General features: G+C 41.6%; 1 protein-coding gene across 1 annotated transcript; it reads right to left on the bottom strand.

The window, feature by feature from the left end:
* Nucleotides 1–68,214: 68,214 nt before the first annotated feature.
* On the bottom strand, nt 68,215–123,130 carry LOC126354640 (trypsin-1-like). The gene is made up of 2 exons (XM_050004411.1): nt 122,747–123,130; nt 68,215–69,204 (listed from the first exon to the last, which is right to left on the bottom strand). The coding sequence occupies exons 1-2, from the start codon at nt 123,122–123,124 to the stop codon at nt 68,833–68,835; spliced, it is 750 nt and encodes a 249-aa protein (XP_049860368.1). The 5' UTR covers nt 123,125–123,130; the 3' UTR covers nt 68,215–68,832.
* Between the last annotated feature and the right edge of the window lie 21,049 nt (nt 123,131–144,179).

Raw genomic sequence — 144,179 nt, 5'->3', positions numbered from 1 at the left:
ATCAAAATTTAGTGGATTTCTTTTAGTACTCAATTGATTAGATACACATATTTCTTTATTCAGGGTCAAATTCCACTTTTCACGCCGTACAGATGCCTTATCTAAAGCATTTTGCAATTCGTTTTGGTCATCTGATGACAGTAAATGACAGCATCATCTGCAAATAATGTAAGAGGCTACTAAGATTGTCTCCTATATCGTTAATAAAGATCAAGGACAATAGAGGGCCTATAACATATCCATGAGGAATGCAGGATATTACTTTTATTTTACTTGATGGCTTTCCATCTGTTACTACGAATTGTAATTTTTCTTACAAGAAATCGCTAATCCACTGGCATGCAGTTTGGTTAGAAGACACTTGTGAGGAACTGTGTCGAAAGCCTTCTGGAAATCTAAAAATATGGAATAAATTTGACATCCCCTTTCGATAGCACTCATCACCTCATGAGTATAAAGACCTAATTGTGTTTCGCAAGAAGGATGTTTTCTGAATCCGTGCTGACTATGTGTCAATAAATCATTTTATTTGAGGTACTTCATAATGTTCGAATACAGTTTATGTTCCAAAACCCTACTGCAAATCGACGTTAGTGATATGGGCCTGCAATTCAACGGATTACTGTTACTTCCCCTTTCGGGTATTGGTGTGATTTGAGCAATTTTCCAGTCCTTAGGTACGGACCTTTCTGTGAGCGAGCGGTTGTATATAACTGCTAAATATGGAGTTATTGTATCAGCATACTCTGAGAGGAACCTAACTCGTATACAATCTGGATCAGAAGCCTTGCCTTTATTAAGTGATTTAAGCTGTTTTGCTACACTGCGGATATCTACTTCTATGATTCTCATCTTGGCAGTTGCTCTTGATTGGAATTCGGGAATATTTACTTCGTCTTCTTTGGTGAAGGAGTTTCGGAAAACTGTGTTTAATAACTCTGCTTTAGTGGCACTGCCATTAGTGACATTACCGTTGTTATCGCGGAGTGAAGGTATTGTCTTCGTTTTGCCACTGGTGTGCTCTATGTAATTGTTGGTAAGGTGGGTGGCAGGTTGAGACTCATAGGGGGAGTCCTTAGATAATGTAGTCCATAAACAAAGGAGGAGCTTACAAAATACTCGTTCGACCTATACTTGAGTATTGCTCATTGTGGGACCCGTACCAGGTCGGGTCAACAGAGGAGATAGAAAAGATCCAAAGAAGATCGGCGCGTTTCGTCACAGGGTTATTTGGTAAGCGTGATAGCGTTACGGAGATGTTTAGCAAATTCAGGTGACAGACTCTGCAAGAGGGGCGCTCTGCATAGCAGTGTAGCTTGCTGTCCAGGTTTCGAGAGGGCTCGTTTCTGGATAAGGTATCGAATATATTGCTTCCCCCTACTTATACCTCCCGAGGAGATTACGAATGCAAAATTAGAGAGATTAGAGCGCACACGCAGTCTTTCTGGCAGTCATTCTTCCCGCGAACCATACGCGACTGGAACAGGAGAGGGAGGTCATGACAGTGGCACGTAAAGTGCTCTTCACCACGCACTGTTGGGTGGCTTGCGGAGTATAAATGAAGATGTAGATGTACACTCCTTCTACAAATGAGAAATGACAATAAGTTGTCAGAATCCAACCTTTCAGGAACTGTAACTAAAGCAACTCTTCTTCTCGTGTCTTTCTAATACTCTTCAGCATGTATGTCTTTCCATTGTTTGAACTTTGAAGTAATTTACGATACGACAATTTTTCCGTTGTAATCTTTAACATCAGAACATTCTTTGCAGCCGGTCGTCCTCAGCAGATGGGAGTTGTCTGGCGGCGCCGGGGTGACCGTCTCCGGCTGGGGTGATATGAGACGCGGAGATACTTCCTCAGACCAACTGCACGCCGTCAATATGACCATTGTTGAACGTTCCTTGTGCAATGCCATTTATCGTGGTCTCATAACAGACCGTATGATATGCGCTGAAAACTCTGACAGTGGCAAGGATGTTTGTCATGGTGCTAGCGGTAGTCCATTGGTTCAAGGTGCCATACTGCATGGCATCGCCTCCTGGGGCAACGGATGTTCGTCGGCAACTTATCCTGGAGTGTATACCAACGTTGCCGGTCTCCGATACTGGATTATTTCGACAACAGGCTTGAAGTAAACTATCTCACCGATTTATAATGGCCACACCATAAATACCCCATCGATTTGAGATAACTACACCATAAACATCCCACCAATTTATGATAAGTACACCATACACGTTACTGATCTACAATAAAGTATTAATTCCATCCTGAATCATATCCCTGTAAACCAAGAAAGTACTCAAAGATTTTTGAAATTAATTTTTAAAGACGAAGGTGAAAACAGCTCTGACAATTCAGGCGTACGCAAAGTACGTTCACCCTTCTGAAGTAATCTTAATCTAACATTTTCTACTCAACGACTTCAGTAGGAAGTAATTACTTCATATCACGCCCTATTGTGGACTTGGGTACAGGAACAAAAGAGAAGTGATCATACTAGTGCTATAGGTTTGCTTTCAGCTGCAGTAAACACACTCTTCCAGAAATAGATAACTGTGTGTGTGGGTCGATGTTCATAGTGCAACAGCATCTCAAAGATGGCCACGAAGCTAGGGAACAACCTTGGATCATTAATCACCGCGAACAGTACAGCACAAGCAAGAGGCGACATATGTAGCAGCAGCAGCTTAAAGTCTGTGAATCCGATTATATAGTTTTTATTTACATGCTTCTACTCTGCAGTAACTTACATCTTGTTCTTGCTTGTATGTAATGTTTTTAATTTTTTTTGCTGCTTCTGGTTTTAAAAGAATTAGAATCAAGTGTGATTCAATATGTGGAATGTGTAAACATTGTCTGAAGATCCTAGAACGCTTGATTAAGTCTGAACCAGTGGCCGGTGAATAAAACTCAGTAGCGCGCAGCTCTCGAAGCAATAGCTTTTGATTGTCTATTGGGGTCCAGTACGGTAGTCTCAGTTCTCAGTACTTATACGACTGCTTGTGATTATGCTCTTTGTGGTTTCTTGGTAGCGGCGTAATCACAACCTACATTATATTAGCAATAGCTTTAAAAATTTTGTTTTTATTCTTTATAGACCGTAATTTTAGTAATCTCGCTTTACATCGCCTGCGACGCGACAGTCATTTTGTTTTATTTATTTTTCTTGGGGTCTGCTAATAGTTTCTCGCTCTATGATTAATTCTCTTAATATGTTTTTTCATGTTATTATATATTTCTGAATGGTAGAAAATTGATAGAGTTTGCTCTTACGAGGAAATCTTCCCTGTCCAGAGTTAGTTAAAAAGTTTGGATACGGTCACGAGGGTTCAGACTGTGGACCTGAGCTCTGAAGACGTTTGAACACTTGTATCAAAAGCCATAGTACCTCTGGTGCGTGTGTAATTCCTCAGAAACCGCTTTGTCGCTGTAACTTGCATGATTGCCCTCTATTGGGCCAAGTGGTAGATCGCGTTGGTTGGCATATTTCTCAGTTCAAGGTGAATACGAGCACTGGCTTTACCTCTGTCTCATTATTCCTTGACAGCAGTTATGAAGTGCTCCACGTAACATAGTTAATAGCATAGCTGTGCCAGCACGGAGTTGTATATTTTTTGGCCGATTCCCCTGAAAAGTATGAACGAGCGTGGGGGAATGGTGTGCTGCTGTCTGGGTGCTGCAACATTACCTGGGTTTGGAACCCAACAGTCACTGATATACCAGGCAGGTAGGGAAAGAAAGCCGCTATGCACTCGGAATGGGAATGTTTGTCGGAAACCTCGTCCGTGGTGTGGATGAAGCTCTGTCGGTGATTGCTGAACGCACTGGATGCAACTTGCTGAAAATGGTAGGGCATATCGGCACGAAAGAAGCATGATGGTTCTCTGTTATTTCTGGCGGCATGCTGGATTGTTGAAGACCGTCACACTCAGAGTGTAAGCAACACTGCAATTTGCATCATCAAATACCCCCAGCCGATGACAGTGCTTCAGTCTGGACCCAAGTGATAGGTCTAAACCAGAGGCTCGGACGGTTCTGCGAAGATAGTACATTTTTTTTTTACCTCTGTTTTCTGTTCGATAGTTATATACTTAGCCCACACCCCTCGTGATGTGAGACATAGGAGTGTTTTTGGTTTAAACTCTACAGTAAGTTGGTTAATGAATAACGTGGTAGAGGAAAGAGTTAACTACTGAAGAGCACAATCATCCCAGCAGATCAGAAAGAGTATTAGGTAACTGCAGAAATATACGTCGTAATATTTGCGGAAGTAGTTTCATTAATTAAACATAATAATGTCTTTGCACTAGTAAGAACATAATGGTGGCTGTAAGCGGAAGCAGACAGAAGTGAAATCATTTATAACTGAACAAACATCATAAGGGTAAGTAAGATATTAATGATAACAATGCGTTCAATAACTGTAAAGATGACGATAATTGCTAGTGAACTAATTACACATTCTGAGTGTGTAAGCATCGAAGGTGGGCCAAACATGGTACTCTGGAGCTATTACAGAGCGCCTTCCTGAGGAGCTGTGGTCGCAGAATTAATGCAGAAAAACTTTGTTTTAAATTTTGTGATCATCCTATTAGAAATGATAGAGCCTTCAATATGTCATCTGCAGAATGAGAAAACAATGAAAACAGATTCCTGGGACTTGAGTGGGAGAAAACTGATACCTGAGAATGATGTCTTAGATCTACTTAATAACATGCCTTAAAGTAGAGGAAGAAGTCATTTGACGATATGATTACTTTAGCGTCATTGACTAAAGCTGTTCTAAGGAATATTGTTTATAATTGCAGTCATTACCATCAGTTCTAGCTTCATTTACGTTTTACCATAAAGACGAGGAAAGTTCTGTCTTTTGTGAATGAAATTTATTCTTGAATACCAGGAATGTTTCGCCTATTCATCTTCGCTATATACAGTGCTCCAGAATACATACAAAATTATTTAATTATACGCATTTTGGCATAAGACTTGTAGTGATTCTTTCGCAGTTTGTTTGGCTCTGCCCGTTTCTATTTAGAGACATGGCGGTAGTAAGCTGTACACAAGATATGTAATGGCAATGCATTGTCGGTGATGTTGTTTGTATGCAGATGATTCATCTGAATAGGTTTCCGATGTGATTATAGGGTCACGACGGGAATTAACAGACTTTGAACACTGAACGGTAGTTAAAGATAGACGCATGGCACATTCAGTTTCGGAAATCGTTAGGGAATTCAGTATTCCGGGATCCACAGTGCCGAGAGTGTGCCGAGAACACTGAATTTCATGCGTTAATTCTCACCGTGGACGACGCATTGGCCGACAGCCTTCACTTAACGACCTACTAAAGAGGGTTTTGTGTAGAGTTGTCAGTGCTAACAGACAAGCAACATTGCGTGAAATAACCGCAGGAATCAATGTGGGAAGTGCGACGAACGTGTCGATCGGTAGACTGCGGCGAAATTTGCCCGTTAATGGGCAGTGGCAGCGGACGACCGACGCAAGTGCCTTTGGTAACAGCTCGATATTGTCTGCAGAGCCTCTTCTGGACTCGTTACCATATTGGTTGGACCCTAGATGATTGGAAAACCGCGGCGTCATCGTATGGGTTCCGATTTTAGTTGGTAAGAGTTGATGGTAGCGTTCGAGTGTGGCGCAGACCCCACGAAGTGATGGCCGTAAGTCGTCAACAAGGCGTTGTCCAAGATGATGGTGGCTCATAATGGTACTGGTTGTGTTTATATGAAATGTGCTGGTCCTCCGATCCAAGTGAACCAACCATTGACAGGATATGGTTATGTTCGGCTGCTTGGAACAAGTTGCAGCCATTCGTGGACTTTATGTGCTAAACAGCGATAGGACTTTTATGGATGACAGTGCGCTAAGTCACTGGGACACAACTGTTCGCGATTATTTGCAGAACATTGTGGACAATTCGAGCGAATGACCGAATGGTCCACACAACCATTCCAGTACCACACATTAGAAAACTTACAACTAACACCCCCACTAACCATATCAGGTTACTTAACAAATACTTTCTGTTTTAATGGGTTCGAGCACGTCCTTTGTTTACCCTTTCATTACGTTGTGTTGTGAATTTGTTACGACTTTGTTCTGTTGATATAATGCTACCCCAAAAACAGAAACAATGTAAAACACGGCCTAAACCCTGGTGTACAAATAGACATGTGCTCCACTGATATTACTCTACAGCATCATATCACTAAGGTCCACGACACGAGCTTAGCAAACGTGTTACTTGCGTATATGAAAGACAATGGATGCATTATCTTCAGAGAAACAACGAAGCATTTCACTAAAGTTCCTACAAATTACAATCAATGTACCGGATGTAAAACAATGATTCCAATATGAGTAACAGCCACCATAAATACGTACCCACACTCTTAAAAGCAAATACATCATATATGTCGACAAACTATTGCCAATAATCATCTCGTGTGGCAAATCCTCTATTCACATGTAACAATAGGCTATAATGAGTAACCTGGTAAAAGTCAGTTATTAAAACCAATAACCAAAAACCACTACTACATGTACCGAAACATGAACTTAGAAACTCCTATATGGAAACACGGCAGAATAAAACTGTAAACGTGTATATATTAACACCCAAAAACAAGACAAAGAACTTCGAAGATGCCATAATAATGGTAACCCAGGTAATAACTTAAGCAAACACGACAAACGTCGATCGCATACATACAGGCCTTAGACGAAACGCGTAACTCATTTATGTGTGCCATTCGTTACAGTGCAGGTACTCAAATGTCTAGTTGTTCTGTGTTTTTGCTATGTATGTGCGTTTCCTATGACTTGACTTCCCAGGAGTGAATAATGTTTGGTTTTAAAGCTTTTTTGATGTTTCATTTTTAGGGCCTTTGTGGTGCCTGTGCGAACAGGTTCATTTTGGTGGCCAAAATATGTACTGTGTTTATGGTTAATTCCAAGTGGGTACTGTGATCACTTGCGGCATGGTTACTATAGGTGTTACTGGTAAATTGTCTGGTGTGTGGTACTGGAACGGTTGTGGGGACCGTACGGTCTGGATGCTTAACAAACACTTCCTGTTTTAAGGGGTGTGAGCATGTCGTGTGTTTACCCTTTCACTACGCTGTGTTCTGAATTTGTTACGAATTCGTTCTGTTGATTTAATGCTATATAATGAATGACTACAACTGTCACTTCTGTTTTTATTTTTGTTTTGAATGTACGCTTGTATCATATTCGTTAGTAACTGGAACTGGGTTCAGTGTTGATTTTCTCTGCACGAAGCGCCTGTTGGGGGCACGGTTTTGTTATACTGGTGTATCGTTACCACAGTGTATTTTAGGTGTGCAGAGTTTTAACAAATGAATTATGATTTCGTCTAGAAAATATACGGATGCGATCGAGGTTTGTCAAGTTTGCGTGAGTTGTTACCCAGGTTACCATTATTATGAAAGCTTCGGAAATCTTGGTCTTGTTCCTGGGTGTTCATATGTACATATTTTTGCTATTAATCTGCTGTGTTTCCATCCAGTAGATTTCTTTGAATTAGTAAGAACTTTGATGACATGCTTCATAGTTTCATTTGAGATATTACATCCATTGTCTTTGACATATGCAAGTTACACATTCGCTAAGCTCGTGTCGTGGACCTTAGTGATATGACGGAGTGGCTTTAGAGTAATGTCAGTACAGCACATGTCTATTTGTATATCAGGTTTCAGGCTGTGTTTCATATTATTGGTGTTTTTGGGGTATTAGATTATATTTTGGCATGTCGGTGGGTTTGCATTCTCCAGCGGATGTTGTGTTGTAGTGGACCACTCTGGCCGTCTTGGTATTGTGTTGTTTCGTTTTTTATTACTGGTATATCTCACATTTGTAGGTGCTCTGGTCGGGGATATATGAGACTGTGATTACTTTGCTGGTTTAACTCATTGTACGTATGGGTTCCCCTAGAGCCCATTACACCATTGTTATAAAAATTGCAACATAAATTAGGTACCAAATTTAGTTTTGTATGGATAACAATATCATAGTATTATTATGTAATTTTATCATGTTATTTATCCCTTTTTATCATAAACTATGATTTATATTTTCTGTGCTCTCATATTTCTTTATCTTGTTATGTGTGTTTCATACGCAAGGGCCTGAAGATGATACCAATTGGTGTAGAACCTGGTAGCACGCGTTAAAAAGAATAAACGATGTGGATTCAAATAAAACCACTTTTGTTCTGCATGTGCTGAGTAGACACAGTATAGGTTTCTTCCAGTTAATGTTTTTTAGTAAATAACCAAAGCTGTAGTGAAGTGCACATCCTTCCAGTATTCTTCGTCTCATGCCTTAGAAGTGGTTGCGATATCACAGGAACTGACAACGGGCTCATGTGAGAGTGAATTGAACTGTTGGTGTGAAAAGAGTGGGTAATGGGGCACTTGCTTCCACTGCTCTTCGTCATATTCCTTATAAATGACAGAGGTACCTAACTGAACATTTCAGACTAGAATATAACAGAAGTATAGAAAAACCCTAAAAATTAATCCAAAAAATAAAAGATACACACATTCCATAAACTGCAAAACTGCTATACTTCGATGTGAAAGACATTTATACTTTAATCACAGCTGCTGATACCAATAACATTATAGGAAACAACTGACAGCAAATCCAGAAATTTCTAAAACAGCTACAGAAGATCTTGCACAAATCATAAAAGCGCTCAATGAGGAAAACTACTTTAAATTCAACCATTCATTTGATGTACAAAAAGACCTGCAAATTACAAGTCCAACCTCATAGATACTGGTAAATATAGTCGTGAATTACAATGAAGACATAATCTTTGCAGAAGTAATAGAAACAAAGAGGATAAGAAGTACTATACTGCTATAGATATAAAAAATAATATAATATGCCTCGTAGATGAACGACAAGAACATTGAAACAGTTTACACAAACAGATACATGACATAAACCACAATATTCAATTCACTGTGGAAACACAAACAGAATAGTTAATATATTACCTCAGCCTCAATAACGCAAAATCTAACAGCAAACGCAGTTTCAACATTTTTCCTAAAGGAAACAGCAGCACACACGGTAAATCACCAGGAATCAAACAACCTGCATTCTCAAAATCTTGCAGCCATCAGACATATGGTTTACAAAGTATGCTGATTACTGCTAAGCAAAAGGAACTATCAAGAAGGACTAACTGCGGTCATTAATGTAGCACAAAGGAATGGCTACGGTAGAAACATATCACAGAAACCTACATGGCACCGTTAAAAAGATGATACAGACAGAATACAGAAAAATTTAAAAAGAAGTCAGAATATACCAACAAATAACAATAGCACACAATGCACACTTACACCAGAAAACACATCCCTGAAAATAGTGACATATCAAGACGTACCACAGTCAGCTCACACACAAAATTAGTAACATCTTCATAAAACACAACACATCCTTCAAGAAAAATAGCTCAATACAAAGAGTGGAAACTGTGACAAAGACAAAGGTGAATACGAGGGCTGAATGAAAAGTAATGCCTCCATCTTAGTCAATTAGGTTTGGATGGGAATATTTTAATAAATCAAATGCAGAGATAATCCTTAGAATGTGATTTTTAATTACCAATATATTGACTTTTCCACAGAATCACCAGCCAATTGGATACATTTGTGCCTACGATGAACAAGTTTTCTGAAGCCGTCACGGAAGGTGTTGACATACTGTTTCCACAACCACAGTCTCACAGTTGTCTCAATGTCTTCATCAGAAACGTAATAGTGTCCCTATAGATTGTCTTTCATTATCAGGAACAGATGGACGTCAGACGGTGCTAAATCTGGACTGTGTGGAGGATGCCGTACGGTAGTGAGATTCAGTCTCTGAAGTTCTGCTGTGGTGGCACGTGAAGTGTGTGGAGTGGCAAAGCAATAATGTGCCAGACACGTTGTTTTAAAATGCCGATTGTGCTTGTAATTTCTCTGTGAGTGATACGACGATCTTCTTCAATCACTCTGTCAACATTTTACTTGTGAAACATGGTGGTTGCTGTCACAGGACGTCCAACTCTATGTGAAGCAGGTCAGATGTTCCCGCCTCATCATCATTAAACTTACTCGCCCAACGGCGCACAGTACTCACATCAACACAATCACCATAAACTGCTTTCATTCTCTGATGAATCGCCTTTGGGGTGACACCTTCAGCTGTCAAGAATTCAATTGCTTAAATCGCATTGAACGACCGTCTGTGCAGGGTCCCATACTTTACCCGGTAACAACACAACCGTTCAATGCTAAGCTTTCCTCTCAACTGGAGCTATACAGAAGAGGATACGGAACAAGCCAGTACCTGCCGCATACTAATCCTGCCAACTGTTGAAAAGTTACGAAGGTGGAGGCATTACTTTTCAGATAATTCTCCTACAACAGCTCAGAACTACGTGGATTAACATGTAACAGGTGCAACTCTAAATATTTTTGAATGGCTGCAAGAAATTGTAACATTAGGTACAAATAGTATACAAGCCCATTGAAGAGTGAATGTACTCACTCAACTTACGCTGAATACCTAATGAAAGAAAATCACCATCACACTGGGATAAAAACAGGCACAGAAATCTTATGGCAGAACAACAAAGGAAGTTGATTACTCACGCTAGAGGAAGAATACTTCATTCAGAATGGTGTCAATTAAAATGGAAACACTCTCAATTACCAAACCAACAACAACAGAAGACCAACATCCGAAGTAATTTAGTCTTCGTCCCCTCTCCCATGATCCCTTAGTCAGTTCCCATGATCCCTCAATGAGCACTTAAGCATATGACCAAGAGCAGTGCAAGCAAGAGCAGTTTACTAAAATATGGATTACCTGCATAGAATATTTACTGGAATGACCCTGTACTATGTGCATTTAGCACATATAGAACAAAAATGGTTGTATGAACTGGGCTGAAAAATAAACGGAAGTAAGAATCACAACCATATAACTGTAGACAGAAACAGCTAGATCCAAGCAGCCAAATAATCACTACAAATCACATATTAAAGTATGTACACTGAAATAACTTTATATATCTCACAACCCACTAAGCATGCGTAACATAAATAGGCAAAACATATCTGATCCTCAACAATGAATTCCAGTTGGAAAAGACAGAAGTTTTCTTATGTGTATGATATAATTGTTCCGAGGAAGGTTTAGAAACGCATGTAAATAATTTTGCTGAGGAAGTGTAATAGAAAACAGAACACAGATTATATAAGCGGTCAGCATCGCCCAGTCATCTCGACAGAGGAATACTTGGAGCATTAATGAGTAAAATTCAAAAGTAAAGCTCAATACGCAGTAGACGTGTATAGTTAAGTGATAGACGTACAGGGAAAGTACTAAAATTGTTCAACACAATAAAAGCATCGTATATACGAGGGTCACTCCAAAAGAAATGCACACTACTTTTGTAAAAATACAGTTTTCATTCTGCATGTGTGAAAGTTTTACAGTGTGTAGATACATCCTTCCCGCTTATTTTCATTTTGCATGTGTGAAAGTTTTACAGTGTGTAGATACATCCTTCCCGCTTATTTTTAAGCTTGGTTTAACCTATTCCCGTGAATGGCGCCGTCACAGCATGTATTCAAGGTGGCTACTACACTTGATGTACGTAAGAAGCAACGTGCTATCATAGAATTGCTGTGCTGTGAAAACGAGACAGTGGGAAACGTCCAAAAGAGGTTGAAAAAGGTGTATGGAGATACTGCTGTCGATCGCAGTGCAGTTAGTCGGTGGGCAAGCAGCTTACGTAATGAAAGCAGGCACGGCAATATTGAGGATTGTCCTCGCAGCGACAGGCCTCGTACTGCACACATTCCAGGCAGTGTGCAGAGAGTTAACGAATTGATGACTGCTGACAAACGCATCATAGTGAAGGAATTGTCACGCTACTTTGGGATAGGGGAAGGAAGTGTTTACAGAATACTGAAAGTGATGACGTTAAAAAAGGTTTGTGTCAGGTGGGTTCCCAGGATGTTCACAATGGCTCACAAAGAAACAAGAAAAACAGTATGCAGCGAACTTTTGGAACAGTATGAGAATGGTGGAGATGAATTTCTTGGAAGAATTGAGCCAGGTGGCGGAATGTCGCTCCATCATTTTTCACCAGAGACTAAGAGGAAATCAATAGAGTGGCACCATGCTAATTCACCCAAGGAAAAAAAATTCAAAACCGCATCTTCTGCTGGAAAACTTATGGCTACGGTGTTTTTCGATTCCGAAGTACTCTTGTTTGTGGACATCTTGCCAAGTGGAACCACCATAAGTTCTGATGCATATGTGACGACACTGAAGAAACTTCAAGTTCGACTGAGTCGTGTTCGATCACATCGGCAAAAGCAGGATGTTTTGCTGTTGCACGACAATGCACGGCCACATGTCTGTCAAAAAACCATAGAAGCGATCACTAAACTCGGATGGACAACACTGAAACACCCGCCCTGCAGTCCTGACCTGGCTCCATGTGACTATCATCTTGGGAAACTGAAAGACTCTTTACGTGGAACAAGGTTTGAAGATTATGACTCCCTTGTGCACGCTGCCAAACAGTGGCTCCATCAGGTTGGTCCAGAATTTTTACCATGCTGGTATACAGGCGCTGGTTCCAAGGTGGCGTAAGGCAGTTGAGAGGGATGGAAATTAAGTGGATAAATGAAAATGTTATTTCTAAAAGATGTATCTACACACTGTAAAACTTTCAAAAATGTAGAACAAAACGTGTATTTTAAAAAATAGTGTGCATATCATTTGGAGTGACTCTCGTAGATTGCGTGTAGGACTCTCTCCTCTGCTAGCGGCAGTTTCTCCTCGGTTACTGGAGGAATAAATGGTTTCACTAGGATGGAAAAATACATAGAGTATTCGTTTTTTCAAGCAGACTCTTCGGGTAGGAGCACATAGTTGTAGAGACTGACTTCAGTGTGTTCTAAAATTATGGACAACGTTTATAGCTCAAATATTATAATGTATGAAAAAAATCTCATCTACAGGAATCACGTCAGTAACTTGAGGCTTTGTGAAAACTAGTTTGTGCACGGCCGTAAACACCAGTGCCCACGCTGGTGCTGCGTTCACAGACTAGGGTAAGACGTTTGATTTAATTTCGCATATTGCTGAGCAAGTAACGTACGAGATTAAGAAGCAGTTTCTCATTAGATGCAGGACTTCTTAGAAAGAATTTCCAAACAGGCTTAGGTCAGCAGATGTAAGGGTAGCTCCGGCTATCCGATGGGAGGTTATAATTCCATTACTGTTTACCTTATAGATTTGACGAGTAACAATATCGTAGATTAAATATGTGGGGGTACGCGTACGCAGCGATTTAAAGTGAAATGATCACAAAAAACTAATGATAGGGAATGCAGATACCAAACTAAGTCTAATTCGAAGTATATTCCACAAAACAAGGAGATAGCAAAACCTTCGCTTTGAGTTGTTTTCCTCAGTCTCGGATCCATAGCAGCTAAGAAAGTAGAGGAGATCCGAACATAACGGGCGCCTTTCGTCAAAGGTGCAAGTAACAAGTGTCAAAGCGTTACGGAGAAGCCTATCCAAATCTGCGCACATGGCGGGGACTATCCGCTGCCGTCAACTGACCGCCACCGTTCACAGAAACCTAGAGTTTACACACACCCGGAGGTAAATTCTCTATCACAATCGCGTGAATAATCGGATTATTGCCAGTGCACGTCTATCATCAAACTGGTTCACTAAGGTTTACTATCTTATTCAAATTATTTGTTGCTTTTATGAGCACAGTGTTGTCTGAAATGAATACAGAGAAAATTTTATTTTTATTGTTGTTACACCGACGAATGAAAAGGAAAGGAATAAGTCGACAAATCTGGTTTCATCCAATTACTGAAGGAAGGGGAGAGGCTGGAGCATTCCACAGGTTGTAGAGTAGAGACAGGACGACATTAAATTCCTCAGTTATTTCAGAATGTTAGTGACTTCCGATGGCAGACTCCAAGGGCTGCTGAAAGATACTATTCAGTGTAAAAGTATCAATGTGAGGAATTATATTCAGCCTGTAGATGTTCTGGCAGTAACAGCGAGATAAGTGAGGGATGATCACTGTGAAACTGGTTTTGAAGGTAACAGTATTTACTGATATAAATCTGTAAAAACTTACAGAAAACCTGTATGATATTGCCTTTATATACACACACACTTTAATAGTGAATATATAATTATAAATTGATGTCCATTGTACTAGATGAATTGTAGAAATTTACTGAAGAACTTCTTTCAGTCTTCTTCGTCAACTTACTCAGCAAAATTTTGGTAATGTTCAGCTGCTACATTTTTTCTTTCCTGTTTCTCCTTCATGAGGTGGGAAGGTAGAGTAGAAATTTCACTTAGGATGGAAACTGAGAGAATCGATAGTGGGTCTTAAAGGCGGAGATGTGGAGTTTGTGAGGGGCGAAAAGTCAGAGTTTTGAATGTTGGGTGAGTTTTCGTTGGCTGGGATCCTGGAATAGACAGTGTATCTGGAGTGGAAACTGTGAGTATCGTTGGTAGGGCGTAAGTTGAGAAATGTGGAGGTTTTGAGTAGTGTGGAGCCACATGTACTGTGAAAGGTTTTATAGTTCGGAATAGTATAACTGTGATTGGCTCTATTCCTGAAACTTTTAATCCGGTATGTAGTGTAACCTAGATTGTGAAGAACTGCAAGATTTTGAATCTTAATATTGACATCGACTTGAAGAACTTCCGTTTGAGATTGAAACCATTCATTAGTATAAAAATTCTCTATGTGAGACAGCATGCTGTGGTAGAAGGCCATCTGAGAGTTTGGCTCCTCTGGTTTTGTTTTTCCCAAGGCCTTTACGATCCTCAAACCTTACTTCCTTTACTTTAGCTGGTATTTCCGCTTACCAGCAATTACCTTTTCCCAGGTGTTACAAATTTCCATGATGTCAATCTTCTAAGCTGACAATCTTCTTCCGTTTGATCTCTCCTTTCGCTGGCTTTAGTTGTAGTTTCTCTCCACGTTGCCTTCAGCCTCCCTTGGCTCCTTTTCGCTGACGGAGACCAGTTGAGCAAACACTGCACCCATCGTTGCTCTTCCATCCGTTGGGCGCGTCCATACCATTTCAGTACCAGAGCATCAATCCTATCTGTGACTGCCTCCATCAAATCCATCTCCATTGTTACATAGTAATCTCCGAGTAAATCGAAGTGGGTCACTCTCATGCCCCATCATAGCCCATTCATTTGAATAGTACCAATTTTCCCCCTTTGTCTGTCGTTCAGAGTCCAACACTCCGAACCCTATTTCAGAATGTTTTTAACTTCAGGACCTACTACTATCTTCTTTCTTCATCTGGATATTTGCCGACTCCATAAAACACAATTTGATGCCCTAATAGCCACCCGTTCTCGACTTATCCCGGGGGGGGGGGGGGGTGGCATTTCCATGTCAGACTGACCAGGTTTGTCTGTGAGTGAACCCAGACACATGTCCTTTTCCACGTTTGTGACCAGGCCAAAAAATTATGCGAATCCTCACCTTGCCCACTGCCAACAACAATATATTCTGTTTTATCTATAGTGACTCTTAGACTTCACTGTTAATGAATATTCATTGCATTCCTCATGTCATCATCCTTATCCAGAGCTGTAAGTACTTGATCATCGGCCAACAGTAACGAACGTAAACTTTGATGCTGTACTGTCACACCCGAACCTCCGTACCGCTCATTCTAGCAGTCATAGACGACTTCTAAATACAACTTAAATATGGTTGGTTACAAAGAACATTCTTGTCTTAATCCCTTACTTGTTCTAAAACTTTACAACACCTTCCAACCATCCATCACAGTTTCCTTGCATTGGTGGTACATCCTTTCCAACAATTCTAATGCACCATCCACTCCCACATAATCCAGTGCTGTCCACTGTAACATTCTTTTCACGGAATCATAGGATTTATCTAAATCACTGTTGATTTTTTGCGACAATTTCCTGACGCATCTGGAGTACTCAGAAGATGTTATCGAGACAGCTTGTCCAAGTAATAAAACAAGACTGCGCAGGCGATACTACAACCAGAGCAACCTTTTCCATTCTGATGATTAATATATTACTGGACAGCTTACTCACCGAAGCCATTACAGTTATTCCCCTGTAACTAATCGGATCTCTTCTGCTCCCTTTCTGATAAAAGGCGGTAATGGTAATGTACGATATCTTCCATTCTTGGGGCTCTGCAGCTCTTGGAACCACTTTATTAGAAATACTTACTAGCGCGTCTACTAATTTAGGTCATTCTTACTTCAATAATTTCATTGCTGTACCTGCAACACCGACTTTCTTTCCAGTTTTTGAGTTTTGAAGCACCTATCAATTTAATTGTCAGCAACCACTTTACATTATAAATCTTCAATTCGTTCTACTCTTTTCGAAACACTTCCATATCTTCCGTAAGAGCATCTTTAAAATGTGTCTTCCACTGAGAAATGACCGTCACTCTAGTTCCTCTTCTAATTTTAGGAGGAGCTCTCACTTGACATATATATCACCTAGCTTCTGGTGAGCTACTGTATCCAGCTAAATGTTCTACACCTCCTGTTTAGCGCGGATAACCTCCTTTTTACTTCTCTCTATCTTCTTGCCATTCAGAGCTGAGCCGTTTCTGGTAATCAGTTTTCTTTTCCTCCGTGCTTTCTCTTAAGGCCAGAGTCACCCACTTTTCACCCAACCCTCTTCATTTTCTTTCAAGAGCCTCCTAGAAACTCCCAGTAATCATGGTTTCAAATGCTCATACTGTGATGCTGTTGTTCCATTCTTATCCACTCTGCTCAACTCGTCTGTGGAGCTGATATCGTATACTCCAGTCCTGCAGATGCTCTGCCTTTAGCTGTAGCATTTACATACTTAATCCTTCTTCCTGTTCCCTCTCACATCTTTGGACCTTGAGAGATTATGACTCTTCCCAATACGATATGGTAATCTATTTCACGTCCTGGTCCTCGAAACACACTCACCCGCTGAATTACCGAACTTCCATCCTGCTTAGCAGTTACTGAAACTGTAACGATCTTAAATTCCTAGTTAGTTGAATCCATGTATACTTATTGCTGTGCTTGTGTTGGAAGAACGCATTCATAATTTGGCATTGCATCTGATCGCACACTTCAGTTAATGTACTCCTGTTGGTGTTTAGTTTTCTTCACCAAGTTTTCCAAACAAACTATTATTTAGTCGAGAATCCCCCAGAACAAACAGCTCCTGGGGCAAAATAGTTGCATCATTTATATCTCTAAGGCAGTAAAAATATTTCATAAGCGGTGGTAGAATCGTCACGGGGAGAATTTGTTGCTGTTGTAATCACCTCACTGCCACATGTAACAATGATCAACTTCAAGAAACTCCCATTTAGCTTCTCCCAGTTTTTTATTCTGCCTTTCCAACTGCTCTTTGCTAACATAGACACGCCTGCTTTAGTCCGTGTACATTTGTCAACACCACTCCATATATGATGGTATTTGTTAAAGTTTTGACTACCTCTACCATTCTTCTTCTTCTCTGTCAAAAGTAAAATATATGCTAGCTGTTTTTAAACCTGTGATACCAAGTCTTGAAATTTATTGCTCAAGACCTGAATATCTCACGTTCGAGTTCGAATAGTCCTTTCTGTTTTCCATGAGACTCGCCTATTTCTCTCTTTCTGAGAGACATAGCATTAACTGTTTTACCCATACAGGGTGCCGCCTGTAGCAGAACCCCCAACCTGGAGGACCAGGGGACTTTTCCTTCGGGTATGTCCTCGCCCTAAAAGGACTATCTTCAACACACCTATGGGATCCCTCTTCCTATCGCTTTTATGCTACTCCTAAAAGCAGGGTTGCATTTCTAAAAGCTCCGCCGTTCCGATGTTCTCCATTGCCGCTTTCACTGCGTTGGAAGTCTTCGCTGTACCCTGGAAAGGGGCTGTTAAGAGGTACTGTTACCAGGGCCAGGCGAGAGGTTCTCCCATTGTTGCTAAGCTTACTTCATGTTCTGTATTCTAAGTAGGAAGCCAAGAGCCATCACCTTCATCCTTTTTCTCTTCTGCTACGCTGAAACTCCCTGTAGTCCCTGGAGATCTTCGGTAAATACGCACATTCTTTTTGCTAGAATGTGAAACACTGGTTTTTCTTTCTTTGCCCTCTCTTGATCCTTGGTAGAGGCGTCACGTGGATCGTTCCATCGTTTTATCACTTCCTTATCTAAAAAAGAAAATAATTAAGTACTATCTACATTAGCTACATAAAAATATAAAATAGTAATTAGTTTCTTCTTTAGAAATTAAATATCTTTTTCGTTTTTCAGATACCTAGCAAGTGAATGTGCTTTCACTGCCGTTCATTATTCCTTCACAATAGTAATCGCAACATTAAGAGTGATAGAGATGTTCATCAAGCATTGTGGGAGGCTACGCAAAACGAGTTCGTACCTCCTCGTAGAAAATAAATTTAGCAATCAGTAGCAAATGTGTTTGAACATGCAGCAAACGTTCCCCATTTTATGGGACAGTAGAAGAAAAACATGCCTGCATCATGAGTACAATATAAATTAAATCTATGTACTTTTATTATAAAGGCTACTATTCAACTAAGTTAATAGGCGTTGCTTTTGTTTATGTGCATATTGGTTGCTATGAAAAAGAACGTAACTCGTCGATTTTTGAAAGGATTCATCTGTGAAAACCAGTGAAATGCAGTTGAAAGAATGTATTTCATTAGAAGTGCCTATCAAGTACAGACAGTACGTAAGTGTCACAGTTTGTTGTTCACGATGCAGCATTTGGACTACATAAACACCTGCTAATGTGTTATGCTGGAACACATTTAGCAGTCGACAGGTGAATCTTCAAAAATCGATTGCACTAAGCAAGAAACTACAAAGAATGACCTTTCGGTATCCTCAGCAACAAATGGAGAATATTCCACTGGCCATTAAATGTCCAACCACAATTTGCTAATGGCGTTGTTAAAGCCTGTATTATTATTCATAATTAAGTCGGCAATATAGATGGATACATCACTGATCATAAAATGTCTCTCATAAGGCTGAAATGTATTCAAAGAGAGAATACTACGAGACCTCAAAGCAAACAATGTGAGAAACGTTCCTTGCAAAAATTTCGTTTGATGTGTGCAAAGTGTTCTGTGGTACGTGCCCGACATACAAGGGAATTACGTCAACAACAAATAACTATCAAATGTGTCACTTGTTGAGCAAATGTATTCAAATACAGAGCATTTTACTTTGTATTGTGTAACACCGGAAGTAAGTGACGTACGTAATAAAACTCTCAAATCGTAACGTTATTACTGGTTCTCCAAAAACGTTTATATTTCCACAGATCAATATTTGTTAATAATATCCCACCATGGTAGTAACGACAGTAAAACAAAATCATTATCTCAAGAAACGCCTGCAATGTAAAGAGTCTGTTCCACTACATTACTGAGTGGCTAGAACTCCTTCTTTTACATATAACTGAAAAATATTAAGGTACCAAAATCATTTCTCTCTCTCTTTTCGTCCAACGCAACAAGTCGCTACTATTTGTAAGGCAAAATTTACGCCAAGCCTTTCTGGTAGCATTTCGGTTCTTGAATGTGTCCAGGGTTTAATTCAACAAAACAGGCCTTTACTGAATTAATAATAACAAAATTTCATGATCTATATCTGAATTACTAACGTTTGTTACAGAAAAAAAAACAGTTAACAACAGTGTACACGCAAGAAGGTCGACTCTGAATGATCTATCCCTTAGTTACTCGGTGTTGCTACAGAATAAAACTGTTAACAGCTGTGTGCAGCTCTGAACACTTACGAAGACTTGACTCTGAATGCAGACAATTGTTAGCGTGGCTCCTTTCAAAGGCCAAAGCCGATTTCCATCCTCATCCTATCACGACCGGAGCTTATGCTCCGTCTCTAACAACCACGCTGTCGATGGGACGTTAAACCCAGTCTTTCTTGCCTCCTTAGACTCTGCACGGAAGAATTCTAGAAATTAGAAAAACCAGGGTTTGTGTAATGGTACTACCATTGTCGGCCGCGAGTGGCAGCTGGAGGTCGCACAGGTACCACCAACGGCAAATTTACCGCTGGTGTACTTCTCCATTGAATGTGAAAGCTCAAGGTTTACGTTAGTGCACTACTATTGGAACGGCGACGACGGTCAACTGACCACAGCAGAAAAATCCGTCATGTGTGCAACAGGCCTAAGACGGAGTAAGACACGCGTTGTGCGTCGCGGTTTTGTTTTCTAATAAAATTCCAAGATCGTGCATTTCTATAAGTCAACTAATGTATTACTTACTCCTATATATGTATTGTAAAATGACTATGAAGCTAAAATTGGAAAGATTCGAGCATACTCAGAGGGTTACTTACAGTCGTTTTTTCGGCGCAATGGTCTCGTCTGGGACAGGGTAAGTAACAGTGGTACCCGAAGTAATATCCTTCATAAATCGTAATATGGCTTTCGTAGCATTCTCGAAATAAATAACCTACCATACGACGTATAAATAAACGGTAAGTGTCATTACTGTTAAATTATATTATTGGCGAAAAACAGCTGGGAACAGTAAACACAGCAAAAAAAAAAAAAAAAATTCTTGGAGACCCCGGCTAAAGAGACGTAAATTGAAACCAAATAAACTTAGTTGAAGAATAGCAGATGCCACAAACATATTTGATGAAGTTCTAAGGACATGTTACTAATCCACGAAGAAATAGCTTTCAGTACACTTGTTTAACTTACTGCTGACTGCTGCTCCTCAGTCTTGTAGCGATTGGAGTTTTTATCAGCTGGTCGTAATGGAGAGTTACAGAGATTGTGGCTGTTGTCACGTCAGTGGTAAATAAGATAAGGAGCTTGGGCGTTCGGCTATCACCTTGTCCCTATCAAAAGGCGTAAGCCTCACTCACCTGCTGATCTTCTACCCTTTACGGAGTGGGTATCCGCCTTCAGTATGTGCTTTCACTTGTTGGTTGTCTGGACGGTGACGTGATTAATAAATGGCCAGTGGAAAGCTGCAGCAAAGGACCTGACATAATAGTATGCTGATTTACAGATGGCGGAGGTATCACTTGTGCTCAGGTGCTTAATGTGGAAAGTTTTCCGATTTGATTATGGCTGCACGACGGGAATGCGGATGAGTAGATGGAGCTAAATGCATGGGACATTCTGTTTCGGGATCGTTAAGGCATTCAATATTCCGGTGTTAAGTGTGTGCTGAGAATACCAGTTTCAAGCATTACGTCTCACAAAGGACAACACAGAAGCCAACGGCCTTCGATTAACGACCGTGAGCAGTGGCGTTGGCAATGAATTCTCAGTGCTAATAGACAGGAAACACTGCGTGAAATAATCCCAGAATTCAATGTGGGACCTAAGACATGTCATTTCGTACAGTGCGTCGAAAATGGCGTTCATGTTCTATGGCAGCAGACGACCGACACGAGTGTCTTTCGTCTCTTCTGGGCTCGTGATCATATCGATCGGACCTTAGATGACTGGAAAGCTTTAGAGTGAGGCAGCGGTGAACCCAAGCTGTCAACAAGTCACTGTACAACCTGGTGGTGAGTCGTTGATGGTGTGGGCTGTGTTTACATGGAACTGACTGCTTCCTCTGGTCCAACTGAACCGATCATCAACTCGAGATGACTGCTTTCGGACACTTGCAGACCATTTGAAGCCATTCAGCGATAGAATTTCTATGGATGACATTACTCCGTGTTACTGGACCACAACTGTACGCAGCTGGTTTGATGAACATTCCGGACAGTTCGAGCGAATGATTTGACCATACAGATCGCCCTACATTAATCTCTTCGAACGTATATTGGAGATAACTGAGAGCGCAGTTCGTGCACAAAATCCTTAATCGACGACACTTTCGCAGTTACGGAAGCAATAGAGGCATCGTGGAACAATATTTCTGTAAGAGACTTTCAGCGACTTACTGACTCCTTGTCACATCGGGACTCTCCATTAGGCTGGGCAAAAGGAAGTCCGACATGATAATAGAAACTGTCCCGTAACTTTTGTCACGTTAGTGAAACAAAGTTAAATATGAAGGTATATTAATTAATAAATGCAAAGGAACACAAATTTAAATAGACCAGTGATATACTTGTCTACTAGCATTTACCAATGATTTGGCGAAGTGTTTTCCTGCTGTAGTACAAGTAGCACCCATGATAAATACATCAAAACTCCCACAACGATACCGAAAATTAATACCTACAGTGAGGGGGCGAGAAGTAATGTCTAGAGATAAGCCGTGAATTGAAAAATGGAAGCACCTGGAATCGAGACAGGTTATCAGAAACAGGGACATCACTTGACAGCTTATTCGATTACTTCTTCGCGGCGCTGACTGCGAGCAACGCAGTGGCTGTGAGCGCATGGTAATAGCTACTGGAGTTGCTGTAAGCTGCCGACCATTCATCACACTACCCGACCTCTACCTGCATACACTTTGCTGCTTCCAAGTCGATGGAGACCAACTGTGTTCTAAGATGGCCATAACTTGCAGTCTGCAGTTACTCAAGGGACTAAATACAACTGAGAACCAAAGGTCGGTTCTCCGCTTCCGTGGGAGGCTGCGACGGGGCGGTGAATAAAGAAGTGCGGTTGAAGTGTTCAAAGTGTTCACACGAATTTGCATATAAAAATGTTGGTTAGAAAATGTTATTTCAAATTTTGGTTCTCACGTCTCAGAGGATGATTTCCACACTTGGTGCATTGGTACACTTCCATACCCGCGCATTTGTTATAGTTTTTGAATTAATTATTCACTCAGACATAAGTACAGTTTATGCTAGGGAACAAGAATTAGGCGATTATTATAGTAAAATCAGTTTTTCACGACACAGTTGAATCACTATTTATTGGCGTTGTTCTTAGCACTGGTGAGACGGTTTACAGTTTTACTTTAATAATAATTGACTCCGAGCCCCCAATAGCAGTAGCTATAGACGAAAATTATTCAAGTAATTCGAACAGAACCACAAGTTCCACTGTCCTCTTTGTTCTGACAGTTTTGGTGCGAAATCACAGTTCGCCTTATGTTCACTAACGACAATGTATACCTCGTAAATCATTCACACACAAATAATTGTAGCACTTCCAGTTCACCAAATATATGCTTGCACATTTGCACTATTAAACAATACTCTTTGTCGAAATAAACCGGCGCGAAAAATTCTTACTTAAACGACCACATGGGCCACCCACAAGTGAGACTCGCTCGTCACTCACACTCCAAAACGACTGACCTCTGGCCAAGATGGCCGCTCGCTTATATAGCCTCGTACGTCAACCCCCCCCCCCCCCCCCCCCGTTGTGCAAGTACCAATCTCACCAGATACGGTTACAAAGTTTGATACCTACATCCCCCGACAGAAATAAGTACACCATCGGAATCACGCTAAAAAGTATATCTTCTTTACTATGTTATATCAATAGGATTATTCTATCGCTCGTAAATTAAGTTTTAATTTTTGCAAAATTTCGCCACTTGGCGCAGATTTGTTTGTTGACATCTGTGCTGCAAAGTTTTAACATAGAACTGCATATAGCACCGTTTTTAGACGTAATCTATAGCGATCTACACATTGCGGTGCTCAAAATCTTCATATCTATAATAAATAATTAATTATGACCGATAAATGTTAATAATAATTTTAAACAATGAAAAGTATTGCAAGTATAGTATAACTTAACTAGTTTAAAATACGTGTGATGCCACCCAAAATACTATATAGTGACGTTCTTCATGTCATGAATTTTCTATTGAATTTTGTAAACAATTTTCCCTTAAACTTTGTTTATTGCTCTTTATCGGTTTAATTATTTATAAATCTTAACATGTGACTACAGCACTCGATCCGCTATGAACAAACGTTTTTAATGTGTGCTCGCTCATCCCTGTAACTTGGTATCTACTATTTTTATTAATCTTTCAGTATTTGTGATATTAACGGATTTTGAGGTTACTACAACTTTTGCGTCTCGTGACTTGAAATAAAGATCGATCTTTCAGAATGTGCATATTGCTGACCGCAATCCACTCCCGCATTGCTCTTCACCGTAAGTTACATAGTTTTCGCGTAATGAGCGAAAAACCAAACGATGCCCCAAGCTGCAGGCCACGTGGCCGCCCGGTGACAGAGACCATCTCACTGACCATTGCAAATCTTGCGCGGGCGCGCCACACGCTTCCGCGAATCGCGCGCCATGTAGGCCGCTCGCTCTCCAGAAAGCAATCCTTCCATACTAGAAATCTCCATCTAGTAACGCAGGTTTGTACTGTCACAAGGCGAAAAGGTGCCTCATGTCATCATAAGTTGGGGAGGAACCCCAACGGTTCCTAAGGCCCCGGGCGGGCAGAGCAGTCTGACCGTTTGCAGTTAAGGTAACCCGGCCTGTCGTTGCGCCAATTCTTCGAACACGCAGACGAGTGGTGTCCCTACGCGCCAGGATGACACCGTATTCTGCGTTTCCAACTTCAAGAAAACTCGCCATCTTAAGCTACTTTAATATTAACTGAATGGAAAGGCGAAAAAATGCTCAGCCCAGTCCAGCTGACAGTCCGTCACGCAGGCAGGATATTGGTGGAGAAGCCGTTTGGGGTAGCCATGCGGTCTAGGGTGCCTTGCCACTGTTCGGGCGGATTTCCCCGTCGGAGGTTCGAGTCCTCCCTCGCGCATGGGTCTGTGTGTTGTCCTTAGTATAAGTTGGATTAAGTGGTATGTAAGCCTAGGGACCGATGAACTCAGCAGTTCGGTCACATAGGAACTTACCGCAAATTTCCAAAAATTTTTGGTGGTGGATTTTGTCTGGATATAATTAGTTTTGACACTCCAAGTAAACTGATTAATGAGATTTTTAATTATGATATTGAGTGGTCAGTGCTCCGCACCAATAAACCACTCACTTCGTCGGCATCATGAGCCTGTAATCGGATTTATTTTAGTTCCTTCTTTGTTTCAAGGTGCTTCGCGACGTATTGTCTCTGTAAATGTAAGTCTTTGAGTTACTGTCTAATAGGAAGCTTATCATGTATGACTGGCAGAACATGTGGGGAAGATCCAAAGGAGAGTGGTGCATTTTGTTACGGATAAGTTTCGTACAGTTCAGTACCAGATACTGCAGGAACGGGACTGTGAATTATGGGGAAGAATACTGTTAAAATTTCAAAAGCATATGAAGGCTCAGCCTGTATACACTGATTAGCCAGAACATTGTGGACACCGGCGTACTATCGATATCAGCCGTGCCAGGTGATAGCAGCGTCACCATGAATGAATGCTTGTCAGACACAAGCAATGTGCAGGTAGCATGAGTGAGCTTGCTGTCCACGTGTAGAACGAGTAAGATGCGCGCTCCATCTGAGACTGACCGAGGGAACACTGCGATGGGCCGGAGGCTCAGCACGAGCATTCCGGAAATTGCACAACTTGACGGGCGTTGGAGGAATGCTGTAGTAAGTATCTTCAATATGTGGTGAAATGAAGGTGCAAAAAGGTACAGACATCGGGCGGCTGGGCGGCCACCGCAACTACACATGTCGGACGTCGTACGCTGGGCAGACAGTGCTCCAACACTTCTCACGATGGGCCACCACAGCCAACGACCCATGCATGTGTCTATTAACATCATGATATCGGCAACTAAGGCTTAAATCGGCTGGTGACCATCAGCACTGGGCGTTGGAGCAGTGATAGAGCTCTGCATGTCTGATGAATCATGATACGTCCTTTATCATGCTGATGGGAGGCCGAGAATCTGTCGTCTTCCAGGGAAACAGCCCCTTGATACCTGCACTGCGGGATGGAGACGACTGGTGGCGACTCCATTATACTATGGAAACATTCACGTTGGCATCCACGGATCCAGTGGACGTCGCACAAGGTACCATAACGGCCAAGAAGTATCGTACACTGGTTTCAAACCTCGTACATCGTGATGATAATGTTTCCCGACCGCAATGGGATTTTTCAACACGATAATACGCCTTGTCACAACACCAGAAGCGTGATGGAGTGGTTAGAGGAATACAGTGATGTGCTTGGCCCTCAACCCGCCATATCAAAACCCAATAGAACACATATGGCACATGGCGTCAGCACTCATCGCCCCCTTCCCCGAATTTACGGGAATTAGGTGACTTGTGTCGTCACATGTGGCTCGAAATCCCTCCAGCGACCTACCAAGTCATCAATGCTTCCATCCCACGATGTGTCACCGTTGTGACCCGCACCATAGTTGGACAAGCCGGTTATTACGTAAGTGGTCATAATGTTCTTGCTGTTCAGTGTATTACTTCCTTCCTCATATGATATAAAACCAACGAAGGCATATGGATAATCGCTCTTGCCGCACATCGTTCGCTAATACAACAGGAAAGGTATGAGTAGTATGGGCACTACAAACTCCCTCAAGCACTCTTTCCAAATGGCTTGTGGTGGATAGATAATGCGAGACAGGTGTAACTCCGTGAGAAACTACAAAGTTGAAACTTCCTAGCAGATTAAAACTGTGTGCCCGACCGGGACCTTTGTCTTTCGCGGGCAAGTGCCCTACTTGTAGAGCACTTGCCCGCAAAAGGCAAAGGTCCCTAGTTCGAGTATCTGTCGGGCACACAGTTTTAATCTGCCAGGAAGTTTCATATCAGCGCACATTCCGCTGCAGAGTGAAAATCTCATTCTGCCAACTACAAAGTTGTTTAGACTGCGACACTGTTCCTCCTTCCCAGGAGCAGCATACATCCTACTAAGAGCTTTTTTTTTCATTTTTTGTTTTGTTTTATTGGGCTTTGATGTGGCCCACCATGAACTCATCACAGAGCAGTACTTGCATCCTACGTCCTCAATTATTTGCTGTATGTATTTCAATCTCTGCCTTCCTCTGCAGTTATTCCCCTCTACAGCTCTCTGTATTACCATGGAAGTCATTCTCTCAAGTCTTAACACGTGTCTTATCATCCTTCTCCTTATCAGTGTTTTTCAAATATTCCTTTCCTCTCCGAATCTGTGCGTAACCTCCTCATCCCTCACCTTACCATTCCACCTAATTTTCAACATCCGTCTGTAGCACCAAATCTCAAATGTTTCGATTATCTTCTTTTCCGGTTTTCTCACAGTCCATGTTTCACTACCATACAATGCTGCGCTCCAGACTCACACTCTCAGAAATTTCTTCCGCAAATTAAGACCTATGTTTGAAACAAGCAGACTTCTCTTGTCAGAAACTCCCTCTTTGGCATTTCTAGTCCTACTTGCTCCGTCAGTTATTGTATATTTTACTGTCTAGGTAGCAGAATTCCTTAACTTCATCTTCTTCGTGACCATCAATACTGATGTTCAGTTTCCCGCGGTTATCATTACTGTTACTAATCACTATTTTCATCTTTCTTCGATTTATTCTCAATCCATATCCTGCACTCATTAGATTGTTCATTGCATTCAGAAGGTCATGTAATTTTTCTTCGCTTTCACTCAGGACAGCAATGTCATCAGCGAATAACATCATTGATGTCCTTTCACACATCATTGCTTCTTCCATGTACAGACTGAACAGTAGGGCGAAAGATTACATCGCTGTCTTACTCTCTTTTCAATGCGAGCACTTCGTTCTTGGTCGTACACTCTTATCATTCCCTCTTTCCTCTTGTAGATATTGTATTTAGCCGTCGCTTCCTATAGATTACTCGTATTTTTCTCAGAATTTCGAACATCTTGTACCATTTTACGTTGTCTAACGTTTTTTCCAGGTCGACAAATCGTATGAACGTGTCTTGATGTTTCTTTAGTCGCACTTCCGTTTTAACTGTAACGTCAGAGTTACCTCTCTCGTGCCTTTACTTTTCCTAAAGCCAAACTGATCGTCATCTAGCGCAGCCTCAGTTTTCTTTTTCAATCTAAAGTATAATATTCTTGTAAAAAGTTGGGAGCATGAGCTGTTAAGCTGATTGTGTGATGATTTAAGCACTTGTCTGGTCTTGAAATATTCGAAATTGTGTGGATGATATTTTTCCGAACGTCAGGTGGTAACTCGCCAGAGTCCTAAATTCTACACACCAGCATGAATAGTCGTTTTGTTGCCATTTACCACTATGATTTTAGAAATTCTGATGGGACGTTAACTATATTGACAGTTAGTCCTCCAAAGTTCTTTTAAATTCTGATTCCAGTACTGGCTCCCCTATTTCTTCTAAATCGGCTCTGTTTCCTTTTATATCACATGAGACAAATCTTCCCCCTCATAGAGGCCTTCAGTGTACTCTTTCCACCTATCCGCTCTCTCCCCTGCATTTAACAGTGGAATTCCATTTGCATTCTTAATGTTTCCATCATTGCCCTTAACTTCACAGAAGGTTGGTTTGACTTTCCTGTATGCTGAGTCTGTCCTCTCAACAAAGGTTTCATGAAATTGGAAAATTGGTACTGTCTGACATTCTGAAAAAAGTTAATGATCTTACTTAATACGTTGAAATGTGAAAATAGGTTTTTTATAAATCTTGTAATTGCCTAGATCGCGTACGTATATAATAAAAATTAAAATGCGATGACTAGACTCGTATCAGTTGTCAACGTACCCATCCTCAGATTATGCTCGTATTAGAGACACGTTCTATATCATATTCTTATGAGACCCAGGTTGAACAATACTGGATGTACCCATAAAAACTACATCACAGAGTAACTTGCATTTGTATGAGAAGAAAGTCTCAATGAAAAAAAGTTTTTATTTGTAACACAATAGAAAACCGAATAGTTCTACACCGTGGGTAAAAAACTCTGGTAAATCATAAAATATAAAGTGACTAGCGTATCTGCGTATCGAATTGGATTAACACCTTTGGTCGGTTATACAATGGCTTCGAGAGGATACTAGCCACATTAATATAAACGGTCTCATTTCGCAATATTGACATTCTTTTAATGGCTATTCGCCACATTAGTATAAACGGTCTCATTTCGCGGTGTTGGCCACTCTTCGCCAGTAAACCTATCCTTACAACTGTTTACCACTTTCAGCATACAAGTAATCCTATAGGAAAACACACTCGAAATGTAACTGAGCAGTATTCAATGCAAGCTTGAGGATCAAGTGGGCATTGCTGTTGGAGAGTGAACAATTTTGTTTCTAAGAAAGACACACTGCGTATACGGCTGACATTTGTATTGTTGGTGGATGTCTTGATTGGTTTGGATATAGATGAGCTTCAGCTGTAAGTACTTTACAAACACGACCGATTTTGCCGCGTTTTAGCTGCATCACCACGTGCAATAACATCAAGTCATGTTCTGATGAAGAAAAGCTGGGATATTACGACCTAGCGTTCATAGTCAGAAATTTTCCGCTGTGCTGCACACATCAATTACAAAATAGCGTAAAGCAACATAGAATGCTTCCATGATACGTTAAGTGCCAGTTTGCGGCGAGCTAATGGGTCCCCATATACAGAAAAAGCACCAAAAACCGAAGGTGTACGAGCATTCATGGGATTTTGTAAAATTAAGCAGCTCCAGTCCCTCATTTACCTAAACGGCTCAATCGGCAAAAAGCAACTCATTGTAAAGACAGATGACAAGATTCGGCACTTACCACCGGAAGTGCACCCACTGGAAGTGTGCTCACAGGAGGCGTGTCAAGACAGCCGCCTAATTAAAACAATATCAAGTATAAACAGCCAATAAGTTATAAGGCTCTCTCACACAGAATGAGCATGTTTTGCTGTGGTAGACAAGAATGCAGGGCAGAACGAAATACGCAGTGAGATACTTTCCTGTAATAACTTTTTAACAGTTCAGTCTACAGCGTTCCTGAGGACAAACAATTTAAGTGTGATAACGTTGGGACAAAACTGATAAAGGCATATGATGACTCACTTCCTGTTACTGATAAAGTCCAATTATAAATTTCCAGTAGTGTAACCTGTAAGGAGTGTGTCAGAACTTTACATCACATTGAAAACAATATAGCCAATTTATTGCTGTTCTTTGCACTGTGTAAGCACTTAGATATCGATATTCGGTGATGGCAGATCTTACCATACCGAAGGCCTAATTTCATTTATATAGCTAAGAGATTCAAACGGCTGAACTACGCTTGAAGATGGAATTCAAGGTAAAATTCGCAGGCATAGTGCAAAAGCAATTGCAGCGTTAGGCTCCTCATTGTTACTCTGAGTTTGCAACAACCCCAAGTTTTGATTGTCAGTTAAAGAAGCCTCCTTATCCCTCAATAATAATAATTACTCTCCACATCTAATTAATAAATATGCCGTGGTTATTAAATATTAACGTAACTTTGAAATTGAAGTAATTTGTTAGTCTGGCATTCAGCCATTCTTGATACTCACGGTCATTGTGGGGTATTTCGCCATTATTAATACTTGTTCGTGATGACATCAGAGGTATTTAAATAAACTTCATTTATGAAATCACTTCTCACAAATTATTTAGTACTTAACAGGCAGGACCCAAACATTTTTTTATGAAATTCATTCTTGGTAACAACAAGCTTTAGCCGCTGCTGCTGCATGTTGCTGCGTATTACTGTAAACCACAAGGAAAAAGGCAGTCATCTAAAGAGGTGAGTGAAAAATGTAGGGCCAAAACAGAGACTCTGACACACCACAACATGCCATGCACTCTAATTCAGTAAATTCCTTTCCTCAAGTCAGATTCTGTATCACTTGTAAATTGTTATTCAAAAACGCAGTCAGATAGCTCAGGTATTCATTGTTTTACAGGTTAATCAAGTAAGCAATCAGATAGCTTATCCAAATGCTAGCTTTAAGTCCTTCATGTAACGATCTGCTGAGGGCTTCAAGGACAGGGAAACTGACACTCAAGCAAAACGCTCACAGTGTTATGCAGGTTAGATTTCGTTTACTGATATCACAGGTTGCTTGTTGAGTCCATTTTTACAGATGAACTTAGGCAATAATGGTTGCAGCTGCGTTCCATACTGGTTGCGTATACGTTACAAACTGTAGACACTATGTCAAAGAACTTTTTTAATACTCCCGACAATGAAACACATGCAATACGAACTAAGAAGTTTTTATCGGTCGATAATATCCACTTCTGAGAATGCAAGTGATAAAATACTTGTTCTGTGAAATAATATAGTTTTGTTGAGATGGAAATCATGTGCCCATGTTTGTAGGATATGTGACGAGTGGTACATGTGGCAAAGAAGAGACTTTCTTTCCATCTGAAATCTGGCCTGGCCTTGTTTCACGAGGCCAGCCAATAATTTATATTCTGTTTCCTAAGTGGAATGGCCGAGCGGTTCCAGGCGGTAGAGTCTGGAACCGCTCGATCGCTACGGTCGCAGGTTCGAATCCTGCCTTGGACATGGATGTGTGTGATGTCCTTAGGTTAGTAAGGTTTAAGTAGTTCTAGGGGACTGATGACCTCAGAAGTTAAGTCCCATAGTGCTCAGAGCTATTTGAACAAAATTGCCTCCTACGTCGTACTTTTCATGTCGGAATTCACACTTATTTGTTGGGTATATTTATATCTCTCGGTTCCCCGTACAAATTTTACACTCTACAGCTCCCTAAAGTACTATGGAAATTATTTCCTGATATCTTAGCACGTATCCTATCACCGCGTCCTTTCCTCCTGTCATTGTCTGTCAATGACGATTCTTCAGTTCTTATCAGTGCAAATCATTTTTTCATCATCATTCGATAGCACTATATTTCAGACGCTTCGATTTTCTTCTTTTCCTAAAGCCAAAGTAATAGTCTGACTCACATTTTCCTTTTGCGTTCTTCTGTATACTACTGTTGTCACTAACCTGATGAGACAATTGTGCGATAGTTCTCGTACTTAACCTGTACTTCATAACTTCAAGATTATGTGGCTGATAGTCTTCCGAAAATTTTATGGTATGAATCCAGCCCATGTATTCTTCAGATCAACTCGTGTAGCAGTTTGGCTAGTATTTACTCCATTGGTAAAAGAAATTCCGAAGGAATGTTATCTATGCCTTCTGCCTTATTAGATCACAAGTTTTCTAAAACTCTTTCAAATTCTGAGCTTAAAGCTCATACCTTTGATTTTAATTTCGGTGTTCTAACTTTTTGTACGCTGAAGCAGTCCTTCCGACGATATTTCTTTTTATATTTCTTCGCATTCTTATTGCAGCCATTTCGCATTAGTTCTCCGACTCTGCCTAATAATTTCGTTACTAACTGAATTATTCTGCTGTATATCGGTATTTCCTTCTATATTTTTGTTCTTACTTTCTTCTTCGTTCATTTGTTTTACTTGTTCTGTCACCCAAGCTTGCCCTGTACCTATATTTTTCCATGCAACTGCCATGATGTCCGTTTTCAGTGAAGTTCACTCCTCTTCAACTGTACTCCATATTGTAGCTTTCATTGTCACAGTGTCTACGGTCTTAGAGAAGTTCAAATTCATTCGTAAGTATATCAGTATCGCAGCTCTTTCCATATTGACACTTCAGGAGGATTCTCTATAACATCAGTTTGTTCTTTATCGTTACCAAAGTCTTATCTGAGTTATATCTGCACCTGGATATGGCTTTTAGTTCAATATGAGAAGCTTTTTCTGATCAAAATGTAATAAAGCTAGAATCTTACCCCAAGCCTCTTCCAATTTTACCTCTCCATATGTGCTTTCTGAACAGCCCTTTCGCTATTAGTTGCTGAAATTTGTTGCAGGATTCTATTAGTTTTTCTCTTCTGTCATTCATCCTACCTAGCCCATATTTTTCCCTGCCACTATCCTATAGTTTTTCCTTCCTACTTCGTTCCAATACCCCATGATTATTAGACTTCTACGTCCCTTCATATTCTAAAGTACAACGTCAGTATTCGTATGTTCTATATATGTCTACATCTCTTCATTTTGTGCTTGTGACGTGGGCGTGTATACTGGAAGTATTGTTGATATCGTTGGTTGACCGTCGTTTCTCAAGCGAATAATCACATCACTGCAGTGCACTGCACTGCACTGCCTTCCAGTTCTTTACGAGTCTTACTAGCGTTAATTTGTTTGCTGATGCTTTTGATATTACCTTATATTCGACTAAATTCTTTTTTTATTTTCATTTAACTTCACTGACTCCTGTTAATCTAGACTTAGACTTGGCATTTTTCTTTTCAGATTTCCTAACTCCTCATCCATGTTCGAATTTCTGGTAATCAACCCATAGCATATTACCATTTCGTTGCTTAATATTTGTCTCATGGTCGCCTGCTCCTTTTCAGTTCGTTCCTGTTGTTAGCGCAGTGCTTCGCAATGTCTTCTGCATTGTCATGCCAATGATCGCTGCTGACTCTTCTAAGTTCGTAACTTCAGTAAGTATGGTGTGTATTTTCATGTTGTGTGCGTCTCAGTAGCACGTTTCACGCAAATATATATAGACTACCTGCAACTGGAACCATCGATGATTTTCTTTATTTACGATTAGAAAAAAGTGATCTATACATTATCGATTAGAGGTTATTTCAACGCAAATTACCAAAAATGTGCATCTTTTAGCCCATGTTTCTCAAAACTTATAGTTATGCACGTTTACCGATAGCTAACGCTATGGATATAGCCAGCTGAAGCATAATAATGTTCTCTTTCAACCTAACAAGTAAGTCAGCTAGAGTAAGTGTCTGGCGGACGCAGGACATATAAAGAACAGAAAATCCGTTGCCCATGATTATAGGTCCCACTAAAAATGTTTCCGGTTTCACGGTATAATATCGCCAATAGATTCGCTAAGCAAGACATATCTTTCAACACGTCTTGTTCCCTAGAGCCAACGCCCATTACACTGTACGGGAATCGCTTTCTAGCATTTGCCGTTCTTCGTACCGTATCGTGGTGGAAGTGTCCGTCTTCTGTTTGTCTGAACGTTTAACTGGCTACTTGATGTAGGTAGTTATACATCGATAAGTCTGGGTGGAACGGGAAGATTTCAGTTAGATTACATCATGGTCAGAGATTACGAAATGAGATACCGGATTATAAGGAGTACCCCGGAGCTGATATAGACACAGATCACAATATAGTGGTGATGAAGAGTAGGCTAAAGTTTAACACATTAGTCAGGAAGAATGAATACGCAAAAAAGTGGGATACGGAAGTACCAAGGAAGACGAGATACGCTTGAAGTTCTCTAAGGCTATAGATACAGCAATAAGGAATAGCTCAGTAGGCAGTATAGTTGAAGAGGAATGGACATTTCTAAAAAGGGTCATCACAGAAATTGGTCAGGAAAACATAGGTACAAAGAATGTAACTACGAAGTAACCTTGGGTAACAAGAAATATTTCAATTGAGCCATGAAAGGAGGAAGTACAAAAATGTTCCCGGAAATTCAGGAATAGGGAAATACAAGCCGTTGAGGAATGATAAAAACAGGAAGTGCAGGGAAGCTGAGACGAAATGGCTGCAGGAAAAATGTGAAGACGTCGAAAAAGAAATGATTGTCGGAAGGACAGACTAAGCATACAGGAAAGACAAAATAACCTTGAGTGACATTAAAAGCTAGGCTGATAACATTAAGGGTGCAACGGCAATTCTACTATTGAATGCAGAGGAGAGAGCGGATAGGTGGAAAGAATACTTTGAAAGCCTCTATGAGGGGGAAGATTTGTCTGCCGTGATAGAAGAAACAGGAGTCGATTTAGAAGAGATGGGAGATCCAGTATTAGAATCAGAATTTAAAACAGCTTTGGAGGACGTAAGACCATATAAAGCAGGAGGGACTGATAACATTCCGTCAGAATTTCATGCATCCAAGTTGCTGACAAGAATAGTATGCAGAAAAATGGAAAAGAAAAGATCAAATAAGACAGAAGGGGTAGATAACATTCCATTTGAATATCTAAAACTATTGTGGGAAATGGCTACAAAAGGACTATTCAAGCTAGTGGGTAGAAATGTATGTCTTTGGCGACATACCATCTGACTTTCGGAAAAGCATCATCCACACAAATCATGGCACGCCAAGATCTGACAAGTGCGACAATTATCGCACAACCAGCTTAACAACCCATGCATCCAAGTTGTTTACAAGAATAATATATGATCAGTTTGGTTTTAGGAAAGGGAAAGGCACAAGAGAGGTAATTCTGACTTTGCAGTTAATAATGAAAGCAAGACTAAAGATAAATCAAGATACATTCATAGGATTTGTGGACTTGGAAAAAGCGTTCGACAATGTAAAATGTTGTAAAATGTTCGTAGTTCTGAAAAAAGTAGGAGTAAGCTTCAGGGAGAGACGGGTCATATACAATATATACAACAACCACGAGGGAATAATAAGAGTGGACGACCAAGAACGCAGTGCTCGTTTTAAAAAGGGTGTAAGACAAGGATGTAGCCTTTCACCCCAACTGTTCAATCTGTTCACAGAGGAAGCAATGAGGGAAATAAAAGATTACATTGCAATTTTGAGAATTACATGATCTGAAACTTCCTGGCAGATTAAAACTGTGTACCCGAGCGAGACTCGAACTCGGGACCTTTGCCTTTCGCGGGCAAGTGCTCTACCAACTGAGCTACCGAAGCACGACTCACGTCCGGTACTCACAGCTTTACTTCTGCCAGTACCTCGTCTCCTACCTTCCAAACTTTACAGAAGCTCTTCTGCGAAACTTGCAGAACTAGCACTTCTGAAAGAAAAGATATTGCGGAGACATGGCTTAGCCACAGCCTGGGGGATGTTTCCAGAATGAGATTTTCACTCTGCAGCGGAGTGTGCGCTGATATGAAACTTCCTGGCACCTTGCCCGCGAAAGGCAAAGGTCCCGAGTTCGAGTCTCGGTCGGGCACACAGTTTTAATCTGCCAGGAAGTTTCATATCAGCGCACACTCCGCTGCAGAGTGAAAATCTCATTCTGATTACATGATCTGTTGAACGGAATGAACACTCTAATTACTACAGAGTATGGATTGAGAGCAAATCGAAGAGGAAGGAAAGTAATAAGATGTTGTAGAAATGAGAACAGCGACAAAATTAACATCAGTATTGATAGTCACGAAGAAGATGAAGTTAAGGAATTCTGCTACTTAGGCAGTAAGATAACAAACCACGGACTGAGCAAGGACATCAAAGGCAGACTATCAATGGCGAAAAGGGCATTCCTGGCCAAGAGAAGTCTACTAATATCAAATATAGACCTTAATTTGAAGGAGAAATTACTGAAAATGTACGTCTGGAGTACAGCTTTGTATGGTAGTGAAACAAAGCCTATTGTAAAACCTGGACAGAAGTGAATCGAAGCATTTGAGATGTGGAGCTACAGACCAATGTTGAAACTTATGTGGACTGATAAGGTAAGGAATGAGGTGGCTCTGCGCAGAATCGGAGAGGAAGATGTAGAAAACTTTGATAAGGAGAATAGACTGGATGATAGGGCATCTGTTAAGGCATATGGGAATAATTTCCATGGTACTAGAGGGAACTGTAGAGGGTAAAAACTGTAGAGGAAGACAGAGATTGGAATACATCCAGCAAATAATTAAGGACGCAGGTTGCAAGTGTTTCTCTGAGATGAAGAGGTTAGCACAGGAGAGGAATTCGTCGTGGCTGGCCGCATCAAACCAATCAGAAGACTGACGACAAAAAAAGTTGACTCCTCTTGCAGTTAACCACTCTGATGAGCACAGACACTGTTTGGTTCCGTCCTTTGTAAAAAGTCGATTAATTAGTATTACACGGTAAAGAAAATGGTTCTCTTCGATGGAAAAATAAAATTGGAATTTTAACAGGCCGTGATTTACTGATTGTTACTGAAACACTAAGCCTGTCGACAAAAGTATCTTACCAATTTCATTTTGAGAAGAAAATTGACAATATAAAAATATCGGCCTCCGTTTAAGATACAAATATGTTCGCTTCTTCTAAAGGGCACGGAATTACGATTATAGTACCACGCGAAATTCAACAGTATAGGGACAAATGCGATAAGACTGTACATTGCTAGACGCAGGCGAATGTGTAAGGCAAATCACACAGTGCAAGACAGACAAAGTGACAGAACCGTTGGTGTCAGAATCGAAATACGCACAAGCGATCTCACAATCTCAAGGTCTCAACACATTTCTGTTAAATATAAAGAAAACTTCGATCTGATTATAATGAGACTTAACAATTCGGTCACTTAGTAGGAAAAGTTGTACTAAAACATTTTAGTTTAACCCCTGTGGTAAACTGAATAACGCAAAGAAATAGACGTCACGTCTCTTTGGCACTCACTTTACTATAAATTAAATTATACACACTTAGTTTTCACAGGAATCGTTATTACAAGTTTGGAGCTGCATCCAATTGAATGCCCTTACTTGTTTCGTACCTCAATCTGAATTAATCACCATCAGCTATGCTTATCAGACTAATATAGTTTCCCTGTTGCTTGCTGGATAGCGAAACTTCGGGGAGATTACGTTACGTGCGCGGACTAAGTGTCGTTAAAGGGGATATGCCGATGAGTAAACATCCACCACCGAACTCAAAATATCCGAAATTTGGTGCTCGGGGCATGGCAAGACATTACCTTCCAAACTCGATGTACGATTACAGTGCCACGCGAAATTCAACAGTATAGGGACGAGTGCGATAAGAATGTACACTACCAGACGTAGTCGAACGTGTAATGCAAATCACACAGTGCAAGACAGACAAAGTGACAGAAGCGTTGACGTCGGATTCAAAATACGGTAGTTCTAAACCAAGTGAAATCTGCACTGCTCTAAGATCAACATGTATTCTTTGTAGACAACGATCAACAGTCATGAAAGCGTGGACGAGGAGCAAAATAAAGTGCAAAACAATAGCGACGTACATCTGTGCAGGTTGTCGAGGAAAAATGCCGTTGTAGAGATGAAATCCAAGGTGCGACTGCCTATAGCAACCGCTTTACAGACAAACTGGGCCTCCTGTGTGGGTATTACCATTTTGTATCTTACTAATGCCAGTATGTAAGTGCAACGTTACAAGGAAACGACCCAGCAGTCAGGACACTGTGATTCGGTGACGAGCACTGCATCAGTCAGAATCTTCTTCTGCACTAATACAATTTTGTTTTAGTAACTTCGTTAATGCAGTTTCCATTAGAATACATACAGCGCAGATTATCACGTCCTTCACAAAGACTGCCTCGCTTAGCCTCAAATGTCCCCTGTAGATATCTACTTAGTAAAAATGATTCCAGTTTGTATTACGTAGCACCATCTGAGGTTTTATGATTTCACAGCTCTCGAGGATGTTTTACGGGAAACGCTTGCAACGTTACAGAAACATTTCGTTCTCATCTGTTAAAATGAAGGATTATCAATAAGCTTCCATTTGAGGGTGTTGCTGCAGTGTGTAAGTAGGCAACGTACCGCTACTCAGACGCGTGTATGTACTCACCGACATGTAGGCTAGGAATTGGAGCGGTGTTTGGATCTTTACGATGTGTTTGTGCTACATCAGGAAACGTGAACTATGGCGATATTATTGCGAAATGGTTCCAAACAGGACCAATGTGCTGTTGTTCTTTTCTTGGGTCCCGAAGGACAAAAACTGGTAGACATCCGTCGGATAATGAAGAATGTTCATGGGCTGCGTATTTATCGAAAACTACCGTTGTGGAATGGTGTGCAAAGTTCCGTGCTGCTGCTTCGTTATAACTCGTGTCCCCATGTCGCAGGAGTCGTAACACAGAACTTAAGGCAACTCAAGTGGAAGACACTTTAGCATCCCATCCGGTCTATGGTCCTGATCGCTTCCTGAGTGATTACCATACCATCGGTCCCTTAGGTAAGGCCCTCTGTGTTCGACGATTCTTGCCAGACTGGGTTGCGCAACAGGCGGTAGCGGACTTCTTCAGGCGGCATGACACGGTGTGTCGCCAAACTTATATCTTCAACCTGATTCGTCAGTGGGACGATTTTCTAAATGCTCACGGCGATTTTTCCTGGTTGGCATACCGATTCTTGACTGTAGGGCCCTCGAAGGGAAACTTTTTGATCCATCTTACACGCAAACCACGATACAGTAAAACCATGGCTAATGTTTACAGGGATGCATTACATGTATAACAAGGACTGTAGATTAGGAGCAATAATCCTTCTTAAACACATAATCTTTATTTTTATTCAGTAATGGGTGAGGTTCCCATGGACATATTACTTAGGCTCTCAATTTTGCTGTGTGCTTCTTATTACTTAATATCACGTATACGAAGTCCGACAGCTATACAACAAATTAGCGAAGTCTCTACTTTGAATATAAGCCTGATTCCGTAGACGAATACCGATGACATATTCCCCTGCGATGGCCTTGATCCAGAAACGTCGCTACGAATCCTTGTTAGAAAAATTTCCAATCTCTTAGCTACCAGGAGGAATTCAGATAGGTGTATTCATTTTCTTATCGCCAGACTATGTGTCAGTGTCTGTAGTAACATTGGAAACATTTCTGCTGTGTACTGTCTTATACATGTTTTTATATACTAGTATATTATAAATGCGAAAGTTTGTAGATGTTCGTGTGTATTAACACGTTTGTACTGCTTGACACTGAAATGGATCGACGGATTTGGATGAAATTTGGACGGGAGTTAGCTTATATCCTGGTCTAGAACATAGTCTAATAATTCCTACCTGTCAAAGGAGTGAAGTTGGGATGGAAAAGTAATGCAGCCCAAAACATGAGAATAACCATACTCTTTTCATAGTGTATTTGAAAATGAGAGCTCTTAGTGATTTGAATAGACGTTACATATAATATAAAAACCATTAAGAAATTTCCTACCGCTGACAACACCCATGAAATTATGAAATGAAAGAAGTTCATCACTTTTCACTGTTCATGCTGTAAAACTGTCACTAGAAGAATTAAATTTTAATTGATTACTACTGTGTTACAAATTGTATTGGTGACTCATTTTTCAGATAGTATTCACATATACTACTGAATGTATCTGCAAAATTATGTCGTTGTACAACACTTAATTCGGGAGATATGACGTCATAACCACGTAGATGTGTGAAAAGCTGCCACATCATGTATGACAGTTTATTACTTCTTCACTTCTAAAACTATTTATAACAAATTTCGCAGACAGTAGCCACATATACCACTGGATACACTTGAAAAATTGTATCATTCTGTGATACATAGTTCAGGAGTTAGGACGTCATAAACATTGAGCTCTTTGAAAATGAAGCCGCAGAGCGAAACTCGCTAGAGATACAGATGATCTATATGAACAAATAACGTATGCCATATGCTAAACACGTCTGAAGTGCATTTGAAACGGATGGTCGCAGGCAAATCTATGGGTTAAAAGTTCATCCTAAACTGTTGGAAATGTTTTAACCAAATTTGATGCAGATATTAGTTACGATCAGAAATGAAACACTGTGGGGGTAAGAACGACTGGTTTTCTGTTGGAGTGAGGGTGGTAAAGTGGAGAGAGAGGGGGGAGGAGGGGGGAGGAGGAGATGGACAGACAGAGAGGGGAAGGAGCAGATGGACAAGATACAAGGAGGTGTGGGACAGTGAAAGTGGGAGGAGGAAATGAACAAAGGAAGTGAAGAAGGGGAAATCGGCAAAGAGTGGGGAGATGAGGAGCTGGACACACAAAGGTAAGAGCAGGAGATGGACAGAGAGACGGAGTAGGGGGCAGTGCTGGACAGGGTGGGAGGGGGGGGGGGGAAGGGAGAGGAAGGTGATGGACTGATAGAAGATTGTAATAAAGATAAACGCGGACGTTGTTTATAAATAAATAACTGTTTAACGGTGGTGTAGCTAGTTAATAAATGAAGATGATAAATGTTCGAGAATATTAGGAAGGTGATGATCATCGGGCTGGAGGCTTTATTTGCGAAGAAGCTGTACCGTAAAACTTTTTGTAGGTTAGAATGTTCGTTCGCTTACACTTCATCAGATATAATGCTTTTGAAGAATGCATGTTAACAATGGTGTTTCTTAAGTGATTTTGGTCGTAAAGTGTACTTTTGGTGCATAAACGGGAAAGTTGAACATTTTGAAAAACATGGCGTGGTATACATTCATTAATATTTACTCTAAACGTGTTACACTTCCGGAAAATAGTCGACACCAAGATCGACCGGAGTAGCCCAGTAGTTAGCTCATTGGACTCGCAGTCGTGAGGACGCCGGTTCAAACCCGCGACCGGCCAGCCTCATTTAGGTTTTCCGTGAGTTTCCTAAATCGTTTAAGGCAAATGCAGGGATGGTTCCTTCGAAGGACACAGCCGCTTTCCTTCTCCTTCCTTCCCTAATCTGAGCTTGTTCTCCGTCTCTAATGATCTAGATGTCGACGCATGGTAAACAACAATCTCCCCCCTCCTCCCGCAACATTAAGGAACATAAACGACAGTTGGTAGGCGCGTTTCTGCAACTGAAATGTGATGTCTATTCAAATTTCGCTCCAGTAGGTTTGTTTAAACGGTTGTGAGTCTTAGTCACCTTTGACATTGGATGTGATGAGTTGTTGGTTAAGAATACCTTTAAGACTACGAAGACCCTATTATGAAAACCTCACTGATTTTGAACGAGGTCGTGTAATAAGACAATGAGAAGCTGGATGTTTCTTCCTTGATACTGCAGAAAGACTTGGCAGGAATGTAGCCACCGTACGCGATCGCTGACAGCTCTGGTCACTGGAATGTATGGTCGCAAGAAGACCGGTATCCGGACGGCCATCTGGCACTACCGAGGGGGAAGACCATTGTGTCTATTGGCTCTGGTGATGTAGTGCATCTGCAGCAACGATTTGAGCAATAGTTAGTACGATGGTGACACAGCCAACTGTTACAAATCGGTTAATTCAAGGATAGCTCTGAGACACATGCCTTGCAACGTATATGCCACTGACACAAAGCAACGCCATTTGAGACTTCTGTGGTGTCAAGAGAGACCTCATTAGAGGACAGGATGGAGATCTGTTGTGTGGTCTCGTGAAAGCTGGTTCTGTCTCTGTGCCAGTGATGGGCATGTATTGGTTAGAATTAGGTTAATTGACGTCCCGAACCAACCTATCTACGTGATAGACACACTGAACGCAACCCTGGAGCTATGGTCTGCGGTGAGATCACGTATTACAGCAGGAGCAATCTCGTAGTTATCTTAAGCATCGGAATTACTTATTTGTGCGTCATTCTGGTGATTCGATGTGTTGTGTTGCCATTCATGAACTCCATTCCAGGGGTATTTTTCGTGACGATAACGCTCGCCTACTTTACACTGTTGTAACACAACATGCTGTATCTAGTGTTGACATGTTATCTTGGATGCTTGGTCACCAGATCCATCTCCAACCGAGCACATATGGGATATCGCCGGACAACTCCAGCGTCATCTATAAACAGCAGTAACCGTCCCTGTATTGGCCGACCACGAGCAACAGGGATGGAACTCCACCCAACAACCTGACCTTCGGTGCCCGTACAACACAATGCATGCACGTTTGCATGCTTGTATTCAACATTCTGGCAGTTACAACGGTTATTAATGTACCAGCATTTCAACTTTACAATACCGTATCTCGCATTTACATTACCTTGTGATGTTGCAATGTTAATCATTTAAATGTGTTACATACAGAAATTGATTGTCGAAATTTCATTGCTATAATAATTTTTTGGTGCTCCGATTTTTCTCCGTCGGAGTTGTTGTGGGAGGAATAAGATCTAGTATGTGAATCAAGTAAATTTTGGGTGATACAGGAATGTAGTTATGTTTACAGTTTTCGACATTCTTTTTTAATTCTAGATTAAGTGGGAAAAATATTAATAAAAAACAGAAATCGTACTTTGCAGAAACCATCGATTATAGAAACAAGAAATGATTGTCGAGTTCACACAGTCACCATGGGACACAGGCATGTTTAATCTAACCCCTTGGCGTGTAATATAGAGAAATGTAGTCCCGAAATTTCCTTAGTACACATTAATTACTTTCTGGTGTTGCTATTTTTTCTATCGTATATTTTGATGTGTTTAAATTACATTTAATGAAATCTATTTTATTTGTGCAAATCGTCATCCTGTAATACCCACCTGTCTGCTGCTATTTCTTGGATAGGAGGGTGATGTGTGTTTTTTCTTAGTAAGACTGTGTATGTCCACATACGACTGCTGCGACGAGACAAGCTCACCGCCGTGGCCAGCAAGATCACAAATTCTCGTGTTGACTGTACATGTATGGGACATTATGAAGTGGGAAATTAATCGTATTTCAGGACCTGCAAGAACCATTGCCTATTTATCGCAAAAGGCTCAAAATGCTTGTGAAAATCTAGTGCAGGACGCCAATCGGCTTCTTTATGATCGTGTGCATGTGAGAACACCGCCAGAAGAATTCACTGTGTAGTGACGAGACTGTTTCGCACCGTTTACTGTGCCGTGTGTTTCATTTTATCTGAATATTTTTTCATACTGCAGTACGCTCAGTGCGTTGAGGTATGAGTGAATGGTGATGACGGGCCGTGGGGTCAAAGGAAAACCCTGTTGACCATTACAAAAACCTTTATTTACGTTGTTGCACGGTGTGATGAGGCAGGCACACCTCTCCCCGCTGTCCCTGATTGAGGCTGATGAATGGGCGCGGGCTTCTGTTGTTGCTGGGCTGGCACCTCGCGCTGCTGAGGCGAGCAGCCTCTTAAGGCCACTGGCATTGACGTTAGCGGTGCGTCACGTTGTGCTGTGATGGTGCGCCACTCGGGAGAGTGTCACTGCGACGGAATGTGAAGACTGCTGTGCACAGGATACCACTAGTTGTCCTCGGACAGTGGTTAGCTGGCGGCTAGCGTTCTAGCCTAAAGGCTGAGACACGAAATCCTGCGAAGGACATAGCGCAAACGGTCGGCGCAGCCCGGTCTCGAGTCTCGAACCCATGGCTGTAACTGGCGGAGCCCAGTCGTCTCGTCATCTGATGTTGCTCAGGTGCCGTGGTGGTTCTGCTGGCTTCCGGCGATGACAAGTGATCTCCGACTTAAAATCGAGACTTAATTATATTCTTCCAGTGTCCATTTGTTTCACTGAAATCCAGCATCTTGTGTAACGTTGCGAATACAAGAGACATACCTAGTGTGACGGCAGCACCCTACTCTCTGCGCGGTTACGATTCTGGTAGGAAAGCTAGAAAATCTGAGAAGGGAAATGCTATGGCCCAATCTCGATCCAGTGTGGGGTCAGAGACGTGAAATGGGACGCGGACCTCTGGTCAGATGAGTATAGGGCAATATCAACAGCAGCAGAAATGCAATAACGGAAGTAGGTTTCGATGTAAACAGGAAGTTAGGGCAGAGAAAGTGTTACGGTGCACAGTTCCATGGTATGATTGTTCTCATCAGACTCGACAGCAAACCAAGACGAACAGTGATACTACAAGTTTTAACCTTGCCTCCTACACATCACCATTAAATATTTGTTAGTGTCAAAACCAACAAGAGGTGTAACATTTACAAAAGAAAAACTTTTACTTACCTTCATTTCTTCTTCTTGTTGCTGGCTCCAAATCTTGCTTCTAGGGGATACATTCTTGACACTGAAATTTTTTCTGAAAACGTTGTGGGTTCCTGATGACTAAATAACTGATGAAGAACCATCTGTTTCTGTGAGTTTCTTTTATTTTATCCTATTCTTCTATGTCACACTGAATTCGTAATGTCCATTTATTTTATCCCATTCTTCTGTATCACACTGACTTCGTAATCTCCATTTTCAATCAACCACCATTGCTGTAGACAAAATTAAAAAAAACACGTGTATTTCCACATTCTGCGGTACTGAAAATATTCCAAAGAGTTTACAAAGCAAAAGAGTTCATTATCTCATAAGTGACTCTAGAAACAAATTTAATAATTCGCGTCAGATTGGGCAATTAATAATATGAATTTTAACTATACCAGAAATTTCAGAATTTCAAATTTTCCATAAAAGAAGAATAATTTTAGCTGTATCGATTGTAACAACTTAATACCTTTTCATACATTTTAGCCTGAAATACAATACATCGTAAACAAAATCATGGAGACAGCCGAGAATGTTCACTTACACCAGAATCGACAGTATACATGGTATCGGTTATTTCTATAAAAAAAGGATAGTGTTAGAGGAGGGTGTCCCAGTACAAGGTACACATGCCGATGTCATGAGCCGAAGATGACGAGATAGAGAAAGTATATGGGGATATTGAATGGGTAATTCAGTACGTAAAGTGAGATGAAAATCTAATAGACGTGTGGAATTGGAATGTGCTTGTAGGAGAAGGAGTAGAAAACAGGGTTACGGAAGAATATGGGCTTGGTACTAGTAATGAGTTAGGAGAAAGGTTGAGGTCTTCAGTAAATTTCAGGAATTAATTTCGAATGCTCTGTTGAAGAACCGTAAGAGGAGGAGGTTTACTCGAAAAAGGCCAGGAGGTACTAAAAGATATCAGTTAGATCAATTCTTGGTCTAGCAGAGATTCAAAAGACGTACCCATGAGCAGAAATAGACTCCGATCACAGTTCAGTAAAGATGACGGGTAGGCTGAAATTTAAGAGGCGTCAGAAAAATCAATGCCCAAAGAAGTGGGATACGGAAGTACTAAGGAATGAAGAAATGCGCTTGAACATTTCTGAGGCTATACGTACTGCAATAAGGAATCGATCAGTAGGTTGTTTTTTGAAGAAGAGTGGAAATTTCTACGAAGAAATCATGCGTATCGGAAGAAAAATTTCATTTGATCGATGAAAGAAGGAAGTACAAAAATATTCAGGGAAATTCTGGAATACAGTACAAGTCACTTAGGAAGGAAATAAGTGGGAAATGCAGGGAAACTTAGATTAAATGGGTACATGAAAAACGTCAAGATATCGGAAAGTAAATGATTGTCGAAAGGACTGACTCAACGTACAGAAAAGTCAAAAGAACATTCCTTGGCCGGCCGGTGTGGCCGTGCTGTTCTAGGGGTACAGTCTGGAAAATAGTTCAAATGACTCTGAGCACTATGGGACTTAACATCGGTGGTCATCAGTCCCCTAGAACTTAGAACTACTTAAACCTAACTAACCTAAGGACATCGAGCACACCGATGACATCAAAAATCGAAGTGACATGACCATCTTACAATGAGATAGCCGATATAACATCTCACCTCCGGGAAAACATCATCCGCACTATTCTGAAGATTGCAACAGCGCAAAAGTGTTGACAATGGAAGCAAAGCCAAGAAAAATCAAGACATTTCATAGGGTTTGTTGATCTGTAAAAGGCGTCCGACAATGTCAAATGGAGCAATTTATTCGAAATACTGAGAAAAATAGGCGTAGCCTACACGAAAAGAAGGGTAATACACAATATGCCAAGAGCCTAGAGGGAATAATAAGAGTGGAAGAGCATGGACGAAGTACTCGGATTAAAAAGATGTAAGACAGGGTTGCAGTCTTGGCCCCTACACTTCAGTCTGTATATCGAAGAAGCAATGACGGAAGTAAAAGAGATGTAAATGGTAAGATGCGACGACGGCATTGCTATCCTTAGTCGAAGGAAACAAGAATTACAAAATCTGCTGAATCGAATGAACAGTGTAATGAATACAGAAAATGGCTTCCGAGTACATTGAAGAAAGACGAAAGTCATAAGAAGTAGCAGAAATGAAAATATCGAGAAACTTAACATTAGGATTGATAATAATAAAGTAGATGAAATTAAGAAATTCTGCTACCTAGGCACCAAAATAACCCATGACGGACGGAGCAAAACAGACATAAAAAGCAGACCAGTACCGTCAAAAACCGCATTTCTGGGCAAGAGAACTCTTCTAGTATCAAAAATAGGTCTTAACCTGAGAAAGAAATTTCTGCGAATGTACGTTTGTGGCCCAGCATTGTATGGTAGTGAGGTTCAGAAGTGGGATTAACATTCAGGGTGAATGGGGATCAATAATACAGTTCGTTGATGGCGTTGCTGTCCTCAGTGAAAGTGAAGAAGAATTACAGGATTTGCTGAAAGGAATGATTAGTCTAATTAGTGCAGAATATGGAGTGAGAGTGAATTGAAGAAAGACGAAAGTAATGAGAAGTAGTAGAAATGAGAACAACGAGAAAGGTGCCATCAGGACTGATGGCCACGAAGTAAATGAAGTTAAACAATTCAACTACCAGCAAAATAGGGAATGAGGAACGGAGCAAGAAGGGCATCAAAAGCAGAATAGCGCCGGCATAAAGGGCATTCCTGGCCAAGAGAAGTATACCAATATCAAACATGGGCCTTAATTTGAGGAGGAAATTTCTGAGAATGCACGTTTGGAGCCCAACATTGTATGGCAACGTAACATGGAATCTGGGAAAACCGGAAAGAAGAAAATCGAAGCGTTTTGGTGCTTTATACGAATGTTGAAAGTAAGGTGGACTGATAGTGTAAGGACTGATGAGGTTCTGTGCAGAATAGGAGAGGAAACGAGGGGGGACAGGATGATGGGGCATCTGTTAAGACATCAGGGAATGACTTCAATGGTACTAGAGGGAGCTGTAGAGGGCAAAAGCTGTAGAGGAAGACAGCGATTGGAATACACCCAGAAAATAATTGAGGATGTAGGTTGCAAGTGCTACTCTGAGATGAAGAGGTTGGTACAGGAGAGGAAATCGTGATGGGCTGAACCAAACCAGTCATAAGACTGTTGAGTGAAAATTTTTTTATTTATGTTTGAATATATCAAGTGACTCTAATGAATGTCGCTAATCTTTCCTTTGTAACTGTCTTTAGATCAGTCTAGTGCTGGATGTTTGACTGTATTTGCGTTTCAAGTGTTGTTTTGCCTATTCTGACACATTTGACTTCAGATGTTTCAGTAGAAAACAATTCATGCATTTGAATACAAATGGTTCATTAGAATAAAGTAATGATTATCTTAATTATCAACTAATATTAAAAATTGATTGGAGGAAAAGATGTGTACATTTGTATCATTATTTTTTTTACCTTTGCAAGGATTATGGCCTGATAAGTATTGTTATACTACGTTGTTTTCTTTTTTTGGGAGGTTTTATGAGTTAGTACTGATTATGTAATTGTTCTTGTGCATGACTTTTAATGTTCTCCACAATGTGTAACTTCACAGTGATCTGGAAGCAAAGATAACGCTATGATGTACATCTCTGTCTTTATGTTCGGCTAATGTTGATTACTGTCTCAAAGGTGATACTGAAAGCTTGCCTGTCAATTATACTGAATAAGTTCCACTGTCTGTGAATGCTTTTGTATATGTGACCTGTGTTCATAATTTGAATAAGGATATAACAGTTTTGCTTTTGATACCTCGCAATTTGTTACTGCAGTACCGAAGATAAAATAACAGTTTTGATAAGAAATATCAGTGGTGAATCTATGACTGTAGGCTTTCTCGGCGTACTCCACTGACATACTGTTCTCGTCTGGTTAGTCGATTCTCCTGAAAATTATGGGTACGATAATGAATGAAATTTTGCGAAAAGACGACACCACCTTTGAGTTCATCACCTGAGAAATTTTTATTTAATTTACGACTGTCAGCTTTCTGCTTAGTGACAGCTATGTCCTGTGACATGAGTATTTATGCTTCCTGAGAACAAGGTTGGTAGTACGGATCGATGCCACAGAGACATCTATTCTTTTCCTTTCCAGCTCTAGCTGCGGATTTGAAGTAGGCAAAAAATATTTCCTATAGATACTTGTAACTCGTTCTGGCTCTGAGAACTATGGGACTTAACATCGATGGTCATCAGTCCCCTAGAACTTAGAACTACTTAAACCTAACTAACCTAAGAACATCACACACATCCATGCCCAAGGCAGGATTCGAACCTGCGACAGTAGCTGTCGCGCGGTTCCGGACTGTAGCGTCTAGAACCCCTCGGTCACCCCGGCCAGCTAATGTGTTCTAGGTAGATGAAATGTGGTATTTATCATTTTCAGACAGGGTCCCCCAAAAGATTCTCCAGTATTTGTAAAGGTAAGTCCAAACAAACAGTGAGAGACAGAAACTAAATTCTTTGAAATGTGAACAATAAATACTATGTCATTTTACATAAGTAGCTTTCAAAAATTATGACCGGTAAATGGCTTCCTCAGTAGTTAAGACGTTGAAACAGCCTTCCCAGAAGTTGTACAAACTGTAATTCATGGACCATAAGACGCTACGGACTATAAGACGTACCTCAATTTTCCAGCAATTTTTTTTTAAAAAGTCCTCTTCCACCATTTATTTTTAGATTCCAAAGAGAGATGAAAAAAAGAAATTCTTAGTTTATAAAACCGAACGTACATTTAAAATTCCTGAAAGTCGACATCTGACATTCCTTCTTCTTCTTCTTCTTCTTTTTCTCCCTTTTCGCGCCATCGTTGTCCTTTGCATATACAAGATCGTCTTCACTACAGCCGAGAGCTTTACGTATGCCGCACTTCTGGGAAGATTTAACAGTAATGTCTTCTATCACTGCAGACCACGTCTGTGTCATTCACTGACGCACTTGCAGCTCGTCTCAGCGAGAATTCATGTTGGGTTTCATCCATCATCCACTTGTTCCACTGCTATCTCACACACACTTCAAGCGATATGTTTATCGAGACATCAAGAGGTAGCAATTTGAAGTACGTCCTTCCGGAATAACCCAGGATCTGTATTTCCCTGTCTCAATTGCTCAATTACGGATTTTTTAAAATGACTACTAAACTGATCCAGGACAATAAGAGAAATATTCTTCAATAAAGCACCTTTTCTTCTCTCCGATCCTTTGTTAATCCACAATTTCATACCAGCCTCATCCATCCGAGCCGCATCATGTACTTGCGAAATAGACTGCAATGACGTCATGGGCTAGACAGGGTTCAGGGTCTGTGGTAGAGGGGCGGGAGGGAGACAGTGATTGCAAGCTAATGAATCAGGCAACTCAGTTTCGTCGTATGGCCGCGCTGCTGGTGCCAGTTGAATCCAACTTTAACAGGTAGTGACAGGTTTCCCGCGGTGTCGAGTATATGGCGATTTTTAAGAGTGGCGGAAAATTGAAATCAAACGCTAGACGCTCAGATGTAAGACGCATCTGAATATTGGAGGCAATTTTTCGAAGAAAAAAGTGCCTTTTATGGTCCGTAAAATACGGTAGTTCTTAGTGTCATTTCCTGTGGAAATTTGTGTGTGTGCATCTCAGGATCTCTATGCAGGATTCTCCTGCCACACAGTACTAGGACAGCTGCATGTTTAAGTGCTGAAACCTTTGGAGACTGCAGGACAGACGTCCTAACACTCGCCACAGTCCGAAGTCAGCCAGCAGATTTTCTTTTTAGAGGAGAACATGATGCTCGAAAGTCTGATACCCCAACTCGAAGTGCTTTCCAACAGGAAGAGAATCATGTCGGCCAAATTCGAAGCGATGCAAAGTGCTCTCTGAGTAGTAATTACAGAATCACCATTATGAATTTATTGGTCCACAGGAAACTCATGATGCTCACCTAATCAAACCATAGCGCGTGCTGGAAATGGTAAATACATCGCTATGGATCGACACCCCCCCCCCCCCCCCCCCTCCATCTCTGTATCTTCACCAAAGCTCACACAGCGGCCTCTTCAAATACGGGAGGTCTTTTTCCCGGACCCTGTATCAGAACAAAATAGACTCTCCTAACCTGTTCAAACGCGAGTATGGTTTACCCGGCGTTACGGGTCACTCCATTGTTCTGTTGGCGGTCACAGTGTGGAGACTTGTTTTTGGGATGTTGTCTTTATGTGTCTGTACATACAGTGTGAGACAGCAAGTATAAATTTTTCGTTCGCTGCCACCATGCTTAACGCAGATAACTCATTTCGCGAGTTTTTAAGTGCAGCATGTCTTTGTCTTGGTAGTCAATCACGATTACAACTTATGTGATCAAGAATTTATTATATCAGAATTTACAGGAATTTGTCCCAATGTTTAACGTTATTCAAGGAGTACAGTCTGTTCACAAGGAGACGAATGCATTCTGACCGGGGTGTGGAGAGCGGAAAATGCAAGCTCAGAGCACCGACTCATAGCACGTGGCAGCCTAAGGGGATTCAGTGTCCGAAGGAATAAGCGCGTTTACGCGTCTACTCTACTACTTATTTTTGCTCTTCCGCTCTTAACATTCAGCGATTTTACTACTTATTTTGCAACACCACTCCGTAATCTACTATTCCTTATTCTTCTCGGAGGAATGGGGAAGGTCTGGCACTGCCCATAATGAGCCAGGAATAGCTTCGTCATTGATTAAGAGACGTGTTAATTTGCGACACAACACAGTCAGTTCACAAAGTCTACTTACACAAGGTTCTGAGGTAGACCGCGGCCGGATAAATAACATAAACGAACTGAAGTTGATAGGCCCCTAGCAACCTCTGCCAAAGCAGAACTAGGGTGCCCTCGTTCATCTCTTTGTGAATAGACTAGAAGCGAAATAGTTTTGTGTGCTCATGCATGTGTCCAAGTAAGTAACTGTTAGCGCCGACATGGTTAAAAGAATCTGTATCAGCCCATCTTTTCTTGGTTAAAACCTAGGACAGTTGCAAAAGTCAGCATCAGTTGTAAAGAATTGTCGAACAATTATTCTGTGTGTGTAGGGAAAAGTGTACTTCTATCTGTTTCTATATATAATTGCAAATCAGTGTCGATAACTGTACTTCAATTAAATGAACGACAATTAGCCTTACTAAGTCCTGACCGTAGCTGTGCAATTAGCTGAGTAGCGTCCATTAAATTTCGGTCATGCAGTCGCCCAATGAAAATTTCTTCCACGGGTATTTCGCCCGCGGGGATGAACGGACGACACTCGGCCTAAATACCAGTGGAATAAATTTTATTTGTGCGGCTGCAAGTCCGAAATTTAATGGAGTATTTATTACCCCGCGAAAAGTTGATAAAGCAGCATTTTCAAATCAGCATTTGTTAGAGTCAGTTGACAGTTAGCAAGTTACTGATTCCGTTCTAAGAAAACAAAGTTTCACTGCAAAGGTAAATACATAATATATTGTGCTGTATTACTTTCAATATACGATTACTACGTAGATTATTACACCATCACAGTAGCAACTATTACAAGTTTTCGTGTGAACAAACAGAAGCTACCAAGTTATTGTTCACAGATGTTAGGTTACAACCTACATTACATTTAGAGTATTACAGCAAAGTACACCACTCGCCATTAAAATTGCTACACCAAGAAGAAATTCCAATGATAAACGGGTGTTCATTACACAAATTTATTATATTAGAACTGACATGTGATTACATTTTCACGCAGTTTGGGTGCATAGACCCTGAGAAATCAGTACCCAGAACAACCACCTCTGGCCGTAATAACGGCCTTGATACGCCTGGGCATTGAGTCAAACAGAGCTTGGATAGCGTGTTCAGGTACAGCTGCCCATGCAGCTTTAACACGATACCACAGTTCATCAAGAGTAGTGACTGGCGTATTGTTACGAGCCAGTTGCTCGGCCACCATTGCACAAACGTTTTCTATTGATGAGTGTTCTGAAGAATGTGTTGGCCAGGCAGCAGTCGAACATTTTCTGTGTCCAGAAAGGCCGGTACAGGACCTGCAACATGCGGTCGTGCATCATCCTAATGAAATGTAGGGTTTCGCAGGGATCGAACGGAGGGTACAGCCACGGGTTGTAACACATCTGAAATGTAACGTCCACTGTTCAAAGTGCCGTCAATGAAGACATGAGGTGACCGAGACGTGTAACCACTGGCACCCCATACCATCACGCCGGGTGACGAATATACGCTCCCAATGTGCGTTCACCGCGATGTCGCGAAACACGGATGCGACCATCATGATGCTATAAACAGAGTCTTGGTTTCATCCGAAAAAATGACGTTTTGCTATTCGTGCACCCACGGCCGTCGTTGAGCACACCATCGCAGGCTCTCCTGTCTGTGATGCAGCGTCAAGGGTAACCGCAGCCATGGTCTCCGAGATGATAGTCCATGCTGCTGCAAACGTCGTCGATCTGTTCGTGCAGATGGTTGTTGTCTTGCAAACGTCCGCATCTGTTGACTCAGGGATCGAGAAGTGGCTGCACGATCCATTACAGCCACGCGGATAAGATACCTGTCATCTCGACTGCTAGTGATACGAGGCCATTGGGATCCAGCACAGCGTCCCGTATTACCCTCCTGAACCCACTGATTCCACATTCTGATAACAGTCATTGGATATCGTTCAGCGCGAGCAGCAGTGTCGTGATACGATAAACCGCAATCGCGATAGGCTACAATCCGACCTTTATCAAAGTCGGAAACGTGATGGTACGCATTTCTCCTCCTTACACGAGGCATCACAACAGCGTTTCACCAGGCAACGCCGGTCAGCTGCTGTTTTTGTATGAGAAGTCGGTTGGAAACGTTGTAGGCGTCGCCACCGGCGCCAACTTTGTGTGAATGCTCTGAAAAGCTAATCATTTACAGATCACAGCATCTTGTTCCTGTCGGTTAAATTACGCGTCTGTAGCACGTCACCTTCGTGGTGTAGCAATTTTAATGGCTAGTAGCGTATTAACTTACTTGTGACTGAACTCAGAAACCCATTTAATGATTGTTTTGTTTGTAATTCCGATAGCTTAACCGATTTTTTTTTTGCTGTGCTCTGTAGTTCCACATTCAGAGCCACGACCATATAAGGTTGATATATTATATTTTTCAATTGAAATGATGTGTTTGGTACTCGATCACAAGATCATTTTAACGGCACTTTCTTTGTCAGTTTCAGTCCTTGCGTATTGACTCATACATTTTCTGCCTTACGACCTCATTACACGGCCTTAAAGCCAATGAAGAAATTAAATTAACACCTTTTTCGTATTGTTTTCAAAAGGATCTTATTATAACTTACGGCCGAAATCTTTAACATTGCGAACTACGTACGACAATGCCGTAGGCGAGACTGGAATGTACAAATAAAGTGTCATTTGTTTACACTGATTTCGTTTGCATGATATCGACAAACACTCAAGTGATCGTTCAGGGACTAAGTTTCTTGATAGGCCTAATGGAGGAACCTACCTTTTCTTCGTATTTTTTAGGCAATTCGTGATGCTACATTTGTATGGTTCCTGTGCGACAACGCATTGCCTCAGTTTGCTATTGTGGCAACGCTCAACTTTGGCCAGTCCTGTTTTTGGCAAGCTCCATCCCCAAATTATGACTTCAATGCCGAACCATACGTGACGGGAACTGGAAAAGAGGGTAGGAACACAGGTACACAAAATATCGTCCGCCACAAATCGTAAGGTAGCTAGCGGCGTGTAGATGTTGATGTAGATGTACTATTGTGCCCATGGCTTCTCACAATGTACATCCGGCGTCCTGCTGGATTCCTGTTGCTGTCGTCCCCCTGAGGAGATCTACACAGTATATTTTTACAGTTGTCTTTGCTCTACATCGATTAGTTGCTTTCACACCAATAAATTCTGAAAACGTGTACGTTATTAAAGACAAGTTAGTTAATATTCTGTCAGCCTTTTCTGCTCCTCTTGCACTACGGTCGCAGGTTCGAATCGTGCCTCGGGCACGGATGTGTGTGATGTCCTTAGGTTAATTACGTGCAAGTAGTTCTAAGTCTAGAGGACTGGTGACCTCAGCTGTTACGTCCCATAGTGCTCAGAGCCATTTGAACCATTTTGTTCTTCTTGCCAATGTATATCAGTCCGAAATACTTCTCGCCGTAAACGACAAACCAAAGATATTTTCTGCCCTGTTGTCAACGAAAATTTGTATTGCCGATAGTGCCATGCAGTGCTTTCAGTGTAAGGTGTGGCACCAGGGGAATAAAAATATTGGGTGCTATAGTCTAACAGGCGGAAACAGGCTTTCAATATTCTTGTGTGTCTTGTATGTATTTGATGATGTGCAGACAACTTTAGCTGTGAGTGCAATTTAGCGATCTATGCAAAATAACTTTACCACTGAAAGTCCCGTCTACGGAAAGAAAGAAAAGGTGGATGGTGCTCCGATACCGGCGGCGTTAGTAATTCGGCGGGTAAATTCGATAAGAGCCAGTCATAATGATCGATTCGTTCACATCATTTGTGCTGAGATACAGGAGCCTCTACATAGAGGAGGGAACGTTTCTGTGTGTTGAAAGCAGGAAGGGTAACACGTGATGGAGGGGGTACCTCATTAGGTCCGCGAGGAAGACTGCATTCGACGCTATTCTGCGCTATTTTCGGAAACAGATTCTATTAGGGTAAGGATTTCCGTGCATACAACCTGACACATCAAGAAAGCGAGCGTTAACAACTTCTGGGACAATATACAGTTTCCTCGAGGTGGACTTGGTTCTTATTTTTACATAGTCATGTGACATCAGTATAAGGTTGAGAACGTTGTTAGGTTTGCTTGCGACGATCGCCCTTGTCTGTGCGTACACAGCGATCTATTTGCAAACAAGGAGAATACTCTTACGATTAATTGTGTTTTTGCAAGTGTGCACGCGTGCGGACCACCTTGGAGTGTTAGCGTTTTTAAAATAGGTCTTCGCTCCCATACGATCGTGCCATCAAAGGCGCCTGGGTGTTCAAGTACTTGGAGAGGAATTCCTCGGGTGTGTCAAGTATGACGGGGATGCCGCCGCCTCACGCGTGTGGGACCGAAATGGACGTCTGTGTGTGGTTTGACAGCTGAGGGCGGCGTCACTTCGCGGGGAGTGCCCGGCTGCGGCTGGGGTAGGGTCGGGGACTGGGGAGGGGGCGGGGGGGGGGGGGGAGGCAGCGGCGCCCATGTGTTCCATTTGAATCGTGGGCATATTTCTATTGCATGATCTGACTTGGACGTATTCCGTTATAATGTCGATAGAGAGAAAGCAGTCGAACAGATGACATTAGGGACGAGAGCGCCCTCTGGTGCCAGTACTGTGTACTAGCACAGTTGGGCTCTGGACCTCGTGGTGAACACACGGGATGGCGGTAGTGGGACAAATTTTTTAAAGAAAGACTTTTGCATGATTTGTACAGTTGCCGATTAGCGAGCATGTTTACAGAGTCTTTTAGTGGTTCACGTGTCTGTAGGCCATGCGACGTGACCACAGACATGTCATAGCCTGTGTTTTGTATCAGTGTAATAAATATATTCGATCCCTAAATAAGCTGATCCAAAATAAATGAAGTACACTCCTTCCTCTCTCCTCCAGCCCAGTGCAGGATGAGCCCTTTTCTCATCAATCCCTTGGAAGAGGTGGCGGATGGGTGACAGGTTAGTGGAGGTAGGCCAAGTGACCTATCTTTCCGCGATTTTCTTAGCTTAGTGGAGATACCCGTGATGTGATGCATTGTCCTGTTGCAATCTGAACTTCCCACCATTTTTCTGGGGGAGGGGAGTGTTGCACTTTCCCTCCAAAATCCGCTATCTTGGAGACGTCATGCGCTGTTGCCAAGTCTACATGACGCCATCTTGGATGACGTTATCGCCGCTATCTTTGACACATCTGGAAACAATGCAGAGAGTGCCAGGACGCAGGTTGTTCCAATACTACTGTGTCCCATCGCTCGGGTGCCGCCCATGACACCACATTAAATCTCACTTAAATGTTGATACTTGCCATTGTACTAGCAGTACAGTAAGACACTTGTCTTATATAGGCGTTGCCAACCGCAGCGCTATATTCTGCCTGTTATTTGAATACGCATGCCTATAGCAGTTTTTTGTCGCTTCGGTGTAGTTCCACTGTATGCGGAGGCATTTGTAGCAGCAAAGATCTGTACACAGAAGAGAAACGTGGTATAATAGTTTTACAGGTATACAAAAACACATACACACTTAAAATTTTCATGGGAACAAATGGGATTTATTTTATTTTATTAACCCTCTCTATGAGTGCCCCGTTCACTGAAGAGCCCTCCCAGCCAGCCAACGGATCCACGCTCTGACATGTGGGGTCTTGCTACCAAGAAACGTGCGCCAACAAAGATATTCCAGGAGTGGCCGAGCGGTTCTAGGCGCTACAGTCTCGAACAGCGCGACTGGATGTGTGTGATGTCCTTAGGTTAGTTAGGTTTAAGTAGTTCTGAGTTCTAGGGAACTGATGACCTCAGAAGTTAAGTCCCATACTGCTCAGAGCCATTTGAAGCATTTGGAAACATCGTCTCTCTCTTGGAAACCAGGAGATGACCAGGCCGAATTCCATGGACTCGTCAGGGATTCCATTTGCGAGATCTTTCAAAGCTTACCACAGTGACAGAAAAACTTAATCGATCACTGAGCATCTGTTTCTTCCGACCTGAGGAACTCAACCATCTTGTTACATCACCTCTACCCCAAAGGGCCAACAACAAGGTTCCCAAGTGCTGCCTACCAACTCCCCCAAAACCAAACCAGAAAACTGTGTGAACATTGATACTATTCAGCCAGTTAATTTCAGGATGACCACGCTTACGCTAATAACTTCCCTGTGGAAAGCGCTGCTTTTCACTAGCGCTTGCCAAAGTTTATTTCCAACAGGAGGTCGAAAGCACTTGCCATCACGTAAACTCAGTCGCTTTTAAGACCGTTAATCTGTTCCAGTCGCAACCCCCTTAGACGGATTATGGTAAGCTGTGATAGACTCACGATTTTTTTCGGGAAGCAGGATTTGAAGAATTGGTAAAAAGTTACTATCAGAACTAACGTAACATGTTCATAAACATCATAATGACTTTAATACGCATACAATGACAAATTAACTCTTAGAGAAGTTTCGTGTGGCACTTCATCAGTTTTTAATTCTATATTTTTTTGAAAATATAAGGTTGGTGAATAAGTTCGTAGAGTTTTGTCTTGCATTTCGGTATTCAGGTTGTTACGGGTTTAATTATCGACTGCCATTTTTTATTTATAGATCACTGTTGCTATTTGAATTTACGTTTTGTCATTTTTTCATTTGGAGATGTGAGTAGAGCTGTGAACGCTATAAATTGGGGTGCCAAGTGAACAAATTAGAACTTTTCCTCGCATTCTTCTGTTTAGGTTGGTAGCAGCGGCGACAGCAGGAAACATTTGCAACGTATACGGTGACAATGCTTTCCGACAAAGCACGGTAACAAATTGGTTTTCTCGTTTTAAGGACGATCATTTTTACATTAATGGCTCTCCACGTTCAGGAAAACTTCCGAGGTTTGAAGAAGATCTGTTAAATGGATTCATCCAGAATGATCCACATCGCCGCGCGGGATTAGTCGAGCTGTCTAGGGCGCTGCAGTCATGGACTGTGGGGCAGGTCCTGGCGGAGGTTCGACTCCTCACTCGGGCATGGGTGTGTGTGTTTGTCCTTAGGATAATTTAGGTTAAGTAGTGTGTAAGCTTAGGGACTGATGACCTTAGCATTTAAGTCCCATAATATTTCACATACATTTGAACATTTTATCCCCATCAGTGTTCTCGAGACCTCACAAATGTGATGTACTGTGATCACCCCACCATCGTGAGACATTTTCATGCGGTGGTAAAGGTTCAAAAGGCGGTTTTATGGCTACTGCATTCTCTGAGATAAACCCACAAAAATTACCGGATGGCAATATGTGCATCTCTGGTTGCTCGTGATCAATTGACTCGTGAAAAACACAGACCACTCCTATCCTGCAACGATACTGGTGACGAGAAATGGTATCTTTGTGCTAATGTAAGGAAAAGAATGGATTGGTTGACCCGAAACAAAGCAGCGTCTCTCCGCACATAGACCTGCGCGCCCACGAAAGATAATGTTACGCATCTATGAATTGCTTCCCCGAGGTGTAAACATTACTGCTGATGTTTATTGTCAACAACTGAAACGTTACGCAGACACAGTTCAAGAACAACCACCAGAAAGACTACGCTACTTCACGAAAACCCGCGCATGCATTCTGTTTGACTGTCAAAAAGCACTATACGGGAGTTTGTTGTGAGCTGTGGCCAGGCTGGCCCAGTGTTCTCGCACTTACAATGGCATCGCTACCATCGATTATAGGCTTTGAATTCCGCGATTCAGGCCGGTGGTCGGGTGTTTAACGGGGAGAGAAAAGAGACAGCGGAGTGGACATTCGCAGGGTCGGAGGTGCATTGTTGACGTATACCGTGAGGCCTGTGGTATGACGCCTGTACGCTATGGGCAGGGTAAGCGAGAGATCCGGACAGTGACTTGATGGGATCTGGGTTTTGGTTTCGCGGTGGTGCAGTGTTGTGTTTGGGGCTTTTCTGCTGCTAGGGCATGTTTAGGTTCTTGTTACTGGCCATTAAAACAGAGATGTGTCTATGACGTGAGGGAGGAAATGTGTGATACTCGCAGCTGTTGCATGTGAAAACGTTTCGTCTTCCTTCTGTCTGTGCACGAAATTACATGAAGTAAATAGCTGATACCACGGCGACGTCTTGCTCTCACGCGTTGTTGAATATATTTTGGAATTACTGAATGGTGAAGATATCGCACGTGTAAAGCACATGAAGCCATTTGCGCCATGTTAAGGTACTGTTTTATTCTGCTCTAATCTGTGTCAGTTATACGTGCATTTATATGCCCTTCTTTAACTACACAAGCTACAGAAGTGTGTAAACAGAGCTATGTGGAAAGGAATGTAAAGTTGACACCCTTCCAATAAGTGAATACACTCGAACTCTGTATTACTAAAGGTGTCTTTCCATATCAGAACCTGCCTTGGGTAGTGTTATTCGGAGGTTGTCATGGTACTGTAAGTTATTATTATACACAAAACTGTTTATTCTGATTATATTAAATTAGAGATGCAAGGTCGGTTGTTTGCAGCTGTAAATTACTATTGTCTCCTGCGTGTGGCAACCTTGCATTGTCAGTGGCTTCAATCATTATTCCTGTCATATTTCGAGTATTTTATTCGTGGGTCTGCTTAAGCTGACACTGTTGAGTTGTAATACCTATAATCAGGCAAGTCAAACTGAGTATTCTACGAGCTCAGGACGCTATTATACACGTGGTACCTTAGTTTGTTACAGTTTAGAAGTATTTTACGTGTTATTAATATTATGCTGTTTACTTTGTCTAAAAAGGAGTTAGTTCTGTGAAGTAGTCGTTTATATTTTATTAGTCTGTTACGTGTTGTGCCTTTTCATGTTAATTGTTTTTAAGAAGCTACAAACTACTCTGTGTATGTTGCAGGTAGCTAAAACTGACGTGTTCATGGGAGTCGCGTCCTGACGGAGTTGATAGTGGCCCTTTTTACTACGGCACATCCGGCTATCCTCCTTCAGTACATTTGTCTCGCTTATATCGTTACTACGTTTGTTGAGTGGAATTAGTGCTTACTGTAATCACCTTATATGTAGAAGTTAAGTGATTCCCTTACCAGGGCGCGAACCTTCGTGGATATAGTCGTATTGATAGTATTATTCATTTGTTCTCGTCACAAGTATGGTTATTAATCTTGTTATATTTAATGTCAGTAAAATGTAAGTGTTAGCGACGTCCGAATATAGGCTTTGTATTTTCCTCTTGTGGAAACAAATTTAAGTGGTTTTATTCACTTTTTAAGTAGCTTTTAGATGCGTACATTTTGCCTCCATGTTTGGTGTTTCTATAGCTTCCACATTAATTAAAATTACAATGAAGGTAAATTCCAGCTTAAGTCCAGTAAGTTGAGTCACACGTTCTTCCTGCTTTCACACTGGCTGGAAACGTGATCGAATTTTTCCAGTATTCCAGTAAGTTCAGCCATACTTCCTGCCCGCCTTGTACACACGGTGGAAATGTGATCGATGATCTTCGACTTTTTTCTAGATTCTCACATAGATCAACACAATTATTAACGTCCAACTGTTTTGACTGTAGTAAACTGGCTAAATTATGTGACAGGCTAAATACCTGACTGGCTAGAACCGAACCATTGGCACCAAGAACTTTGGTTTCCATACTGCTGTGAAGAAAATAAAATTCTTAGCTGGAAGTTTCTGTATTTGCGAATTTTTGTATTTCAGAGAAATATCCAGCGACAAGAGGAAAAAGTTAAACACACGTGGAAATTACATCAAGCCTTTTTTCCCACCGGTTCTGCAGAATTTCATAAGCTTTGTTCTTCTTGCTTTGGCAAGAAACCGTCACACTTTATCCTTGAGCCTTTCTCCCTCTGAAGAAAGTGATGATATTGATTAAGGAGTTATTGATTGCAGAAGCAATACGTGAATGGCTAAGGGCTAAATTTAATGAATGGTAATCACAGTGAACATAAATTGCTTGCGAATAGGACTCCTGCAATTTTGCAGCAGATCCACCGAACGCACTGCTCATATCTGCTGCCCCATCGAAGACCAATCCACGTGTATCGCTTAGATTTATCGTCAGATCACGAATGTTACCTTTTAAAACACCAGCCAAAGCCAGACGCCTGAGGATCATAAACAGGGACAAATCTGAAGAAGTCTTAACGAGTTATTAAAATATTTTATCAACCTATCCAGCACGAAACGCAAACTGTTCTGTCTCACAAAAATTAGCAGTTTATTCTGCCAGCAGACTGAAAAACATTGAGTTTTTAAAATTTTGCCAACAAGTTGATTGCAAAATAAACCGCCAGCCGTGTCTATAATTTCATTCTAAATGAGTTGCTCAAATACGTTGCAGTAGCATCTGCACTGTCAAGATTATTTTTTGGAGTTACATCTCCGGCATCAATTCCGAATCTTAATAGAGCGAAAAATTTAACATCATTTCCAATTGCACCTACATTCGCTGACCGTTGCCCATAATTTCTGTGTCCACTCAGAGGTAAGCCTTCTTGTTCTCACAACAAAACAGTATATAGGGGAAGGGTTTGATCGGTTTACACTTACTGTTTTTCTCAGATATGCGTTTCTTTGAATGTCAACATTATGTGCCTTCTTTGCAGGCACTAATATAGAATTGTGAGATAAAATGCAAGCTTTGGAGTGGTTCCCTTTCGTTCATGACCTCTGTGTTCTTGCTTATTTCAAATTTTTAAGACTTTCTTTCCCTTGTACTAACGAGCTCAACTGAACATGTCCACTTTTCCTCCTAGTCAGCTGCAAAAATAGCACAGAACTTATAAAAAGCGCCCTCATTTGCTTCTGAGTAAGAAATCATTGAAACAGTGCTAACCATTGTTGTTAGAATTTCATATTTCTTTTGGCGCAAGGAAATTTGTAATATACATCTTCAGTACTCTGCAAGCCACAAGATGGTATGTTGCAGAGGCTGCTTATGGTACCATTAACATATATCCACTTCCCTGTTTGTAGGTGGAGCCTAAGTTTTCTCAGTGTAGTTATATGTTTTCTAATCGTCTCTTCGCCAATTCTGTGAAGAAAAGATACCTATGTCATACCGCTTGCAGTTTTGTCTAAGGTTTGGATGATTATTTGTGCGTTGATGCGATTCAGTAAGTTGATGAAGTCTGCTTCAATCTATCTGTGTTGTTCCTGAATGATGTAGAATGTCTTCGTATGGCTCTGAAGTATTGTTCATTATACCTGTGATTTCTATTCGATTTAACACTTCGCGTGGTCTGAGGCGCCTTGCCATGGTTCGCATGGTTCCTCCCGTCGAAGGTTCGAGTCCTCCCTCGGGCATCGGTGTGTGTGTTGTCCTTAGCGTAAGTTAGTTTAAGTTAGATTAAATAGTATGTAAGCATAGGGACTGATGACCTTAGAAGTTTCGTGTCATGAGAACTAACCACAAATTTTCAAATTCCAATTATACACTTTCTTTTGTTTGCATATGAAGAAAAAAACTAAGAATGGTGCTTTTCTTTTCCTCTTCATTGCTAAATAAGTGCAAATGTAACTACGATATACAAAACACACACATCCTCGATATACTGTAACTTGTAGCACGACGTTTGACTTATTCACAATGGCAGCGCTGGTACGACCGCATACTAATGGGTACCGACGTAGAAGATCCTACGAAACATGCATAGCTAGTATATTACAGCAATTTCGTTAGTTTATATCAAGAATGTAGGCTCAAGCAGTGTCACTGTTATCCTGCTTATGGTTGCAAGGAAGTGTTACGCAGCAACTAAATGTTCATAATATTCAGCACATGAGGGTGAATCTGTAATAAGTAGATGGCTTTGGTAGTAGCAATCAAGACCTGAAGGGTACTGGATTTACGTTGTTCGGCAGATTTCCTGCATCACAGAAGTCGTAATTAGATTAAAAATTCAGAGCTTACTTCTTATGGTAGGTGTTAGTGAAAGGGGTGTTGAAGAGCACTTACGAAATAGATGGTAGTAGTACCAAACAAGTTTAGCCAAGGGTGCACTCAACGCGTTTCGAAATTGTGTTTCTTAATTACTGAAACTCAGATAATCCTCTAACTGAAATATTTTCTAATGGCATGGTAATGATTATTTATCTCGTCAATATGTGCGGTCTGAACAGACATCACTGCTTTTGTAATATAATGTCCACAGTGGCATAGGCTAGATGTTTATTTTCTCATCTGATAGAAATTTCTTGGAGAATAGGGGCTTTTGGTTTTTTCTTAAAGAAAAAGAGAAACTGTTGGTGTTTTCATTTCTTGTTACTCTAGGCACCCGAAAACATAAAATATTTGCGAATTCGTAAATTTTACAAATTTCGTTTTAGGGGGAGAAGGTGAGTGGAGGTATAAACCCCCTCCCCCCACTCCTACCACACGTCTCATATTATACTCAGGCTCTACAAAACACTTTTTCTACAAGTATCAGAAACCAGATGTGGCTTCCATAATAGCCCACGCACGTCAACGATGCTGGAAAATGGTGAGTAAAACTGCTATATCATATCTCATATCTTTATTTGATTTGATTTTTTGAGTCATCGGTCTTCCGCCTGGTTTGATGTTGTCAGCCATGAATCCCACTCCTGTCCAAACCCCTCCATCACACAGCAACAGTTAAATCCTACGTTCTTAGTTACTGACTGGACGTATTCCAGTCTCTGTCTTTATCTATATTTTTTAATCTCTACAGCTCCCTCGTAGCATAGAAGTTATTCTTTGATGTCTTAACAGATGTCCTACCGTCCTACCCAGGCTTCTTGTCAGCGTTTTCCATGTATTCCTTTCCTCGCCGGTTTACGGAGAACCTCCTCGTTAGTTAACTTATCAATCCATGCAATTTCAACATTCTTCTGTAGTACCTCGTTTCAAATGCTTCTCTTATCTTCTTTTCCGGTTTTTCCCCAGTTCATGTTTCACTGCCATACAATGCTGTGCTCCAAACGGACATTCTCAGAAATTTCTTCCTCAAATTAAGATCTATGTTTGACACTAGCAGACTTCTCTTAGCCAGGAATGTCCTTTTGCCAGTGGTAGTCTGTTTTTTGTGCCCCCCCCCCAGCTCCGTTCGTCATGGGTTATTTTGCTACCTAGGTATCAGAATTTCAGAACTTCATCTAGTTCATGATCACCAATTCTGATAATATTCTCACAGGTATTTTTGCCACATTTCATTAATTTCGTCTTTCTTCGATTTACTCTCATACCAATGTCATCAGCGAATCTTATAACTGAAACTCTTTCATCTTAAATTTTATTTCTACTCTTTAACCTTTCTTTTGTTTGGTCATTGCTTCCTCGACGTATCGACTGAACAGCAGGGGTGAAATACTACATTTCTATCTTACACCTTTTTAAATAGGAGCCCTTAGTTCTTTGTGTTGCACTATTATTTTTCCCTCTTAGCTCTTGAACATATTGTATATTATCCGTCTTCTCCTTTAGATTACCCCTATTTGTCTCAGAATTACGAATGTCTGGCATCATTTGACGTTGCCAACCCCCTTTTCAGACCGATAAATCCTATGAACCTCTCTTTATTCTTCTCTAATCTTTGTTCTGTTATCATCCACTAAATAAGAACATTCGCTCTGGTGCCTTTACCTCTCCTAAAGCAAAACTTATCGCCATCAAGCACAATCTCAGTTTTCTTTCCCATTGTTCAGTATATTATTCACTTTATCAAGTTCGATGCATGAGCTGTTAAGCTGATGGTTCGATAATCTCGCAGTTGTCGTCTCTTGCAACGTTCGGGATGATCTGGATGATGTTTTTCCGATAGTCAGATGGTATTGCCAGATTCATGCATTCTACACAGGAACGTGAATAGTCGTTTTGTTGCTACTTCCCCCAATGACTTCTGGAATTCCGATAGAACATTATCTGTTCCTTCTGCCTTATTCTGTCTTAAGACTGGCGCTTCTCTTTTAGATCCTGATTCTAATAATGGATCCCCTATCTCTTCTATATCAACTCCTGTTTCTTCTTCTGTCACGTCATCAGACAAGTATTCACCTCATAGAAGCTTTCAATGTAGTCTTTCAACTTACCGTCTCTCTGATCTACAATTAACGGTTGCATTTTCATTGCACTCTTAATGTTACCACCCTTGTTTATAATTTCACCGAAGGGTGTGTGCTGAGACAGTCCGCGATTACGCCTGCTCTTCCCGTTTATTTCATTTCTAGTGACCTGTGTTTCTGTGTTCCTCAATTTCTCTAAACATTTTTGTACTTCCTTCTTTCATCAATCAACTGATGTACTTTTCTGTTATTCATGGTTTCTTCCGAGCTACCTTCTTTGTATCTACGTATTTCTTCCTACCTTCTGTGATTGCCCTTTTCAGAGACGTCCATTCCTCTTCAACCGAACTGCTTACTGAGCTATTACTTATCTCAGTATCTATAGCCACAGAATGTTTCTACATTCCATATTACTTCAGTTTCTGTTACAGGCCAAATGTTCATATGTCTTTAATGCAGTTGTTTCCATCGCCTCTTGCGTCCTAACACCTTTGATCATTGCCCATTCCTCCGCCTTCTGCGGCAGTTTCCAGCCCTAAGGGCAAGGGAGTGGTTTTTGACAAGGGCTGGATGAGGCTGACTTTTTTATTCCAGAAGCCTTTAGCTGCCACTGCTGATGGTCTTTTTTCAGCATCAAAGTTGTAGCCTGGTTGGAACCCAGGTCGAGACCGTTTTGATTAATGATGAAAGACGATAAAACATAGTGGAGCAGTTTTCAAATATTTATCAAATTTTGCCAGGATGTTCATCAAATAACTGGTATTGAATAATTGAATTTTCACTCCTTTCAGAACTGATGTCCATCACCAAGATCATGTTTAAGAGCAATTCCCACACTCAGGATCACACAGTTGTGCTCGTTGTGGCGTGGAGTCAAGCAACTTCCGAATGTCATCTAGATGAATTTCTGGCTATTCCTGAGAAAGACGTTGTGCCACTCATCAAAATTTCTGGCTGGATGTTGATATGAATGTAAGTGTCCTCCAATCACATCTCAAGCATGGTCCATGGGTGGCAAATCTGGACGATGGGTAGGCTGTACATTCTTGACATTGGCTGTGGTGTGAACTGAATTGTAGGATTTCCATTCGTCATTCTTACCACGTACTGGTGAGAATTCAGCCCACCTTCAGATATACGATATCAGTCTTATTCTCATATGCAATAGCACCTAAAGCGGGAGATGGAGAGGTATGGGTCTCGCTGTTTCCTGTGGCCTCAAAGCAGCCACGTAGGCTAACTGATCGCAACAGACATACGTGAGTCTCATGGCTGGAAAAATGCCAGTCAAGCTCTGAGTGAACATTGGCGTTACACTACACAAGTCTCCATTGTTTGTAATATGGTGTCAACGGAAGCGACACATGGCAACTCAATATTGCAATTCAGCTTCCAGTAATCAGTTTCCAGCTGCATGTGGTGTGACTTTGCCTGCAGCAGCTGCCAGCATCTGAGCTTTTGTCGTCGTCCTATTCGCCAGAGTCAGTCTATCAACATTTTGGCCATCTCGTTGAGCAGTACTTTCTTGTGGAAGGGGCAGCACCCACTTTTGTCGCCATGCAGTTGTCCTGTGTCAGGTGGTGCAGCCTGTGCTGTTTGATGGTCCCATGACGCTCAAGCCAATAATTCGACTTTTGACAAAGTCCTCTTAGCACGTTGTATTGCGGTCTCCACCTCAGATGTTCGAGTAACATTACCCAGTATGAACTTGCCCCATTTTTTGTAAGTAGGGATGCCTCTTTTCTGTAGTGAAATTAACAAGGATAAGGATGGATTTTTAGTCACGACATAACAAAAATATGGAAATATTGGAGTATCTGTTTAGTATAATTTGGCCACAGTGTTTATTCTGTAAAGATTCCTGCTGGTGTATCTCACATTATGGTTCACGAGAGATTACGTGTGTTAACATACATAGACACACACACATACATCAAATTTCTGGATAAATAGTACACAGTACACCAAGCTATTAACCAAATATAGTTGAACTATTATTGAAATGTAGTTGTTAGCATTATATGTCGAAAACTGGTGTGTCTAAAACCAACTTTTTGAATTACTATATGTATATGTGTGTATGTGGTGTCGTGTTGGACTTGTCCAAAAGAACAGACATCACACACACACACACACACACACACACACACAGACACACACACACACACACATTTACATATGGGGTATGTTGGACTTGTCCAAAAGAATATATATATATATATATATATATATATATATATATATATATATATATATATATATATGTGTGTGTGTGTGTGTGTGTGTGTGTGTGTGTGTGTGTGTGTGTGTGTGATGTCTGTTCCTTCAGACAAGTGCTACACACCATATACATACATATACATGTAGTAAATCAAATATATATAACAAATAGTATATCTGTAGGCATGACTCCCTTGATAACTTTAGTGAAAAAGCACAACAAGATCCGTTTCGCTTGTGGGAATACGGGACTCTCTGTGTGCAAGTAGTGAATGGACTATGCACTTAACAAGTGCGATAGAAGTTGAGAATGTGGACTGGATAAGAACTGTGTCCAGACGGGTGAGGTAATTAGGGGAGCCATGCATGGTAAGTGGCAGATGTGGATTCAATTCACAGTCCAGCACAAATTTTCGAGTATCAGCGTCGAATTATTTCCATGCCAGATTGTGGCAAGAGTCAGTCTCTTCTCGAAAAGTGGCCATGACTATTGTCTTACAAGTATTTAGTAACCATCTTGTAATAAAATAAATCAAATCCCACATAACGTCATCGTATATACTTCGGGAGAATGAAATATTGCAACTACAGTTTCTGATTAAGTTGAACAAACACAGTGTAGTTAGATCTTTCGTTTTATTCAAAAATAAATAAACGCTTACATCTATGATCTAAGACTCATTTCTACAAATTTTTCAACAAGGGTTTTAATCGTTAGGGCAGAACAGCACTGCACAGTATACATGGAGAGATTTCATCAAATTGTTGTCCACTCTATGGGAACAGATACCATTAGTTCTGTTTAAAGTATATTATTCGACTTGTGCAAGTCTTAAAAGAATTTAAAAATTCGGTTCTAAATTTTTTGAGTGTATGTGTGAGGGCTGTAAAGAGTATACATTTATCCACATTCCGTGAAGACATTTTTAATATAGGAAATTGGCTGTAAAACCATCACAAACCACAATTCTTTTAAATTTTTTGTTCTGCCACCAATTTTGATTTGTAAGTGATCACCTTTCCGTGTTATGCTTATGCTGTACACCATACGGCAAGCAGAAACAGAAGATTAAATATTAGCCAGATGACGACTTTCACGTCGAAATTAGTCGTAGAGTAATTAATCAAAAAGTAGCAGCTAGTTGAGGGCTTTCATCCAAATATGTACGGAAAAATGTGCACAGGATTTTACAGGTTCAGCGTGTGGTACAGACAGAACAGAGGGTCGAGAACGGTCAAGCGACGCCTATGTGCTCAGTGATCCAGGGCCGCAGGGCGGCGACGTTGGAGAAGACGCCAGGCAGGCCGGGCCGCGCGCAGCCGAGGCCCCACGACACGATGCCGACGAGGAGGCGGCGCTGCACCAGCGGGCCGCCGCTGTCGCCGTGGCAGGCGTCCCGGCCGCCCTCGGGGAAGCCGGCGCACAGCATGCGCTGCGTGATGCCGCCCAGGAAGGCGTACGCCTCGCCGCAGCGCTGCGGGTCCAGCACGGGCTCGGTGAGCGCCTGCAGCTGGGTGGCCGGCGGCCCGTGCTCTGACAGCCTGCCCCAGCCGGTCACCGTCACCAGCGACCCGACGGCCGGCTCCTTTAATGGCAGTCCCGCTGCCTGCAAGCGCGAAACACAAACGAATATTGAATTTTCTCACTGTGTGAGAACTGAAGGGCCATCTGCTTTGATTGTAAAACAATCATTCAAGAGCGAAGAACGAATGAAATATTTCTTTATCGAAAACAACCGGTTTCGACAAACTTTTCTGTCATCTTCAGGTCTTAAAATCATCAGTTGTAAAACATGTTAATTTTACGCTGAGCCTCAAGCACATTGAATAAAAATAATATCGAATATAAATAATAATAATAAAATAAAATAAAGAATAAAAATAAAATTGAATAAAAATTAGCATATTATAAAAGCTTTATCATCGCTAAATTTTTTAAAAACATAAAGCACCATATACGAGTACATATTGCTCAAAAATGCTTATTGCATCATTCAAGCGTGGAACAAAAAACATATCTTTGTACGTCTGCTGGACATTCTCTAAACTGTGCAAATCCACTTTCAATTGCGTATAAGGTACCTTTCCATTTAAAATGGATTCGCAATGTTTAGAATATGCCCTGCACATGTAAACAGATGTGCTGCTGTGTGCCTCGTTTGTATGATTAAACAAGCATTTGTGAGCAATAGGTATGTACACGTGGTCTTTTTGCGCAAGGTGCTTTGTGTTCTTAAATATTTTAGAGATGAAAAACCTTTTATACTGTCCTGATTGTTACCCACTTGAAATCTTGCGCGTGAGTCTCAGACTAAAATGAATATGTTTTATAACATAAGATTACAAGACCTGAAGTTGACAGAAAAGCCTGTTGAAACAGGTTGTCCTCAATAAACTACTATTTTATGCGATCTTGGCTAATGAATATTTGTTTACAAACAAATCACAGAAAACAACTGACATCATACAGTAGTTAACCTAAATGTTGCATATTGCGGAAAATTTAATATTGAACATTTTGATCCATAAATATGTTATGATATCAAGTCATTGATTAGGTTTTAATGTAATTCTAGTGGAAACAATGTTTTAGCCTCGAGGGGCAGTTTGATCAGTCTGTTGCAACCGTCTCACCTGTAAACTTTGGAGTAGATTTGTTATGCTTCAGAAAATTTCATACGACAATAACGTATGATCAAAGGCTTCCTACAGTCATTCAAACGAAAGTGGGAGTAAGACAGGTGGACGTGTTTCTCTTAGTCAAAATGATGTCTCCAGAATCTGGAACAAGTTCCTAGCGGTAGGAATTGTTGATGATGGTCACAATAGAGACCGCGGAAGAAAAACGAGCATGCAGGATTGGTATCTGAATATAAGTCCAAGCAGAAGTCCTCAACACGATGCTACCTATCTATGGTGGTAGTTTCAAACAGCTGTAGGGCTATAGGGGTGTAGGTGTCAACACAAACGATACGAAAAGGCTCCACGTGGAGCGAATACTTGCCAGAAGACATCTGAAGGTTCCGCCTCTAAATTACGTTCAGAGAAGGTCTGGTATCATATGGGCATGGCACCACACTTTGTAGACTAAGCAGTGCAACACAATCTTCTTTTCTGATGAGAATCTTATCAGTCTCCACACTTATATTAACGTGTGGAGGCAACGTATACACCCCAACTGTATTTCAGACCGCCACCCTTCTCAAGACCGTTCAGTTATGTTTTGTGGTGGAATCATATATGACTGCAGGAAAAGCCTTGTGCCTGTACATGGCACGATATTTGGTGTGAAGTTTGAGGGTGGCATTCTTGCATGCCATGTAACTCCTTTTGCTGACGGCTGGAATGGGAGTCAAAACAGATGGACGACAATGCACGCCTTCATCGTCACACTCTAGTGAACAAATTCCTATTGGATCTTAAGTCAGTGAGATGAATGACCGCAATATTCTGAAGATCTCAGCTGCATTGAGAACGCATGGAACGTGCGAAAACCAGCGGTTTGCAATCGCTCTGTCCCACGAGAGACCTCCCAGGACATCACAAAGGCAGCTGTGGAGAAATAGGACAATATCCCACAGACTTATTTGGACGGTTTGGCAAGGAGTGGGCCTAACCGCCTTCAAAAGTGTCCCCAGTTACAAGGGGTTCAGTTGGTTCATAAACAATGTGTTATACAATATGAAAGTGAGAAGAAACTGTATGATCGACATTGGAATTTTCTGTAAAGTTTTATTTTCGTTCGTTTGTGTTTATCAAACTGAAATATGTTTACCTTGTTTATTTTTCCTGATCGCTGCCTCTAACACAACAAAATCAGTTTTTATTATTAAGAAAGCTTCTGGTACGAAGTTTTTTATCACTTTGTTTGTGTGTATGTAGACTGAATGACTAGTTTCGACAGGATTAAGCTGATTTCATCAGATCTTCAAGGTGACAAAAACCACGGACAAAAATTTACAGTGTAGTAACTGCAGTCGTAAAATACCGATTTCACATAAGTTCTTTCTGACATACACACAGAGTACAAGTTATGAAATCATGTTGTGCGATATATCGCCGGGTTGTTTTCGTACCATCGAAATGGACAGTCAACTTGTAATAAAACAAAACTACATTTACAGAAATTATTGTGGTATAAATAGCCCTTCTATTACTGGTACAGCATGGTGAGTATCTGGCAGTAGTGAGGCAGAGCTGAAACTGGAATAGTCAGACTTGTTAACATATTTATTGAAGGTGGTGTCAGCAGATATGGCAACATCGCAATGATTACTTTATCAAATGACACCATGGGTTTTTCCACCATCCAGTAGCCGTCCCATGCCCATCCATCCTACAAATCATAAAAAACCATAAATGTCTATAGGCATACCTACAGATGCAAACACATAACAAATATCGTGAAACACAGTATGTTAACGCTACTAATCTTCGCCTACAGATCATAGACATGCACCTTACATATCGAAAATGTGGTCTCTATATCATCAACGGATATCCACATGCACCTTCCAAGAAAGAGACAAGCACATGAGCATCGAAGAAGCATGAGAGCAAGTGTAGTTTGAGACTGACACGTTATCAGCGCCCTGACTTAGCATGCCCATGAAGATCGGTGTCCAGAAGCCTAATCCATGTGCAGTGGTTTCCAGAGAGCTAACTACTACTACTACTACTACTACTACTACTACTAAACTAAACTGCGTCCGAACAGGCCTCGACAGACGCTAACGGCACTGACCGACCGCCGTGTCATCCTCAGCCTATAGGCGTCACTAGATGGAGATGTGAAGGGGCATTTGGTCAGCACATCGTTCTCCCAGCCTTGTCTATTTTCGTGACCGGAGCCGCTGCTTCTCAATGAAGTAGCTCCTCAATTTGCCTCACAGGGGCTGAGTGCATCCCATTTGCCAACAGCGCTCGGCAGACCGAACGGTCACCCATCCAAGTGCTAGCCGAGCCCGACAGCTCTTAACTTCGGTGATCTGACGGGAACATACATACCAATTTTTCCTAATATACACCATGCTCCTGACTATGGCACATATTACAATGCCTGTAGACGGTACAGGCTTCTCCCTAATATGGCACTGATATGGGACAGCTTCCATCCAACAGATATATCACACGTTAAGAAACCAAGTATCTCCAACCACCAATTCCGATTACATCTACTATGTATTGCTTTACACTAAAGTAATATGATGCTTGGTCGTAGGCAAAACTTAGATTTCCTTTTTCTTCCTGCAATACACCCTAATACAAATGGTTCAAATGGCTCTGAGCACTATGGGACTTAACTGCTGAAGTCATCAGTCCCCTAGAATTTAAAACTACTTAAACCTAAGTAGCCTAAGGACATCACACATCCATGCCCGAGGCAGGATTCGAACCTGCGACCATAGCAGTCGTGCAGTTCCAGACTGTAGCGCCTAGAACAGCTCGGCCATTCTGGCCGGCAAACTCTAATACAGAAAATAGTCACTAAGAGCTTCGTGGTGTGTACATGTCACAAAGTTCTTGATACCAGGTCATATGGAAATCTGTAGCACATATCTTACAATATGGAAATCTATAACACGTACCTTAACAGTAGTACTCTTCTGCAGAAGCAAATCGTGCTTCCTAGCTCCATAGAAAAATGTATACGTTGATAAACAGATGATATTGTGTCAGTTCTGTGCTTTGACACTAAAAAAATCATGAGTCTTTAATGCAAGTCAAAAGGTGAAAAGATCACTGATGAATCATATCTATTATATTAAGAGTAAAAATAAGTGTAGTGATGTGGGGAAAAACAAGAAAAGAACGCATTTTAACACAATGGTTATTCTTGACAATGTGAATTATCAGACTATAAGATGTACAGATCAAAATGATTGTATCTATTGCAACATCGTTGCGTTCGTCGAAAATGCTCTTACTGTAGCTGACACACAGCAAACGAGGAAAGGGCAAGTCCATATCTAATGTAGGCGGCAATTTGTCTCAGGGATAGAATATTATTTCCATTCCTTGGTGAAAGCAGATTTTTACACAGGCGAGCATTGTCAGAAGCTCTCACGTGACATTCGATGGAGTTTACACAAGATTTTTGCGATGTTTAATATTGGCTGCAGCCTTTATAGTAATTTTTGCAACTTTTTTGTCATATTATCCACGAAATCCTTATCCCTTGCGGAAAACACGCACAAGCTCTTCTAACATCACACACCACATTCAACTCATGGGTTACCATTTCATCCCAGTATTTCAAACTGTCTCCTAGAATGGAAACAAATGGTTTCACCTCCATCACCATTATAGAAGAATACAGTTTCACCTAGTTTATCAGGGCTTTGCTTAAGAGCTCAAGACCAACCTTTGACACATTGCAGCCTCACATCAGATGTTCTACATTTAGAGTGAGCTAATCTAATCTCCTGCAAAGCACGCATTGATCTGTATAACGATGCTAATTGAAGAGATGAATATGGAAGTATCTATATTCTGCACAGGTTAAAAGTATCATAGAAGACAAACAGCTCGACCCACTGTTATATCTCACCAACACTCGCACACATTCACTATGTTAGGGAGTGACCTGCTTTGAGCGCTCCCCTTACATATAGTCTACTCTAAGAATCCAAGCTGCTGACACTTCCGTTCATATGATCAGGAATTAACTTCTGGCCAATACTCTAAATCTGATTGTGAATGTGAAGCAACAGTCTGGAACCGCACTACCGCTACAATTTTGGGTTCGAATCCTACCTAGGGCATGGATGTGTGTGAAATCCTTCGGTTAGTTAGTTCAGAGATCTAGGGGACTGATGACCTCAAAAGGTGAGTCCCATATTGCTTAGAGCCATGTAAACCAAAGCACATTGCATGTGTCTTCACCTTTGAACCCTATCCCAGCCGTATGTTGTCGAACCGGAACCCACCTGTAATGTATGGTGGGTTCATCTTCGAACCCTATCCCAGATAAGAAGATGTTGGCTCTACCTTAGAAGCTGTATCCTGGTCCTGACATAACTGTTCCATGAGTGTCTCCTGCAAGAAGCCTACCTACACTTGACAGCAAAAAAAGTGGGTCACTGCCGAATGCAACCAACATAACGTACCTGTTTTGCAGGTCCTCTAAGCCCCATGGGATACAATCGTTTGACTACACACAATGGGTACCGCAAGAGACTACTAGAGACCAGAGAAAAGATTGCTGTATGGTGTGTCAGGTGGCAGTTGACGCTAAATAACGAAAAGTGTGAGATGATCCACATGAGTTCCAAAAGAACTCCGTTGGAATTCGATTACTCGATAAATAGTACAATTCTCAAGGCTGTCAATTCAACTAAGTACCTGGGTGTTAAAATTACGAACAACTTCAGTTGGAAGGACCACATAGATAATATTGTCGGGAAGGCGAGCCAAAGGTTGCGTTTCATTGGCAGGACACTTAGAAGATGCAACAAGTCCACTAAAGAGACAGCTTACACTACACTCGTTCGTCCTCTGTTAGAATATTGCTGCGCGGTGTGGGATCCTTACCAGGTGGGATTGACGGAGGACATCGAGAGGGTGCAAAGAAGGGCAGCTCGTTTTGTATTATCGCGTTATAGAGGAGAGAGTGTGGCAGATATGATACACGAGTTGGGATGGAAGTCATTACAGCATAGACGTTTTTCGTCGCGGCGAGACCTTTTTACGAAATTTCAGTCACCAACTTTCTCTTCCGAATGCGAAAATATTTTGTTGAGCCGAACCTACATAGGTAGGAATGATCATCAAAATAAAATAAGAGAAATCAGAGCTCGAACAGAAAGGTTTAGGTGTTCGTTTTTCCCGCTCGCTGTTCGGGAGTGGAATAGTAGAGAGATAGTATGATTGTGGTTCGATGAACCCTCTGCCAAGCACTTAAATATGAATTGCAGAGTAGTCATGTAGATGTAGATGTAGATGTAGACCAAAGGCTTTTATGGCAGTCAGTCTAAGCGTCAACTAATATCGTCACACAAAACATATTAGAAAACACGTTCTTAGCGATGACAAACCCCATAACAGTCATAAACTAACTTTAATTACAACAAGTGACATTCCGAATGTTCTGAGAGAACAGATTATTTTACACATGTTGTTGTTGTGGTCTTCAGTCCTGAGACTGGTTTGATGCAACTCTCCATGCTACTCTATCCTATGCAAGCGTCTTCATCCTCCAGTACCTACTCCAACCTAAATCCTTCTGAATCTGCTTAGTGTATTCATGTCTTGGTCTCCCTCTACGATTTTTACCCTCCACACTACCCTCCAACACTAAATTGGTGATCCCTTGATGCCTCAGAACATGTCCTACCAAGCGATCCCTTCTTCTGGTCAAGTTGTGCCACAAACTTCTCTTCTCCCCAATCCTATTCAATACTTCCTCATTAGTTATGTGATCTACCCATCTAATCTTCAGCATTCTTCTGTAGCACCACATTTCGAAAGCTTCTATTCTCTTCTTGTCCAAACTATTTATCATCCATGTTTCACTTCCATACATAGCTACACTCCATACAAATACTTTCAGAAATAACTTCCTGACACTTAAATCAATACTCGATGTTAACAAATTTTTCTTCTTCAGAAACGCTTTCCTTCCCATTGCCAGTCTACATTTTATATCCTCACTACTTCGAGCATCATCAGTTATTTTGCTCCCCAAATAGCAAAACTCCTTTACTACTTTCCTAGTCTAATTCCCTCTGCAGCACCCGACTTAATTCGACTACATTCCATTAACCTCGTTTTGCTTTTGTTGATGTTCATCTTATATCCTCCTTTCAAGACACTATCCATTCCATTCAACTGCTCTTCCAAGCCCTTTGCTGTCTCTGACAGAGTTACGATGTCATCGGCGAACCTCAAAGTTCTTATTTCTTCTCCATGGATTTTAATAGGTACCCCGAATTTTTCTTTTGTTTACTTTACTGCTTGCTCAATATACAGATTGAATAACATCAGGGAGAGGCTACAACCCTGTCTTACTCCCTTCCCAACAACTGCTTCCCTTTCATGTCCCTCGACTCTTATAACTGCCATCTGGTTTCTGTACAAATTCTAAATAGTCTTTCGCTCCCTGTATTTTACCCCTGCCACCTTCAGAATTTGAAAAAGAGAATTCCAGTCAACATTCTAAAATCTTTCTCTAAACCCGCAAATGCTAGGAATGTAGGTTTGCCTTTCCTTAATCTTTCTTCTAAGATAAGTCGTAAGGTCAGTATTGCCTCACGTGTTCCAACGTTTCTACGGAATCCCAACTGATCTTCCCCGAGGTCGGCTTCTACTAGTTTTTCCATTCGTCTGTAAAGAATTCGTGTTAGTATTTTGCAGCTGTGGCTTATTAAACTGATTGTTCGGAAATTTTCACATCTGTCTCAACCTGATTTCTTTGAGATTGGAATTATTCTATTCTTCTTGAAATATGCGGGTATTTCGCCTGTTTCATACATCTTGTTCACCAGATGGTAGGGTTTTATCAGGAGTGGCTCTCCCAAGGCCGTCAGTAGTTCCAATGGAATGTTGTCTACTCGGGGGGCCTTGTTTCGACTCAGGTCTCTCAGTGCTCTGTCAAACTCTTCACGCAGTATCATATCTCCCATTTCATCTTCATCTACATCATCTTCCATTTCCATAATATTGTCCTCAAGTACATCGCCCTTGTATAGACCCTCTATATACTCTATCCACCTTTCTGCTTTCCCTTCTTTGCTTAGAACTGGGTTTCCATCTGAGCTCTTGATGTTCATACAAGTGGTTCTCTTTTCTCCAAAGGTCTCTTTAATTTTCCTGTAGGCAGTATCTATCTTACCCCTAGTGAGATAAGCCTCTACATCCTTACATTTGTCCTCTCGCCGTCCCTGCTTAGCCATTTTGCACTTCCTGTCGATCTCATTTTTGAGACGTTTGTATTCCTTTTTGCCTGCTTCATTTACTGCATTTTTATGTTTTCTCCTCTCATCAATTAAATTCAATATTTCTTCTGTTACCCAAGGATTCCTACTAGCCCTCGTCTTTTTACCTACTTGATTATCTGTAATCTTTAGTCGAAATTAAATACTTGAGAAAATATATAGAGTTACAAAGGTTACGGCAATTGGCAAAAGTTTTTCGTTCTCTAAAAGGTTTTTCATCCACGTGCTGAAGCTCGCTCAACGGCGAGTGGCTCTGGAAACTGGATATTGGACGAACCAGTAGAAAAACGTGATTAACTGCAACAAGCACTCTAAGGAAATCTCAACATCAACAGTGAATCACCAGTAACATCACTGTTCTCGTAACACATCACGTGTACACAAATTTGAACCTGAAATGACATGACCAACATCGTCGTTCTGGACCTGGATTCAAACCCAGCACCTATAGCCATTGCCACCTAACCTAACTTTGTTTGTGCCTTATTGAGACCAGATCACTAGGCACAAAGAGACGTGAAGTATGGAAGTTTGCACCAGTATCAGCTATCAATTCAGATCCTGAAAATAAATGACGAAAATGTTGGTACTGAACTGGGAATCCTGTCATAAGTTACCGTCCTGGGAACTACCCCCAACGACGTTTAATATGGTGTCACTGACAAGGAACAAGGTACACTCATGTTTAAAATATAAAGCTTGTGACAAGGATGCGAACCCAGCAACTAATCGGATTGTTAACGAAGTATAGTCATGCTCAAAAGTATCCGAAAGACCTGAATTGCATTTCGCCTGATTCCCATGCAACCCACACAACGCAGCTGTCTAGCAGGTCCTCTAATCGCTCCTTGATACAGTCGTTTGATTATTGAAAATAGTTGCAACAAGTTACCATTAGAAAACTCTGCTCTGTATCGCAATAACTCAGGATGTAAAGTAATACCACGGTGCTAAAAATATCAAGGAACACCTCATCACGGATAAGAGTCTCCTTAAGGCTTGTAAGCTCGCATTTATTGCAATAACTGACATACCTGAAATGTTAGCACTCTCATTATTACGTCAGATAGGTAATGCACGTAGTAAGTTCGTGGTATTCATGATTTCCTCTTACAAGTAACATACCATACATGTTATTTAACACCAAATGCCATTAAAATTGAAGTTATTCACGAGCACCTAGTTGAGAATATGTATGAACTTCAAATGACACGACGAACCGACTCGTTCTGCATATGGATTCAAATTCAGGTCAAGCAAACTAAGATTTCGTGACTGACGGAAATTAACAGTCATTCCTGACTAGGCATAAAGAGAGGGATATACCTCGATTTTAGACAGAATCAGTTAACAAATATCAACTTTAAATTACATAACGTAAACATTTTTAACGGTCGCGTATTCCTACCCAGCATCTACTGTCCCTGTTAACGATCTACGAGAGATGTTAAATACTGCTTCTTCACAAGTAACTTACTTGAAATGCAGTGAGGTATGGCTTTGTGTTAGACTGGGATTCGAACCCAGAAACTAATCGGATTGTTATCGAAGCACAAGCAACTTTGATATATCGGATTTTCTCGGCAATAGCTAGATGTATTAAGTGAAATGACGAGACGAAAAATTAATTTTTCCTTTCCAGGACTCCAACCCGGCACATATCGCTGTTATATTCCAGAGAAAAGGAACGTTAAGTATGGGTTTGTTACATCAGCGGCGACATGTGAGCATGTTTGAACTAGGAATATGAAGAAATGTTCAGTGCCGACTGAGAATCGAACCCCAAACATATCATTGTTGACTACACACAAAGGGACGACACTTACCGAATTTTTCTCCACCAGCAGCTCGGAATAACATCCCTGAACTTACAGTGATCTCGCAAATAGTTCTGTGTCTCACTGAGAGTGAAAAACGTCAGATACCGTTAGTGTTGACAACGAATGAAAATGCATTAAAAATAAAAATTATTATCCACTAGCAGATAGGTGTTCTTACGCTAGAGCTTGAGAATACATAGCGAAAAGTTTAGTGCTGGGCCAGGATTCCAACCCATTCATGCGCAATATGTGGAGATGTTGAGGAATCTGTAGGTTTGAACAAACAGCAAGTTGTAGTCAAGCTTTATTCTCACGAAGGGATCAAATTCCGCATTAAGGGCGGTCTGAGTTGCATTCCCAGTTCAGAACCAATTTTATCGACATACAGAGGCTTAAATAAAAGACGCAATAAGTGTTCTGTGATCATACACCGAGTTTGTTTCGTCACTAGAAATAAATAACTAGTATAAGAAAAGTTACTGCTGATAAGAGTTTCTACATGTCGCCACTCCTTACTTTATTGTGATTCTACCTAACGTCTACTTGGTAGAGAAGGAATATCATGTTTAATGTGATTTTCAGACCACAATGCCATTACACCTTCTTCACTTGGTGTACCGAGAAGAGAATAGAATCTGCCTCGCCCTATAAAAAAAATTTGCAGAAGTTGGAATCGAACTGAGGCCAACATCATACGAAACTATCATCAATCCACCAGACCACCACACCTTCTTCTCCACGTGTCATTTCCCTATAATAACACCTTTGCGGCACACAAGAGGAGAATTCCGACACACAGGCTTCCTGTAGTGGTTTGCAGGATGTTCAGTACATTCATTTATTTGGTTGACAGAATCGACATAAACTAGCTGACTTGGCTACCCACTGCATACATTCGACTCTATTTTGTAATCACATAACGTAACTGCCACCTACACAGAACTGCCAACAGTGTAAGATGCAGAAATTTAAATAGGAAGTGTTCCTATCCATTTGAGCTACTCTATTGCGCAATCTGTTTGTTGAATCCATCGTGCAGTGCAAAAGAAATGTTGTAACTGTCTGTCTCTCAGAAGTCTATATCCGGCCATATACATTATCTCACAGCACTGTGGAATGCCGAGGTTCTGGAGGAACTTTTGTTCACTTCCAGAGGTGCCGCACCGATGTCACAGCTAGTAGCGTAGCGGTAAGCGTCGTGCACTGTTGATAACAGGTTGCGTGACCTATTACATTCGCTACTACATTTTTTTAAAACGCAATTCTGCTGTCTTCTAAAGTTATCAATTTAATGGAACTTTGAACATAATGCTCTTCACTTCTCAACCCAAAATAGTCGCACGTGGAAAAAAAAGGCTAAATTCTGTGTCATTTTGTTCTTTTCAGGTTTAATAGACGGTCAGGCAGCAGATGCGCTCGAAGCTTTTGTGTTATGTGTGGGTAGAGCGCATCGTGCCAAAATAGTCAGAAAAGTATTTTCTACATTATCTGTCGTCTAGTAGTGGCATTTTATTCTTATTCAAACCTTGTTTGACAGCTTTAACTCAGAACAAGTTTTCTACATGCATGTAATCAATAAATTGCATGTGCATTGCCAGACTGTTATACATAACATCAGAGAATTCACATGTATCGTTGATGATTAATTTCTCTCTCATGTTTATCATTGTTTTAACAACACTAAAAGAAACCTTACGAAAACTGTGCACTGTATTGCAAGAAATTAAATAAAATTACCCACGATAACATTACGACGAAAGTCTGTGTTAACAAACTGAGTATCTGTACACAAGCGTGCCTCTGTCTGCACAGTAGTGGAAGACAGACACTATGTAGTTATGAGCTGTCGAATCGATTTAACTCTTCAGCAGTGTTTATCATTTAACCACAAATGGGTCTATGATTGTTGATGTCGGGATAGCACCTGATAATTACCTCAAAGTTACATATAGTGAGATATGAAGGTGGGGCTCTTTGAGTTACAGGGAAAAAGCTGTGTGGCACACTGACATATACACTGAGGGGTAGTTAACGGCAGTACGATATCTTCCGTCTTGACATTACAGTATTAGACAGCAGCAGTGTTACTGAGTCAACACACATTGTAGTTTGGGTTGCTACACTAAAATTAACAGCTCGAGGATCACCACACGATGTATTTCTATTTCATCAAAGAGCAATGAACCCACTTGTTTTGCAGGATGCGATATATGTTGCACCGAAGCGAGAGTAGATCTGTGGTAATTGTTTGCTTAATGTAGTGATGCGATTGAGATGGAGATGTGCTCTTCGGGATTTAGGTCACTCAATCATTGTAATATAAATAAAAGTGCACGGGAAAATGGTATACCTACTGTAGCAGGCTGCGCATGGAATAAACGAGGAATTCAACACATACAGAAAAACAATTATTTGCGAAATATGGTCTACAGTTTTCAAACGTCAGTCAGTACTGTGTAAGTACCGTGATTCTGTGTAGAGTGCTTCCTTTCATCATTAGCAGCTGTTCCACTAAAACAACAGTCTTCCACACCATATATTTCTCGTACTGATTTTAGTAATGTGCTTTTATAGCACTAGCATTTAGACAAGATTAAACTCGAACAATCCACCTACATAGTTAGAACTTAAAACAGGTTCCTTTTAGCGGAGGAAGATGTAGAAGTTCCTCCTAAACCTTATGTAGTCGCATGTATGCACACTGGTAAAAAAATCTACGTTTTATCTAAATCCATAAGGTAGTAGTCATCTGTAGAAGGCAATTGAAATAGTATTGGGTGATGGCCATTTCAAAGTCAACCATTTCTGCTTTAGATGGAATCTTCATTTCACATTCCATACATACCAATTTCTCCGAATACACACAATGCTCCTGACTATGTCATATATTATAATAGCTGTAGAGTTCATAGCCTTCTCCCTATTAAAGTACTGATATACGGCACCATCCTTCTTCCATCCAACATAAACAGCATCCATTAAGAAACCAAACACCTTCAAACACCAATTCCGGTTATATCTACCGTGAAAAGATTGATACTACAGTGATACAATGCGTGGTCTTTGGCAGCATTCAGATTTCCTTTTTCCGCCTGCACTATACCCCATTATACAGGGTGTCCCAGCTATCTTGTCCACCCGAAATATCTCTGGAACAATAACAGCTATTGGAAAACGACTTTCGCCGGTATCAATGTAAGACTGGGGCCCATGAATGTACGTATTGGGAAACATTCTAAAACGAAAGCATATGTGTTTTTTTAACATAAACGTATGCTTTTTTAAATGGTCCTCCTACATTTTTTCTTCAGAAATCCATAGCATGAGAAAGCACATACACAATGGCGTTGATTGCACCGCAATATTCCCATTACATCCCGAGATATTAAGACGCGAAGTTGACGCTTGAAACACCTGACATGCGCTGCTGGAGCACGTCCTGAGGTCAGGCGTGAACCCCTTGCTGCCCGTAATCGCGATGTGATTGACAAGTAAGTGTCCCTCTTGATAAGTATGGAGGTGTGATTACACATGTCAATCACATCACGGTTATGGGCAGTATGGGGTTCACGCCTGCTGGAGCACGTCCTGAGGTCAGGCGTGAACCACTTGCTGCCCGTAATCGCGATGTGATTGACAAGTAAGTGTCCCTATTGAAAAGTATGGAGGTGTGATTACACATGTCAATCACATCACGGTTATGGGCAGTATGGGGTCAACGCCTTAGCCTCAGGACGTGCTCCAGCAGCGCATGTCGGGTGTTTCAAGCGTCAATTTCGCGTCTTAATATCTCGGGATGTAATGGGAATGTTGCGATGCAATCAACGCCATTGTGTATGGGCTTTGTCATGCTATGGATTGCTGAAGAAAAAATATTGGAGGTCCATTTAAGAAAACATAAGTTTGTGTTAAAAAACACATATTCTTTCGTTTTAGAATGTTTCCAAATATTTACATTCATGGGCCCCAGCCCTACATTGATACCGGTGAAAGTCGTTTTCCAATAACAGTTATTGTTCCAGAGATATTTTGGGTGAACAATATAGCTGGGACACCCTGTAGAATCTAGTCGGTACTACCTTAGTGCCGTGTACATGTCACAAAGCAGTTGTTACTTGACCGTATGGAACTCTGTTGCACAAATCTTATCAATGTTACTATGCTGAAGGAAGAAATGATGATTTTTAACTACATAGATGTCTTTGTAATTCACCAACCGATGCTATTATATATCAATCCCTTTCTATAGTACTAAAAAGTCACGATGCTGCAATGGAGCTCAGAAGGTGTTAAGACCATAGTGTTATCATATCTATCGGAATAAGAGCAAACCTAAGTGTGACTTCGGTAGAAATAAAGCTATAAGAAAAAGCAATAATATCTTTTACAACATCGTTGCCTTCCTGATAAATGCTCTCGTTGTTGCTAAAACAGGCCACTGACACACAGCACACGAGGAGACAGTATATTAACATTTGATGGAAGCAGCAATTTTTCCGAAGAAAAAGAATAGTGGTCCCTCCTCTTCCCGGACCACATTTTTCACAAGTGAGCATTGTCAGGAGCTCTCAAAGTCACATTGTGTTTTGATACTGCTTCCATTGGTTTGATGGAGGTTTAATATTTAGCTGCAACCTTTGCTGTAATTTTCCTCCTCTCTTCTGACAAATATTGCCCACAAAACTATACAGCCTGTTTTAACCCATAGGTTATTCTTTCATCCCAATCGTCCAAGACAATGGAAACACACAGTTTCAATTCCGTCACTGGCATAAAGGAATTCAGATTCACTTAGTTAAAGAGAGCCTTTTAAATGTTCCAGACTCACATCGAATGTTCTGCATATAGGGGGATCTAACATAATCTCCTGCAAATCATACATTGAACTTCACAACGATACTGATTAAGGGATGAATGTGGGAGTATCTCCATTCTCCACAGGTACAGCAATTGTACAAAATAAACAGTTCGACCTACTGATATACAGGGTGTTTCAAAAATGACAGGTATATTTGAAACGGCAATAAAAACTAAACGAGCAGCGATAGAAATACACCCTTTGTTGCAATATGCTTGGGACAACAGTAGATTTTCAGGCGGACAAACTTTCGAAATTACAGTAGTTACAATTTTCAACAACAGATGGCGCTGCAAGTGATGTGAAAGATATAGAAGACAACGCAGTCTGTGGGTGGGCCATTCCGTACGTCGTCTTTCTGATGTAAGCGTGTGCTGTTCACAACGTGCAAATGTGCTGTGGACAACATGGTTTATTCCTTAGATCAGAGGATTTTTCAGGTGTTGGAATTCCACCGCCTAGAACACAATGTTGTTGCAACAAGACGAAGTTTTAATGTAACGAAGGTTTAATGTAACCAAAGGACCGAAAAGCGTTACAATAAAGGACCTGTTTGAAAAATTTCAGCGGACTGGGAACGTGACGGATGAACGTGCTGGAAAGGTAGGGCGACCACGTACGGCAACCATAGAGGGCAACGCGCAGGTAGAGCAGCAGGTGATCCAACAGCGGCCTCGGGTTTCCGTTCGGCGTGTTGCATCTTCGGTCCAAGTTACGCCAACGTCCACGTATCGTCTCATGCGCCAGAGTTTACACCTCTATCTATACAAAATTCAAACGCGGCAACCCCTCAGCGCCGCTACCATTGCTGCACGAGAGACATTCGTAACGATATAGTGCACAGGATTGATGACGGCGAAATGCATGTGGGAAGCATTTGGTTTACTGACGAAGCTTATTTTTACGTACCTGGACGGCTTCGTCAATAAACAGAACTGGCGCATATGGGGAAAAGAAAAGCCCCATGTTGCAGTTCCATTGTCCCTGCATCCTCAAAAAGTACTGGTCTGGGCCGCCATTTCTTCCAAAGGAATCATTGGCCCATTTTTCAGATCCGAAACGATTAGTGCATCACGCTATCTGGACATTCTTCGTGAATTTGTGGCGGTACAAACTGCCTTAGACGACACTGCGAACACCTCGTGGTTTATGCAAGATGGTGCCCGGCCACATCGCAGGCCGACGTCTTTAATTGAATGAATATTTCGATGATCGTGTGATTGCTTTGGGCTATCCGCAACGTGCAGGAGGGGCGTGGATTGGCCTCCCTATTCGCCAGACATGAACGCCTGTGACTTCTTTCTGTGGGGACACTTGAAAGACCAGGTGTACCGCCAGAATCCAGAAACAATTGAATAGCTGAAGCAGTACATCTCATCTGCATGTGAAGCCATTCCGCCAGACACGTTGTCAAAGGTTTCGGATAATTTCATTCAGAGACTACGCCATAATATTGCTACGCATGGTGGATATGTGGAAAATATCGTACTATAGAGTTTCCCAGACTGCTGCGCCATCTGTTGTTGACAATTGTAACTACTGTAATTTCGAAAGTTTGTCAGCGTGAAAATGTACTGTTGTCCCAAGCATATTGTAACAAACGGTGTATTTCTATCGCTGCTCGTTTAGTTTGTATTTCCGTTTCAAATATACCGGTCATTTTTGAAACACCCTGTACCTCTCCAACACCGTCAGACATCTGCTACGTTAAAGAGCGACCGTTATATATAGCTAACCACGTGATCATAACGTCACTTATAGCCACGTGTTCTAAATGTGCTTGTAAACATAGCACAAGTGTGAAAACCTAGCAAATTGCATTATTTTTCATACATATGTACACTCGACAGCAAAAAAAAAAAAAAAAAGTGGGTCACCCCTGAATTCCAACGTGTAGGCTGCACCTGAATGTATGCAACCAACATAGCATATCTGTGTTGCACATAGTCGCAACCCTCCACAGTACAGTCATTGTAAGATACACAATGGGTACCGCTAGAGACTGCTAGAGAACACCAGTCTTCATGATAGTCCGTCCAGATGTAAAGTAAAACCACGATAGTACAGAAGAGATCAGACAGTCCTTAACGTTTGTAAACTAAACTTACCGCTAAAAAATATTGTGTGTCAGTTTTAGCACAGTCATGTATAATTTTTCTAAGAGGACGTTTCAACAATAACTGACATTTCAAATGTTATGGGACAACTAGTTTTGTCACATAAATCGTTCGGTAATCCTTAGGCGCAATTAAATATTTGAGACAGTGTATGGATTTATAGTGTTGTACGGCAATTGGAAACAAGTTCTTTGCTGTCTAAAAGGTTTACCCAACACATGCTGAACGTCGTTCAACGTTCAACGGGGAGTGGTTTCGCATCAACTTTATGTAATACTAAGCAATTAAAAGAAAAGGTGATTAACGGCGGCAACCACTCTACGGAAATCCCAACATTAACCGCTAATCACAAGTAATATCATTGTTCACATTACTCATCAACAGTTACTTCCACACGAAGTTGTACTTTAAATGACATGAGCAACGTCTTCGTTCTGGATCCGGATGCAAACCCAGGACGTAAAGCCATTCTTAACCAACCAAAGCTTTGTGCCTTATGGAGACTCGATCACTAGGCAGAAACAGACGTCAAATATTGACGTTTGCACCAGTATCAGTTATCAATTCTCAACTTGAACGTAAATGACAGTAATGTTTTTACGAAAGCAGGAACCCTAACATGACAATTACCTTCTTGATAATTAACCTCGAAAGACGTTGTATAGTGTTGCTTTGTCTAGGAATAAAGGATGCACATGTTTAAAATTGAAATGCCATCATATAATGCTGGAGACAAGGATGCAAACCCAGCACCTAATCGGATTACTGAATAAGTACGTAAAATCAGAATGTAGATATCACAGTTTGTCACGAGCAGTGGGGTTGGAACTTTAAATGACGACTGAAGAAAAGGGAGGCAAATCGCGAATTAAATGGTACATGGAGAGTTGAACGTCTCCAGCATTGTAAAACGCCCAAATATCTTGGTGTCACGTTGGACCGCATACCGACCTACAAACATTGTTGTAATGCCACAAGGGAAAAAGTCTCAACTAGAAACAACATCATCAGGAAACTAACCAGCGGATCCGGGATTTCAAACCTAAAAGTCCTGAGAACTTCAGCTCTTGCACTCAGTGTGTCAGCGGCGGAAAACGCTGCTCCAGTATGGTCTGCATCAACACACGTGAGGAAAGTTGATGTCGCGATGAATGAAATGGCACGGATGGTTACCGGATGCTTGAGGCCAACCCCAGTGCACTAGATGTAATTAATCATGGGGATCGCACCGCGCAACATACTTCGTGACATCGTTGCCGGAGTCGAAAAAACCAAGCAAGGAAAGGACATGCGTCACCCTTTATATGGGCACCAGCCTGCTGACCGACGGCTTTGTTCGAGGAAGAGTTTCCTGTTACGTACCCGAGCCCTGGAAGAGTCGGCTGCAGAGAATCGTTTGAAAAGGTGGGAAATCGACCTGAGAAACCCCCATAAAGATGTAAAAGAAGAACTGGCGCCTGGTTGAGACCTACCATACACGGTCTGATGAACCCTAAACCGTATGAGTGTAGAAGTGCCAAAGTGCAAATCAAACCTGCAGCAGTGGGGTTTCCCAAAAGAGAATGCCAACTCTCTGTCTGTGTGGTTCTGTCCAGGATTCTCAACACCTGTTTATCTGTCCATATTTAGACCTGCCCTGCACAATGAATAACTTACGGGAGGCAAATGACAAGGCCATATTGGCTGCTGATTTTTGGAAGTCTGAAGTCTAGTTCTGGACACGAAAAGTAAGTAAGTAAGTACTGATGCATTACAATGTGAAATCAAACGAACCATCGCACTCGATAGACTGCAACGTGTTTGAATTTTTAGTTGCACAAGTAGATGTTTGTGGTTTCTTATGATCTGTAGGTGGTGTTCAGGCGAAGTTTTTAGCTGTGTTGATGTACTGTTTTACAAAACAAGCAGATCTAGATTGAAGACCTTTAGCAGTGTAATTAGGTAATGCAGCTGTTGTTCGACCGAGCATAGTAATCCTTGTATCTTCCTGAGATTTTCCTGCCATATTAGTGTGGCTTGTGAAGTCAAGAAAATTCCTCCAACAAGATAATGCCTGCATGTCCCAAAAATGATCAAAGAAAGAGATCCTTTCATTCCTACCTCCCAGCACAGACTAAGCGGTTCCTGCCAATTCTCAGGCTGAGGAAAGGAATGGGGAGGAGGGAATGATGAAGCGAAGAAAAGTGGTGGGAGTGAGTGAACGAAATGATTCCAAGCATTCAGTGGACGGGTACACGTAGAACGTTGGTATTACGCAGATGCATACATCATAAAATTTATTTATCAGGGAAACATTATTTCACAGCAAATCAGACTGCGATGTTACGACACGTACAAGTTGTTTTGCTTAAAATAGACATTTTGCCGTATGTCTTTTCCTCTTCTCATAAAGAGACATTCATGCCACGAGTAAAATATTAGGAAATAATCATTACTTTTATTTGCGAGAATGATTTCAGTTTCAGTGTGTCGTAAAGTATGTCGGTAAACGACATACTATTGATTTGCAACTGTCATACTGGGTATGTAGCCATATCCACTGCTGTAATGACATGTTGTTGTTGTCTTCAGTCCTGAGACTGGTTTGATGCAGCTCTCCATGCTACTCTATCCTGTGCAAGCTGCTTCATCTCCCAGTACCTACTGCAACCTACATCCTTCTGAATCTGCTTAGTGTACTCATCTCTCGGTCTCCCTCTACGATTTTTACCCTCCACGCTGCCCTCCAATGCTAAATTTGTGATCCCTTGATGCCTCAAAACATGTCCTACCAACCGATCCCTTCTTCTAGTCAAGTTGTGCCACAAACTTCTCTTCTCCCCAATCCTATTCAATACCTCCTCATTAGTTACGTGATCTATCCACCTTATCTTCAGTATTCTTCTGTAGCACCACATTTCGAAAGCTTCTATTCTCTTCTTGTCCAAACTAGTTATCGTCCATGATTCACTTCCATACATGGCTACGCTCCATACAAATACATTCACAAACGACTTCCTGACACTTAAATCTATACTTGACGTCACAAATTTCTCTTCTTCAGAAACGCTTTCCTTGCCATTGCCAGTCTACATTTTATATCCTCTCTACTTCGACCATCATCAGTTATTTTACTTCCTAAATAGCAAAACTCCTTTACTACTTTAAGTGTCTCATTTCCTAATCTAATTCCCTCAGCATCATCCGATTTAATTTGACTACATTCCATTAACCTCGTTTTGCTTTTGTTAATGTTCATCTTATATCCTCCTTTCAAGACACTGTCCATTCCGTTCAACTGCTCTTCCAAGTCCTTTGCCGTCTCTGACAGAATTACAATATCATCGGCGAACCTCAAAGTTTTTACTTCGTCTCCATGAATTTTAATACCTACTCCAAATTTTTCTTTTGTTTCCTTTACTGCTTGCTCAATATACAGATTGAATAACATCGGGGAGAGGCTACAACCCTGTCTCACTCCTTTCCCAACCACTGCTTCCCTTTCATGCCCCTCGACTCTTATTACTGCCATCTGGTTTCTGTACAAATTATAAATAGCCTTTCGCTCCCTGTATTTTACCCCTGCCACCTACAGAATTTGAAAGAGAGTATTCCAATCAACATTGTCAAAACCTTTCTCTAAGTCTACAAATGCTAGAAACGTAGGTTTGCCTTTTCTTAATCTTTCTTCTAAGATAAGTCGTAAGGTCAGTATTGCCTCACGTGTTCCAACATTTCTACGGAATCCAAACTGATCTTCCCCGAGGTCTGCATCTACCAGTTTTTCCATTCGTCTGTAAAGAATTCGCGTTAGTATTTTGCAGCCGTGGCTTATTAAACTGATAGTTCGGTAATTTTCACATCTGTCAGCACCTGCTTTCTTTGGGATTGGAATTATTATATTCTTCTTGAAGTCTGAGGGTATTTCGCCTGTCTCATACATCTTGCTCACCAGCTGGTAGAGTTTTGTCATTACTGGCTCTCCCAAGGCCGTCAGTAGTTCTAATGGAATGTTGTCTACTCCGGGGGCCTTGTTTCGACTCAGGTCTTTCAGTGCTCTGTCAAACTCTTCACGCAGTATCGTATCTCCCATTTCATCTTCATCTACATTCTGTTCCATTTCCATAATATTGTCCTCAAGAACATCGCCCTTGTATAGACCCTCTGTATAACCCTTCCACCTTTCTGCATTCCCTTCCTTGCTTAGAACTGGGTTTCCATCTAAGCTCTTGATATTCATACAAGTGGCTCTCTTTTCTCCAAAAGTCTCTTTAATTTTCCTAGGCAGTATCTATCTTACCCCTAATGAGATAAGCTTCTACATCCTTACATTTGTCCTCTAGCCATCCCTGTTTAGCCATTTTGCACTTCCTGTCGATCTCATTTTTGAGACGTTTGTATTCCTTTTTGCCTGCTTCATTTACTGCATTTTTATATTTTCTCCTTTCATCAATTAAATACAATATTTCTTCTGTTACCCAAGGATTTCTAGCAGCCCTCGTCTTTGTACCTACTTTATCCTCTGCTGCCTTCACTACTACATCCCTCAGAGCTACCCATTCTTCTTCTACTGTATTTCTTTCCCCTATTCCTGTCAATTGTTCCCTTATGCTCTGCCTGAAACTCTGTACAACCTCTGGTTCTTTCAGTTTATCCAGGTCCCATCTCCTTAATTTCCCACATTTTTGCAGTTTCTTCAGTTTTAATCTACAGGTCATAATCAAGAGATTGTGGTCAGAGTCCACATCTGCCCCTGGAAATGTCTTACAACTTAAAACCTGGTTCCTAAATCTCTGTCTTACCATTATATAATCTATCTGATACCTTTTAGTATCTCCAGGGTTCTTCCACGTATACAATCTTCTTTCGTGATTCTTAAACCAAGTGTTAGCTATGATTAAGTTGTGCTCTGTGCAAAATTCTACTAGGCGTCTTCCTCTTTCATTTCTTAGCCCCAATCCATATTCACCTACTATGTTTCCTTCTCTCCCTTTTCCTACACTCGAATTCCAGTCACCCATTACTATTAAATTTTCGTCTCCCTTCACTATCTGAATAATTTCTTTTATTTCATCGTACATTTCTTCAATTTCTTCATCATCTGCGGAGCTAGTTGGCATATAAACTTGTACTACTGTAGTAGGCGTGGGCTTCGTATCTATCTTGGCCACAATAATGCGTTCACTATGCTGTTTGTAGTAGCTTACCTGCATTCCTATTTTCCTATTCATTATTAAACCTACTCCTGCATTACCCCTATTTGATTTTGTGTTTATAACCCTGTAGTCACCTGACCAGAAGTCTTGTTCCTCCTGCCACCGAACTTCACTAATTCCCACTATATCTAACTTTAGCCTATCCATTTCCCTTTTTAAATTTTCTAACCTACCTGCCCGATTAAGGGATCAGACATTCCACGCTCCGATCCGTAGAACGCCAGTTTTCTTTCTCCTGATAACGACATCCTCCTGAGTAGTCCCCGCCCGGAGATCCGAATGGGGGACTATTTTACCTCCGGAATATTTTACCCAAGAGGATGCCATCATCATTTAATCATACAGTAAAGCTGCATGTCCTCGGGAAAAATTACGGCTGTAGTTTCCCCTTGCTTTCAGCCGTTCGCAGTACCAGCACAGCAAAGCCGTTTTGGTTAATGTTGCAAGGCCAGATCAGTCAATCATCCAGACTGTTGCCCCTGCAACTACTGAAAAGGCTGCTGCCCCTCTTCAGGAATCACACGTTTGTCTGGCCTCTCAACAGATACCCCTCCGTTGTGGTTGCACCTACGGTACGGCCATCTGTATCGCTGAGGCACGCAAGCCTCCCCACCAACGGCAAGGTCCATGGTTCATGGGGGGAGGTGTAATGACATAAGCGCACAGAATTCCAAGTCTTTTCTAACCTGCTGATTTTCTTTAATAGGTCCTTATGTCACTTGAGCACCTCAGCTAGTGAGGGATGTAGCATGTTTTACGTTGTGCAACCCAAGTAACTTTCCTGAAAAAGTTATCCTTAGTAGCATCGAAACCTAAGTCAGGTATAAAAATAAAAATTGGCAGTTGATTAGCTGCGTGCTTAATTGATTGCAGAAATATATGTTCTTAGTTATATAGATTGAGTATATCTTCAGTCAATTAAATTTTGAGTAGATCAGTTGACGGTAAAATTTTGTTTAGCGGGATTTGTAATCGTGCAGCGTGCCCTTGCTCCACACTCCAGAAACTACGGAACATACCGAGCTAGAGATAAAGATTCCGAAACGTCGTTTGCTTTCGAAGCGACACACTTAAGTAGCGTGAGATTAGATAGCTATCACCAGCTTATGTGTTATGTACATCTCTTTCTTTGAGCAGCAGTTACGTAAAGACTCGGTATTATCCAAATAACTAATGTAGGATACAAATCGTAAGTACCTTACTTGAACATTTACTATTTCATTATTTACTATTTAGCTACCCCCATGAACCGTGGACCTTGCCGTTGGTGGGGAGGCTTGCGTGCCACACCGATACATATTGCCGTACCGTAGGTGCAACCACAACGGAGGGGTATCTGTTGAGAGGGCAGACAAACGTGTGATTCCTGAAGAGGGGCAGCAGCCTTTTCAGTAGTTGCAGGGGCAACAGTCTGGATGATTGACTGATCTGGCCTTGTAACACTAACCAAAATGGCCTTGCTGTTCTGGTGCTGCGAACGGCTGAAAGCAAGGGGAAACTACGACCGTAATTTTTCCCGAGGGCATGCAGCTTTACTGTATGGTTAAATAATGATGACATTCCCTTTGTAAAACATTCCGGAGGTAAAATAGTCCCCCATTCGGATCTCCGGGCGGGGACTACTCAAGAAGACGTCGTTATCAGGAGAGAGAAAACTGGCGTTCTACGGATCGGAGCGTGGAATATCAGATCCCTTAATCGGGCAGGTAGGTTAGAAAATTTAAAAAGGGAAATGGATAGGTTAAATTTAGATATACCGGGAATTGGTGAAATTCTGTGGCAGGAGGAACAAGACTTTAGGTCAGGTGAATACAGGGTTATAAGTACAAAATCAAATAGGGATAATGCAGAAGTAGGTTTAATGATGAATAGGAAAATAGGAATGCGGGTAAGCTACAACAAACAGCATAGTGAACGCATTATTGTGGCCAAGATAGATATGAAGCCCACGCCTACCACAATAGTGCAAGTTTATATGCCAACTAGCTCTGCAGATGTTGAAGAAATTGAAGAAATGTAAGACGAAATAAAAGAAATTATTCAGATAGTCAAGGGACATGAAAATTTAATAGTCATGCATGACTGGAATTCGTTAGTAGGAGAAGGGAGAGAAGGAAATGTAGTAGGTGTATATGGATTTGGCGTAAGAAACGAAAGAGGAAGCCGCCTGGTAGAAAATTGCACAGAGCACAACTTAATCATAGCTATCACTTGGTTCAAGAATCATAAAAGAAGATTGTATACATGTAAGAGGCCTGGAGGTACTGACAGGTTTCAGATAGATTACATAGTGGTAAGACAGAGATTTAGGAACCAGGTTTTAAATTGGACTCTGAAAAAAATCTATTGGTTATGAACTGTAGATTAAAATTGAAGGAACGGCAAAAAGGCGGGAATTCAAGGAGATGGGACCTGGATAAACTGAAAGAACCAGAGGTTGTACAGAGTTTCAGGGAGAGCATAAGGGAACAATTGACAGGAATGGGGGAAAGAAATACAGTAGAAGAAGAATGGGTAGCTTTGATGGATGAAGTGGTGAAGGCAGCAGAGGAGCAAGTAGGTAAAAAGACGAGGGCTAGTAGAAATCCTTGGGTAACAGAAGAAATATTGAATTTAATTGATGAAATGAGAAAATATAAAAATGCAGTAAATGAAGCAGGCAAAAATGAATACAAACGTCTAAAAATGGGATCGACAGGAAGTGCAAAATTGCTAAGCAGAAATGGCTAGAGGACAAATGTAAGGATGTAGAAGCTTATCTCATTAGGGGTAAGATAGATACTGCCTAGGAAAATTAAAGAGACTTTTGGAGAAAAGAGAGCCACTTGTATGAATATCAAGAGCTTAGATGGAAACCCAGTTCTAAGCAAGGAAGGGAATGCAGAAAGGTGGAAGGATTATACAGAGGGTCTATACAAGGGCGATGTTCTTGAGGACAATATTATGGAAATGGAACAGAATGTAGATGAAGATGAAATGGGAGATATGATACTGTGTGAAGAGTTTGACAGAGCACTGAAAGACCTGAATCGAAACAAAGCTCCGGGAGTAGACAACATTTCATTAGAACTACTGACAGCCTGGGGAGAGCCAGTCCTGACAAAACTCTACCATCTGGTAAGCAAGATGTATGGGACAGGCGAAATACCCACAGACTTCAAGAAGAATGTAATAATTCCAATCCCAAAGAAAGCAAGTGTTGACAGATGTGAAAATTACCGAACAATCAATTTAATAAGCCACAGCTGCAAAATACTAACACGAATTGTTTACGGACGAATGGAAAAACTAGTAGAAGCCGATCTCGGGGAAGATCAGTTTGTATTCCGTAGAAATATTGGAACACGTGAGGCAATACTGACCTTACGACTTATCTTAGAAGCTAGATTAAGGAAAGGCAAACCTACATTCCTAGCATTTGAGGGTTCGGAGAAAGATTTGACAATGTTGACTGGAATTCTCTTTTTCAAATTCTGAAGGTGGCAGGGGTAAAATACAGGGAGCGAAAAGCTATTTACAATTTGTACAGAAATCAGATGGCAGTTATAAGAGTCAAGGGACATCAAAGGGAAGCAGTGGTTGGGAAGGGAATGAGACAGTGTTATAGCCTCTCCCCGATGTTGTTCAATCTGTATGTTGAACGAGCAGTAAAGGAAACAAAAGAAAAGTTCGGAGTAGGTATTAAAATCAACGGAGAAGATATAAAAACTTTAAGGTTCACTGTAATTCTGTCTGAGACAGCAAAGGAATTGGAAGAGCAGTTTAACGGAATGGATAGTGTCTTGAAAGGAGGATATAAGATGAACATCAACAAAAGCAAAACGAGGATAATGGAATGTAGTCGAATTACGTCGGGTGATGCTGAGGGAATTAGATTAGGAAATGAGACAATTAAAGTAGTAAAGGAGTTCTGCTATTGGGGGAGCAAAATAACTGATGATGGTCGAAGTAGAGAGGACATAAAATGTAGACTGGCAATGGCACGGAAAGCATTTCGGAAGAAGAGGAATTTGTTAACATTGAGTATAGGTTTTAGTTTCAGCAATTCGTTTCTGAAAGTATTTGTATGGAGTGTAGCCATGTATGGAAGTGAAACATGGACGATAAATAGTTTAGACAAGAAGAAAATAGAAGCTTTCGAAATGTGGTGCTACAGAAGAACATTGAAGATTAGATGGGTAAATCACATAACTAATGAGTAAGTATTGAATAGGATTGGGGAGAAGAGAAGTTTGTGGCACAACTTGACTAGAAGAAGGAATCGATTGGTAGGACATGTTCTGACGCATCAAGGGATCACCAGTTTAGTATTGGAGGGCAGCGTGGAGGGTAAAAATCGTAGAGGGAGAACAAGAGATGAATACAATAAGCAGATTCAGAAGTATGTAGGTGGCAGTAGGTACTGGGAGATGAAGAAGCTTGCACAGGATAGGTGGCAGTAGGTACTGGGAGATGAAGAAGCTTGCACAGGATAGAGTAGCATGGAGAGCTGCTTCAAACCAGTCACAGGACTGAAGACCACAACAACAACACAACTATAAGAGCAGAATATGAAATGTTGACTACAATTGTTCGCATGTCGCTGGTTCAGTGATCATTTCCGGTTTTCGAGGTCTCCGTAATCACAGTAATTTGATACCATGGCGATGTAACGAAATAGTGAGTCGTCTATTTCGAAGACCCAGAATATTGTTCATCATTTCATTATCTTCAGCAGTACTTGGAGTGTGGTAACAACAGAAGCTACTTAGCAGCTGTACTTACCAAATGTTTCAAAATCTTCGTTGTTCCCCCACCTTTTGTTTTTAGTGTAGTGCCACAATATTAGTCTCGTTTGTTCTCCGGCTTTACAGTTTCTCTATGAGTCTCCACAATTCTGTGTCAGTGACTTTGCGGTGTGTTGACAGGATGTCTGGGAGGAAATGTCTACTTATTGCTTTTACAGAATAGTTTTCCAATGAATCCATAGTGGATAATACCTACTTGTCGATATTGTTATCAGTATAATCCAAAGATAATAGAACAATAGTTATAAATAATTTAAATTCACTTTTGTGATAATCAAGGTTACGAAATAGAATGTTTTTCATAGGTAAGCATCTTTCAATAAATTCTGCCACTCGGTAACTCCTATAGCTAGCGAAAGTTAATATTTCGCAGTTGAATACTCATATTTTAAGATGTAGTTCATCTATTTCGCCACGACCGCAAATTTTTAGTAATACTGTGTTCGCTTGGCAGGTGTGATAAGATAATTACCACCGGTCCAAAACCTCTCAACAACAGATATCGCAAATGTACTTTTATTATTCCAAGATAACTGGTTTTAACAGGGTTATGTTGCCATCATCTGTTCTTGCGTAACTTGTTATAAAACTGTGATGTTAGATTATATGAATTAAAAGCATAAAAGGTACTCCCCATGTATATATGTCTTGATATAAAGCCAGTTGATAAAACGAACACATTTGATAAACTGCATTTTTACTTCTGAAGGAATGAAAGTATTTTGGGACCATGACCAGACAAAACAAGGTAGTGTTTCTTCTGCTACAGTAAGGACGCTGACAAGTAAAATGGGAGGGACATCAAAAAACAATTAGACAATTTTTGTACAAGTATTCTGTTATTTCATAATAAAAACAGGAAAGGATTACAGAAATAGGAACTTTGCGACAAGACGACGATATCATGCTACCAAAAATAAAGGTTTCCAAGGCTTGAAAAGCTTTACCCTCAACGAACAGTTTTGGAAGGCAATTTAACAAGTTCAGGTTACGAACCTTAAAATAATAAACCCCTCATAATACTCAGTTCTCTGCATCGCATTGCCACAGTAGACGAAGGACGTTAAAAGTATATTCTGTGTTTAATTTCTTACCAACATTCTAACTAATAGGAAGACAGACCTGATAAAAGCCGGCCGCGGTGGTCGTGCGGTTCTGGCGCTGCAGTCCGGAACCGCGGGGCTGCTACGGTCGCCGGTTCGAATCGTGCCTCGGGCATGGGTGTGTGTGATGTCCTTAGGTTAGTTAGGTTTAAGTAGTTCTAAGTTCTAGGGGACTTATGACCTAAGATGTTAAGTCCCATAGTGGTCAGAGCCATTTGAACCATTTTGAACCTGATAAAAGGAAAATTTTCCTCGTGGATTTAAGAGCAGTAAATGATAAATCCTCACGTGGAGAAGACAATGAAAAACCCACACTTGTAAAAGAATGTTCTACAAGCCAAGGCACATAAGGAGTTACTCGCCAACAGCGAAGGATTGCGTGAGCTGGACGATCATTAAAAAAAATTGATGTTCTGTGTGAGCATGAAGATTAAACATAAAAAGTGGACAAACATGCATCAAACGCAAAAAAGATATGCAAAAGCATAGTTTAATTGTTTATAAAGGGATATGTTTTATGAACAGAACGTCTTGCGTGAGCCCAGATTTTTGTTTGATTTTAGAAAAATTAAACTTATGGAATGAAATGGACCTATGGCATTATTGGCTGGGAGACTCAATCTGAGGTTGTTCAGCCGACTATTGCAAGTCGACTATTTTAGTCGCGACTTTGGCAACTTGCGGTTCGATGATGACAAGGACAACACAACAAACAGCCACCAACCTGACTGGGAATCGAATCCGGTTCAGGTCCTCCTCCCTTCTGGTTCACACCCTCATTAAGGACATCCAACGCGATAATAAAAGTTAAGCATGCAGTTTCAATAGTCACATACTTTCGACCTCAATACGTATGGCACAATGTTCACTTTTTCCGAAGGAAAAATAACCAACGTTCGGGAAGAATGACGTAATTTCCAGTTAAGCAGGTCAGCTAGTGCCGCGAGATTAGATAGTGAGAACTTTTCTTTCCTTACAGGCACTGCCGATAGATTGGTATTAAAGCAAAAGCAGGATGTGTCAAAAACAACAGAAGTTTAACATTACTCTGTGCTACTCTGTTATCATAGCCACAGCGTAAATAAATCTTCACCGGGCAAGAGGCAATAACTACACGAAAAGCTCTCACACTAACGGGAATGGAGAAGATACAGTCTCTGCTGTTTGAATCTACATCTACAACTGCATCTACGTCTATACTCTGAAAACAGCTGTGTAGTGCATAGCAATGGGTACATGCCACTGTACCACTCATTAGGGTTTCTTCCTGTTCCCTTCATGTATGGAGCGCTGGAAGAATGATTGTTTAATGACTCTGTGATTGCTATAATTAATCTCCTGTTGTCCTCACGATCCGTATGTAAGCGATACAGACGGGTTTGTAGTGTATTCCTAAAATCACCATTTAAACCGGTTCTTGAAAATTAATAAGTAGGCTTTCTTGGGGTACTTTTCGTCTATCTTGAAGAATCTATCTGTTCTCTTTCTTCATGATCTATGTGAAACTCTACCACGGGTCAAACAAATCTCGGATATGACGACACAGGGAGAAAAAATGTGGCAGCACTTATCGATACCACCTTATAGGCGTCAAAGCTGGAAACGGAATTACAAGTTTCATCAGACGCCGAAAGCAGCTATGCAGGATCTAGCGGACCCATTAGTGCATTCCTGCTGAGCCATGGCTCCAGCGGCTCTGAAGTATGAGTGTCTTCAGCCGCCGCAAAATGTAATGGTCTGCAGCAGCCATCCAGGCTTTCGTGCTTGGGGCCACTTTGCTATGTGACGCTACGCAGACGCCACCTAATCACAGCTCTGACACCATCATGAGTGCTGCAGTTCAAAGAGCCTCATCCTTGTTGACATTTGCACTCTATCTCTTACTGCAATATTTCTAATGACTCTTCGTTCACTTGGAGAAATCAAGTATGCAAATCTTCTGTTTAATGTGTTAACTTGTTCCCTGATCATTCCTTCTCATGTCCAGTTTTCCCTAGCAGCTTCCCATACCGTTGAGAGTAGAAGACGTACACAGCATTTGAAAACTTAAGCCTATCACAATGGACCTCTGAATTCGAGAGGTTAAATTTTATCACACTATACAGATTCATGTATTTGCTCACCAGTCTGCAATTAGGACCTTTGTTCTCAGTTGTCAACTTGCATGGTGTGATGACATTTAAATTGTTGAATCTTTCTTGAATTTTGCTGCAGCGAGTAATAAGCCACTTTATGTGTGCAAAAGAGGCGAGTTACTTTTTTCCCCCAACCAGGCGTTATCTACACACAATGATACAGTTCAATATTCTACAGCGTGTTGAAGAACAGCCACGATCGACACAGAGACGTTGATTGCTACGGATTATACATTTGACGCATCCTGCTTCTCGGTTCTTACCCGCCACTGAGACTCACAGCCGAAGCGTGGCCTGAGCCGAGCGCTTAAAGCTGGGCCGGCCACTGCGTGCCAAACTTCACGCGGACTGAATGTGCGGGCCACGGGCGGGCCAAGGCTCTGCCTGTGTCACCTTTACTCTCGTGTCATCCCCGAATAACTCCGTAGAGCACGACATTTCATTTAGTATTGCAATGCGACTTTTTCAGTTGCCGCAACTCTTTTCAGTTCGACAGAATCGAGGAGTCAGCGCTGTTTACCATTCGATATTTGTTCGTTGTACGAAAGACATTCACAGGTTCAGTGGATGTTTGCACAGGAAGAGGCAGCGATGACCATTCTTAACATTTACATTTATTATGCAGTGACGAAAGTGACGGGTACTGCATAGTTACTAGGAAACGATATTACAACACCATACACAAAGAAATTACAGACTTAGTTGACAATGAAAGAGCGAAGAATTACAGCGATCAGCAGATGGGATTCATTGTCCAGTAAATCTAGAAGAACTTTGTGCTAAATTTGCAGGCATGCAGCTCATGAAGGTGTTGGTAACATGAATACAAAATTTTCTGGTGTCACACGCTTTATTTCACTATCGGCTGCAGCTGTTTTCGATGGAAGTGAATGAAGAGTGTGGAGACTATATATTTACTGCAGAGTACGTTGTTTAAGTCAAGGTGCAAGACTGGAACGATTTTTTTATTTAGTCGCCATTATTGAATTTATGAAGCAAGGAGGAGTGCAATAAATAAACATACAACATCCAGAATGGATAGCAGGCCTCGCGTTTTAAGTGGACTTGACTGCACATTGTAAAATGAGGAAGAATTTCTTTCAGTTTCGATGGGGATGTATTTAAAAGAAAAATGCATTGTAGAAGGCTCATATTTTTTTACAAACACAGTGCAGTTCTCTAACTTCACCATCGTTAAAAAAAAGCGAGGCTTCAAGAATTCACTGTGGCCTTGAAAGAAATACAACGATAATATCCTAAACATTCAGAGGACGCTGTCAATACATATATCTGTTTTCGAGACCGTTTGCCGTTTCAGTTGAAAGCGCTCCTGTGCATGTGCAGATGTAACAGACTGATCTGCAAGGTAATTCCATTTTAATGACAAACCCTTTTTTACGTTAAACCTGTCCAGGACGTCCTGATTTGCTTACTTCAGGTAGAGTTCCAATGTCTCCATAATGAGGATCTACATCTACATCTACATGATTACTCTGCAATTCACATTTAAGTGCTTGGCAGAGGGTTCATCGAACCACAATCATACTATCTCCCCACCATTCCACTCCCGAACACCGCGCGGGAAAAACGAACACCTAAACCTTTCTGTTCGAGCTCTGATTTCTCTTATTTTATTTTGATGATCATTCCTACCTATGTAGGTTGGGCTCAACAAAATATTTTCGCATTCGGAAGAGAAAGTTGGTGACTGAAATTTCGTAAATAGATCTCGCCGCGACGAAAAACGTATTTGCTTTAATGACTTCCATCCCACCTCGGGTATCATAGCTCCCACATTCTCTCCCCTATTAAGTGATAATACAAAACGAGCTGCCCTTTTTTGCACCCTTTCGATCCCACAACTCGCAGCAATATTCTAACAGAGGACGAACGAGTGTAGTGTAAGCTGTCTCTTTAGTGGACTTGTTGCATTTTCTAAGTGTACTGCCTATGAAACACAACCTTTGGCTCGCTTTCCCCACAATATTATCTATGTGGTCTTTCCAACTGAAGTTGAATTGACAGCCTTGGGATTTATACTATTTACTGAGTAATAGAATTCCAACGGATTTCTTTTGGAACTCATGTGGATCACTTCACACTTTTCGTTATCTAGCGTCAACTTCCACCTGCCACACCATATAGCAATCTTTTCCAAATTGCTTTGCAACTGATACTGGACTTCCGATGACTTTACTAGACGGTAAATTACAGCATTATCAGCGAACAACCTAAGAGATTTGCTCAGACTGTCACCCAGGTCATTTATATAGATCAGGAACAGCAGAGGTCCCAGGACGCTTCCCTGGGGAACAACTGATATCACTTCAGTTTTACTCGATGATTTGACGTGTATTACAACGAACTGCGACCTTCCTGACAGGAAATCACGCTTCCCTGGGGAACAACTGATATCACTTCAGTTTTACTCGATGATTTGACGTGTATTACAACGAACTGCGACCTTCCTGACAGGAAATCACGAATCCAGCCGCACAACTGAGACGATATCCCATAGGCCCACAGCTTGATTAGAAGTCGCTTGTGAGGAACGATGTCAAAAGCTTTCCGGAAATCTAGAAATACGGAATCAACTTGAGATCTCCTGTCGATAGCGGCCATTACTTCGTCCGACTAAAGAGCTAGCTGCGTTGCACAAGAATGATGTTTTCTGAAACCATGCTGATTACGTATCAATAGATCGTTCCGTCGAGGTGTGTCATAATGTTTCAGTACAATAGAAGCTCCAAAACCCTACTGCAAACCGACGTCAATGATATAGGTATGTAGTTCGATGAATTACTCCTACTACCCTTCTTAAACACTGGTCCGACCTTCGCAATTTTCCAATCTTTAGGTACAGATATATCGGTGAGCTAGCGGTTGTATATGATTGCTAAGTAAGGAGCTATTGTATCAGCGTAATCTGAAAGGAACCTAATCAGTAAAAAATCGGGACCTGAAGACTTGCCTGTATCAAGCGATTTGAGTCGCTTCGCAACCCCTAAGGTATCTACTTCTAAGAAACTCATGCTAGCAGCTGATCAAAAGTTATATAATGTTTCGAGTGACATCTGTGTGAAAGACCTTCTTTCGGTTATGAAATTAAATAAGTCCGTTTACATAGCAGTCTGAATGTGAAAATTTGTGAAATTGTTTGAGTCTGTCCGTATGCCGACAGTTTGTCCCAGTTAAATATAATGTCTTCAGTGCACAAAAATAACTACTAATGTTGAAAGTTTGTTTGCCTGTGATATGAGTTGTTGAGACATGTGAAATACGAAGTGCATTCAAGTTCTAAGGCCTCCGATTTTTTTTCTAATTAACTACTCACCCGAAATCGATGAAACTGGCGTTACTTCTCGACGTAATCGCTCTGCACACGTACACATTTTTCACAACGCTGACGCAATGATTCCATGGTAGCGGTTAAGGCTTCTTTAGGAGTCTGTTTTAATCACTGGAAAATCGCTGAGGCAATAGCAGCACGGCTGGTGAATGTGCGGCCACGGAGAGTGTCTTTCATTGTTGAAAAAAGCCAAAAGTCACTAGGAGCCAGGTCAGGTGAGTAGGGAGCATGAGGAATCACTTTAAAGATGTTATCACGAAGAAACTGTTGCGTAACGTTAGCTCGATGTGCGGGTGCGCTGTATTGGTGAAACAGCACAGGGGCAGCCCTTCCCTGACGTTTTTGTTGCAGTGCAGGAAGGAATTTGTTCTTCAAAATATTTTCGTAGGATGCACCTGTTACCGTAGTGCCCTTTGGAACGCAATGGGTAAGGATTACGTCCTCGCTGTCCCAGAACATGGACACCTAAATTTTTTCAGCACTGGCGGTTACCCGACATTATTTTGGTGGCGGTGAATTTGTGTTCTTCCATTGAGCTGACTGGCGCTTTGTTTCTTGATTGAAAAATGGCATCCACGTCTCATCCATTGTCACAACCGACGAAAAGAAAGTCCCATTCATGCTGTCGTTGCGCGTCAACATTGTCTGGCAACATGCCACACGGGCAGCCATGTGGTTGTCCGTCATCATTCGTGGCACCCACCTGGATGACACTTTTCACATTTTCAGATCGTCATGCAGGATTGTGTGAACAGAACCCACAGAAATGCCAACTCTGGAGGCGATCTGTTCAACAGTCATTCGGCGATCCCCCAAAACAGTTGTCTCCACTTTCTCGATCATGTCGTCAGACCGGCTTGTGCGAGCCCGAGGTTGTTTCGGTTTGTTGTCACACGATTTTGTGCCTTCATTAAACTGTCGCACCCACGAACGCACTTTCGACACATCCATAACTCCCTCACCACATGTCTCCATCAACTGCCGATGAATTTCAATTGGTTTCACACCACGAAAATTCAGAAAACGGATGACTGGACGCTGTCCAAGTAAGGAAAACGTCGCCATTTTAAGTATTTAAAACAGTTCTCGTTCTCGCCGCTGGCGGTAAAATTCCATCTGCCGTACGGTGTTGCCATCTCTGGGACGTATTGGCAATGAACGCGGCCTCATTTTAAAACAATGCGCATGTTTCTATCTCTTTCCAGTCCGGAGAAAAAAAATCGGAGGCCTTAGAACTTGAATGAACCTCGTATAAAACCAAGTCGTATGCGACTGCACTGCCACTTAAAAATTCGCAGTTTTCCTCTCAAACCCCTCTTCCTGCTCTGGCGCTATGGCGCTCGTGCCAGGGCACAGCCCGCGAGCTAAAACCTAGGTCACCGCTGGCTTAAACCAGTGTTGGCGAAGACACTGACACACACACACACACACACACACACACACACACACACACACACACACACACAGCTGGCAGCCAAATTACTTTTTATTCGGCTTCACTAGACTACTTACGGGATATACCGGAATAGCTTATTTGAAAAGGAGCAGCCGGTTTTTTCTTCATCCTTCGCCAATCCCAGCTTTTGCTGCATTTGCAACGACCGTGTCGTCGGTGGGACGTTAATCCCAGCTTTCCTTCCTTCTTTCCGAGAGTTTACGCGTTGCAGCAAGATTCAGCGACCCATGAAGCATCTGAAGAAAGTTTTTCGTCACTTACCGCACTACCTGCTCGAGGCCGTTCGGCTACGGATGGCTGTTGGCAAGTAGTTTTCAATTAAATGAACTGTAAGCTGACGATCTCATGCTTTTCCACCTGTCAGTGAAGACGTCGTTAACTATCCGCCACTCTTCGCAGACGACAGCGTCTCCACGAAAGCGACGAACAGCCTCCAGAAAAACTCAGCTTTACACAAAGTATGGGTTACTTTGAACGCCATTTGATGCATCTCTGCCTTGCTGAAGAAGGAAAATCGTCTATGGACGTAAACGTAATCGTCTAAGAAAATTAAATGTAATTCAGTTATTACATTAAAGTGGTTCAAATTGCCCTGAGCACTATGCGATTTAACTTCTGAGGTCATCATTCGCTTAGAACTTAGAAGTAATTAAATCTAACTAAACTAAGGACATCACACACATCCATGCCCGAGGCAGGATTCGAACCTGCGACCGCAGCGGTCACTCGGCTCCAGACTGTAGCGCCTAGAACCGCACGGCCACTCAGACCGGCTAGTTATTACATTATTCGATGTTTATTTTCCATTATTCCCTTAGAGCGATTGAACTTGAGTAGTCATGATTTCTTCTTCTTTCTTCGTTCTTCCCAAGCTCTCTTCGTACGTACACTGTCTTCTCTCTTGCGTTCTTCCGACCATCTTTTTCCCCTCCTGTTCTCCGTGTGTCCTGTTTAAGTTGTGTTTCTATTATGATGTTTCTAAGTTGTTCTGTATTGCTTATGTTGTCTTGTGTCGTTCCCAGTTCATTAATGTCTTTTTCTATTTCAGCGATACACTTTTTCTTGTTTTTGCTCTTGTTTACTACTTCAAAGATTTGATTTGTGAGCCTGGTTTAATTCATAGTAGTGATATGTGCACAAAATTTCATCCTTCCCTTTCTAATGGTGTCTATTATTGTTTCTATGTCATTGTAAATATCTATAGATGGCAACTTCATCCGAATTCATTCTGATCTTCGTGTGACCATGAATCACTGCAGCTTCTGCACCATTATGTGCCTCTGGTAGGACTTCTGTGTTGTAATACCCTAGTTTCGCATTTAAAGAAATAGATTTGTTGCTATAGTGATTCTAAGTGAGCTTGTATGCTTTTTGTAATCTGGAGATTCTATCTTTATTGGCTATTGAGTTCAGTCCTGATGGTTGGATTATCGCTCTCCAGTATCTGAAGTGGGCATCTTGTGCCACTTCCCGTACTGAGTAGAAATGAGGAGATTATCTACAGGTTTGTTTTCCATGTGCTATGTTTTCTCGTGGGAGCTGTGTTGCCCAGTTTTCTGTGAGATTTGGTGTATTTTCTTCAATGCAAGTTTGGCTTCCTCTCTGTTGTTCGTTAGAATTGCGAGCTCGTCAGTGAAAGCCAGACACTACAGGCTCATTCTCTGCTCTTTTTAAATCCCAAGCTGAATTCCTTTTATTTCCTTTTCTCGTGTCCTCACAATTTTTGTACAATCATGTTAAATAGTATGAGGGATATTCCATCTACTTGTCGAACATCAGTGTGGATATGAAATGCTTCTGATGTTTCTCCCATGAATTTAACTTTTGACGCTGTATCTGTTGACTTCTATTGAATAATTGACCTTGTGCCCTCCCCCGGTCGCTGAGTGGTCAGCGCGACAGAATGTCAATCCTAAGGTACCGAGTTTGATTCCCGGCTGGATCGGAGATCTTCTCAGCTCAGGCAGTGGATGTTCTGTTGTCCTAATCATCATCATTTCATCCCCACCGGTGCTCAAGTCTCCCAAGTGGCGTCAAATCGAAAGACTTGCACCCGACGAACGGTCTACCTGACGTCAGGCCCTAGTCACAAGACATTTACGTTCATTTATCGACCTTGTTTTCCTGTCAATCCTGAACTCCTCTAAAATGTGGAGTAATGTTTGTCTATATATTGAATCTTAAGAATTTTTAAAATCAACAAAAGTTACCACATTATTTCTACATCTTCTCATTTGCAAAATTGTTTTTAAGTTCCTTATCTGTACGAAGCAAGATCGACCTTTGCGAAACCCTGTCAGATACTCCTCTATAAACTGGTCCACTGATTTTTCTAGTCTGTTTAAAAGGGCCTTTGAAAGAATTTTGTCTGTTACAGGGAGCAGTGGAATTCCCCCCGTAATTATTTGCACCTTTTTGTAGAGAGGGAGAATTAATGCACATTTCCACTCTGGAGGTTCAAATGGATCTGAGCACTACGGGACTTAACTTCTGAGGTCATCAGTCCCCTAGAACTTAGAACTACTTACACCTAACTAACCTAAGGACATCACACACATCCGTGCCTGAGGCAGGATTCGAACCTGCGACCGTAGAAATCTCGCGGTTCCAGACTGTAGCGCCTAGAACCACTCGGCCACTCCGGCCTCTGGAGGTATTTGTTCAGTAACCCCAAAAGTTTGATATAATTCTGTGGGTTGCTTGTGTGACATTATAATCATGTAATTTACGTACTTCTGCTATGATTCCGTATTCCCCTGGATACTTGTTGTTCTTCAAAGAATTGATTATTTTATTTACCTCTTTAATTGATGATAGATTTGAATCGGGATTGAATGTGGGTTTTTCGAAATCTAGTTGTTCTGTCGGAGGCTCGCAGTTGAGAAGTGAGTCAAAATATTTAGCTAAAATTTGACAGTTCTTTTTGGGGATGGTTTCAAGTGACCCAGCAGGCCGGCGAAAGCACAGATTAGGTGGTTGAAGCCCTGTTAGGTTTTCTTTGAAAATTTTGTAAAAATTTATGGTGTTATTCTTGACAAATTCTTGTTCAGTTTCTTTATGGCGGCTTATATCTACGTTTATGTCTTCATATGTCTTGGACGAACTCTTCTGTATTCTCAAAAATTCCTGACAATATTTCGGTAGTTTTATTGCTACTGAAAGTTTTCCAAGCTTGTGTTCTTTCTTCTGTTGCTTGATCACTTGGGCTGTTCCACCATCTGTGTTTTCTCTTTCTTGGAAGTCTACCGAGTTTCTTAGCGTTTTTCAGTACTTCCGCAAGTTCTTTCAGATCGTTGCGTTTGATATATATATGCGGTTTTCCTTCTTCAGCAAGGCAGAGATGGATCAAGTATGCAACGTATCCCATACTTTGTGTAATATTGAGTTGTTCTGGAGGCAGTTTACAAGTCCTTTTTCACATGGTTATCTTCCCAGACCAACAAGACGCCGATGAAACGACGATACGAAAAATCAACTACATATCGCAGACTTAATATGTACAAACAGTTACCTGACGAACTACACGATATCACTTTTCTCTCGTAGGAATTCCACAGCAAACAGCTTACGACGGAGGTGTTCTCCACAGATAATCGCTACAGTGTATTTCCGTGAAACCTGCGTCACATAAACAAATTTCTGTCTTTTATATATTTATGTATGTGTGAATCATATGTAATGAAAACGTCACACCAATGTGGGTGTGTCCCATGTTTCATGTGATATCTGTACCGTATACAGGGTGGTCCATTGATAGTGACCGGGCCAAATATCTCACGAAATAAGCATCAAACGAAAAAACTACAAAGAACGAAACTCATCTAGCTTGAAGAAGGAAACCAGATGGCGCTATGGATGGCCCGCTAGATGGCGCTGTCGTAGGTCAAACGGATATCAACTGCGTTTTTTTTGTTTTGTTTTAAATAGGAACCCCCATTTCTTATTACATATTCGTGTAGTACGTAAAGAAATATGAATGTTTTAGTTGACCACTTATTTCGCTTTGTGATAGATGGCGGTGTAATAGTCACAAAGGTATAAGTACGTGGTATCAGTAACATTCCGCCAGTGCGGACGGTATTTGCTTCGTGATACACTACCCTTGTTAAAATGGACCGCTTACCAATTGCGGAAAAGGTCGATATCGTGTTGATGTATGGCTACTGTGGTCAAAATGCCCAACGGGAGTGTGCTATGTATGCTGCTCGGTATCCTGGACGACATCATCCAAGTGACCGGACTGTTCGCCGGATAGTTACGTTATTTAAGGAAACAGGAAGTGTTCAGCCACATGTGAAACGTCAGCCACGACTCGCAACAAATGATGATGTCCAAGTAGGTGTTTTAGCTACTGTCGCAGCTAATCCGCACATCAGTAGCAGACAAATTGCGCGAGAATCTGGAATCTCAAAAACGTTGGTGTTGAGAATGCTATACATCAACATCGATTGCACCCGTACCATATTTCTATGCATCAGGAATTGCATGGCGACGACTTTAAACGTCGTGTACAGTTCTGTCACTGGTCTATTTACCGACGAAGCGTCATTCACCAACAGCGGTAACATAAACCGGCATAATATGTACTAATCGGCAACGGAAAATCCACGATGGCTGCGACAAGTGGAACATCAGCGACCTTGGCGGGTTAATGAATGGTGCGGCATTAAGCGAGGAAGGATAATTGGTCCCCATTTCATCGATGGCTATCTAAATGGTGCAATGTGTGCTGATTTCGTACGTAATGTTCTACTGAAGTTACTACAAGATGTTACACTGCATGACAGAATGGTGATGTACTTCCAACATGATGGATGTCCGGCACATAAGTCGGGTGCGGTTAAAGCGGTATTCAATAGCACATTTCATGACAGGTGGATTGGTCGTCGAAGCACCATACCATGGTCTGCACGTTCACCGGATTGAAAGTCCCCGGATTACTTTCTGTGGGGAAAGTTGAAGGATATTTGCTATCGTGATCCACCGACAGTGCGTGACAACATGCGTCAGCGCATTGGCAATACATGTGCGAACACTACGGAAGGCGAACTACTCGCTGTTGAGAGGAATGTCATTACACGTATTGCCAAATGCATTGAGGTTGACGGACATCATTTTTGGGCATTTATTGGATTAATGTGGTATTTACAGGTTATCGCGGTGTAACAGCATGAGTTCGCAGAAATGATAAGTTCACACAGGTGCATGTATCACATGGGAACAACCGATATAAAATGTTCAAAAGTACCTACGTTCTGTAATTTAATTTGAAAAACCTACCTGTTACCAACTGTTCGTCTAAAATTGTGAGCCATATGTTTGTGACTATTACAGTGCCATCTATCACAAAGGGGAAAAAAGTGGTCCAACTAAATCATTCATATTTCTTTGCGTACTACAAGAATATGTAATAAAAATGGGGGTTCCTATATAAAAAACGCAGTTGATATCCGTTTGACCTATGGCAGCGCCATCCAGCCGGCCTGGGCTCCACCTTCAAGCTAGACAAGTTTCGTTCTTTGTAGTTTTTCCATTTCACACTTATTTCGTGAGATATTTGGCCCGTTCACGATCAATGGAGCACCCTGTATACCGTAACATCTGTAATTTTCTTAAGACGGAACCAAGAAATGAGGAAGAGCAGGTGAAATTAGGACGCTGAAGCGTAAAGACTGACGGGAGGCACATGTCGGATTAATAGTGGGAAAGGACTTGTATTTTCGCAGAAATGTATAATTCATTGTGGTATTAGTCAAATGGTGTAAAATGGAACAGTGTGAGTAGTGTGACAGGGAAATCTATTTTTGAGAGTAGAGAAAACAAGCGTGGATGTTTCCAGACACTTATTACTACACCATTTTGCAAGGAATCACCAGATTGCCGGAAGAGACAACGATGTTTGAAATTATCAACATAGAAGATTCAAGAAACAAGAATATAAGACAGAAGATCAGCAGACAGCACGCAATACTGAAATATGTTGAAAAGACATGCACAGAAGACAAGCGAGGAGCGTAGATTGCAACACATCAGAAGAAGGGGATCATACGTAGTTTTCATCGCAAGAAAACGTATATTTTTTTATACCGGTATGGACCGTGTGGGAAAAGACAGTGGTATTATTTCACCTGAGTTAATGAGTGACACTTGAAGTACAATTAAGATGTGATTCCTGTGGTAAAAGAAGTTATCGATCTTTCGCGTTCGCGAAAGAGACTGTGAATGAATTAACTGGTATTTACTTTGAAACCAAAGCGCACATTACTCATTATAATGTGTCCCTAAACCACTCATATATATCATTATGTGACCATACATTGTTGTGCATAAAAAATGTCTTCGTAGATCATGCCAGAACACATTCCATTCCAATATCGTTCTTAAAGAGTTTTATCAGACGGTGCTGTAGAGCAGCGCTTGGTGTTATTAGCACTTTTAGTGTTAATTTGTTCATTTACGAAATAGTACGTTCTCATCTTATCAGCTTCCTGTGAACTGCAGAACATCTGACGCAAAACAGCTCCTCCAGCTGTTATCTGCAGCGGCAGTTACGTTTCAGGTGAGGCAAAGAGGAATTGTATTGATACTTCTTTAGAGGCAGCCATTATTTCCGGCCATCAGTAAATGTGTACACTGATACCGAATGTTACGCAGCAGACTTTATACATAGATAACCATAAAAGATTGTTAAGATAGTTGACTTTCAGTTAGTTATTATATATATATATATATATATATATATATATATATATATATATATATATATATATATATATAGAGAGAGAGAGAGAGAGAGAGAGAGAGAGAGAGAGAGAGAGAGAGAGAGACTCATTCGTGATCGAATATTTCTGGTATTCTGAACGATAAGCATCAAATCATTAGAAACTGTTGTCGGCTTCTTTATAATGTAACTTATAGAAAGGGAACTTTACAGTGCCATTCATACTAAACAACATGACATATATAGCAAGTTTCGAAATTCCCGTTACAAGCTTCTAGGACTTGAAGAGGGGAGTGAGTACATAAAATTCTGAATGGGAATCCCCCTCCGGAAACGTACAGTTACCGTTCTACGATGGTTTCAGTTCATATGTTTAACTCATCCACTTTTACTTGAGGAACTGAATTAGGCGTGACGCACTACAGTTATATGTAACCTCCGAAAGGAAACATAACGAAGTGGCTCTTAGCGCTATGGGACTTAACACCTGAGGCCATCAGTCGCCGAGAACTTGGAACCTGCGACCATAGCGGCCGCTTGGTTCCAGACAGAAGCGCCTAGAACCGCTCGGCCACTTCGGCCGGCAACATAACGAAATATCCATTTATTACTTCAGCACATTTTTTGTATCAACACTTAAACGTTGACTATTTCCATAATTCCAAAACAAAAAAGAACCCAACATACTGTGCGTACAGGACGGTACAGATGCATTACAACAGCAGCTCAATGAGACGACCACCAACGTTCTTACAGACCTTGTACCTACGAAACATATTACGACACACAGTCTCCATCCCACCTGGTGTCTAATTTCTAGTACAGCGGCCAGAACTCTTGACAGCAGATCTGTCTCTAAAGAAGTCTCGTAAATTAAAAATTGCATATGATCCGACTAGAAGAGTTCATAGGGGTTAAATCCGGTGACCCCGGCTGCCACGCAGCTGGACCATCTTGTCCTGTCCAGCTTTCGCCATATCGCCTGTTTCTCCGAACGGCACGTGACAAGTGAGGTGGTGCACTATCCTGATGAGCCCACATTTAGTGACGGACATCCCGTGACACAGCTTTCAAGAACATCTCCAATGCGTTCAGCAGGAAGATCAAGTATGTAAAAAGGAGGTACGACTCAATCGCACGACCATCCAGAATATCTGCCGAAACGTTAGTGCCAAACCGGTACTAAAATCCCTGAACAAGCATGACACGAGGGTTTCAATCTGCCGAGACATGGTTGTTCCGCAAATTTAGGACACAGTCTCTAGTGAAATTCGTCTGTGAACAGAACTCGATGTGGGAACAGAGGTGTATCGATACACAGGTGTATCGATGCAACTTTGCAGGATACACGTTCTGTAGGCAAAACGTTGTAGAAAATCGGCTGGAAAAGTTGCGAGGATCCTCTTCAACTGGTAATGTCCCAGACGATATTGTTTTTGTGCTCTTAAGTCCTGAGACTGCTTTGATGCACCTCTCCATGCTACTTTATCCTGTGCAAGCTTCTTCATCTCCAAGTACCTACTGCAATCTACATCCTTCCGACTCTGTTTATGTATTCATCTCTTGGTCTCCCTCTTCGATTTTTACCCTCCACGCTGCCCTCCAATACTAAATTGGTGATCCCTCGATGCCTCAGAACATGTCCTACCAACCGATCCCTTCTTCTAGACACGTTGTGCCACAAACTTCTCTTCTCCCCAATCCTATTCAATACTTACTCATTAGTTATGTGATCTACCCATGTAATCTTCAGCATTCCTCTGTAGCACCACATTTCGAAAGCTTCTATTCTCTACTTGTCTAAGCTATTTATCGTCCACGCTTCACTTCCATACATGGCTACACTACATACAAATACTTTGAGAAACGACTTATTGACATTTAAATCAATACTCGATGTTAACAAATTTCACTTCTTAAGAAACGCTTTCCTTGCCATTGCCATTCTACATTTTATATCCTCTCTACTTCGACCATCATCAGTTATTTTGTTCACCAAATAGCAAAACTCCTTTACTACTTTAAGTGTTTCATTTCCTAATCTAATTCCCTCAGCATCACCTGACTTAATCCAACTACATTCCACTATCCTCGTTTTGCTTTTGTTGATGTTCATCTTATACCCTCCTTTCAAGACATTGTCCATTCCGTTCAACTGCTCTTCCAAGTCTCTGACAGAATTACAATGTCATCGGCGAACCTCAAAGTTTTTATTTCTTCTCAATGGATTTTAATACCTACTCCGAACTTTTCTTCTGTTTCCTTTATTGATTGCTCAATATACAGATTGAATAACATCGATGATATGCTACAACCCTTTCTCACTCCCTTCCCAGCCACTGCTTCCCTTTCATCCCCCTCGAGTCTTATAACTGCCATCGGCTTTCTGTACAATTTGTAAATAGCCTTTCGCTCCCTGTATTTTACCCCTGCCACCTACAGAATTTGAAAGAGAGTATTCCAATCAACATTGTCAAAACCTTTCTCTAAGTCTACAAATGCTAGAAACATAGGTTTGCCATTCCTTAATCTATCTTCTAACATAAGTCGTAGGGTCAGTATTGCCTCACGTGTCCCAATATTTCTACGGAATCCAAACAGATCTTCCCCAACGTTGGCTTCTACCAGTTTTTCCATTCGTCTGTAAAGAATTCGCGTTAGTATTTTTCAGCTGTGACTTATTAAACTGATAGTTCGGTAATTTTCACATCTGTCAACACAGGCTTTCTTTGGGATTGCATTTATTATATTCTTCTTGAAGTCTGACGGTATCTTGCTCACCAGCTGGTAGAGTTTTGTCAGGACTGGCTCTCCCACGGTTGTCAGTAGTTCTAATGGAATGTTGCCTACTCCAGGGGCCTTGTTTCGAATCAGGTCTTTCAGTGCTCTGACAAACTCTTCACGCAGTATCTTATCTCCCATTTCATCTTCATCTACATCCTGTTCCATTTCCATAATATTGTCCTCAAGTACATCGCCCTTGTATAGGCCCTCTATATACTCCTTCCACCTTACTGCTTTCGCTTCTTTGCTTAGAACTGGGTTTCCATCAAAGCTCTTGATATTTATGCAAGTGGTTCTCTTTTCTCCAAAAATCTCTTTAATTTTCCTCTAGGCAGTATCTATCTTACCCCTAGTGAGATAAGCCTCTATGTCCTTACATTTGTCCTCTAGCCATCCCTGCTTAGCAATTTTGCACTTCCTGTCGATATCATTATTGAGACGTTTGTATTCCTTTTTGCCTGCTTCATTTACTGCATTTTTATATTTTCTCCTTTCATCAATTAAATTCAATATTTCTTCTGTTACCCAAGGGTTTCTACTGGCCTTCGTCTTTTCACCTATTTGATTCTCTGCTGCCTTCACTACTTCACCCCCGCTCAGAGTTACTCATTCTTCTTCTACTGTACTTCTTTCCCCCAATCCTGTCAAATGTTCCCTTATACTCTCCCTGAAACTCTGTACAACCTCTAGTTCTTTCAGTTTATCCAGGTCTCATCTCCTTAAATTCCCACCTTCTTGCAGGTTTCTTCAGTTTTAATCTACAGTTCATAACCAATAGATTGTGGTCAGAGTCCACACCTGCCCCTGGAAATGTCTTAGAATTTAAAACCTGGTTTCTAAATCTCTGTCTTACCATTATATAATCTGTCTGATACCTTTTAGTATCCCCAGGGTTCTTCCATGTACACAACCTTCTTTGTTGATTCTTAAACCTACTGACGAATTCAAGTCACCCATAACTATTAAATTTTCATGTCCCTTCACTACCTGAATAAGTTCTTTTATCTAATCATACATTTCATCAATTTCTTCGTCATCTGCAGAGCTAGTTGGCATATAAACTTGTACTACTATAGGTGGTAGTTGTGGTGGTGGTTAGTGTTTAACGTCCCGTCGACAACGAGGTCATTAGAGACGGCGCGCAATCTGGGGAGAGGTAAGGACTGGGAAGGAAATCGGCGGTGCCCTTTCAAAAGGAACCATCCCGGCATTTGCCTGAAACGATTTAGGAAAATCACGGAAAACCTAAATCAGGATGGCTGGAGACGGGATTGAAGCGTCGTCCTCCCGAATGCGAGTCCAGTGTGCTAACCACTGCGCCACCTCGCTCGGTGTACTACTGTAGTAGGTGTGGGCTTCGTATCTATCTTGCACACAATAATGCGTTCACTATGCTGTTTGTAGTAGCTTACCCGTACACCTATTTTTTTATTATTCATTATTAAACCTACTCCTGCATTACCCCTATTTGATTTTGTATTTGTGACCCTGTATTCACCTGACCAAAAGTCTTGTTCCTCCTGCCACCGAACTTCACTAATTCCCACTATATCTAACGTTAACCTATCCATTTCCCTTTTTAAATTCTCTAACCTCCCTACCCGATTAAGAGATCTGACATTCCACGCTCCGATCCGTAGAACACCAGTTTTCTTTCTCCTGATAACAATGTCCTTTTGAGTAGTCCCCTCCCGGAGATCCGAATGGGGGACTATTTTACCTCCGGAATATTTTGCCCAAGAGGACGCCATGATCATTTAATCATACAGTAAAGCTGCATGCCCTCGGGAAAAATTACGGCTGTCGTTTCCCCTTGCTTTCAGCCTTTCGCAGTACCAGAATAGCAAGGCTATATCGGTTAGTGTTACAAGGCCAGATCAGTCAATCATCCAGACTGTTGGCCCTGCAACTACTGAAAAGGCTGCTGCCCCTCTTCAGGATCCACACGTTTGTTTGGCATCTCAACAGATACCCATCCGTTGTGGTAGCACCTACGGTACGGCTATCTGTATCGTTGAGGCACGCAAGCCTCCCCACCAACGGCAAGGTCCATGGTTCATGGGGAGGTCTCAGACGATACTAACTCCCATTTGACGTGAAATTGTTTGAGTACTCCTTCATGGGTTCTCATGAAGGCGACGCAGTACACCTCCTTCAGATTCGGGCTTGCGGCGTTGACACGGAGTAGCGAAGTCCTCTCTCCCCATGATGAAGGCACCTGTTTCTCGGAGCCACCGCATAACTTGGGCATAAAGTTTGTGCGATGGCATGCTACGTTGCGGAAAACGTTCGTAATACAGCCGACTGGCAGCTGTACCGTTTCCTCGAGCTTCACCGTCCGCAAGAAGCATGTCTGTGTATTCCAAAATCTTGTACCGATCCATGTTTACTGTGTCGGAGACGCACAGGCACTGAATAGATTTCGCAGTAAGGCAGTCGTTAAGTGACATTAGGTGACCATCTGATGTAGTACACGTAACCTCTCCACTATACTGCACACCATGACAAGCACATCTGTTACTTTAATCTTTCCGTCAGCAAACGTGAACGCGCAATACATGTGAACTGAAACAGTCGTAGAACGTAAACGGTACGTTCCCTGACATGGGTTCCTATTGAAACCATTATATACTCAATGCTCTCTACAAGTCATAGAAGTTAGTAACTGGTATTTCCGGACACCTTGTACGCAATCGCACGCAGCAGTAGTACACTCCCAGTAGACTTTTGACGTGACACGTTCTGTCTGCTCATAATTTTATATTTAGCTTGATCAACACATTCGATAAATTTATAAGATATTCAACACTTCGCGGCCCTGTCAGCAACTGTATAATTATTAATTTTAATTTTAATAATGAACAGCCTCAGTTGCACGGTTTACCTAGAATTGACGTATGTTTCAGTCGGGATAACACAGCCTTCTTCAGAATGCTAGTTGTCCATAGTGCTGTACTGCACTAGTGGCTGCCGCATCGTGGTCGCGAAGTGGGGCCGAGGCAGTGCCAGATAAGTTTTACAATCTGACGATAATTAATGGATTTGTAGTTTTAGCTTGACGATGTCCACTATGGACAAACGGTGGTTACTGTTATTCTGAAGGAGGTTGGGTTATCCCGACTGAAACGTAGGTAAATTCTAGGTAAAACTTGCAACGGAGGCTGCTCATTATTAAGATTAAAATTAAAATTTATAAGAGGTTAAACATTTTTAACTTCACATTAAAAAGGTGACTCGAGCTACATCCATAAATAGCAGTTTGAGCAAAGGAGAACGAAACTTATTTTGTAAATAATTGTACAAATATTATTGTGATTTTACATTTGTGTTTGTTTTCTGAAAGTTTAACTATGCTTATGCTTCTGTGGAATTAAGATATCTCTCATAATCATGAGCAGAAGTGAGAGAGGGCCAAAAACGGCTTAGCGGAAGCAATCTCTGTAGTACTGATCTATTCTGATGAAACGTTAGCAGCCATAATAGTAGCATTTCAGGTGCTGGTAATCAATTGTGACAGTTAGCATCCCATTAGGCACTCCTTTATATCTATGTTCGTATATAGGTTCAGTATTTCAGTGTTATTCAGGCATATAACCGTTGCAGGTGGGCAGCATGGAACGCTGTTCAGGCTGTGTCCACAAAGTAATTGTTATTATACATAATTTTAATCATGTGTACACACAAACTTCTCCGTTTATTTAGACGAATTGGTACCTCTGAACTTCTCCTCTTACAACATCTCCCCCACACCCCTCCACTTGTCACGCTCTATCTCTTGCCCTTTCTAAGCATTTATCATTTCCGCTCTGTTTCTATTCACAGTGTACAGAAAAAAACCTGATAATAACTACATATCAGGGCAGGAGATGTCAAATAGAGCGTAATTTTCCAAATGATCGACTCAGGAAATGCTGTGTTGTGTAACAAGGGCCATAAATCTACATCCGATCTTCGACGAGCACGCTGAGATGTGCACATTTAAACTAATTCGCCCAGCCAATATCTAATATAATAAAGGACGCATTTACCACTTAAACTGGCTGAAGGTTTTGGTTTCACCATAACAGTCAAAGATAGACAAACATTAAATTCCTACCCACAGCTGGCTACTATAGTCTCGATTTATGCATGATGTATACTAGGTAAATCAACGTCGCTAAAAGTACCATAATACTCTTAATATGTAAGTTGTATTGCAGAAACGACAATCCAGTAACGTAGCTGGCCTGTGTTATGTTATTAATTATTAAATTTAAAAGTTACATGCTACAATTTTTACTAACGTAAAGAGAGCGTGAATGAAATTCTATTCTAACAAGTAGAGTAGATCAATTAACTAAGAAACATATGAAAAATTAACACTCATTTATCTTAAATCCCATGTTTTCAATAAATTCTCGAAATTCTTGCCTCCAACCACTACAAAACTGACATTGTCGAAGAAATGACTACTGCACCGTTAAGAAAATTCCTGACATATTACGAATGACTGTCATAGCTTGAAAAATTGTTGCGAGCTGCTGTTCACGTGTCTTCACTTACGAGAGCTCTCCACTGATCTGCTGACGTTTTGCAGCTGTATCTTGACAACGTTGCGCTTCTGTCCTATTAATTTTATTTGGTAAATTTTGTACAGTTCAATTCCTCTTATTCTGCTCTCTCCTTGGTCTGATCTTATTTTCCTCCCTTTACATCTCTCTCAGACCAATTCTTCTCCATTTTTGTTTCTCCTTTCTCTCTCTCTCTCTCTCTCTCTCTCTCTCTCTCTCTCTCTCTCTCTCTTTCTTTCATTCTCTCCTCTCTCTCTCTCTCTCTCTCTCTCTCTCTCTCTCTCTCTCTCTCTCTCTCTTTCATTCTCTCCTCTCTCTCTCACTCTCTCTCTCTCTCTCTCTCTCTCTCTCTCTCTCTCTCTCTCTCTCTCTCCCTCCTTCTCTCTCCATCTTAATCTCCTTCATAAAATCTCCACCCCTAACTTCATCATTCTCGGTCTACACAATGCCTAAGGAGTCTCTGATTGCGGGATTCCATTTTCTTGAAAATAAATGCTGTGACAGACAGCTTAGACACGTAAATGACGTCAGAATTAACGACAGAAACACATTTGCTGGTGATTTAGCAATTATACCATGTATACCACAGAATAGATCAAATTGTGTTCATGTAGCCACAAAATCTATAATCTAAATTATAACTTACGTATGTTTGAGACATGGCGCATAGAAGAACGACCACAGTTAGGTGGACTGATGAAATAAAGAATGGGCAGGTTTTCCACAGTATCGGCAAAGAAAGGAACTAACGGAAAACACTGACAACGGAAAGGAACAGGATGATCGGAGAAACGTTACGAGATCGGGGAATAACTTATATGGTACTAGTGGCAACTGTAGAGGGTAACAGCTGTAGCAGAAGGCAGAGATTGGAATACATCCTACAAATAATAGAGGGCGCTGGATTGCAGTGTTATTGTGAGATGAAGAAATAATCACAAGACTGGAATTCGTGGAAGGCCGCAGCAGACCTATCAGAAAACTGACAAAAACCCTTTTCGGACTGAGGAGAATTTCACATAGCGTTTTGAAACGTTGTTTCAACTTAATAAGTAGCGTTCTTAGTGACATATGCTACGAATCACTTCACATGGAAGTTATCCAGAGAGGTTCCGATATGCAGTTGTTAAACCGCTTCCTAAAAAAGGTAACGAGACAGACTTATGAAATTATCATTCAGTTTCCTTACTGACATCTTTCCCATAAATATTCGAGAAAGTAATGTGCTCAAGAGTAGTCGAACACTTAAGTGGAAACACCTTAGTTAACATTTCACAGGCGCTATAGAACGTGCTGAATAGTTCAGACAATGTCGGGAACATTTTAGTGACTGGGAAAAAAATCATAAACGGTGTCCCTATCCTATTCTTTATATGTGTGAATGACTTTCCACTTAACAGTCAACAAGATAAAATGGTACTCGTACTTTTGCAGACGTGACTAGTGTTATTAATAAATCACACGAGAGGGAAAGCTAAATGGAATCTCCTTGAATTTTGAAAATGTGCACTACGTTCAGTTATCTGCAACAAATAGAATTAAACCAACAATTGATGTAGCACATGAGCAGGAGCCAGTAAGTGAATGCTCCGAATGTTTGGGTATACATACTGATGAAAACTTGAGTTGGAAGAAGGATGTTATTGAGCTACTCAAACAATTAAGTTCAGCTACTTTTGCTATCCGCATCCTTGGTTATCTTGGAAACAAACGTATCAGCCTCCTGACATATTTTGCATAATTGCATCCGATAATATCCTTGGAATAATTTTAATCACTTTTCATCCCTTAGAAACAAGCTACTGATTGCAAGGGGTGTCAGGTAGGTACAGTAAGTCTTCAAGAAACCAGGTATTTTAAATGCGCCGTCACAATACATAATTTCACTAATGAAATTCGTTACAAACAATGTACACTCCTACAACATTAGAGGGAAAATGACATTTATTACACACTGTTAAGGCTGTCAATGGGTGAGAGAGAAGTTCAGAGTGTAGCAATCAAACTTTTGATCGTTACCCAATAACATAAAATGTTTGACTGGTACCGAAGTAAAATTTTAAATCTAATATATCATTCCTCTGAACAACCCCTTCTATTTCAGTGAAGAATTTTTAGTTAAAAATTCGCAACTAGCACGATTTTTTTAAAAATAGAAATATATTGACAATGTGTTGATTAATGTTAACACACATCAATATACACACATATAATGTAAACTGGATCGTTCCACACCATTTCGATAAAAGACTAGTTCACATGATCTGTGGAACATGTAACTAAGTAACCGAACCAAAAAAATATGAAGACTTCATGACAATCCCTCATATAAGCTGTACTGACGGAAAAACATCGCAACATCAAGTAGGAATTAATTTAGAGTAGTGAAATTTTAGGAATGCTTTCACGCAGGTAACATATTTATGTGATTAACACTGCAAGATCACAGGTTAATGTAAGCCATTAGAAGTGTGAAATGTTGGCATATTAACAACCGGTGTTACCACCAGAATGTTCAATACAAGCATGCAAACGTGCATGCACTGTGTTGTTCATATGCAGAACGCTATTTAGTGGGATGGAGTTTCATGCCTGGGGCACTTGGTCAGTCAATACAGTTTGTTAATGACGATGGAGTTTTTGTAAGATGATATCCACAAGGAAGATTCTGTGACCAAGCAAGCCAAGGCAACATTTCGAAACCCCATAGAGCATGTTGCGTTACAACAGCGATGTGTGGCCAAGGGTTATCCTGTTGGAAACACCACTGGAACGCTGCAGCAGGTCGAAACACCAGACTAAAGTACAAATTTGCAGTCACGTTGCGGTAGATAACTGCAAGAGTGCTTTTGCTGTCATACGTAATCGCAACCCAGATCATAATTCCAGGTGTAGTTCCGGTACGAAAATACGCTGGTTGCAGGCCCTCAGCTATCTTTCTAACCAACACAAGGCCATTACTGGCACCGAGGCAGACCTAACTTTTGGCAGAAAACGCAACAGACGTCCACTCTGCCCTTCAATGAGCGCTCGCTTGACTCCACTGAAGTCTCAAATGGCGGTTGTTTGGGATCGGTGGAATGGACTGCACGGCGTCTGGCTCGGGGCTGTCGTACAAATAAACGATTTGCAACAGCTCGCTGTGTCACTGTGGTGCACCTGCTGTTCAAACTGCTGCTGCAGATGCGGTAGAGCCATACGCCGAACACGATGGTCTTCGTTCGCGATAATACCAAGTGGCCGATCGAAAAAAAAAAGGAAAACGGCGCTGACCACTATGGGACTTAACATCTATGGTCATCAGTCCCCTAGAACTTAGAACTACGTAAACCTAACTAACCTAAGGACATCACACAACACCCAGTAATCACGAGACAGAGAAAGGCCGAACGAAGACCGGTCTTCTTGCGTCCGTACATTGTCGCAACCACCGCTGATAGCAGTCATGTACAGTGAGTACATTCCCGCCAAGTACTTTTGCAATGGCGCAGAAGGAGCAGCTAGCTTATCATAACCTTATTACACGACCTCGTAAATGTTGAGTGAGCTGTTGATGATGGTGTCTTTTTCGCCTTGAAGGCATTCGTGACATGTACTAAGATCGTATCTATTCTTTCGGACATGTCCTAAAGGACAGATACCATCGATGACCATGCAGCTCGTTATAATGAAATTACAATGAAATGAACACCCTTAGATGCTTACAGGCGTTGACATACGTCAACGGGGTAAGATGAAAACGTGTGCCCCGACCGGGACTCGAAAGCGGGATCTCCAGCTTACATGGCAAACGCTCTATCCATCTGAGCCACCGAGGACACAGAATATAGTTCGGGACAAAACGTTGAGAACGTGGGTTTCGCGGGAGGAGTGCCAGAAATAAATCCCTGCAGTCGCACTATCCTTTGTGTCCTCGGTGGTTCAGATGGGTAGAGCGTCTGCCATGTAAGCAGGAGATCCCGGGTTCGAGTCCCTGTCGGGGCACACATTTTCATGTATCCCCGTTGGCGTATGTCAACGCCTATAAGCAGCTAAGGGTGTCCATTTCATTGTAATTTCATTCGTGACTAACATCAGCTCCCGCCTAGCAGCAAGTCCCGTCTCAAAGATAACTAACGCTCACGATGGTTATAGGGTTATTCGAAGCGAACCATATTTGCATGCTCATAGCGGCGATACTAGCACTACTCTCATGCGATTGGCACGAAGCTGGAAGTGACATCAAGTTTCAGGTGAAGAAATACGTCTAACAATTTTCGTTTATGTCGCACAACTCGGTGTTGCGACTTTTTCCCGTCTGTTTACACGAAGAGAGAGATGCACTTGGTGGTCGGTTTACCTGAATTGTTGCACCAAAGACAAAGGGGTCCGCGACCTCCACGACGCCGACGTCACAGTCGAAAGAGGTCCAGGAGAATCCGGGGTGGGGGTGGGCAGTGGGGGCGGCGCGCACGACGCCGCCGCTGCCCCTGGTGGAGGTGCCGGCGCGGACGCTGAGCCCGAGCCCCAAGTAGGAGGCGACGCAGTGCGCCGCGGTCAGCACCCACTGCGGCCTGACCAGGGCGCCGCCGCAGTGGTGGCGGCCGCGCTGCTGCAGCGACACCTGCCACGGGAAGCGCTCCACGGCCGCCGCCTGCCCGCCCACCACCCGGGCGCCAGCCTCGGCGCCGCCGGCCGCCGCGCTCACCACCAGCAGAAGGCCCACCACTCCAGCCATCGCTCTAAGAGTGCCGCAGCCGCCCGACCAGTCCATTTATGCTACCGCGTCTTCACCTGCGGCCTGCATTTACTGACCCAGTAACCTCACGGCGGTTCACCTGTGCGAGATAACAATATTTACCTCTTCAAATGTGGTGTCCTGTAGCGCCAGCCTTTCTTACTCCGGTGTTGACACTGTCTTTTATTCTTACATAACTCTGAGCCGTTCTCCTTTTAGAGTTGATGTAACATCTGTTTCTGCTGTTGCAAGACCACAAATGTATGGTCCGAGTGATTAGGAAACACCACAGAAATGCTTTCATAAATATTACGCGCTTGCTCTGATATCTTACATGGGTCATTAGCTGCCACTTCAAGTGCTATGCATCGTGTTTTTTTACTTTTTTAAACCTATTTTTTTAAATTTTGCTAACAACATTAAGCTCGCCTTAAATTCCTCTCTTGTGCCAACCTCTTCATATAAGAATAGCAATGCTGCCTATTTCTTTTTTCTTTTTTTGAGCCGTCATTCTTCTGACTGGTTTGATGTTACCCGCGACGAATTCCTCTCATCAGTCAAACGTTTCATGTCAGAGTAGCCGCCGGCCGGGGTGGTTCAGCACTTCTAGCCGCTACAGTCTGCAACCGCGCGACCGCTACGGTCGCAGGTTCGAATCCTCCCTCGGGCATGGATGTGTGTGATGTTGTTAGGTTAGTTACGTTCAAGTAGTTCTAAGTTCTAGGGGACTGATGAACTCAGAAGCTAAGTCCCATAGCGCTCAGAGCCATTTGAACCGTTGCAAACTACGTCCTCAATTATGCGTTAGATGTGTTCAAATCTCTGTCTTCCTCTACAGTTTGTACCGTCTACACCTCCGTCTGATACCACAGAAGCTAATCCCTGATGGGTTAATAGGTGCCCTACTGTCCGGTCCCTTCTTCTTGTCAGTATATTTATTTCTTCCTTCACCAATCCTGTGGAGAACCTCCTCATTACCTGACCAGTCCGCCTTACTTTCATAATTCTTTCCTAGCACCTCTTCCCAAATGCTTCGATTCTTCCCTGTCCTGGACTCCCCACAATACATGCATCACTGCCGTAGAGTGCTGTGCTGCCAAACGTACATTCCCAGAAATTTCTTCCTCAGATTAAGACCTATGTTTGACATTAGTGGACTTCTCTTGGCCAGAAGTACCCTTTTCGTCAGTGTTAATCTGCGTTTTATGTTAAAAAAAAATTCAAATTTGTGTGAAATCTTATGGGACTTTACTGCTAAGGTCATCAGTCCCTAAGCTACTTAACCTAAATCATCCAAAGGACAAACACACACACCCATTCCCGAGGGAGGACCCGAACCTCCGCCGGGACCAGCCGCACAGTCCATGACTGCAGCCCTCTTAGACCGCTCGGCTATCCCGTTTTATGTCCTCCTTGCTCCGTCTGTAATGATTTTATTCCTAACTAGGCAACAAAACTCCTTAACTTTGTCGACTTATTGTTTCACAATTCTGATGTTGAGTTGCTCGCTGTCCTCATTCTTGCTACTTCTCACTTCTTCCGTATTTCTTCGATTTACTCACTTGCACATTCTGTGCTCATTACACTGTTCATTCCATTCAACGCATCCTTCACTTTCACTCAGGATAGCAATCTCATCAGCAAATCTTGCCACTTATGTCCTTCCACCTGATTTTAATCCCATCCTCGAACCTGTCTTTTACGTCTATCATTCCTTCTGCGATGTTCATATTGAACAGTAGGGCTGACACATAACATTCTTGCCTCACACCCTTTTGTGTTGGAGTACTTCGCTCTGGGTCTTCCAGTCCTGTTGTTGTCTCTTGGTACATACTGTGAATTAACCGTCTTTCTCTAAAGCTTACCTATATGTTTCTCAGAATTTCGAACATCTTGCACCATTTGACATTGTCGGACGTCTTTCCCAAGTCGACAAATCCTATGAACGTGTCTCGATTTTTCTTCAGTCCTGTTTTCATTATCAGCCTCAAACCAGAACTGCCTTTCTGATGCCTTTACCTTTCCTAAAGCCAAACTGATCGTCATCAAACAGTCCTCAATTTTCTTTTGCTTTTGTACTTACGTCCTAAGTTGTTAGTTTGCAGTTTATTTCCTCTGCAAGTCCCCCAAGTATTTTGAAGTTACTCTCTGATGTCTCAACACATGTTCTGTCACCCTGTCACGTCTTTTCCATGTTTTCATTTCTTTGCCAGTTCTGCAGAAAATTTCCTCGATCGTTCTCTTATCGGTCCAAGTAATTTATAAAGCCTCCTACGGCACCACATCTCAGTCGTTTCGATTCTTTTCATTTCCAGTTTTCCTATGGTCCATGACTCACTTGCAAACAATGTGAGCAAATGAGAAGAAAACAACCAGCATCAAGACAATGCGCCGGCTCATACCGCATTGTCTGTTAAGAACTTTCCTGCGATGTACAGCATCACCGCGTCAGACAACACACCTCATTTGCCTGACTTAGCACAATGTGACTTTTATCTGTTCCTCAAGGTCAAATCTGCATCAAAAGGAACAAGGTTGCAGTTTGCTGAAACAGTGAAAGCAAAAGCGGTAGGCGTCACAGAGGGACACTTCCAGCACTGTTTCCATTAATGGAAAATTCGCATGAAACGTTGTATGTATAGACGAGGGAGGGTATCGGGAGTGACAGTAAGTAAATAAAACCTTGTATAGCAATAGCTCCGTTATTTTATAGCCACACCTTTCACATCAAAGTGGGTGCCTATGTGGTTGACGAGGTCAAGGAAACCTGCTGTCTTGGAAGCGAGTTATCACATGATGGACGCAGAAAAAAGGACTTACAACGCAGTCTATTACAGGCGAAGGGGACATTCATGACCAAAATAAGTCAACTATTATGAAACATGGCCCTTAATTTGAGGAAGAAATTTATGACTATTGTTGCTCTACTATAATACTTATGATGTTTCCGAGAAACAAACTAACATATGTTACATAAACGAAGGCCATGGCCACACTGATATGTCTGCAGACACCAGAGATGCTGCATTTGACTGTGATGGTTTCACGCTGCGCAGCTATTCGTTGTTCACCGTTGGCGCATGCGTCCTTACCCTGTCACTTTAGGAGACCCATTGTTTTACAACCACACATCGTAAAGTTTATCGCTAATCTCATTTCTGGTTCATCTCATTACTTTCACCATCTTCGAGTTTACTCTTACTACATAATCGGGACTCATTACAGTGTTCATTCCATTCAACAGATTCTGCAGTTCTTCACTTTCACTGAAGTTAAAACGTCATTAGCCAATCTTAACGGTGGCATCTTTCCACCCTCTATTCTAATTCCACTCCTAACTCTTCTGTAAATTTCGGCATTGCTACGTCGAAATATACAGAGCGGTGATAATTAAGCTGCTTGAGATAGTCACCATAAAGGACGAATGATCTTAGATCAATGAAACTCTAAGGGGACATTTGTATGGACACACGGAAAAGAAATAACGAATTAACCTTTGAAAGAAACGCTTTATAATTTCCACATGAGAGGGTAATGTTTATTAATTGCAATGTTTACGTTCGTGGCTACAAGCGTTTCTTAATGAGGCGATCGTTGCATCCACAACCTGGAGCCGCACTACATATAGATACCACTTCCCAATTTTTCGCAGTATTTTTCGAACGGTGAACCATGGACTCTTCAGCTGTCGTGACACATTTCTTAGATTGCTTGAAGACCACACATTGCGTTCAGAATTCTCAGCCATGACAGCAGTAATTTCGTCAAAAAATTGTAGCACAACTGGCCATGCCACCGGCCACTACCTGATACAATCCCAAAATCGTCCTTTAATTCAGATTTCCAAATTGGGTTCTTCAACCGCGGTACGGAAAGAGGACCAATTCGTTTTCCTTTAAGTAGTCAATACTCGTGGAGAACTGCAGAGCTATGCTGTCGCTTTGATAACAAAGCTTTACGAGTAATTGTTTGCTCATCTTGTCAAGACCCATGTTGGCTGAAACTTTGTTGCACACTGATGTCCAATTTCTTTTCAGCCTTACGTCGCAGTACCGGAACAAGTGTCTAATCGCAAGTCATGACACTAGCACTACTAACAACACAAAACCAGCAGTGCAGTCTAGACGTTATTTCTATTATATGATTAACATACTCTAAACAATTTTCTATCTATACAGTGTCTGGGAAAGTTTACACACCCTGCAGACTGAAAAGTAGGGAGAGGGGGGGGGGGGGGGGAGGGAAGAGTGCATTCCTGTCCTTAATCCTTTGTAACCCACATACTTCGTTCTTTCCCCTTTCTTCTTCTAAATATTGTGCACGACCAGCCTTCTCCCTAAAGGTTACTTTGCCTAAATCTTTTTCTAGGCTAACAACAGTAATGAACGTTTCTTATCCTTTCCTTACATGTTTTTTTTTTCTTTTTAATCCTTTCTTCCCTTACCAAGCCCAATGTCAGACTGCCTCCCTTTACGAAAGTCACACTGATCATCATTTGACAACTCCTCAGTTTTCGTTTATTATTCCTGTCGGCCAGTTGATGCATGAGTAGTTGATTATGTGCTAATTCTCACACTTATCTGCCTCCGCGCGCTACATAAATGTGTAGATGATATTTATGTGGAAGACTGATGTACGTCTCCAGTCTCAAAGATTTCACAACACCAACTTGAACAATCACTACGTTTTTAATTCTTAAAATGGTAATAGATATCCTAAAAAAATCTTTTCGATTTGCTTTATTTGGTCCTAAGCCTTCAAACGCTGCATTTACCTGTAATACTTGAACTCCTTTGTCTTCTATCTTGGCTCCCAATTACTTCAGCTATCACACCATCAGGCAATTCCTCCTGTTGAAGAGTTCTATCAGTAATCATTTCTGATCCCATTTCTTCACAGGTTTGTCTACAAGTACGTCTGGAATTGCGAGTATCCAGCGTGTATCGTCTGGACCACGTCATTTCAAAAGAACGCCGTCTTTTAATAAGTAGAATTGACGAACGCCGCATTGTCGCGATCGTCCCATATTTATGAATGGCTCTCAACACCTCAGCTCTGGCATGCTATGGCCTGTTCCTGAGAGAGGCTGAAATAGCATTTTCTCCAGCCACCCCTTTTAGATAAAGAATGATGAAGTTGTTTTCTCCACGATTACCATCTTCTGGGCTTACTAATCCTACAACTACACGAGACAGGGCGTCTGTAATGATGTTTTTGTCCCTGGGAATGTGCTCTACAGTAAACCGGAATTCTTGGAGGTACAATACCAACCGCCCCAGTGTTTTGTAGGATAACTTCGTGGTTATTAAGAATTGCGTAGTTCGGTGATAGGTAGATACCCTTTCCGTTCGACCAAAAAGGTAGTACTGGAATGTGATAAATGCCCACACAATGTGAGCCCATCCAATTCCGTGGCCGAGTAATTTCATTCACAGCGAGTGAGCAGCCAGCTTGAGAAGAAAATTGTTTTCCAAGAGGATTGATCGATGAAGTTCTTTGCTTGGACTAAAATGACACCCTAATCTGTCAATGAGCTCTCAGTCATTACACAGGTATCTTGAGAGAGGTAGGGGTGTGCAGGAATCGGTGCCTTGACTAATGCCTTTTTAAGTATCGTGAATTCTTCTTGTGCCTGCTGGTCACAGATCCAGGGAGCATTTTTTCCCGTCATGGCACAAAGACTTGGTATGGAAGTCAAGTTTAGATTCATATAGCGCTTGGAGAAATTAAGTAGTCCGAGGACCCCACGTAATTGTATTTTACTGGTTGGAATTGCGTATTCTGAAATCGCACTAATTATGTCCAGGACGATGTGTCCCAGGAACCTTTTCTTTTTTCTGTCGTATTGTGACTTGTCTAAGTTCACAGTCACAGCAGCATGTTCAAAGGCTTACAATAAACGATGCACCACTTCATTGTGGTCTACCGACGACTTCTCTGCCACGAGAATGTCACCCACATAGGGTGATCGTAAGTCTACAAGAGTGATACTGTTTAGACGTTTAATAAAAGCAACTCATGGTATATTTAGCTCAAACAGAAAGTGTTTGGATTTGTAACAGTTCCCATAACAGAGAAATGCTATGCACGGCCAGCATGAGAGGTGAAAATTATCTGCCAGAATCTTGCGCATAAATCAATTGACGACAATACTTTTATTCCATGGAAACGTTGGAGAGGCTCGTGCAAGCTCTGGGATCTGTCTGTTTCCGGAATAGTAATGGTGTTCACCTATCTTGAGTCCAACACTAACCGCGCAGACCCATCACATTTAGGAACTACAAGGAGCATGGTGGGCGAACGGTTCTAGGCGCTATAGTCTGGAACCGCGCAACCGCTACGGTCGCAGGTTCGAATCCTGCCTCGGGAATGGGTGTGTGTTGTCCATAGGTTAGTTAGGTTTAAGTAGTTCTAAGTTCTAGGGGACTGATGACCTTAGAAGTTAAGTCCCATAGCGCTCAGAGCCATTTTTGAACAAGGGGCATGAACTGTACGGTATCACCGCCTGTTCACTCACGCCTTTGTCCAACATGTCGATGATTTCTTTCTCAATCTGAGTTTTATATGTGAGCGGAATCGGGTATGGCTTCACAAAAAATGGGTGGTGCTCGCGCAACCTAAACTGATAGATGAAACCTTGGATCACACCGGGTGCATCCGAAAATACCCGCGCACCCCTCCGCAAAATATACTTCCAGTGATTCGCAATCTTCGCGAAAATGCCATCTTTTTGACGCTCATCAGACGGATAGCTCATCTGACTAACGTTGTTCACGAGGAACTGCATTTCGGGTCGCGATCGGGACCGAGTACGAAGTTTTAAGCAGCTCACTTCCGACTCGTCACACAGGACGCACTCAGCAAAAACAAGTACAGTGGTTCCTTCCGCAATTTTAACGGTCGTGGTCAGGTCAATTACTCCCTGGTGGGTATGCAGAAAATCGGTCGCCAAGATTGCTTCTACATTTGACAGGGGCACGATTAGGAAATTTGATTCGAATCACTCCCTTGACAGCCGGCCGGAGTGGCCGTGCGGTTCTAGGCGCTGCAGTCTGGATCCGAGCGACCGCTACGGTCGCAGGTTCGAATCCTGCCTCGGGCATGGATGTCTGTGATGTCGTTAGGTTAGTTAGGTTTAATTAGTTCTAAGTTCTAGACGACTGATGACCTCAGAAGTTAAGTCGCACAGTGCTCAGAGCCATTTGAACCATTTGAACTCTCTTGACACATAAATATAATGCGAGTCTGCTTCCTGATTTCAATACTCTTTCCACAAATTGCTCCACGCAACGGATGAGTGGGTTAAGCCCCCGTCTTCTCACATCTTAGAAACGCCATATAGCTCATGATGCTGAAGGGAATTCCAGTGTCGATTACGCACATAAGAGACTCTTCTAAAATTGAGATGATAACCACCGGATTAACGTCTGGGACCGTCATGCTAGTTGTTTCGCGCAGTAATCCTTACCTCATATCTTCCTTAGCAATAAGCCGCCACATTGCAGATTTCCAGTATGTTATGGCTTGTGACGACGCTCTCCGCATTTGGCAAATATCATTGAGGCGTGTGCGGTCTGTTGGTTGGTCTTACTTCAGTGTCATGTCCCGGAGGCACGGTGTGGTTTTGTTGTTCTCCTCGGTCATTGGGTAAACGATCTTGATTACGATGACTGCATTTTAGTTTAAGTTACTGGAAACGTTCTTCGAGCGAGGAAATGACCTCAGTATAGTTTCCTGTTTTGCTATCCTTGGGCCTATTGTCCGCTGCCCTCGAGTCACTTTAGATTAGTTTGAGTTCATTATTGCAGTTTGTATCATCTCCTTTTTGGAACGTTCATGATTAGTTAAAATGGTTATACTAATCGTGTATTCAAAGTTTTTAGATATGCGATGACATTTGATTTTTTGGTTTATGCATTCTTTGCATAGTTATTTGGCATACATTGTGGTAAATTTGCATTCCCCGGAAAGATATTGCCTGACTCCTCCATTTGGGTTACAGGTAACGGGAAAACCAGGTACTACTAAAACTCTGCCCGGGGTCTTCAGACTGGGAATGACTAAACTTTACTTAATAATTGCCAAATCCTTTACCGGTTACGTTCTTCCAGTGATTAGCTGGCCGCGGTGGTCTCGCGGTTCTAGGCGCGCAGTCTGGAACCGTGCGACTGCTACGGTCGCATGTTCGAATCCTGCCTGGGGCATGGATGTGTGTGATGTCCTTAGGTTAGTTAGGTTTAAGTAGTTCTAAGTTCTGGGGGACTGATGACCACAGCTGGTAAGTCCCATAGATCTTAGAGCCATTTGAAATATGTGAATCCAATGATTAAGAATGCGGTAATAAATCTTAATAATTTCGTCATGGTCACGAAATTTACAGAACACATATTTGTTATATAAAGAAAATTACAACATTCGTTAGCAAGATTGTCTTTTGCATATGAGAAACAGGAATGAATTCAAAAGTCTTTGCCAAAAATGGATTGGTAAACAGTTCATACTGACAATGATTCTACTATTTTAGTTTACGAATAAATATATAATTCTTCGTTAGTTGCATTGGTGGTGGCAATGTGCGTGCGCTACACTGGAACAGAAACTCAGGGTTCCACGTGTGGGGACCAGTGCGGTGCGACGGCTAGAGGGCAGAGACACACCCTCCTCGGCAATGTGGGGGCCGGGGCGGTGCGACGGCTAGAGGGCAGAGACACACCCTCCTCGGCAATCAGCTGTACTGGCAGGCTCCACCTCCAGAGGCGATCAGCCGTTCTGCTTTATTGGCGAGAGTACACGAATTGTTGGAGAAAGTACCCGAAATGGCACCGATCACAGGAACACATGAATAGTGGTTTAGATGTCTGTAAGTTATGTTACTCCACATTCATTCCACAGTTTTTCTTGTGTGTGAATAAATGTTTGCGCATGTTATATAAATATGTATTGCAGTCCAGGTTTCGTACACGTTTGGATCGATGAACTCAATGTTTTCAAGTCCCTACACAAAGAATCACTTTTTATTATGGCACAGCACTTCTGACATCCCGCATCGTCTGTACACGCTGTGGTACGCGTTTGTAACAGTCTTGTCGGTTTGTAGTGTTTATTGTTTTCTTGGTTGGTGCACCTGGCGTTGCAGTGTTCAGATGCGTTCTTTTTAACTGACAATGTCCGTCTCAAGAGTAAACACAGCTGCCTTCCATTCGCGCCACACAGTAACGTCTCTTTTTCGGCACAATTCTAAAGATATAGAAGTGTGAGTGAAGCGTTACTCAACTAAATATTTAACGGAATCATTGACTTCACTGTTAATATTTTTTTTTAACTAGACAAATACTGTTTTTTGCCTTGTTTCACAATTTGATTATTATTGTTACAGCACAACTTAGGTTTCGGATTATAAGCCCATTTTCAAGTACATTATTGATGATTACTGATAATTATATCAGCCGTATGATAACTGTCACTGCGCAGTTTTTTGTCTATTCGCGTCACACACAGTTTAGAGCTAGAATAGAGCGTTCTTGCACTTAAACCGCAATTTATATTCAAAAATTCATACTTAAACTGTCTTCCAAATCATTCATTCCGTACATTGCACATTGCACGTGATGAAAAAGAAGCGCTGTAAGCTTATAAATTCCTGCATTTCATGAGTACACGCACAAAATGTGACATAGATTTACGTGTTACATTTTTTCATTAACAATACTTTGAGATTTCATTCCTTATGATCACATCAGAAGTAACTTAATATCCCTTCACGCCGAAAATTTGACCATTTGGTCGTTTTGGACTAATTCTTGTGCTTCTACATTCATTAAAACTGATGCATTCTGCAAAATACTGTCACTTACAGGACGCTGCTGAATACTGCCATGTTTCGCTACAATGTGCCGAAATCTCTCGGACGTGAATGAACAGTTAAGAAGATACGTCTAAAGCTACAAGTGTCCCCAATAAGGGCGTGTCTCATCCTGGATGAGACACAATTACGGGCAATTAAAAATCAGAAAGGTCTGTTCAGTAAGTCGAAATCATAAAAGTGCTTCCGGAGCATGGGATAGTTGCTTGCTGGGGGCTCATTTTGACTTAAAATTGTTAACATGTTTCCCATAGCGTTGCGGTCAAAAATGTTGAAATGTCTGTGGCTTTCGTTACCATCTCAGAATCAAACAAAACATTACAATCGTTCATTTACGCAGACAGAATAAGCCAAAACTACTGACATACATACATAGATAACAATTAGTAAAATACAGGAATCATATTTAAGTTGCTATTTACTTGAGTAAAAATTTTGTTTCTTCTGTCATACGACATGGCGTACTAATGTTTATTTATTCTGCAGTAATGAAAGGTTTCAACGCACGGTGCAATTATAATTCTTTCAGGGCTAAAGTTCTTGGGTTTGGAACTAGGTAGCAACCTTCATACGGTATCTTTACAATTAAGTGTGGCCCTTTGTGGAAAAATCGTCCCCTTTTATTGACCCTCTTTAGACTATGGCTTTTGGGTGAGTCCACCGCAAGACAAGATTGCCTTCTCGGTGTTCATGAGTGGGGCTTCGATGTCTATTACGTTGGCGACTTCTGATTTGCGCCTGTCCGCCTAATGATATTAAAGCTTGCTCAGTTTTTTCCTCTGTCGTCATCTGTCTTGGTATCCCCAAGCTCGTAAGGCATCTCACTCCCTGGGACTTCGGTGTTTGTTCCCCCAGGTTTCCCGGTCGTGTTCGCACAGGAATGATTATCTCGTTTGTGTCATGCGCGTCAAGCACAAGGTGAATGTTACCGTTCTACTTGGGGACTGCGAGCAGCGGGCTTCTATAAAAATAAGGAGTCTCTATTCTCTCTCACTTCATTATCAGTTGCATCTTTTTGTATACAACGTCTTGCTTGGTTCAAGGAGAAGAGTAGCTAGTCGGGAGCATGTTTCATGTGGTTTAACTTGCCTGTCATAAATGTATAATTGTATTATGGTTTAAATGGCTCTCAGTACTATGGGGCTTAACATCAGAGGTCATCAGTCCCTGGAACTTACAACTACTTCAACCTAACGAACCTAACGACATCTCACATATCCACGCCGGATTCGAACAGGCGAGCGTAGCGGTCGTGCGGTTCCCGACTGAAGCGCCTAGAACCGCTCGGCCACACGGGCCGGAAATTCTGTTATGCCCAGTTTCTCTGAGAATACCGCTTCATAATGTTCTAGCAGCTGTGTGTGTTGATGCTGCTGGCTTCCGTCGAGAAAATTTGACTCGGTGACGTTAGTATCGATGTCCCTTTTTATGACGTCTATCTCACTCTAATTGTACCTACATATACGTAGGTAGTCTTTAACCCCATAAATACTGTGCGTGCAGGGAGATTATATCATTGCCAGTTCTACAATGCTGCCTTCATTCTATAGTGAACAGAGAGCAGTGAAAGGTTTGTTTATGCATCCATCTCTCTCTCAAAAATTCTCATCCCAGCTAAAAGGCAACCGCCAAATTCTTTACAAATGGCAATGAGCATGTAATCGCTTCGTTTTACACTTGTATAATGGCCTGCATCTGATTCTGGATTCGTTGCATTCCACCACGTATGGCGTCAACAATTCTGCTGTCTTGCACCGGCAATGACAGTAACTTATGTACCTGGTTTGTGGACCTGGATAAGTCATAATCATCACGGATGCACTTGGACCAGTGTCACTAATGATATTCACTGGCATTCCATGGGTAGTTCCCTTAATCGCAGCTTATACCAATTCAGCATTCCGCTGCCCATATTTGCGTGTATCAGCGCACAATTCCTCCTTCAGGTACAACCTCTCGCTGTACATGCGCGTGGACATTTTTATTTGACAATTGCCTCCACCCCTCCCCTCTGTGCCCCCACGACGACAAGCGGAGAGCTTACATGGGTTTGGTGTAGAGTTTGACGCTTGTGACGTGCTGGGCTGGTGTTCGTCGACAAACTCAACAACCCTAACGCTATGAGACTGCCGCTGCATGTGCGGCGGCGTCTCATTTTGTGGCGGTATCCGCCGTTGTTGCTGGAGAAAAGTTAGGGTTGGTATTACGTTGACATTATTTGGTGGATTCGACTCTCAGTTTACAGGACCCGTTCTTTGTTCAGGGTCACTCATGTCACTCTAGTATCTAGGTTTGGAACTGGGCATTATAACCAGCTTCATTCCCTCTTTTTCTATTAATATTACTGTTTCCATTGCGAAAGTGATAACTGTTCAATCGGTTGTTATGATTGTTGTTACAGGTGTGTTGATTTACATGTCCGTTTGTTTGATTACTGTTATTCCATATACATTAATCATTACCTCTCTTGTGACACATGTTACGTGGACTGATGCTATCCCGGTTTTTGTTTTAATTGTTGTGCGTTTGACCACTGTTCACTGCTTCGCATCCTCCTGGATAAGATCGAGCGAGTAAACTGTGACCATAAAAGCCGCGCGGGATTAGCCGAGCGGTCTCCGCCGCTGCAGTCATGGACTGTACGGCTGGTCCCGGAGGAGGTTCGAGTCCTCCCTCGGGCATAGGCGTGTGTGTTTGTCCTTAGGATAATTTAGATTAAGTAGTGTGTAAGCTTAGGGACTGATGACAGCAGTTAAGTCCCATAAGATTTCACACACATTCGTGACCATAAACATCTGCGTCAGGGACGTGGAATAGTTTGTCTCGTATAGTGATCGGTAGTCTACCTTTTAAAATTCTTAACAAGTCGCGCGAAGACATAGCTTCATCCCACTATAGCGTGTTGTTCAAGTACTTTTCAAAGTACTTGCGCACGTCTCCTAGCTTTGAGTTTCACGGCTCAAGATTATCAATATGTTTTCTTTGAGGTTCTTGTGCACAATTCGAGCAGAAGCCACCCGAGAGTGCCTTCTCAAATTCGAGAAATGCCTGGTAGGTATCAGCAATCTCCATCTCCCACAGAGCTGCGTCGTCAGTTATAAATGATATCACTAACTAGATCGTTTGTCTTTCTGTCAATAATGTAGGCATTACATTCCGAGAACTCTTAATAAGTGTCATCGGATGCACAGTTTTCTTCTTTTGCGAGAAGGTCGGGAACTGGTGGTGTTTTATTAAAGACTTGTCACGTATTCTGTGTGCCAATGTTGGCACCGCAGCTCCAGCGCTCGCTGAGCCAATAATGCATTCTTCGATACACGTGCTGTACCTAACACCGGCACTGCGATACAAACTCTCGCAACTCGTAACGTTGGTTGGATTATTTCCGTACTGATAACTTGTATGTGGAGTGTCAATAATTTCTCGATACCTCTTGTCATTGTTCTCACGCCCTGTCCAAGGCGTAAGTTGCGTTTCTTCACGCCCATCCCGTGGCAATCGTCTACTATGTTCCTTTTCCTACGAACTCGCTGAACAACATTCATATGCTGCAGAGTCGCCGCTACTTCGGTTTCAATTTTTCTATCTAAGTTGACAGACAAATCGTCTACAGTTGTAATCTTTTTAACCTGTTCTTCAAGCACTTAATGCGCTTTCCCTATGGCAGTGACTCGTGAGGATAGTTTGCTCAATCTGTTAGCCAAATCTTTGTCTTACGCAATAACTTCTCAGACCAGGGAGCGTATTTTTTTATTTCATCTTTAACATGATAACGATCCATTACCTTGCGCATCGATGAACTTATTGAGCTGTTCGGCTAACCTGTTTTCTCTATCGGTTTCTCTTAGCCTTTATTATTCTTTGCGTTCCAGCTCCTTAATCGTGTCCCTCTCTCTCTCTTTCTCTCGCCTTCTCTTTCTCATCGTGTAGTAGCTCCTTAACATTTCCTTTATACAACGGATTCGCGTAGAGAAAAAGTCATGTCCTACATCCTTAGGCGGTATCACGTTCCCTGCCGCTACTGCGTGTCCGGAAGTAACCTTGGCATCGTTGATCTAGCGTCTGTCTCTGATCCTAACGTCTCCACTTTAGAACCAGACATTAACTTCTTTAATAGCTGTATAAAAACAATTATTCGATTTGGAACGTCGATGTTTCTGAGACTATTAATGAATTTTGATTTTTGACAAACAGGAAACTAGAAAAATTCAATACGCTCCCTGTGAGATGGACGGCGTATGTCATGTTGTTGTTGCCTTCAGTCCTGAGACTGGTTTGATGTAGCTCTCAATGCTACTCTATCCTGTAGAAGCTTCTTTATCTCCAGAAGTCTTGTAAATTAAAAATTGCATAGGACCCCACTAGAAGAGTTTATAGGGGTTACATCCGGCGATCCCGGCGGCCACGCAGCTGGACCACCTCGTCCTGTCCAGCTTTCGCCATATCACCTGTTTCTCCGAACGGCAAGTGACAAGTGAGGTGGTGCACTATCCTGATGAGCCCACATTTCCTGACGGACATTCAGTGACACAGCTTTCAAGAACTTCTCCAATACGTTCAGCAGGAAGATCAAGTATGTAAGAAGGAGGTACGACTCAATCGCATGACCATCCAGAATATCTGCCGAAACGTTAGTTCAAACCGGTACTAAAATCCCTGAACACGCGTGACACGAGGGTTTTTGTCTGCCGAGACATGGTTGTTTCGCGAATTTAGGACACAGTCTCTAGTGAAATTCGTCTGTGAACAGAAGTCAATGTGGGAACAGAGGTGTATCGATACACCGGTGTATCGATGCAACTTTGCAGGATACACGTTCAGTAGGCAACACGTTGTAGAAAATCGGCTGTACCAGTTGCGAGGATCCTCTTCAACTGGTAATGTCCCAGACGATGTTGTTGTTGTGGTCTTTAGTCCTGAGACTGGTTTGATGCAGCTCTCCATGCTACTCTATCCTGTGCAAGCTTCTTCATCTCCCAGTACCTACTGCAACCTACATCCTTCTGAATCTGCTTAGTGTATTCATCTCTTGGTCTCCAACTACGATTTTTACCCTCCACTCTGCCCTCTAATGTTAATTTGTGATCCCTTGATGCCTCAGAACATGTCCTACCAACCGATACCTTCTTCTAGTCACGTTGTGCCACAAACTCCTCTTCTCCTCAATTCTATTCAATACCTCCTCATTAGTTATGTGATCTACACACCTAACCTTCAGTATTCTTCTGTAGCACCACATTTCAAAAGTTTCTATTCTCTTCTTGTCCAAACTATTTATCGTCCATGTTTCACTTCTATACATGGCTACACTCCATACAAATACTTTCAGAAACGACTTCCTGATACTTAAATTTTTACTCGATGTTAACGAATTTCTTTTCTTCAGAAACGCTTTCCTTGCCATTGCCAGTCTACATTTTATATCCTCTCTACTTCGACCATCATCAGTTATTTTGCTCCCCAAATAGCAAAAGTCCTTTACTACTTTAAGTGTTTCACTTCCTAATGTAATTCCCTCAGTATCACCCGACTTAATTCGACTACATTCCATTATCCTCGTTTTGCTTTTGTTGATGTTCTTCGTATATCCTCCATTCAAGACACTGTCCATTGCATTCAACTGCTCTTCCAACTTCTTGGGTGTCTCTGACAGAATTACAATGTCATCGGTGAACCTCAAAGTTTTTATTTCTTCTCCATGGATTTTAATACCTACTCTGAATTTTTCTTTTATTTCCTTTACTGCTTGCTGAAAATACAGAGGCTACAACACTGTCTCATTCCCTCCCCAACCACTGCTTCTCTTTCATGCCATCTCTTGTAACTGCCATCTGGTTTCTGTACAAATTGTAAATAGCCTTTCGCTACCTTTTTTTTACCCATGCCACGTTTAGAATTTGAAAGAGAGTATTCCAGTCAACATTGTCAAAAGCTTTCCCTAAGTCTACAAATGCTAGAAACGTAGATTTGCCATTTCGTAATCTATCTTCTAAGATAAGTCGTAGGGTCAGTATTGCCTCACGTGTCCCAATATTTCTACGGAATCCAAGCAGATCTTCCCCAACATCGGCTTCTACCAGTTTTTCCATTCGTCTGTATAGAATTTGCGTTATTATTCTGCAGCCGTGACTTACTAAACTAATAGTTATGTAATTTTCACATCTGTCAACACGTACTTTCTTTGGGGCTGGAATTATTATATTCTTCTTGAAGTCTGAGGGGATTTCACGTGTCTCATACATCTTGCTCACCAGATGGTAGGGTTTTGTCAGGACTGGCTCTCGCAAGGCTGTTAGTACTTCTATTGGTATGTTGTCTACTCCCGGTACCTTGTTTGGACTCAGATCTTTCAGTGCTCTGTCGAACTCTTCACGCAGTATCATATTTCTAATTTCACCTTCTTCTACATCCTCTTCCATTTCCGAAATACTGTCCTCAAGTAAATCGTCCTTCTAGAGACCCTCTATATACTCCTTTCACCTTTCTGCTTTCCCTTTTTTGCTTAGACCTGGGTTTCCATCTGAGCTCTTGATATTCGTACATGTGGGTCACTTTTCTCCAAAGGTTTCTTTAATTTTCCTGTAGGCAGTATCTATCTTACCCCTAGTGAGATAAGTCTCTAGATCCTTACATTTGTCCTGTAACCACCGTTGCTTAGCCATTGTGCACTTCCTGTCGATCTCATTTTTGAGACGTTGGTACTGCATTTTGCCTGCTTCATTTTCTGCATTTTTATATATTTCTCCTTTCATCAATTAAATTCAGTAGGATTTCTACTAGCCATCGTCTTTTTACGTAGTCTTGATCCTCTGCTGCCTTCACTACTTCCACCCTCAAAGCTATCCATTCTTCTTCTACTGTATTCCTGTCAATTGTCCCATCTCCTTAAATATGTCATGACGGTTTCAAATTGACCCTACGCTGCAGCAAGCCTCTTTTGATTTATTTGAGTTTATTGATGAACGGGAAACTCAAAAACACTTTTAAATACCTTTCCTTAAATGTTCAGTATGGTCTAGGGGCGCCGGCACGGTAGTTCAGCGTGTTCGGTCAGAGGGTTAGCTGCCCTCTGTAATATAAAACTGAGTTAATAGATCAACAACGAACTTAAAAGGGTGTCTTACGACGTTTTTTTAAAAAAAGGCGGGGTGGGGGGTAGGGTCTTTGATTCATAATCAAAACGTATTCTGTCCCGGGTTCGACCCCCGCCACTGCCTAAATTTTGATAAATAATCAGCATTGGCGGCCGAAGACTTCCGGCGTAATAAGTCAGCCTCATTCTGCCAACGGCCTTGTCAAAGAGGGTGGAGGAGAGGATAGAGGTTCAGGGCACTCTCTTGTCCTAGGTGTGGGAAATTGCCGCTAAAGGCGGAAGAATCAGCAATGATCAACGACATGAGGATGCAGAAGGCAATGGAAACCACAGCATAAAAGACACGTAACGTGTATCCATCCACAGGACATGTGGCCTGTTGTTGAAGAAGTGTCATGTTGATCTCTCCATTGGCAAAAGATTCCGGAATAGTCCCCCATTCCAATCTCCGGGAGGGGACTGCCAAGGGGGAGGTTACCATGAGAAAAAATTGAATAATCAACGAAAGGATAATGTTCTACGAGTCGGGGCGTCGAATGTCAGAAGCTTGAACGTAGTAGGGAAACTAGAAAATCTGAAAAGGGAAATGCAAAGGCTCAATCTAGATATAGTAGGGGTCGGTGAAGTGAAGTGAAAGGAAGACAAGGATTTCTGGTCAGATGAGTATCGGGTAATATCAACAGCAGCAGAAAATGGTATAACTGGTGTGGGATTCGTTATGAATAGGAAGGCAGGGCAGGGGGTGTGTTACTGTGAACAGTTCAGTGACCGGGTTGTTCTAATGAGAATCGACAGCAGACCAACACCGACAACGATAGTTCAGGTATACATGCCGACGTCGCAAGCTGAAGATGAACAGATAGAGAAAGTGTATGAGGATATTGAAAGGGTAATGCAGTATGTAAAGGGGGACGAAAATCTAATAGTCATGGGCGACTGGAATGCAGTTGTAGGGGAAGGAGTAGAAGAAAAGGTTACAGGAGAATATGGGCCTGGGACAAGGAATGAAAGAGGAGAATGACTAATTGAGTTCTGTAACAAGTTTCAGCTAGTAATAGCGAATACCGTGTTCAAGAATCACTAGAGGAGGAGGTATATTTGGAAAAGGTCGGGAGATACAGGAAGATTTCAATTAGATTACATCATGGTCAGACAGAGATTCCGAAATCAGATACTGGATTGTAAGGAGTACCCAGGAGCAGATATAGACTCAGATCACAATATAGTAGTGATGAAGAGTAGGCTGAAATTCAAGACATTAGTCAGGAAGAATCAATACGCTAAGAAGTGGGATACGGAAGTTCTAAGGAATGACGAGATACATTTGAAGTTCTCTAACGCTATAGATACAGCAATAAGGAATAGCGCAGTAGGTAACACAGATGAAGAGGAATGGACGTCTCTAAAAAGGGCCATCACAGAAGTTGCGAAGGAAAACATAGGTACAAAGAAGGTAGCTGCGAAGAAACCATGGGTAACAGAAGAAATACTTCAGCTGATTGATGAAAGGAAGAAGTACAAACATGTTCCGGGAAAATCAGGAATACAGCAATACAAGTCGCTGAGGAATGAAATAAATAGGAAGTACAGGGAAGCTAAGACGAAATGGCTGCAGGAAAAATGTGAAGACATCGAAAAAGATATGATTGTCAGAAGGACAGACTCAGCATACAGGAAACTCAAAACAGCCTTTGGTGACATTAAAAGCAACGGTGGTAACATTAAGAGTGCAACGGGAATTCCACTGTTAAATGCAGAGGAGAGAGCAGATAGGTGGAAAGAATACATTGAAAGCCTCTATGAGGTTGAAGATTTGTCTGATGTGATAGAAGAAGAAACAGGAGTCGATATAGAAGAGATAGGGGATCCAGTATTAGAATCGGAATTTAAAAGAGCCTTGGAGGACTTACGGTCAAATAAGGCAGAAGGGTTAGATAACATTTCATCAGAATTTCTAAAATCATTAGGGGAAGTGGCAACAAAACGACTATTCACGTTGGTGTGTAGAATATATGAGTCTGGCGACATACCATCTGACTTTCGGAAAAGCATCATCCACACAATTCCGAAGACGGCTAAAGCTGACAAGTGCGAGAATTATCACACAATCAGCTTAACAGCTCATGCATCGAAGCTGCTTACAAGAATAATATACAGGAGAATGGAAAAGAAAATTGAGAATGCGTTAGGTGACGATAAGTTTGGCTTTGCGAAAAGTAAAGGCACGAGAGAGGCAATTCTGACGTTACGGCTAATAATGGAAGCAAGGCTAAAGAAAAATCAAGACACGTTCATAGGATTTGTCGACCTGGAAAAAGCGTTCGACAATATGAAATTGTGCAATCTTTTCAAGATTCTGAAAAAAAGTAGGGGTAAGCTATAGGGAGAGACGGGTCATATACAATATGTACAGCAACCAAGAGGGAATAATAAGAGTGGGCGATCAAGAACGAAGTGCTCGTATTAAGAAAGGAGTAAGACAAGGCTGTAGCCTTTCGCCCCTACTCTTCAATCTGTACATCGAGGAAGCTATGATGGTAATAAAAGAAAGGTTCAGGAGTGGAATTAAAATACAAGGTGAAAGGATATAAATGATTCGATTCGCTGATGACATTGCTATCCTGAGTGAAAGTGAAGAAGAATTAAATGATATGCTGAACGGAATGAAAAGTCTAATGAGTACACAGTATGGTTTGAGAGTAAATCGGAGAAAGACGAAGGTAATGTGAAGTAGTAGAAATGAGAACAGCGAGAAACTTAACATCAGGATTGATGGTCACGAAGTCAATGAAGTTAAGGAATTCTGCTACCTAGGCAGTAAAATAACCAATGACGGACGGAGCAAGGAGGACATCAAAAGCAGACTCGCTATGGCAAAAAAGGCATTTCTGGCCAAGAGAAGTCTACTAATATCAAATACCGGCCTTAATTTGAGGAAGAAATTTCTGAGGATGTACGCCTGGAGTACAGCATGTATGGTAATGAAACATGGACTGTGGGAAAACCGGAACAGAAGAGAATAGAAGCATTTGAGATGTGGTTCTATAGACGAATGTTGAAAATTCGGTGGACTGATAAGGTAAGGAATGAGGAGGTTCTACGCAGAATCGGAGAGGAAAGGAATATTGGAAAACACTGATAAGGAGAAGGGACAGGATGATAGGACATCTGCTAAGACATGAGGGAATGACTTCCATGGTACTAGAGGGAGCTGTAGAGGGCAAAAACTGTAGAGGACGACAGAGATTGGAATACGTCAAGGAGATAGTTGAGGACGTAGGTTGCAAGTGCTACTCTGAGATGAAGAGGTTAGAACAGGAAAGGAATTCGTGGCGGGCCGCATCAAACCAGTCAGTAGATTGATGATTAAAAAAAAATGACTCCTTCAGATGCACCGCATATGTCAATGTGGTGTTGAGATTGTTCTCGCACGGTAGTGAGCATGTCTTGAGTTAAAGCTTCCACAGTTGGTGTTATGCGATGTCTAAGTTTATTCATTGTTGATGGTAACAGAGGAAAATAAAAAAGCCATTGTAAAATTCCACAACAAATAATTACATACAGTCAGGTCCAGTGACCCTGGAGGCTAGTAATCTGAAGCTGAATCTTTTGGTCCATTGCGACTGATCCAACACACGGTAATCATTTGGTTTAAGAATTTCCGCATTTCCCGATGCTAGATTGGCACTGTTCCATATGAACCGCCTGGGCTAAAAGCACAGAGGGGATTAGGTTGTGGAAAGGGGCCAAAATAAGTTTCTGTCAGTTGCATTCAATATACAAACTTTATTTATGAACACCTAATATTACAACAAAGATGTAAAACACTGAAAACTTTAATTGAGCTTCTTTGATTAACTTTAGATCGGCTGAATGCCAAACTCAAAATCCAAGACGCAAGGCCTAAGCAGGAAATTAAAATACAAGCTTCTTCTGGAGGTTTACCCAAAAATATTTTCTAAATCTTCAATCTAAGCAGGCTGAAGGCCTTAGCAATTTCAGTTTAATGGAACTAGGCTGGAGGCCACATATTAAGCAATAAGAAGAGTTTCAGTCAAAAGCCAGACGTCCTTATCTTAAGACATTTCATGCAATATTCG

This window comes from Schistocerca gregaria, chromosome 3 (genome assembly GCF_023897955.1).
Source record: "Schistocerca gregaria isolate iqSchGreg1 chromosome 3, iqSchGreg1.2, whole genome shotgun sequence".
NCBI classification, from domain to species: Eukaryota; Metazoa; Arthropoda; class Insecta; order Orthoptera; family Acrididae; genus Schistocerca; species Schistocerca gregaria.
This window is presented reverse-complemented; position numbering and strand designations above follow the sequence as displayed.

Coding starts and splice junctions, on each gene's coding strand:
- LOC126354640 (XM_050004411.1), bottom strand. CDS start 123,124: ATGGCTGGAGTGGTGGGCCTTCTGCTGGTGGTGAGCGCGGCGGCCGGC. Junction 69,205..122,746: donor TCTTTGGTGCAACAATTCAG/GTAAACCGACCA, acceptor TCGCGCTTGCAG/GCAGCGGGACTGCCATTAAA.